Source organism: Rhamphochromis longiceps, linkage group LG22, assembly GCF_057381845.1.
Source record: "Rhamphochromis longiceps isolate RC_006_pf linkage group LG22, R_longiceps_female_GT1.1, whole genome shotgun sequence".
NCBI classification, from domain to species: Eukaryota; Metazoa; Chordata; class Actinopteri; order Cichliformes; family Cichlidae; genus Rhamphochromis; species Rhamphochromis longiceps.
In genome coordinates, this window is record NC_140577.1 from 3,317,610 (window position 1) to 3,437,853 (window position 120,244).

Below are 120,244 nucleotides of genomic sequence, written 5' to 3' on the forward strand. Positions count from 1 at the left end.
GCCAGAGAGCAGCAGGTAAGCGCATAGTCCCTCCTGATAGCCCTCAATGTCTAAGTGTATTTAAAATTGAGAGGTGGGCAACGACGTCAGGGGTGAGGCGTACACCCTGATGGTAATATGGACTCCGTGATTGTGCCCACCCCCAAGATCCTATATGTATGTGTAATGAGAGTGTGAATAATGTGAATGTCTAAGTTGTGGGATAAAATTGAGGCAGAGGCAGCCGGAAGGGGACAGAGGGGGGGTTGGTGATTTTGATAGTTCATTTGACCTCATATGCAGGGATCTAATTAACAACCAATAAATGCAATCAGATCATTTGAAATCAACTCATCTGTTTAATTTGTCTTAGAAAAATGACAGGACAGGCTTTATCTGTTGATGAAATGGCTTGAAGACAATTGCTCAGTTATTTTTGAGCCTCTGAAATTAAATAAATAAAAAAAGGAGTATCCTTGTGGCACAGACGTCCACATGTTATCTGCTCCAATACAGGACCAAATTTAGAGAACTTACTTTGAATTTCAGTAAAATGTTAATTTGATCGATCCATTACTAAACAGCATTATTTGACTGATACAAGTCTGTGCTGACTTAGAGTCACAGCAACCAAAACAAAACTAGACCAGGGGATGTTAAAATATACTTTTCTGAATAAGTATGACTCATATCATTTAGATGATTTTACAAATGACTCTCAAACCATGTTGACTGATCGGAATGACACCTGTGAATTCACAATGTGATGACTGCTCGCGATGTAATCCTGTTGAAGTCAGTCAGATCATTTCCATAGAGAGGCACTTTGCATCAGCAGCACCATGCTCCAGTGCTCTGGGAGAGTTTATAGTCCTGAGAGTTGAACACTGGATGACTGACAGCTGTCCTTCATCACAACAGAAGCCACAGAAATCCTCCTCATCAAAAACATGACTTTGATCTGCGTCCTCATCTGGACTCTCCTCTGCTGCTGCTTCACAGGTAAAGTCCAGAGAATCAAACTCCTCTCCTCTATCAACATCTGTCCCTCTGAGGATATAGAGACAAAAACATAAAGCTGCTTTATGGTTTTGTGGGCTTCATTTCAGAATCCAGAGGACATGTCCTTGTTACTCAGCCTGGAGCAGTGAGTTCTACTGTAGGAGGATCTGTCACCATCAGCTGTACGACAAGTCCAAATGTGTATTACAGCAGTCCAGATCATCGTTTAGCCTGGTACCAACAGAGATATGGAGAAATGGCCAAACGTATTATTCATTATGTAAGCAAAAGAGATCCTGGGACTGTGGGTCGTTTCACAGGCAGTGGATCAAACTCTGACTTCACTCTGACCATCAGTGGAGTCCAGGCTGAAGATGCAGCAGTTTATTACTGTCAGGGTGGTTTCAGTGTAAACAGTCAGTGGGTGTTCACACAGTGAAAAACCGTCATACAAAAACCCTGATACTGAACTGAAACTCAACTGACGCATTTCAACAAGGAAACACACACACACACACCCACACACACAAACCTGTCATGCATATCAGCACAGTCAGAATCATCCCACATTTTTACCTGAAGAATGTTCAAATGACATTAAATAAAAACATGAGATGTAGTAACATTAACATTACAAAATCATCTCCATAATCACATCACATTCTGTATTTAGAGGAAACAAGTAGAGAAAATATACAGTGGTTAAAATAAGTACTGAAAATGTCTTTTTTTTATGAGTATACATATTTCGAAAGGTGATGCTGACATGAAATTCTCACCAGATGTTGGTAACAACCCATCTAATCCACACATGCAAAGAAATCAGTGCTTTATATCCATCAGCTCTGGGGTGGCTGCGAAAGTCCATAAAAAAGGCCAGAAAGGACCACAGGGACAAAGTGGAGTCCAGCTACCACAGCTTTGACACCAGGCCACTGTGGAATGGACTACGCTGCATCACTACGAGAAGGAAAACAAAGACAGGGTTCAGCCCACCGTATCTCTCGCAGACGAGCTTAACAACATCTATGCTTGTTTTGATGCAGAGAACAGAGAGCAGATCCTGTATCCTCAGGAGCACAGGGAGGCTGTAACTCTAACTCTCAAAACAGAAGCTGTGAGATGGCCTTTCAAAAAGGTCAATCCTCACAAAGCTCCAGGAGCAGAGTGTGTGCAGACCAGCTGGCAGGGGTGTTCACCAACATCTTCAACCTCTCTTTGAGGCAGTCGGTGGTCCCCACATCCCTCAAAACATCCACCATCATTGCTGTTCCTAAGAAATCATTGGTCTCCTTCTGAATGACTACCGTCCTGTTGCACTGACATCCCTCATCATGAAGTGACTTGAGCCGCTGTTCAAAGGTCAGATCTGCTCCTCCCTCCTTGACACACTGGACCCTCTTCAGTTTGCCAATTGGAGAAACAGAGTCACAGAGGATGCCATCACCCTGACGATGCACACCGCCCTCACTCATCTGGAAAAAGGGAATACATATGCAAGAATGCTCTTCATCGACTACAGCTCAGCTTTAACACCATCATCCCCTCAAACTTGCCTTGAAGCTCGTCAACCTTGGGTGACACCGATCTGCAGATGGATTCTAAACTTCCTCACAAACAGGCCCCAGGTGGTGAGAGTTGGTAAGACACCTCCTCATCACTCATCCTAAACACAGGAACGCCACAGGGTTGTGTGCTTAGCCCCCTCCTTTATTCCCTGTTCACACACGACTGTGTTGCTAAACATAAGTCCAACACCATGATCAAGTTTGTGGATGACACAACCATCATAGGCCTCATCACAGGCAACGATGAGACGGCCTATAGAGAGGAGGTGATGGTGCTGTACGAGTGGTGCCTGGAAAATAACCTGACACTCAACATCAGCAAAACTAGAGAAATGATAGTGGACTACCAGAAACGACCAGTCAGGGAGCACCAGCCCATCCACATCAACGGTGTCAAGGTCGAAAGGGTCAGCAACTTCAAATTCCTTGGAGTCAACATCACTGAGGATCTCTCCTGGATCCATCACACAGACACTGCTATCAGGAAAGCTCGCCAGCGACTCTACTTCCTGAGGAGGCTGAGGAAGTTTGGCATGAAGATCACCTCAAATTTCTACAGGTGTGCGATGAAGAGCTTGCTGACGAGCTGCATCACAGTTTGGTACGGAAGCTGCTCTGCCAGCAGCCGTAAATCACTACAGAGGGTGGTGAAGGCAGCAGAGCACATCACTGGCTTGAGTCTTCCTGCCATTCAGGACATTTATTTTCAACGGTGCCTCCGCAAAGCACACAGCATCATCAAGGACCACAGCCACCCAGCACATCAGCTGTTCTCCTTGTTACCATCTGGAAGACATCACAGGAGTCTGTCTGCTCGGACTACAAGACTTAAAAACAGTTTTTACCATCAAGCCATACGACACCTCAACCACAATACAAACACACCACATTTCACAGGATGCACTCAGAAGCTGTCCTAGAGTTTCACGAGTACATTGTACACTATGCACGGGTCACTTCACTCTTATTAGGATTTAAAACAAATAAAAAAACTTACTCTGTGCAATACTATACTAACTGCCACTCAGAATTTTGTACTGTTCAGTTTGTACTGCTGCTCACTCCTGTCACTTTATCTCATGTGCAATATCCCAATGGCTTCATGATGCCTCCTGTTTGGAGAAATTAAGCACATGCATTGCTCAGATGTAAATTTTGGCAATTCTTTGACACAAACAGTCTTCAAATCCTGAAAGTTCTCTGGGCCCCTGCTATAAACTCTGACCTTTAGTTCTCTCCATAGATTTTCAGTTGGGTTCAGATAAGCTGTTTGGCTTGGTGACTCTGGCAGCTTCATTTTCTGTCTCAAAAGCCAGTTGAAAGTTTCCTTGGCTGTGTTTGGGATCACTGATTTGCTGAAAACCCACCCTTGTTTCATCTTCATCATCCTGGTCGATGACAGCAGATTATTATGAGGAATACCTCGGTACATTTTCCATTCATACTTCCTTTAATTAAATAAAGCGTGTATGTGCCATATGCCGAAAAGGCCAACAACATGCAGTGCTTTTTGACCTCCAAACATGGTGTGTATTATTGCATCTAAATACGTTTTTGGTCTCCATCCCCCATAGATGTAAAACCAATCATAGGGTAGATTAAGATAATGATATGTTCTGCCACCAACAGAAAAATGGTGAAACTTCTGAAATGCTCATTTTTAATGCCGACACTCAACGTCAGGGATTCCAGCTCGTTTTACAGGCAGTGGATCAGAAACTGACTTGACTTTGATCATCCACATGACTTTATTGATTCTATATTGAAAAATTCAGTAATTTTGTAATTGAAAAGAAAAATACATCATCAGCATCTAGTGAACATTTTTATGCTTGGTCTGCCCCACTGTCATTCTATAAATAAATGACTGCGATCATGTAGCTACTGAAAGAAGTTTTATAGATAGTGCTGTCAGCATGAACAGCTCTGATAACAGCCTCGTTTAAAAGATCCAATCCAATTTTATTTATAGAGCACTTTAAAATACCCGGCACAGGACCAAAGTGCTGTACTGAAAATAAGCTAAAAACAATAGAATAACAGAAAACAGCAAAAATAAATAAATAAAACACATAATACATAAAAATTAAAACAGCCCTATATTAAAAAAGAAAACAAGATGAAACAGCATAGAATCAGCTACAAACAACTAAAATAAAATAAAAAAAATAAAAACCAACATCTCACTTGGTGGCAAAGGTCAGGGTAAAGAGGTGGGTTTTTGGAGTGTCTTAAAAACAGGTAGTGAAATGGCCTGTCTAATCTTTAAAGGCAGATTGTTCCACAGTTTTGGAGCTGCTACAGCAAAAGCACGATCTCCTCTAATTTTACGCCCGGTCCTGGGTAAATTCAGGAGCAGCTGATCAGCTGACCTGAGAGAGCAGGTGGGTGCATAAGGCTGTAGCAGCTCAGAGAGATAAGATGGAGCTAGGCCATGGAGAGCTTTAACAGCAAATGAAAGAATTTTAAAATGAATCCTAAAAGAAATGGATAGCTAGTGAAGTGAAGCTAAAATAGGGGAAATGTGCTCAAACCTTCGAGTGCGAGTTAAAAGACGAGCTGCGGCATTTTGCACCCTCTGTAGATGAGTAATATATAATGGGCTGACCCCTATATAAAGTGCATTACAGTAATCCAGCCGAGTGCTAACAAAGGCGTGGATCACTGTCTCAAAGTGCTGCCGTGAAGGAATTGGCTTTATTTTTGCAGCTGCCTGAGCTGAAAGAAGCTAGATTTTACCACTGCCTTAATCTGATTATCAAACTTCAGATCACAGTCCACTTTGACCCCAGGTTTGTGACAGTTGGCTTAACATACTGGGCCAAGGAATCTAAATACACATTGGGGGTCTCAGTGGGGCTACCAAAAACCATCACCTCTGTCTTTTTATCATTGAATTTTAAAAAGTTAACAGACATCCAAGCCTTAATGTCATCGAGACACTGAAGTAATGGCTGTATGAGGTATCTGCCTTTTTTCTTTAGAAAAGTCATCAGCATAAAAGTGGAAAGCAATGTTGTGCTTTCTCAGCACAGAACCGAGGAAGCAGATATAAAGAGAAGAGGAGGGGGCCTAGAACTGAGCCCTGTGGGACACCACACAAGAGAGGGGCGGAGGACAACACATGTTCACAGAGACTGACACAGAAAGTTCACCCCGCCAAGTAGGGCCTGAACCACTCCAGTGCCGTGCCCCTAATGCCCACCCAGTGCTCCAAATGAGAGAGTAAAATGCTATGATCCACTGTATCAAACGCAGCTGTCAAATCTAAAAGCACCAGAACAACACAGTCCACAGCATCAGTAGCTAAAATATGCCATTAAAAACTTTTAAAAGGGCTGATTCAGTGCTATGAAAAGGTTTAAAACCAGATTGGAAAACCTATAAAACAAAAGATATTTAAAAGAGATCAAAAAGGAGTCATGAAACAAAACATTCAAATAAAAGAAGACAAATTGAAATAAGATGTATTCTGAAGAAAAAACGTAGATTCTTCCTAAATTTATTATGAAATGTCTTTGTTCAGTATTATGATGAATTGGCTGATTCAGTTATAAACAACACCATGAGCCTGATCTAGGTCTTTGATGGAGTCAGTCAGATCATTTCCATAGAGAGGCACTTTGCATCAGCAGCACCATGCTCCAGTGCTCTGGGAGAGTTTATAGTCCTGAGAGTTGAACACTGGATGACTGACAGCTGTCCTTCATCACAACAGAAGCCACAGAAATCCTCCTCATCAAAAACATGACTTTGATCTGCGTCCTCATCTGGACTCTGCTGCTGCTTCACAGGTAAAGTCCAGAGAATCAAACTCCTCTCCTCTATCAACATCTGTCCCTCTGAAATGAAGCCCACAAAACCATGAAGCTGCTTTGTTTTTGTCTCTGTGTCCTCAGAGTCCAGAGGACAGATCACAGTGACTCAGCCTGGAGCAGTGAGCTCTGCTGTGGGAGGAACTGTGAACATCAAGTGTACGACCAGTCAGAATGTTTATAACAACAACTACTTACACTGGTACCAACAGAAAGATGGAGGAGTTCCTAAACTGCTCATTTACTATGCTAGCACTCGAGTATCAGGGATTCCAGCTCGTTTTACAGGCAGTGGATCAAACTCTGACTTCACTCTGACCATCAGTGGAGTCCAGGCTGAAGATGCAGCAGTTTATTACTGTCAGAGTTGGCACTATCCTAACAGTCAGCGTGTGTTCACACAGTGAAAAACAGTCGTACAAAAACCTCCCTCAGTCAGACTGAACAGAAACTGAAGTGACTGCTGCAGCTGGAAGATACTGCAGAGACTGATACAGTTCACTGAGGACACACACACACACACACACACACACACACACACACACACACACACACACACACACACACACACACACACACACACACACAGTGATAGAGTGAAAATGTTATTGTTGTTATTGGAAGTCTATCTGTATCTCAGTCAATCAAATTTTGACCTTTGACCTCTGCTTCATAGCGGCTCAAATACATGTGAACCAATTCCTGAATATTGCTCATTATGAAAACATTTCTTAAAGAAAGAGAAAAACACAATAAATCACCAAAATCAGTGAGTCACAATTGTCTCCATAACTTATATAAATACTTCAAATAGAAACTTTAAGTCCAATTTTCTCAGGTTTGTAGACTTTTTTCTTTTTTGCTGTTCAATACTAGTCTGATAACTTTGTCTTTGACATTATGTTACAAATACCTATCTATATTACACCTGGCAAAATAGCACAATTAATATACAATGTGAAAACTACCACAGTACATACCAAAGTTCACTATCAGTCCATTTGCTGCACTCTTCATGTAATAATGCAAATATTTATTGTGATGCTTTCAGCAAGAAGGGAGAAACAAGTTAAACGTGACAGACAGTTTATGTTATGATTACAGTTGATTTGATTTATATTAGGATTACAGTTGATTTTACAGTTGATGATTACAGATGATTACAGATGATTACAGTTTATAATATTTACACATCACCTTGTTTTCATTTCAGTTTGACAGAAATATTAATATAAAATTTAAAATTTATGCAAACCTGGTTTAGTAAGTTTCCACTGGGAATATTCATATTACTATATGAATACAACATCTTTGTGATGTTAACATTCACCCTTATGCATATTTAATTTTTACAATCAGTGTAAACGTAATTTCAAATTCCAGTCTGTTTCCTGCACCAGTTATGTTGGTTACAGTGCTCCAGTACAAACAGTAACAAAAGCAGACAACACAAAAAGTAAGAAATAGCACAATATATAGAATCTATACATATATATAAGTCACCTACTATATATTTAAGTCATGATCACTGTTTACTCACTATTGTTTTGAACCAATAGTTCCATTATTTAACTGTAACACTGCAGCATATATTAAGAGGTACTTATTAAAGCACAAAGTAACTAAACATTATGCCGGTAACACAAGTTTGATTGCTTGCAAGCTTCTGCACAGACAGCATGCTAATGCTAAACTAATCAAGAATCCAGGGTGATGTTAAGCTAAGTGAATGGATAGTGGATTTATATTGGCGTGAGGGACTGTAGCCTATAAGTTCTTATTGTTAAATGATAGTTATGAGATGGTGTGTTTCAGGTGATTTTACAGAAAAACACCAAAATAATGTACTGCATTACTTTAAAAAAGTACTCTGCATAATAGAATACTTTAAGATACCTCAACACTGATCATTTGACTCATTCTTATATTGCGCTTTTCTACTCCACCTGAGAACTCAAATTGCTTTATATAACAAGCTACAACATGCTGAAACATTCATTAAACAGCATGCAATGACTTTGCATGAATAACGGCGGTGTCGCTCAATATTCTCAGTAATAAAATCATAATCTCTAAGTTCTTATCAATTCCCCTTCGCACTTACTCTTTAACATAAACTTTGCTTTACTTCATGTATTCAAAGTGACTTAATTCTACTGACTCATATTGACTACAGATAGCACACTGGTTTCCAATAAGAATCCTGGAAATCATTATTTAGAGTTTAATATTGACATCACCACAAAAGTAAGACAAACACTCAATTCTTATTTAATGTCGATTTTTTTTATTCTTTAAAACTTTAAACAAACTTTCAACTTTAAACAAAGCAATGAAAAATGAGAGAAGAAATTGGAAAAAAAAAGCTACAGAATGCAGTGTGAAAGTAAGACCAGCATAAAAGTCACATATAGTTCAGGACTGGGGACACTGGTCTCTCATCAGTGGCTCTGAGACTAGAGTGTGGGAGCCCTGGGTGGCCTCACAGGTCACAGAGCCCACCTTCATCCAGGTGGGCATCACCTAGGAAACACCAATCAGGTTAGAGGACAGGAACCACAATTTGATTTTCTCCGTTAAGAAGTTTCTGTCAGGTGTTTTTTCTGCTCCACCAGTCATTCACTCACACATTGTTTCACTTCCCTTTAAGAAACCTCTCATGCATATCAGCACAGAGAGAATCATCACACAGTTTGAGCTGAAATATGTTCAAACTACACTGGAAATAAAAGAAGCAGATGTGGAAACATTTACAAAACTATTTTAGCTTCAAATTCATCAGTTATCTATAACACATCACTTGTTGGAGATAAGAAACTTAATAGCACTACTTGAATGATGTGGATTAATTTTTTTTACTGCTTACATGATTTTAATGACATTTGAAATGATATCTGCTACAACAGAAACACCAGACGTGCTGCACACTGTCAAATGCCCATCTTTAACTTCTGGCAATAAAAGAAGCAGATATGGCAACAATTATACAAGATGTTCAGCTTCAAAAACCTCCGTTCTGTATAATACACAAGTTTTCTACTTACCTCATGTGAGTTTCAGTCATTTATTGTAGTGCTTTTATGATTTCTAAGCAAATTCTACATTTTTACTGACTAAGTAAAAGACCAGAAATCTTTATCTTCACTCTGTTTAACTTGAGGACAGTTACATTTAATTCATCTTAGAAACAGTGACTGTGATTTCAAACTAGAAAATAATCACAGGCTGATGACAGTTTATATTATTTACACAATGCATCGTCTTTATGTCAGAAATGTCGACATAAAATCTAATTAAAGCTGATGGAGTCAGCCTCCAGTGTATAATGGTTATAATATTACCTCTACATGAATACTTCATTGTTATAAAGCTAACATTTACACCTCGATGTAGTTTCTTTAAAAACATTATAATCTTACTTCCAACTTGCAGTCTGGTTCCTCCACCAAAAGTCCACCACAGTGATACAAACTCACTGAGCCGCTGCACAAAAACCTCTGACTGTAGAGAGACACGGCTCTCTGACTCTAACTGTCACGGACCCGGCTCTGGAGGACTCGGGGGTCCGTGACCAGTTTTGACTGTTGTTATTGTTGTTAGTATTATTATTATTTGGTGATGTGTGCTTTCTCCACAATGCTGTGTTAGTCTGTGTCCCACTCGTATGTATAGGCAGGGTGTGGGTGTATACGTGTGTATGTCTGCGGGTGTGGCTGGAGGATGGAGCCTGATGGGTGTGGCCCTGCGAAGGACTGGCCACACCTGAAGTTCCTGCCACACCTGTTGGTGATCAGGGCTCGTCGGGGGAGCTACTTAGGAGAGTGTTGGAGCTCCCACCGGCGCGGGATCATTGAGTTATCGTACCAAGTTAGTGTGTCAGCATATGTCTGTGTTGTTCGTATATGCCCGCCGAGGGTTAGTGTTGATGGCTGCCTCTATGGTTTCCCTGCAGGAGGAAGAGTGGTCCAGAAAGGCAGCACGCACGGGGTGTGCGGAAACACAACAGCGGGGAGCACGAGCACGAGCACAGACGTCGGAGGGAAGCACGCACACGGGGTTCAAGGGAGCAACGGGGAGTTATTGTGTTTACAGTTTTTCACTGTGAATAAAGAGCACTGTTTGCATCGCAGAGTCTGCGTTTTGGGTCCTCCTTTCCCCACATCCCCACGGTCTGCCAGCCAGACCGTGACACTAACAGACTAAATTAAAACCAAAAGCTCTCAAGAGTTAACCAGACATATATATATCTCAATAATCCTCAAGTCAACTCTGATGTTTTATATTATTTGTTAATATTGATTTTAACATTTATTCTGAAGCTAACTTTGTGTCTTCATGAAAATTGATCTAAAAACTATTTTAATGATTTTTGTTTTCTGGCACACTGAACAGAAAAGTCAAGATAACCACAAGAAAGAAATCTGATAAAATAAAAGAGGTTTAAGTTCGACTTACTTCCAACATCCAGTCTGGTTCCTCCACCAAAAGTCCACCACAGTGATACAAACTCATTGAGGCGCCGTACAAAAACCTCTGACTGTAGAGAGACACGGCTCTCTGACTCTGAAACAAACAAACTCAACTAAATCATTCACTGTTTGCACAGCAGCCATGACTCAGCTGATATGACTTCTTCAAATACCATCATAATAACATCGTACAACATTAGTTTAAATATAGTTTGATCCATAAGCCTTTGGACAATGACACATTTTCACAGTTTTACTGTGTACACAACACAGTGGAATCTGACTCAAAGAACTAGGATGTGACTGAAGTGCAGACCTTCAAGGCCCACAAAATGCTCTGCTCTGGTTTATATTTTGCCTTTCATTGTTAATAAACTTGCTCACAGCTACGCTGTCGTCCGTGCTTGCGTTTGGGTCCAAATCCTCCTCCAGACGATCTGCCTCCCAGATTGTGACATGCTACCTCTATCAGCAGTAACATTATCAGTAAATACTACTGCATAAAGCCCAGGGGGTGGTGCAAGCTCAGGAATCCACAGACTTTGTCCAGCAGCAGCGGACTACGGCCGCCCCGGAACAGTCATGTCAGCTTCTCCTGCTGGAGGTTTTGATCGGCCCGCTAGAGGTTTTGCCCGACCCGCCGGAGCCATCGGCAGGGAGGAAGCGACGATCGCGCTGCCGGCGCGTCACCCCACAGCCGGATATTAGGACTTCAGAATTGCAGGCTGTGGTGAGTGAGAAGGACCCTTTTTCTGTTTTGGACTGTGGGACAGTTTATTCAGGGGCTTTGTTTTGTGCAGCAGATGACAAGGAGAACTGTTTGTTGCCTGTTCATTCTCCTGCTCAGCTGTTTTTACCTCGTTTAGCTGCACAGCCACAAGCTCGTTTAGCTGCGCAGCAGCATTCAGCTCGGCCTCCGGTATCCCCGCTAGCCCAGTCATCTATGCCATCTCCGTCTTCACCGACTCCCTCTGTACGGGAGGCTGCGTCTGTGCCTCCGGTTTTGGACTCTTTTTCTAGTACGTATTTTTTGCAGAGAGACAAACACGTTAAAATTGCAACTGTTCCTCAACAGCTGGCTAGTTTAGAGACTGTTACTTGCTCCAGGGCCTCACCAGAGGTTAAATTACAGCCCTCAGCCGACTCTGGACACCTTGGAGGCTAAGAACCCAGCTGAGGACTGCACCCGGCTGTCGCTGCCTGAGCAGGGTCGGTGCTCTGCACACCTGCAGTCTGTTCTGTGCCCGCCAGAGGTCCCCGCACCTGCTGGTTCTGTCCTGCGCCCGCCAGAGGTCCGCACACCTGCTGGTTCTGTCCTGCGCCCGCCAGAGGTCCCCGCACCTGCTGGTTCTGTCCTGCGCCCGCCAGAGGTCCCCGCACCTGCTGGTTCTGTCCTGTGTGTGCCAGGGGCTCCGGTGCCCACTGGTTCTGAGACTGTTTTCGCTGGGGGGCCCGAGAAGCCCGTCCAGCCCCAAGACTCGTCAGCTGAAGGTTCAGGAGAACTCCTTTCTCACCCTCCACACGACTGCCGCCCCAGCCGTGACAACAATAGCTTTCACGGCCCTGGGTCTGTGACCAAGTGTTCTGTGTTTAATTTATATTTCTTGATTATTGTTATTCATGGTTTTAGTTCTCTTGATGATAATTTGTTTTTCTTTTCAGAAGAGTGACCTTGTGTTAAGATGGACACTACGGATAATATTCATTACAGTTGATCATTTACTATTGACATTAATAAATGAATAAGCCATTCTGTTAAACACTGAATGACTGATCATTCAGTTATGAGTCACCTAAATAATTTCCTAAATTAGCTGTTGGGCCAACAAATTTATATATAAAAAAAGCATCAAATGAAAGTTATAAAAAATATTGATGATGTCACACTTTCTATTTCAATCTGTGATCTTATCTGACAGGATTCTGGAGAGGCTGGAGCTTTACCCAGCTGTCCCAGGGTAAGGGGCAGGTTACACATTAACTGTAACTGTAATCCATAAACTGCAAATTAAATTTTGAGTAATTTTTAATATCAATTAATAGGAAACTAAGCAAAAACAGAAAAGACATCATTAATTCAGACAGAAAAAGCACGAAGGATTTCATTGTGTCAGTCAGATGATTTCCATAGAGAGTCACTTTGCATCAGCAGCACCATGCTCCAGTGCAAATATTTTGGAATAAGAATATTCTGAAGAACAAACTGATATATCTGCTCAATACTATGATGGATTGAATCATTCCTGATAAACAGCATCGTCATACTGATCCAAGTCAGTCAGTTCATTTCCATAGAGCGGCACTTTGCATCAGCAGCACCATGCTCCAGTGCTCTGGGAGAGTTTATAGTCCTGAGAGTTGAACACTGGATGACTGACAGCTGTCCTTCATCACAACAGAAGCCACAGAAATCCTCCTCATCAAAAACATGACTTTGATCTGCGTCCTCATCTGGACTCTCCTCTGCTGCTGCTTCACAGGTAAAGTCCAGAGAATCAAACTCCTCTCCTCTATCAACATCTGTCCCTCTGAAATGAAGCCCACAAAACCATGAAGCTGCTTTATGTTTTTGTCTCTGTGTCCTCAGAGTCCAGAGGACAGATCACAGTGACTCAGCCTGGAGCAGTGAGCTCTGCTGTGGGAGGAACTGTGAGCATCAACTGCAAAACGAGTCATAGAGTAGATGGTGGTGGTGACCTGTCATGGTACCAACAGAAAGATGGAGGAGTTCCTAAAATGCTCATTTACTATGCTAGCAGTCGAGTATCAGGGATTCCAGCTCGTTTTACAGGCAGTGGATCAAACTCTGACTTCACTCTGACCATCAGTGGAGTCCAGGCTGAAGATGCAGCAGTTTATTACTGTCTGGGTGAATTCATTGTTAACAGTCAGTATGTGTTCACACAGTGAAAAACAGTCGTACAAAAACCTCCCTCAGTCAGACTGAACAGAAACTGAAGTGACTGCTGCAGCTGGAAGATACTGCAGAGACTGATACAGTTCACTGAGGACACACACACACACACACACACACACACACACACACACACACACACACACACACACACACACACACACACTTACTTTATATTGCTGAAATATTTCTGCTTGAAGAATAAATTAGCATCAAAACATCCATCCATACCTTTACTATCTGCAGTGTCACATTCAGGACGTGAATAAATAACAAGTCATAAAAAATGTCACTAGAATGAGCACATTGAGGCTTTTATTCTTCATTGAGAATAATATGCTCAAATATTTAGTGTGAACTCTGTAATCAGAATCAGAATCAGAAAGGGTTTTATTGCCAAATGTTGAGCGGGTTTACAACATTAGGAAATTGCTGCGGTGCTTCAGTGCAAACATACTGTTATAAATACTGTTATCAGACCACGTGTTTTGCTCCGCACACACTCACACAACAACAACAACAACAACGACAACGACAACAACTGTCACGGTTTGGCGTGGCAAACCATGGAGGAATGTGGGAAAGGAGGACCCAGGCGCGGAGCTCAAATTACAAGCAGTGCGTTTATTTACAGTGTGGTAGAAAGCAACAATGAATCCCAGTGTTTTCCCACAAACTCCCGTGTCGTGTCCTCCTAGTGCTCTCTGCTCCCGTGTCAGCACCCCCCGGTGCTCGCTGCTCTCCAAGCCTTCCACGCTCCTCCTGCGGGAAACAATAGCGGCAGCTGTCAGGACACTCAGTAATGGCAGGCATACACTTTATGACAAAACCTAGACTGGGTAACTAACGTGGAGTCCCAAGCAATGATCCCGCGTCGGTGGGAGCTCCAAGACTGTCTTAAGTAGCTCCCCCGATGAGGCCTGATCAGCAGCAGGTGTGTGGCTTTGGGTGTGGCCAGTCCCCTAGCAGGGCCACACCCCCCAGGCCTGACGGCGCCTATAAACAAGTACTCAGACACACAGCCACCCCCACACACATATGTACAAGCACAGAGAAGGGGAAGCAACACCAAAAATACATAATAATAACAACACAGGTCCATGACTGCCCAGGGATCCTGGGTCGCCCAGTTCCAGGACCCTGACAAAAACACAAAATAAGCCGATTGTCCAGCACAGTCTGGACCCCGCGGAACTTCTCAACGTCCCACAAAGTGGCGGAGAACTCACCTCTCGCTCCACAAAGCAGCGAACTTCTCAACGCCTCACAAAGTGTGTGTGTGTGTGTGTGTGTGTGTGTGTGTGTGTGTGTGTGTGTGTGTGTGTGTGTGTGTGTGTGTGTGAGGTCAAGATGTGACCCTGTGAAGACTCCCCAAAGCTGGTGCCAGGAGTCTAGCGGGTCCATCTGAACAAAAGGCTCTTATACTTAAACAGATATACGTGTGTTTGCTATGCCATATATCAACAAGAGAAGATACGGATCTATGCCAGAACACTCTGTAGAGGAGTGAACGCACCCCCCTCTTCATGCTACACAGAGTTGTTACAGACCTCCTAGGATGAGACATTCTTTCAATCTACAAATGATTATATACTTCTAAGCATATACGAGTAAATATTTCTAAGCATAAATGACAATCAACAATACAAAACCTAACAATCGTTCTTTTGAAACAAATTACAGTGGACATTGTGAAAAACGGATTAACTGATAAACAGCATCAACTATTTGAGATAAGTAGCTGTTGTATTCAGTCAGTTCATTTCCATAGAGAGGCACTTTGCATCAGCAGCACCATGCTCCAGTGCTCTGGGAGAGTTTATAGTCCTGAGAGTTGAACACTGGATGACTGACAGCTGTCCTTCATCACAACAGAAGCCACAGAAATCCTCCTCATCAAAAACATGACTTTGATCTGCGTCCTCATCTGGACTCTCCTCTGCTGCTGCTTCACAGGTAAAGTCCAGAGAATCAAACTCCTCTCCTCTATCAACATCTGTCCCTCTGAAATGAAGCCCACAAAACCATGAAGCTGCTTTATGTTTTTGTCTCTGTGTCCTCAGAGTCCAGAGGACAGATCACAGTGACTCAGCCTGGAGCAGTGAGCTCTGCTGTGGGAGGAACTGTGAGCATCAAGTGTAGGACCAGTCAGAATGTTAATGTTTGGAACAACTACCACAATTTAGCCTGGTACCAACAGAAAGATGGAGGAGTTCCTAAACTGCTCATTTACCATATTAGCACTCGACAATCAGGGATTCCAGCTCGTTTTACAGGCAGTGGATATTACTCTGACTTCACTCTGACCATCAGTGGAGTCCAGGCTGAAGATGCAGCAGTTTATTACTGTCAGAGTCATCACTACATCAACAGTCAGCGTGTGTTCACACAGTGAAAAACAGTCGTACAAAAACCTCCCTCAGTCAGACTGAACAGAAACTGAAGTGACTGCTGCAGCTGGAAGATACTGCAGAGACTGATACAGTTCACTGAGGACACACACACACACACACACACACACACACACACACACACACACACACACACACACACACACACACACACACACAGCATTAACATTGAGTGTATTGCTGTAAATTAAAAGACCACCAAATACTTTGAACACACAGAAAACATCAGTAGATAAATTAAGTATTTATTAATTAGCTGCTGTAGAAATTTAAATAGTAAACTTTTGAATCCAGCATTCGTTTCCTCTTTCCCATCATTGCTTAGACTCCACTTTGTTAATTGCTTTATCAGAGCATAACTTTGAAATCTTTAAATGATTTTTTTAGTTTGAATCTTAAGTCTTAAATTTTAAAGCAACATGAATAAATAAGGAGCTACAGAAAAACCACATTACTGCTCACAGACGTTCCTACATGATAGAGAACAAATAAGTTTAGAGTTCAGAGTTATCTCAGCACAGATGTGTTTACACATTTTAATATTATTTTACCTCAGACTGAATAAGAGCTGAACTGACTGCTGCAGAGACTGATGGATTTCCTCCAGATTTACCTTAAACAGCATCATAACCACTCATAACAACACTATTAATAGAAGCAGTAACAAACATGCATTTCACTCTTTATACAATGTAATCAGAGTATACAATGCATGCATTGTAACTGTATTTGGTATCAATAAACACAGATTTGTGTGTGATTGTGATTCATGACTTCAACTTGGAAGCTGATCTTCTCTGAGCTGAAGACTCTGCCTCTCATTCCACTTTTCAAAGTCGTGCCAGGTGGTCCTTGGGCACTGTTCTCGGCTCGTGCTAGGACATCCGACTGATGCCTGTTGCCTCTGGTTCTCTGAGACTCTCACCCTTTGGCTCTGGGTGCCCCATCTGGGGCCTTCCTCCTTCTCCTGCTGTGGGCTCCTGGATCTCCTGGATCTCCTGGATCTATCGCTGTCTGACTGTCACGGACCCGGCTCTGGAGGTTACTCAGGGGTCCGTGAGCAGTGGTTATTATTATTGTTGTTATTATTATTATTATTACGACTATTATTTGGGGTCTGTCGTCTACTGTTCTGTCCACGTTTGTATGTATGTGTCTGCTTCTCTCTCTCTCTCCCCCCGTCCTCGGGGCTGTTGACGAAGGCGTGCGTCGTGGAAGAGGCGTGTCCGGGCGACTGTCGTCATCGGGAGTCCCTCTTTGCTGTTGCAGCTGATTACCTGACCAGCTGGTGGTGATCATCCCTCCCAGCTAGGAAGAGGTATTTAACCTGGACTCGCGGCGACAGTCGACGTGGGATTATTACTCTTGACCGGTATAGTCGGCTAGCGTGTGTGGCTTATTGTGGTTTTTCCTTCTTCCTCCAGGAAAGTCGGGCGAAGAAGCGAGTTGGGGAGCACACAAACTAAGGGAGCTACAGCACGGGACGCACTGGGAGCAAGGGATGAGCACCATTGGCAAATTACATCTCTGAGTTAATTGTTGGACTTACCTGTCTATTCACTGTAAATAAAGTGCACTGTGGCATCGCAGAGTCCTGCGTTTTGGGTCCTACTTTCCTCATCCCCACGGTCTGCCAGCCAGACCGTGACACTGCCTCTGACACCCAGGAGGGCATTATTGCACCTCCCTGCCCTCATTATTGTCTACCTTTTGTGACAATGACACACACCACAAAAAGATTGTTAATTTATGTATCTGTGCATTTTCATATCTTTGTGTTCCAGGTGCTGTATGTTTTTGTTCCCTTTGTTTTTTCTTACAGGTGCAGCAGTTGGTGACACATTGTTGGACAACACGACAACAGGCAGAGGAAACACACAAGGGAATGACACACAGGAGGAGAGCACAGATGGAAATAATCACACATAAGGAGACCAAGGGGAAGCAAAACTGAACACAGGACAAGGACTATCAGAAGAAAACAGGAAGCATGACGAATATGTAGATGCAGAAAAGACACTGTGACTGGGGGAACAAAAACAGAGACAGACACTAGACACTGAGACATGGAGACATGACTGCCTGTGCAACAGAGGGAACAATAAACATGGAGACAAGAGCTTATACACAGGCTTGAGATGGACACTGAGGGAGGGAGAACTAGGATCACTAAGAACTTAAGAAAAAAAGATAACCAAAACCATGAATAAAAGTAATCAAAGAATATAAATTAACAACACAGACAAAACACTGGGTCACAGATCCAGCACTGTGACATGTCCGCTTCTAAACAGGACTTTTTTTTACATACTTAGCATGCTAAAACAAAAGCAGAAGGACAAAGTATTGTTTAAAATACTCATTTAAAATTGATTTATTTCCAGACATCCAGTCTGGATCCTGAAAGAAAAGAGTTTGTATCATCATGATTGAGCTAAAACCTCTGAGTGTAAAGAAACACAGCTTTCTTCTTAATCGTACAGTTTGGTTGTCTGAAATCAAAAATGAAAAAACTGTAATAAATAAATGCAAAATAAGAAGGCATTTTACTATTTTGGTGTTATATCCACATTATCACATGCTGATGATCTGACAATAATGATAATAATGAAACTATACATGCATCCCATCCTATTCCAGCTGTCTTAAGGTCAGAGGCAGGGTACACCCTGGACAAGTCAAATAGTGAAACTAATAAAGACTTTAACAAAAAGAATGAATAATTCAAATAATGTCACGATCTGCAGCAGCAGATTGTGTGGAGCGGAGAGTGAGAGGACCCAAAATCAGACACGTGGAAACAGGATGGAATTTACCAGAAAGCGAGGCATTCATTGAGACTGCATGAAAAATACAAAGCAAAGGAAAAACAGGACTAAGACACAAATACCTAAACTGGGCAAAAACCAACACTGTGAATGTCGTGCATGAAGCATGAAACATGAAACCTGTAACTTCAATAACTCTGATATTCTTTATTATTAACTGGGAGAAAAAGTGCCGACTCAGTCTTTTGTTCCAGGACAGACTGTCTCTGTCAGATGTAAAACCAGCAAGCGTCCTCCTGACAGACCGTGGTCTTTTTCTTGTGTTAAGAGGTTTAGTGAAGTGAGTTTCTCTCATTTTGCTGTGAACACTAGAAGAGATTAACTTCTATATAAGTTGATTAAAGCAGACCTGTAGTCTCTCATCTGCCTGCATTCCTGTGTTTGCTCTGTTAGTCTGTTCTTAACATCATGTCCACTGTCGAGCTCAATTCTGTCGTCATTATTTGAGTCCAGTTATTGTCTCGCTGCCTTCTGTGAGTTACTCAGCCTCTGTTTTGTGTGCTTTAACTCTCAGACTCCTGATCTCCACCTCATCCTGACAATTAGAGATCCTCAGCTAAGTCTCCACCTGCTTCACCTCTGCCACCACCAGCTTCTAGACTCTTCTCTGCTTTGGTGCTTCATCAGAGTTTCACTGCCAAATAGTTCATTAATCAAACTTCAGTAAATCTTCATTTGAACTTTATTTAGATAAACTCTGTTTAAACATATAGATGACACCCTGCTCTTTAATTTCAATTATAATAATTTTTCAACATTTTCAGATTAAAATGTAGATCATAAAACAGCTTTGAGACTAGAAATTATGAAGAGCACACAGATAATCTATGGTTGACATGACCTCAACATCTTATAGAGAAATATTTAATATGTGGATTAAAAAATATATTTAACCATTTTCACTGCACATTACACTTGATGTGTTCTGTTGACGTTTTTTCTTTTGGTCTGGTTTTACAAATATTACAAAATCTTTATTTTTAATGTGCATTTATTAAACTCACAGAGTCAAAGAACATGTTTCCTCGTTACATTTTTATTCTTTTAAGAGTTTGAAATATCAGCTTTACAACAGACACCAAAGGATGAAACTAGAGGAGATTGTTGCTCTGATTGTTGTCATTATGAGATGGAAATATGACTGTTTAATGAGTTTATTTTTTAAATCTGCAAACACAAAGAAACAAAGAGACAGAAGAAAATCAACATCAAAGACTCAGTGATTGACATCAGGACTGGGAACACTGGTCTCTCCTCAGTATCTCTGAGATCGGAGTCTGGGAGCCCTGGGTGGCCTCACAGGTCACAGAGCCCACCTTCCCCCACTGGTCTGCAGTGAGCGTCAGGGTGCTGCTCCAGCTGTAGAGGCCGTCATTCTGCAGCACTCCAGGAGTCCTGCTCTCCTCCCCTCTGATGCTGCTGCTGCCACTGCTGTCGCTCGTCTTCCAGGACAGACTCCAGTCTGAGGGGAAGCCCTTGTTGGCCACACACATGAGCGTGGCCTTCCCCTGCTCCAGCTCCTTGTTGGAGGGACCCAGCACCTTCAGGGCGGGGCGGGCATCACCTAGGAAACACCAATCAGCTTAGAGGACACGAACCACAATTTGAATTTCTCCGTTAAGAAGTTTCTGTCAGGTGTTTTTTCTGCTCCACCAGTCATTCACTCACACATTGTTTCACTTCCCTTTCAGAAACCTCTCATGCATATCAGCACAGAGAGAATCATCACACAGTTTGAGCTGAAATATGTTCAAACTACACTGGAAATAAAAGAAGCAGATGTGGAAACATTTACAGCAGAAGTTTGGCTTTAAAATGATTAGAAGTCTAAATCATGGACGACTGAAGAAATGAGTGGACACAAGCACAGAGCAGCTACTCATTCATATAGATTTGAAATGTTATTGAACAGCTCACATGATTTCAAACTAAATCTGAAACATCTGACACGATAAAAACATCAGAAAGCAAACTTTAACTCATCCAAACAGCAGCTGATGTGGTGGAAATTTACAAACTAATCATAAGATGATGAAGTTTACTCTTGTCTACATTTTACTGTGACAGAAATGTAGATTAAACAAGAGAAACTCGCAGAGCTCATCTGAATTAGTCCAGTAAAAAGGACAAACATCAAAAACTCAATTATTTTAAATAAAAAAAATACTTTTGTCTCATCTAAGCAGCCTAACAAGTAGTTATTAAATAAATTGATACAATATTTAATAATAAACACAGTTTAATTAACTTACTTCCAACATCCAGTCTGGTTCCTCCACCAAAAGTCCACCACAGTGATACAAACTCATTGAGGCGCCATACAAAAACCTCTGACTGTAGAGAGACACGGCTCTCTGACTCTGTCAGACTGAACTAAACCTACAAGCCCTCAAAATACAACTTTATCATCAGAACCAGAAATAATAATTAATAATATGAAACATCCCAGATTTTCATTGGAAATTGTCCTGAGTGTCTGAATATTCAATTCCAAAGCTGACTTTGTTTCTTAGGACAAAATTTATGAAGAAAATAATTAATCAGTTACACAAAAAGTTTCCTAGCCTTTCATATTAAATGAAATTAAAGAAAAGAAAATTAAATTAAAGAGAAAAAGGACATAGAAGTAACTTTGTTTTTGACTTACTTCCAACATCCAGTCTGGTTCCTCCACCAAACGTGTACCACAGTGATACAAACTCATTGAGGCGCCGTACAAAAACCTCTGACTGTAGAGAGACACGGCTCTCTGACTCTGAGACAAACAAACTCAACAAAATCATTCACTGTTTGTATCATTTAATAATATTATAATAGTGTAATTAAAACAAATAAAGCCCATTACAACAATATTTAAAGAATCTGATTTCAAAATGTAGATTTTACAGCTTTCACATGTGAAAACATCTCTTGAAACCTGGCACTTATTTTTTCACAGCTCTAAACACTGAAACTAATTCTCAGCCTAAAACGCTTCAAAAACACTTCAGATTCATGTAGTTATGTTTTGAATTTCACAAAAATATTAAGTTCTGGAAAGTGTACCAGCATTTTTTTCTATAATTTTTTTTTAATTTCTGAAGGAACATGTCCATTGTTAAGACGCTGCCTACACATACAGGGTTTATTTAATGAGTTTTTATTTCTATTTTGGAATTCTGTCTACAAATAATGGTGTTTTAGGAAGTTTTGAAAATCCCTTCCAGGTAGAGAAGACTGTGCTCTGTGCTGTTCTCACTGTGAAGGCTTCTAACTGGTAAACATTACCATTCAATTCGGGTTTTATCACCATGTGTTGCTTTGGTTCACTTTTGACATGTTTCACACACACACACACGTTTTCAAACGACTTCACTGACATTTATTCGCGAACACTTAAATGAACTCCAGTAAATGTTTCCCCATCACTGCTTTTCTCAGTTGCTTTGGTGAAAGTCTTACATCAGGAACGTCATTCTCACCACTCTTAATGCAGCTCTCCAAATATGTAAGGCCTTTTTCACCACACAGACTCATCTATGCAAAAGACACTTCATAAAACACTTTCACCGTCGTTTTAAGACATCAAAACAGGTTTTTTTGTTTTGTTATTTTTCTCAAAACCTCACCTACTTTGGAAAGAGTACTGCAAAAAATGTAGGCCTAATGTCACAAGGGGCCAAAGGCCTGTACGCAACTGGACTCAAGTGCTGGACCACATGTGGAGACGGTTGAGTTTGCTTCACACAAATCTTTATTTGGCACAAAAACACAGAGTTATACTTGAAGTGGGATTCCTGACAAGAAAACGTAGCGTGGTGGCCTAAGGTGGCGTGGTGATCAAGAGGGAGAGAGGAAAAGGGGGTTAGTGGGTTCACAGACTTCTCCAGGTGTGCTTGAATTTTAAAGAGGAGAGCTGTAGCACATGAAGAACGAGGTAAGTACATAGACTTGGGCAAAGGAGCACGAAGCATGGTAGCCTGTTACTACTGTGGGTAAGTTGGCAAACTAGCAGTGAAGAGACGGCAACGCTGGTCTTAAATATCCTGAGTAGGTTGCTCCAGATTGGCTCCATGTGAGGAGATGACGGCTCTGCCCAGGGGCAGACACAGGAGAACATGGACTTAGTGGAAATTTACCAGCAGCTCACCCGGACTGTGACAGCTAATGAGAAGTTTAAAACTGTTTTCAGAAACAAAAATCAAGTCTGATGGTTTTTTGTATTTTTTTAACCTTACAAAACTGATGAAATGGAGAAAAGCAAAATAATACTCATTATTATTGTGTCATGTGTCAGGAAAAGAAAATGTATACAATCTGAGACCACAGCACCAACTACTGTATAGTCCAGTAAAGTCATACTGCACATGTTTATTAGGTTATTAAGTACACCTGTTAAACTGCTTGTTAATCCAAATATCAGCCAATCACATATCAGCAGCTCATAGCATTTACACATGTAGACATGTTGGACACAGCCTGCTGAGGATTAATTCAAACATCATTAAGAAAGATAATTAACAGTGTCATGGTTGTTGATGCCAGACAGGCTGATCTGCTGGGATTTCTTTACACAGCCATTTGTAGGGTTGATGGGAACGGTCTGAAAAATGTTGATGTCAAAGGCCAGAGGAGAACGGCCTGAAAGTTTTGAGTTTAAAGGACGGCAACAGTAACTCAATCAACCACTCGATACAAACAAGACGCAGAAGAGCATCTCTGCAAGCACAACATGCGACCTTGAAGCAGATGGGCTACAGCAGGAGAAGACTGCACTGCAGGGCCTGTCACCTAAGAACAGAAAACTGAGGTTATATTTCACATGGAGTGACCAAACTTGTAAGAACAAAAAAACAAAAACACGGTGCTCCAATGGCCTCCACAGTCACCAGATCTCAGTTAAAGACAGCATTTTTGGGATGTGCTTAAAAGGGGTGTCCAGCTGGCAAATCTGCAGCAACTATATGTTATACTTGTTGAATCTATGCTACAAAGCATTCAGGCAGCTCAGAAGGCAAAAGGGGGTCCAGCCCGGTACTAGCAAGGTGTACCTAATAAAGTGGTTAATGAGTGCATATAGTATATGTTTCTGTGTAATTACAGTAGCAGTGCCATGGCATGGACGTGTGACACAAGACTGAGATTATGCATTTCCAAATGTTTCAACTTAAACGTCTTCTGAGAACATGTGTCCATATGTGATTATAATTGAAGAGCAATTTCACTGCTTTGAAGTCATTTGAGTGGAAACACTAATGCAGTGTTGGACAGTATTCAGCAAAGTGACAGATCTGGAGTTCTGTCTGACAAAACTGTTTCAAAGAGTTGTGAGATTCAAGTGGATCAACAAAGTAACAAATCCCTTTATTAGTGTAGAAACAACAGCAGTGTGTATGTGTGTATAAAAACAATGAGAAAGGCTAATTTGATTGGGGAAAAGCATCACTGATTTGAAACTGCAGCAAACTGACAGAAACTGTAACATATGTTTGAGGTGGATGGTACTGGAGGAAATCATGTTGTATCATGTTGTTTGAACCATATTTAATTTTGGATCACAGCCATCTTAATGGTCTCCTATAGCAACATTTTAAAATTTACATTGTCATCAGAAACTTTAATAATCAACAACATCGCAAACAAAACCAATAAAATGTTACGCTTAATTAAAAAATGTGTTTCCAATAAGTCAAACAGCATGTCTCACTCAATAGTACTTTACATACAGTGAGTATAACTGCATTCATACAAATAATATGTGATATTACATTCTTTCCAAATACCAGCACAGTGGCACAAGTGGTTTAGAAAACACTTTCTCCACAAAGTCTATTGTATTCCCACTGTGAAGCTTTCAGTTAGGTCACATGATCTTCACCAGCAAGTAGAATTTACTCCAAAAAGTTACTTGATTCAATGTAACTGTACAAATGTAAGTGTGACCCACCACTGCACACCATCATAAAGTCACTGACTAAATGCTTTCCATGAAATATTTAATACTACAAACATGAACGAAGGAATTCAGAAAAAATATGAATTTCTTACTTCTCTACATCTTAGCAAAGAGCAACTGTTAAATGAACTTATTTCAAATATAATCAGTTAGTAGTTCTTCAGAACCCATCAGGATCTGCGTGGCGTACAGAATGTTGTAAAAACATGTAGTGAAGTCCAGACCTTTACTTTTTCACATTGTGCCTTTAAACTTGTTCAGATGATTTCCATAGAGAGGCACGTTGCATCAGCAGCACCATGCTCCAGTGCTCTGGGAGAGTTTATAGTCCTGAGAGTTGAACACTGGATGACTGACAGCTGTCCTTCATCACAACAGAAGCCACAGAAATCCTCCTCATCAAAAACATGACTTTGATCTGCGTCCTCATCTGGACTCTCCTCTGCTGCTGCTTCACAGGTAAAGTCCAGAGAATCAAACTCCTCTCCTCTATCAACATCTGTCCCTCTGAAATGAAGCCCACAAAACCATGAAGCTGCTTTATGTTTTTGTCTCTGTGTCCTCAGAGTCCAGAGGACAATATACAGTGACTCAGCCTGGAGCAGTGAGCTCTGCTGTGGGAGGAACTGTGAGCATCAAGTGTAGGACCAGTCAGAATGTTTATAGCTCCAACTGTTTAGCCTGGTACCAACAGAAAGATGGAGGAGTTCCTAAACGTCTCATTAAGTATGCTAGCAGTCGAGAATCAGGGATTCCAGCTCGTTTTACAGGCAGTGGATCAAACTCTGACTTCACTCTGACCATCAGTGGAGTCCAGGCTGAAGATGCAGCAGTTTATTACTGTCAGAGTTTTCACTATCCTAACAGTCAGCATGTGTTCACACAGTGAAAAACAGTCGTACAAAAACCTCCCTCAGTCAGACTGAACAGAAACTGAAGTGACTGCTGCAGCTGGAAGATACTGCAGAGACTGATACAGTTCACTGAGGACACACACACACACACACACACACACACACACACACACACACACACACACACGCACACACACACACGTGCACACACACACGTGCACACACACACGTGCACACATTTGATTTCAATCTAAAAATAGTTTCTTTCTCGTTTTCCTTTACATTTAACTAAAAATAAGTCAGATGTTCCAAAGTCGAACAGTTATTGAAAAAACGCTTCATCATGACCTTTGACCTCAGTTTCATACTACAGCCGCCGTAATATAATCTATGATTTGTTAAATTTGAACAATTATCAGTAAAATAAGATCTTCCTGTTAACATATACAAAATACAATCATTAAATATCATACAGCTCGACATAAAAACTACATTTTATTTTAAATAATCTAAACATAAATTTGCGGCTCAAAAACAGAAGTCATGAGTTGCTTTCATGATTAAATCACATGTGACCATAACTACATATACATAACATCCAAATCATATGCAGTGACATATTTGTCACATGTATACAACCCTTACTCTGAGATTCAAAGTTCATCCTGCACTTTAGACTTTCAGATGAAACAACCTCACCTCGAGTTACAGTCAGTACCTGTTGAGGAGCTTTCAGTGACAACACACGATCAGATAGAAGCGTCCATTTATTATTGACATGTATGTGCTAAAAATAGCTTTTGTCCAGATTCACTGAGAAGTTTGTATCCCAATCTTTAAACACATGAAGGATCAAGCGCTAACACTTCTAATTTTAGCAGCCACACCACCACATGTAAACTGCTGCGTCCATCTGGATTTTGACGTGACCGACACAATGCATTATGGGACTGTTGTTCACGCAAATCTGAGTTTATAATGGAAAAAGGAGCCAGAGGTTGGTTTGGTGTTTTAAAGTTAAAATTTGGAGATTAGCTGCTCTGCTGCAAAATGATGCAGTCGCTCATCTGACCGAACAGAAGCATTTTATGTAGGGTGACCAACCGTCCTCTTTTCCTCGGACATGTCCACTTTTCACGTTCTGTCCGGGGCGTCCGAGGGGATTTTCGAGATTGATGAATATGTCCGGGTTTTCCTGTAGTCCGACAGAGGACCCATGTGTGAGACGTCATCCCCGAACTGCTGTTTTGTGAGGGCTTGTTCTGCGCTCACAGACGGGACTGACAGCGCGCAGCAACGCGTCTAATGATGTTTAAAAGATCCCTAAGCGCATACCGAGCATTTACCCGGTTAGCCGATGGCACTTCGTTCTCACACTGCAGGCCTACTTGTTGTTCCTAGAGTATTTAAAAGTAGAATGGGAGGCAGAGCCTTCAGTTTTCAGGCCCCTCTTCTGTGGAACCAGCTTCCAGTTTGGATTCGGGAGACAGACACTATCTCTACTTTCAAGATTAGGCTTCAAACTTTCCTTTTTCCTTAAGCATATAGTTAGTGCTGGACCAGCTGACCCTTAGTTATGCTGCAATAGACGTAGGCTGCCGGGGATTCCCATGATGCATTGAGGTTTTCCTTTCCAGTCACCTTTCTCACTCAGTATGTGTTAATAGACCTCTCTGCATTGAATCATATCTGTTATTAATCTCTGTCTCTCTTCCACAGCATGTCTTTCATCCTGTTTTCCCTCTCTCACCCCAACCGGTCGCAGCAGATGGCCTGAGGGTTCAGCTTTTTTTTTTATGTGTGTATATGGATTCACTAAAATTATTTAAATGTGTTTTGAACAATCATCATCAGATCAACCAAACTCCCTGTTGGAGTCAGTCAGATCATTTCCATAGAGAGGCACTTTGCATCAGCAGCACCATGCTCCAGTGCTCTGGGAGAGTTTATAGTCCTGAGAGTTGAACACTGGATGACTGACAGCTGTCCTTCATCACAACAGAAGCCACAGAAATCCTCCTCATCAAAAACATGACTTTGATCTGCGTCCTCATCTGGACTCTCCTCTGCTGCTGCTTCACAGGTAAAGTCCAGAGAATCAAACTCCTCTCCTCTATCAACATCTGTCCCTCTGAAATGAAGCCCACAAAACCATGAAGCTGCTTTATGTTTTTGTCTCTGTGTCCTCAGAGTCCAGAGGACAGATCACAGTGACTCAGCCTGGAGCAGTGAGCTCTGCTGTGGGAGGAACTGTGAGCATCAAGTGTACGACCAGTCAGGATGTTTATGGCAACAACAATTTGGCCTGGTACCAACAGGCAGATGGAAACCCCCACAAACGTCTCATTTACTTTGCTAGCACTCGAGCATCAGGGATTCCAGCTCGTTTTACAGGCAGTGGATCAAACTCTGACTTCACTCTGACCATCAGTGGAGTCCAGCCTGAAGATGCAGCAGTTTATTACTGTCTGAGTTTTCACTATCCTAACAGTCAGTATGTGTTCACACAGTGAAAAACAGTCGTACAAAAACCTCCCTCAGTCAGACTGAACAGAAACTGAAGTGACTGCTGCAGCTGGAAGATACTGCAGAGACTGATACAGTTCACTTAGGACACACACACACACACACACACACACACACACACACACACACACACACACACACACACACACACACAAACACCTACACACACACACACACACACACACACACACACACACACACACACACACACACTTGCTTCCAATCTAAAAATCGTTTCTTTTTCTCTTTTCCCTAAAAATTAAGTAAAAATCAGTCAACATGTTCAACAAGTCGAATAGTTATAGAGAAAACTCATTGTGACCTTTGACCTCCATTCCATACTAGAACCACCATAATATCATCTATGATTTGTTAAATTTTTAACAGTTATCAGTAAAATAAGACCTTCATGTTAAAATATATGAAAATAAAATCAATAAATATCATACAGCTCAAGATAAAAAAATAAAGTTTAATTCAAATAATCTAAACATAAATTTGAGGCTCAAAAACAAACACTCTGTTTACACAGTGAAAATCTGTCGTACAAAAACCTCTCAGCTGAAGAGGAACTGATCTGAAGCAACAGCTGCAGAACAAACTAAAAGACTGGGAGGAACGATTACTTTAATATTTACTGTGGAAGTTCATTTGTGTGCACTCACAGTTTAACATTCATAAACTTATTGAATACGTTGTTAGTAACATGAAAAAGAAATGAAGTGGTGTCCCTGAATAAAAAGATAAATGTTTAATGAGTCACAGAATACGGACACAACACTGGCTCCAGATGTTTAACACATTAACATTATTTTTAGATGACTGATGTTCTCTGCAGCCCATCAGTCTGACTCATTCTTAGTTTCTACATTTATAACAATAAGTTCAGATGAAAAGACGTAGCTGGAAGGTCCACAAAGAAAAAAATGTTGTTTTTGCTCATTAAAGATTTTTATATTAATCCAAGTTGTAAAATATAACAAGCTGTCATTAGAAATACAAATACTGTTGTCAGTGTTTCTGCACTGATGAGCAGCTCTTTTCTATTTGTAAGCTGTTAAATATTAAACTGATGCTTCTGTGGAGCTCAGCTGCAGTCCTTCATCACACAAATCCAGAAAATCATTGTAGTCACATCACAACTAGTGTCTATAATATTCTGATATTCTGCTGATTAACAAATCAAGCAGGCTGTTATAACAGTGTTTGTAGGGGATGTGTTCAGTGAAGATTTAGCCTCATTTGGATATTTCCAGCACAAACGAATCACTGTTACTGTTGTAAAAACCTAAAGTTATTTAGTCAGTTTCCAAAGTATTAATGTAGACAGAACAAAGAAGTAAAAAGTTTCTCTTTAAAATAATATCTTACTAATGCTTAAAAGTGTGACATTAATATAAAGTCGTACAAAAATCTGAAACCACTGAAAATAAGATGTGATCATCCTCCTGACAGACCGTGGTCTTTTTCTTGTGTTAAGAGGTTTAGTGAAGTGAGTTTCTCTCATTTTGCTGTGAACACTAGAAGAGATTAACTTCTATATAAGTTGATTAAAGCAGACCTGTAGTCTCTCATCTGCCTGCATTCCTGTGTTTGTTCTGTTAGTCTGTTCTTAACATCATGTCCACTGTCGAGCTCAATTCTGTCGTCATTATTTGAGTCCAGTTATTGTCTCGCTGCCTTCTGTGAGTTACTCAGCCTCTGTTTTGTGTGCTTTAACTCTCAGACTCCTGATCTCCACCTCATCCTGACAATTAGAGATCCTCAGCTAAGTCTCCACCTGCTTCACCTCTGCCACCACCAGCTTCTAGACTCTTCTCTGCTTTGGTGCTTCATCAGAGTTTCACTGCCAAATAGTTCATTAATCAAACTTCAGTAAATCTTCACTTGAACTTGATTTAAATGATCTCTGTTTAATCATACAGATGACACCCTGCTCTTTAATTTACTTATTAGGTTTTAGATCAGATTAAAATGTAGATCATAAAACAGCTTTGAGACTAGAAATTATGAAGAGCACACAGATAATCTATGGTTGACATGACCTCAACATCTTATAGAGAAATATTTAATATGTGGATTAAAAATATATATTTAACCATTTTCACTGCACATTACACTTGATGTGTCTGTTTACATTTTTATTTTGGTCTGGTTTTATAAATATTACAAAATCTTAATTTTTTAATGTGCATTTATTAAACTCACAGAGTCAAAGAACATGTTTTCTTGGTACGTTTTTATTCTTTTAAGAGTTTGAAATATCAGCTTTACAACAGACACAAAAGGATGAAACTAGAGGAGATTGTTGCTCTGATTGTTGTCATTATGAGATGGAAACATGACTGTTTGATGCTTTTTTAAAAATCTGCAAAGAAGAAGACTCAAAGAGACAGAAGAAAAACAGCATGAAAGACTCAGTGATTGACATCAGGACTGGGAACACTGGTCTCTCCTCAGTATCTCTGAGACCAGAGACTGGGAGCCCTGGGTGGCCTCACAGGTCACAGAGCCCACCTTCCCCCACTGGTCTGCAGTGAGCGTCAGGGTGCTGCTCCAGCTGTAGAGGCCGTCATTCTGCAGCACTCCAGGAGTCCTGCTCTCCTCCCCTCTGATGCTGCTGCTGCCACTGCTGTCGCTCGTCTTCCAGGACAGACTCCAGTCTGAGGGGAAGCCCTTGTTGGCCACACACATGAGCGTGGCCTTCCCCTGCTCCAGCTCCTTGTTGGAGGGACCCAGCACCTTCAGGGCGGGGCGGGTATCACCTAGGAAACACCAATCAGCTTAGAGGACAGGAACCACAATTTGATTTTCTCCGTTAAGAAGTTTCTGTCAGGTGTTTTTTCTGCTCCACCAGTCATTCACTCACACATTGTTTCACTTCCCTTTAAGAAACCTCTCATGCATATCAGCACAGAGAGAATCATCACACAGTTTGAGCTGAAATATGTTCAAACTACACTGGAAATAAAAGAAGCAGATGTGGAAACATTTACAGCAGAAGTTTGGCTTTAAAATGATTAGAAGTCTAAATCATGGACGACTGAAGACATTAGTGGACACAAGCACAGAGCAGCTACTCATTCATATAGATTTGAAATGTTATTGAACAGCTCACATGATTTCAAACTAAATCTGAAACATCTGACACGATAAAAACATCAGAAAGCAAACTTTAACTCATCCAAACAGCAGCTGATGTGGTGGAAATTTACAAACTAATCATAAGATGATAAAGTTTACTCTTGTCTACATATATTTTACTGTGACAGAAATGTAGATTAAACAAGAGAAACTCGCAGAGCTCATCTGAATTAGTCCAGTAAAAAGGACAAACATCAAAAACTCAATTATTTTAATAAAAAAAATAGTTTTCTCTCATCTAAGCAGCCTAACAAGTAGTTATAACATAAAATGATACAATATTTAATAATAAACACAGTTTAATTAACTTACTTCCAACATCCAGTCTGGTTCCTCCACCAAAAGTCCACCACAGTGATACAAACTCATTGAGGCGCCGTACAAAAACCTCTGACTGTAGAGAGACACGGCTCTCTGACTCTAACAGACTAAATTAAAACTAAAAGCTCTCAAGACTTAACCAGATGTATGTATATGTAAAATATCCTCAATTCCACTCTGATGTTTTATATCATTTGTTAATATTCATTTTAACATTTATTCTGAAGCTAACTTTGTTTCTTCATGAAAATTTATGTAAAAATTATTTTACCGAGTTTTTTTCTGGCACACTGAACAGAAAAGTCAAGATAATTACAAGAAAGAAATCTGTTAAAGTAAAAGCAGTTTAAGTTTGACTTACTTCCAACATCCAGTCTGGTTCCTCCACCAAAAGTCCACCACAGTGATACAAACTCATTGAGGCGCCGTACAAAAACCTCTGACTGTAGAGAGACACGGCTCTCTGACTCTGAGACAAACAAACTCAACAAAATCATTCACTGTTTGTATCATTTAATAATATTATAATAGTGTAATTAAAGCAAATAAAGCCCATTACAACAATATTTAAAGAATCTGATTTCAAAATGTAGATTTTACAGCTTTCACATGTGAAAACATCTCTTGAAACCTGGCACTTAATTTTTTCACAGCTCTAAACACTGAAACTAATTCTCAGCCTAAAACGCTTCAAAAACACTTCAGATTCATGTAGTTATGTTTTGAATTTCACAAAAATATTAAGTTCTGGAAAGTGTACCAGCATTTTTTTCTATAATATTTTTTTTTAATTTCCAAAGGAACATGTCCATTGTTAAGACGCTGCCTACACATACAGGGTTTATTTAATGAGTTTTTATTTCTATTTTGGAATTCTGTCTACAAATAATGGTGTTTTAGGAAGCTTTGAAAATTCCTTCCAGGTAGAGAAGACTGTGCTCTGTGCTGTTCTCACTGTGAAGGCTTCTAACTGGTAAACATTACCATTCAATTCGGGTTTTATCACCATGTGTTGCTTTGGTTTACTTTTGACATGTTTCACACACACACACACGTTTTCAAACGACTTCACTGACATTTATTCGTGAACAGTTAAATGAACTCCAGTAAATGTTTCCCCATCACTGCTTTTCTCAGTTGCTTTGGTGAAAGTCTTACATCAGGAACGTCATTCTCACCACTCTTAATGCAGCTCTCAAAATATGTAAGGCCTTTTTCACCACACAGACTCATCTATGCAAAAGACACTTCATAAAACACTTTCACCATCATTTTAAGACATCAAAACAGGTTTTTTTTGTTTTGTTATTTTTCTCAAAACCTCACCTACTTTGGAAAGAGTACTGCAAAAAATGTAGGCCTAATGTCACAAGGGGCCAAAGGCCTGTACGAAACTGGACTCAAGTGCTGGACCACATGTGGAGACGGTTGAGTTTGCTTCACACAAATCTTTATTTGGCACAAAAACACAGAGTTATACTTGACGTGGGATTCCTGACAAGAAAACGTAGCATGGTGGCCTAAGGCATAGCTGGACTGGCCATCGGGCATACCGGGCATTTGCCCGGTGGGCTGCTGGTGATTTTTTGTTTTTATGGGCCGATGGATTTTTTTTTTTTTTTTTTTTTAGGAAGGGTATATATATATAATGAAAGGTGTTGGATTGGCCAGTTGGTCATGATCGACTCTGGGCTGGACCAATTACAGCCGAGGAGGCCGGATGCACCCTCCCCCTTGTTTGGCAATCATGTGATTTTCGCGCATTGCATGCCGGGAACTCGTGGCAAAACAATCCAAGTACCGCATCAAATGCAAGCATTTGCAGCACCGCAAAACGTTCATTCTCCGGTTCCAATACCTTCTTGTATTCCCAAAAAAAGGAATGTACAAAAACAAAAGGGGAACAATGCCGGTCCGTACAAAGACAGACTTGATGAAAAGCCAAAGAAAAGATACGAGGAAAAAATCAAAGGACTGAAAGGGTCAGACCCTTACGAGCACACAGAGTGGACAAAAGACTTTAGCGTGCTGCCCAACTTTCACCACGCTCAGATTTATAATTATACGGTTCTTGGAGTGAGTGCATACACTCATGAAGTTTTTAGTAACTTCAGGTCACTGCAACAAGCCCAGGTACAGTTTACCGACGGATGGGTACAGGACCTTGAAATGCACCGTGTAGAACGAAAGACCATCGTCTGAACAAAGGTAAGTTTACCAGTCTCACAAATCGTCTTCATAAATACACATTCGTTAACCGTTTATTAATATAAGCTTTGAGCTCAACGGTAATTAATTAGTAGTGGAAATAATCTCTGGTAGCATCACAGAAATGTAGCAGTGACAATAATATTGTATGCTGTAATCGCACTGGACAATTAGTGATACAAAACAACTGTTTTATCCTGTGAATAAAAGTATATGTTTTTGTCAGTGTACCATAATAACAGAAGCGAAACGCAATATTGTGTCAGGATAATTCACTATTTATGCACAATAAACAAAGGAGCATAGCGCGACAATTTCTGTTCAGCGCCAGATTTGCTTGTAACCTATATCACCAATTATGTTAAGAAAAATGACGCATTAACTACTACAAAACTCTGACCTTTGTGGGAAAGCTTGGAGCAGACTAACATGTGAGCTGGAGTGTTCTGGGACGTTATATTTGGTGTATCCAGACCATCCGTCGGCTCTTACTTCGGAAACATGGCTTAAAAAATTTCTCTTCAACGACATAATCCGATTAAAAAAACGATCTCTTTACCCGTCGGCTTCCCGTGGCTGTCATGCGACCGGCTATTGCAGTTAATAATACAACAGCTTCTTGGCATTTTTTTGGGTTTCTTTTTATCGCTGTGTAACTGAGTTCAATTGAAAGCCTGCGTGCGCTAGTACCGATTGCCACAAGTTCCCAGAATCCTTTGCGGTTTTACCCCTGAATGACGTCACATTTTAAATCTTTATCCTGGTGGGCCGGTCTCTACGGTAAACGGTAAACGGCCTGTATTTATATAGCGCTTTACTAGTCCCTAAGGACCCAAAGCGCTTTACATATCCAGTCATCCACCCATTCACACACACATTCACACACTGGTGATGGCAAGCTACATTGTAGCCACAGCCACCCTGGGGCGCACTGACAGAGGCGCCCCAGGGTGTCAAAATGCCCGGGCCGATTTTTTTGTCCCAGTCCAGCCTTGGCCTAAGGTGGCGTGGTGATCAAGAGGGAGAGAGGAAAAGGGGGTTAGTGGGTTCTCAGACTTCTCCAGGTGTGATTGAATTTTAAAGAGGAGTATGGCTTATGTTGCAGGTGGAGTTGGCGGTACTTTGAGGGGAGTAGGTGAAGGTCCATGATAGGTTTGTAGCTTGAACCCATCCGCTGGAATGTTGAAGACAATATAATTACACAGCAAAGCAAGACACAAGTAGGCAAAGTTCTTCATGTTTCTCGCGCACGGGAGAGACCGGACAAACGCCGTTCCTTCGCTTGACCCCAGTTGCTCTCTCCGTTCTCCCGTACCACTGTTCTGTTATTGAGGTTACATGAATATGCATAGGTTCATTAACATATGACGTCTACATACACACAAAGAGTACTTTGCCTGTGTATGTGTATGTGTGTGTGTATGTGTGTGTGTGTGTGTGTGTGTGTGTGTGTGTGTGTGTGTGTGAGAGAGAGAGAGATCTGTGTGTGTGAGAGATCTGTGTGAGGTCAAGATGTGACCCTGTGAAGACTCCCCAAAGCTGGTGCCAGGACGTCTAGCGGGTCCATCTAAACAAAAGGCTCTTACACTCAAACAGATATACGTGTGTTTGCTATATCATATATCAGCAAGAGAAGATACGACCTCTCCTAGGAGGTGTGTGATCTATGCCAGAACACTCTGTAGAGGAGTGAACGCACTCCCCTCTTCATGCTACACAGAGTTGTTACAGACCTCCTAGGATGAGACATTCGGTTCAAATGATTATATACTGCTAAGCATATATGAGTAAATATTTCTAAGCATAAATGACAATCAACAATACAAAACCTAACAGTCCAGGTGAGCTGAACAAAGTTAAGATGAGCTGACCTGAGCTCCAAGGGATCCTGTGAGAAGCAGTGGGAAGAGGGCAGCAGGTGTGATATTGAAATCCTGGCCAAGTGCATAGACTTGGGCAAGGAGCATGAAGCATGGTAGCCTGTTACCACCGAGGGTAAGTTGACAAACTAGCAGTGAAGAGACGGCAACGCTGGTCTTAAATATCCTGAGTAGGTTGATCCAGATTGGCTCCATGTGAGGAGATGACGGCTCTGCCCAGGGGCAGACACAGGAGAACATGGTGGAAATTTACCAGCAGCTCACCCGGACTGTGACAGCTAATGAGAAGTTTAAAACTGTTTTTCAGAAACAAAAATCTAATCTGATACATATATATATATATATATATATAAAACAAAAAAAAAACACCCAGCACGCCCCTGCGGGCGGTTTATCCTTCAAGCTCGGGTCCTCTACCAGAGGCCTGGGAGCTTGAGGGTCCTGCGCAGTATCTTAGCTGTTCCCAGGACTGCGCTCTTCTGGACAGAGATCTCCGATGTTGTTCCTGGGATCTGCTGGAGCCACTCGCCTAGCTTGGGAGTCACCGCACCTAGTGCTCCGATCACCACGGGGACCACTGTTACCTTCACCCTCCACATCCTCTCGAGCTCTTCTCTGAGCCCTTGGTATTTCTCCAGCTTCTCGTGTTCCTTCTTCCTGATATTGCTGTCATTCGGAACCGCTACATCGATCACTACGGCCGTCTTCTTCTGTTTGTCTACCACCACTATGTCCGGTTGGTTAGCCACCACCATTTTGTCCGTCTGTATCTGGAAGTCCCACAGGATCTTAGCTCGGTCATTCTCCACCACCCTTGGGGGCATCTCCCATTTTGACCTTGGGACTTCCAGGTTATACTCGGCACAGATGTTCCTGTACACTATGCCGGCCACTTGGTTATGGCGTTCCATGTATGCCTTGCCTGCTAGCATCTTGCACCCTGCTGTTATGTGCTGGATTGTCTCTGGGGCATCTTTACACAGCCTGCACCTGGGGTCTTGCCTGGTGTGATAGACCCCAGCCTCTATGGATCTTGTGCTCAGAGCTTGTTCTTGTGCTGCCATGATTAGTGCCTCTGTGCTGTCTTTCAGTCCAGCTTTGTCCAGCCACTGGTAGGATTTCTGGATATCAGCCACCTCCTCTATCTGCCGGTGGTACATACCGTGCAGGGGCCTGTCCTTCCATGATGGTTCCTCGTCTCCCTCCTCTTTCTTGGGTTTCTGCTGCCTGAGGTATTCACTGAGCACTCGGTCAGTTGGGGCCATCTTCCTAATGTATTCTTGGATGTTCGTTGTCTCATCCTGGACTGTGGTGCTGACACTCACCAGTCCCCGGCCCCCTTCCTTCCGCTTAGCGTACAGCCTCAGGGTGCTGGATTTGGGGTGAAACCCTCCATGCATGGTAAGGAGCTTTCTTGTCTTTATGTCAGTGGCTTCTATCTCCTCCTTTGGCCAGCCTATTACCCCAGCAGGGTACCTGATCACGGGCAGGGCGTACGTGTTGATGGCCCGGATCTTGTTCTTACCATTCAGCTGACTCCTCAGGACTTGCCTGACCCTCTGCAGGTACTTGGTGGTTGCAGCTTTTCTAGCGGCCTCTTCATGGTTCCCATTCGCCTGTGGGATCCCCAAGTACTTGTAACTGTCCTCTATGTCTGCAATGTTGCCTTCTGGTAGTTCAATCCCCTCAGTTCTGACTACCTTCCCTCTCTTTGTTACCATCCGACTACACTTCTCCAGTCCGAACGACATTCCAATGTCATTGCTGTATAGCCTGGTAGTGTGGATCAGTGAATCGATGTCTCGTTCACTCTTGGCATACAGCTTGATGTCATCCATGTACAGGAGGTGGCTGACAACTGCTCCGTTCTGTAGTCGGTATCCGTAGCCAGTCTTGTTAATGATCTCACTGAGGGGGTTCAGGCCTATGCAGAACAGCATATATATATATATATATATATATATATATATTAGGGGTGCAACGATACACAAAATTCACGGTTCGGTTCGGTTCGATACTTTGGTGTCACGGTTCGATATTTTTTCGATACAAAAAATGTTCATGCATTTTTAATTTGTCATTTATTAAAATTATAAATATATATTTTAACTCAAAAGTACAGTTTTTAAATGTAACCCTAACCCTTGTGCGTGTTTTTTATTTTGACAGCGAATGCGCACCTGCGGACCACTTATGTGCAGCCCTGGTTATTTAGCTCATCATATTGCAGCCACAGAAATTCTTTTGTCCATGAAACCATAAAGCTGCACTTTCTTTTTGCCTTATAGTCTGATTTGTCATAACTTCTCCGTTTTGTGGTAAGCTTTTCTTTGGCTGTCACTTCTTCACCCTGACCTGTCTTATTTGGCTCAGCAGAACTAAAATATATATCCTGCTGCTTTTACACGCGCACTCACATAAGCTCAGCGATTCTCTGCGCGATCAACCTCTCACATGTTTAAGCTTGCTGCGGGAGATTTCACTTGTCATGTTTGCATAGTAAGCTAACGATTAATAAGACGATGTCAGAGGAATTGGTGCACAAATTATCATCACTCACAGATCAGTGCTGTCGCTCTCTATACACAGTTCGCACGATTGCAAAGTGAAAGCAAAAAAACAAGCGCAAATTCAAACGCGACTTCAATATGTCACATATTGACAGTGGCTCACCGATGCCAATGACATAATTACCCAGCTACATTTCTGAAAGAATGCAAAAGCATTGACATATATTTTTCCTACAATAGCCCGACGGGCAGGGAAGAGAAAGATTTTGGTAGCCCGACTGAAAAAAATCGCTAGCTCCAGGACGTCGGGCTAGCGATATTGCGAGCCCTGTATCTGATTGAGGAATCACTCATCTTTGGAAAAGAGAGTTTATTACAGAGAAATGGCTCTTTCCAAAATAAAAGCTATACTATCCGCTTCTTCTGGGCTATATTCTCAGCAGCATAAGGAGAATCATGTGCTAACAGCTGTCTAAATGACTCGGCTAAAGTTAGTAGCATGCTTGCTTTTTTTTGTCTGCTTCCACTTGTCTTTGCACTAGGATGATGTCGGCGTAAATGTGCAGTCATATTCGTTGTGTTCCCACTAGTGCTTTCAGGTTAATCTCGTTGAAATGACCTTAACGCCACAACACGGCAAATCTCCGTTAACGAGCTACCGCCGATCGCTCCGTGCATGGGGCTAGACGGCCAACACGTTAACGAGCTAACTGCGCTAACACACTAGTTCACACCAATGTAATTGAGCATTGCATGGCACATCCAACATACTGTTTTACTTTAGTCCATGACTCGCTTACCTTCAGGGTCATACGTCACATGAAAACCAAAATAATTCCAAACGCCAGATCTGAATGAGGTTCAATTTGCCTGTTGCAAGTAGAGCTTAACTTCTGTCTCGCTAGCTTGCCCTGCGCTCTTCCTTCTGACTATGCTGTCTGTGTTGAGCGCTCAGTGGATCTGCGCTCGACAGTGCAGCCTAGGCGGAGTAGTCGAACACAGATTCACTGAGCGCTCAACACAGACAGCATCGTCAGAAGGAAAGTTGATAAAATAAATTACAAATGTTGTATTGTTCGATACATATGCGTACCGAACCGAAAGCACTGTATCGAACGGTTCAATATCGATACGAATATCGTTGCACCCCTAATATATATATATATATATATATTTTTTTTTTTTTTTTTTTTTCTTAATTTACAAAACTGATGAAATGGAGAAAAGCAAAATAATACTCATTAAACTATATGTGTGTTCTGTTCACATCATCGACACATTCTCAGCCTGGCTGGGGGGCTTCTTTGCCCAGCCTGGAGGCTCCCGGTGCAGACGGCTCCCTGTGATAGTGTTTCCTCACCTGGCTCATGTAAAGATTGATTGATTGATTGATTGATTGATAGATTGATTGGTTGATTGATTGATTGATTGATTGATTGATTGATTGATTGATTGATTGATTGATTACTACAGTGCCGTGATCTTCCTCATGCTGTGTGTGTTTTGTTAGATTCTTCCCAGTTTAGGTTTTGTGGAGTTTTCTGTTCAGCAATAAAAGCTGCCATTTTGAGTTCAGTCCTGTTTCCAGTGAGTTTGCGTTTGGGTCCAATTCCTGCCTGGACACAGCCCGATCACGACAGTTGTGAGCTGTGAGTTGTGGATCAATGAAGTAACAAATCCCTTTATTAGTGTAGAAACAACAGCAGTGTGTATGTGTGTATAAAACAATGAGAAAGGCTAATTTAATTGGGGAAAAGCATCACTGATTTGAGAACTGCAGCAAACTGACAGAAACTGTAACATTTGTTGGAGGTGGATGGTACTGGAGGAAATCATGTTGTATCATGATGTTTGAACCATATTTAATTTTGGATCACAGCCATCTGAATGGTCTCCTATAGCAACATTTTGAAATTGACATTGTCATCAGAAACTTTAATAACCAACAACATCGCAAACAAAACCAATAAAATGTTACGCTTAACTAAAAAATGTGTTTCCAATAAGTCAAACAGCATGTCTCACTCAATAGTACTTTACATACAGTGAGTATAACTGCATTCATACTAATAATATGGATGGATATTACATTTACAAGTGGTTTAGAAAACACTTTCTCCACAAAGTCTCTTGTATTCCCACTGTGAAGCTTTCAGTTAGGTCACATGATCTTCACCAGCAAGTAGAATTTACTCCAAAAAGTTATTTGAATCAATGTAACTGTACAAATGTAAGTGTGACCCACCACTGTACATAAAGTCACTGACTAAATGCTTTCCATGAAATATTTAATACTTCAAACATGAATGAAGGAATTCAGAAAAGATATGAATTTCTTACTTCTCTACATCTTAGCAAAGAGCAACTTTTAAATGAACTTATTTCAAATATAATCAGTTAGTAGTTCTTCAGAACCCATCAGGATCTGCGTGGCGTACAGAATGTTGTAAAAACATGTAGTGAAGTCCAGACCTTTACTTTTTCACATTGTGCCTCTAAACTTGGTCAGATGATTTCCATAGAGAGGCACTTTGCATCAGCAGCACCATGCTCCAGTGCTCTGGGAGAGTTTATAGTCCTGAGAGTTGAACACTGGATGACTGACAGCTGTCCTTCATCACAACAGAAGCCACAGAAATCCTCCTCATCAAAAACATGACTTTGATCTGCGTCCTCATCTGGACTCTCCTCTGCTGCTGCTTCACAGGTAAAGTCCAGAGAATCAAACTCCTCTCCTCTATCAACATCTGTCCCTCTGAAATGAAGCCCACAAAACCATGAAGCTGCTTTATGTTTTTGTCTCTGTGTCCTCAGAGTCCAGAGGACAGATCACAGTGACTCAGCCTGGAGCAGTGAGCTCTGCTGTGGGAGGATCTGTGAGCATCAAGTGTACGACCAGTCAGGATGTTTATAACAACAACTACTTACACTGGTACCAACAGAAAGATGGAGGAGTTCCTAAACTGCTCATTAAGTATGCTAGCACTCGACAATCAGGGATTCCAGCTCGTTTTACAGGCAGTGGATCAAAGTCTGACTTCACTCTGACCATCAGTGGAGTCCAGGCTGAAGATGCAGCAGTTTATTACTGTCAGAGTGTTCATGCTATCAACAGTCAGTGGGTGTTCACACAGTGAAAAACAGTCGTACAAAAACCTCCCTCAGTCAGACTGAACAGAAACTGAAGTGACTGCTGCAGCTGGAAGATACTGCAGAGACTGATACAGTTCACTGAGGACACACACACACACACACACACACACACACACACACACACACACACACACACACACACACACACACACACATTTTCTTCCAATCTAAAAATAGTTTCTTTTTCTCTTTTCCCTAAAAATTAAGTAAAAATCAGTCAACATGTTCAACAAGTCGAATAGTTATAGAGAAAACTCATTGTGACCTTTGACCTCCATTCCATACTAGAACCACCATAATATCATCTATGATAGTGGACTTCAGCACTAAGCAGGAGAGGAACTACCAGACCCCCGTCCTCAACGAGTGCCCAGTGGAGAGAGTGGACAGCTTCAAATACCTCGGAGTTCACATCACGCAGGACCTGTCATGGTCCTGTCACATCAACACTGTGGTGAAAAAGGCCCGACAGCGTCTCTACCACCTCAGACGCTTGAGAGACTTCCAACTGCCCTCCAAGGTGCTCAGGAACTTTTACTCGTGCACCATAGAGAGCATCCTGGCGGGAAACATCTTAACCTGGTTCGGGAACAGCACCATGCAGGACAGACGAGCTCTACAGAGGGTTGTGCGGTCAGCTGAGCGCACCATCCGCTCCGAGCTCCCTGACCTGCACTCAATCTACAGCAGGCGGTGCTGGACCAAGGCCAGGAAGATCGTGAAGGACCTCAGCCATCCCAACAACAGACTGTTCTCTCTGCTGAGGTCAGGAAAGCGATTCCGCTCCCTGAAGACCAACACAGAGAGACTGAGGAGGAGCTTCTTCCCGCAGGCGATACGGTCTCTCAATCACACCACCACACAGTACTGACCCACACATATGGTTCTTACACACACACTGGACTTTCTGGACATTGTTTTTGCACAACACTGGTCACTATATTCTTCATTTCCAGTTAATACTTGTACAGCTGCTGTTATTGTGTATATATTTATTTAGATTTAGATTTCTTCATACATTCTTATATAGTTCTATATTGTGTATTGTGTATTTTGTTGTACAGTTATTTTATTTTCAACTTTAATTTATATATTTTATCTTATTCTTCCCAGTTAAATTTACCCTTCATTCTAATTTGTGTTGTACAGTTATTTCATTTTTAACCTTAATTTATATTTTATTCCTTCCTAGTTAAATTTACCCTTTTTAATTTTTCATATTTATTTCCTATCTTATTCATAGCCTTTTCCTTTTTTGTTTTCTTTAGGTCACGAGCAGTTGTCCAAGCATTTCACTACATATCGTACTGCGTATGACTGTGTACGTGACAAATAAAATTTGAATTTGAATTTGAATTTGATTTGTTAAATTTTAACAGTTATCAGTAAAATACGACCTTCATGTTAAAATATATGAAAATAAAATCAATAAATATCATACAGCTCAACATAAAAAATAAAGTTTAATTTAAATAATCTAAACATAAATTTGAGGCTCAAAAACAAACACTCTGTTTACACAGTGAAAATCTGTCGTACAAAAACCTCTCAGCTGAAGAGGAACTGATCTGAAGCAACAGCTGCAGAACAAACTAAAAGACTGGGAGGAACGATTACTTTAATATTTACTGTGGAAGTTCATTTGTGTGCACTCACAGTTTAACATTCATAAATTTATTGAATACGTTGTTAGTAACATGAAAAAAGAAATGAAGTGGTGTCCCCGAATAAAAAGATAAATGTTTAATGAGTCACAGAATACAGACACAACACTGGCTCCAGATGTTCAACACATTAACATTATTTTTAGATGACTGATGTTCTCTGCAGCCCATCAGTCTGACTCATTCTTAGTTTCTACATTTATAACAATAAGTTCAGATGAAAAGACGTAGCTGGAAGGTCCACAAAGAAAAAAAAATGTTGTTTTTGCTCATTAAAGATTTTTATATTAATCCAAGTTGTAAAATATAACAAGCTGTCATTAGAAATACAAATACTGTTGTCAGTGTTTCTGCACTGATGAGCAGCTCTTTTCTATTTGTAAGCTGTTAAATATTAAACTGATGCTTCTGTGGAGCTCAGCTGCAGTCCTTGTTATCACACAAATCCAGAAAATCATTGTAGTCACATCACAACTAGTGTCTATAATATTCTGATATTCTGCTGATTAACAAATCAAGCAGGCTGTTATAACAGTGTTTGTAGGGGATGTGTTCAGTGAAGATTTAGCCTCATTTGGATATTTCCAGCACAAACGAATCACTGTTACTGTTGTAAAAACCTAAAGTTATTTAGTCAGTTTCCAAAGTAATAATGTAGACAGAACAAAGAAGTAAAAAGTTTCTCTTTAAAATAATATCTTACTAATGCTTAAAAGTGTGACATTAATATAAAGTCGTACAAAAATCTGAAACCACTGAAAATAAGATGTGATCCTCCTGACAGACCGTGGTCTTTTTCTTGTGTTAAGAGGTTTAGTGAAGTGAGTTTCTCTCATTTTGCTGTGAACACTAGAAGAGATTAACTTCTATATAAGTTGATTAAAGCAGACCTGTAGTCTCTCATCTGCCTGCATTCCTGTGTTTGTTCTGTTAGTCTGTTCTTAACATCATGTCCACTTCAAGCTCAATTCTGTCGTCATTATTTGAGTCCAGTTGTTGTCTCGCTGCCTTCTGTGAGTTACTCAGCCTCTGTTTTGTGTGCTTTAACTCTCAGACTCCTGATCTCCACCTCATCCTGACAATTAGAGATCCTCAGCTAAGTCTCCACCTGCTTCACCTCTGCCACCACCAGCTTGTAGACTCTTCTCTGCTTTGGTGCTTCATCAGAGTTTCACTGTCAAATAGTTCATTAATCAAACATCAGTAAATCTTCACTTGAACTTGATTTAAATGATCTCTGTTTAAACATACGATGACACCCTGCTCTTTAATTTTACTTATTAGGTTTTAGATCAGATTAAAATGTAGATCATAAAACAGCTTTGAGACTAGAAATTATGAAGAGCACACAGATAATCTATGGTTGACATGACCTCAACATCTTATAGAGAAATATTTAATATGTGGATTAAAAAGTATATTTAACCATTTTCACTGCACATTACACTTGATGTGTCTGTTTACATTTTTATTTTGGTCTGGTTTTACAAATATTACAAAATCTTAATTTTTTAATGTGCATTTATTAAACTCACAGAGTCAAAGAACATGTTTTCTCGGTACGTTTTTATTCTTTTAAGAGTTTGAAATATCAGCTTTACAACAGACACAAAAGGATGAAACTAGAGGAGATTGTTGCTATGATTGTTGTCATTATGAGATGGAAACATGACTGTTTGATGCTTTTTTAAAAATCTGCAAAGAAGAAGACTCAAAGAGACAGAAGAAAAACAGCATGAAAGACTCAGTGATTGACATCAGGACTGGGAACACTGGTCTCTCCTCAGTATCTCTGAGACCAGAGACTGGGAGCCCTGGGTGGCCTCACAGGTCACAGAGCCCACCTTCCCCCACTGGTCTGCAGTGAGTGTCAGGGTGCTGCTCCAGCTGTAGAGGCCGTCATTCTGCAGCACTCCAGGAGTCCTGCTCTCCTCCCCTCTGATGCTGCTGCTGCCACTGCTGTCGCTCGTCTTCCAGGACAGACTCCAGTCTGAGGGGAAGCCCTTGTTGGCCACACACATGAGCGTGGCCTTCCCCTGCTCCAGCTCCTTGTTGGAGGGACCCAGCACCTTCAGGGCGGGGCGGGTATCACCTAGGAAACACCAATCAGCTTAGAGGACAGGAACCACAATTTGAATTTCTCCATTAAGAAGTTTCTGTCAGGTGTTTTTTCTGCTCCACCAGTCATTCACTCACACATTGTTTCACTTCCCTTTCAGAAACCTCTCATGCATATCAGCACAGAGAGAATCATCACACAGTTTGAGCTGAAATATGTTCAAACTACACTGGAAATAAAAGAAGCAGATGTGGAAACATTTACAGCAGAAGTTTGGCTTTAAAATGATTAGAAGTCTAAATCATGGATGACTGAATAAATGAGTGGACACAAGCACAGAGCAGCTACTCATTCATATAGATTCAAATGTTATTGAACAGCTCACATGATTTCAAACTAAATCTGAAACATCTGACACGATAAAAACATCAGAAAGCAAACTTTGACTCATCCAAACAGCAGCTGATGTGGTGGAAATTTACAAACTAATCATAAGATGATGAAGTTTACTCTTGTCTACATTTTACTGTGACAGAAATGTAGATTAAACAAGAGAAACTCGCAGAGCTCATCTGAATTAGTCCAGTAAAAAGGACAAACATCAAAAACTCAATTATTTTAAATAAAAAAATACTTTTGTCTCATCTAAGCAGCCTAACAAGTAGTTATTAAATAAAATGATACAATATTTAATAATAAACACAGTTTAATTAACTTACTTCCAACATCCAGTCTGGTTCCTCCACCAAACGTGTACCACAGTGATACAAACTCATTGAGGCGCCGTACAAAAACCTCTGACTGTAGAGAGACACGGCTCTCTGACTCTGAGACAAACAAACTCAACAAAATCATTCACTGTTTGTATCATTTAATAATATTATAATAGTGTAATTAAAACAAATAAAGACCATTACAACAATATTTAAAGAATCTGATTTCAAAATGTAGATTTTACAGCTTTCACATGTGAAAACATCTCTTGAAACCTGGCACTTATTTTTTCACAGCTCTAAACACTGAAACTAATTCTCAGCCTAAAACGCTTCAAAAACACTTCAGATTCATGTCGTTATGTTTTGAATTTCACAAAAATATTAAGTTCTGGAAAGTGTACCAGCATTTTTTTCTATAATATATATTTTTAATTTCCGAAGGAACATGTCCATTGTTAAGACGCTGCCTACACATACAGGGTTTTTTTAATGAGTTTTTATTTCTATTTTGGAATTCTGTCTACAAATAATGGTGTTTTAGGAAGCTTTGAAAATCCCTTCCAGGTAGAGAAGACTGTGCTCTGTGCTGTTCTCACTGTGAAGGCTTCTAACTGGTAAACATTACCATTCAATTCGGGTTTTATCACCATGTGTTGCTTTGGTTTACTTTTGACATGTTTCACACACACACACACGTTTTCAAACGACTTCACTGACATTTATTCGTGAACACTTAAATGAACTCCAGTAAATGTTTCCCCATCACTGCTTTTCTCAGTTGCTTTGGTGAAAGTCTTACATCAGGAACGTCATTCTCACCACTCTTAATGCAGCTCTCCAAATATGTAAGGCCTTTTTCACCACACAGACTCATCTATGCAAAAGACACTTCATAAAACACTTTCACCGTCGTTTTAAGACATCAAAACAGGTTTTTTTGTTTTGTTATTTTTCTCAAAACCTCACCTACTTTGGAAAGAGTACTGCAAAAAATGTAGGCCTAATGTCACAAGGGGCCAAAGGCCTGTACGAAACTGGACTCAAGTGCTGGACCACATGTGGAGACGGTTGAGTTTGCTTCACACAAATCTTTATTTGGCACAAAAACACAGAGTTATACTTGACGTGGGATTCCTGACAAGAAAACGTAGCGTGGTGGCCTAAGGTGGCGTGGTGATCAAGAGGGAGAGAGGAAAAGGGGGTTAGTGGGTTCACAGACTTCTCCAGGTGTGGTTGAATTTTAAAGAGGAGTATGGCTTATGTTGCAGGTGGAGTTGGTGGTACTTTGAGGGGAGTAGGTGAAGGTCCAGCTGAGCTGAATAGATTTAAGATGAGCTGACCTGAGCTCCAAGTGATCCTGTGAGAAGCAGTGGGAAGAGGGCAGCAGGTGTGATATTGAAATCCTTCCCAGGAGACGGAGCATGAAACTGCAGTGAGTATGGCCGAGTGCATAGACTTGGGCAAGGAGCATGAAGCATGGTAGCCTGTTAGCACCGAGGGTAAGTTGGCAAACTAGCAGTGAAGAGACGGCAACGCTGGTCTTGAATATCCTGAGTAGGTTGCTCCAGATTGGCTCCATGTGAGGAGATGACGGCTCTGCCCAGGGGCAGACACAGGAGAACATGGTGGAAATTTACCAGCAGCTCACCCGGACTGTGACAGCTAATGAGAAGTTTAAAACTGTTTTCAGAAACAAAAATCACGTCTGATGTTTTTTTGTATTTTTTTAACCTTACAAAACTGATGAAATGGAGAAAAGCAAAATAATACTCATTAAACTATATGTGTGTTCTGTTCACATCATCGACACATTCTCAGCCTGGCTGGGGGGCTTCTTTGCCCAGCCTGGAGGCTCCCGGTGCAGACGGCTCCCTGTGATAGGCTGTCTCCCAATTCAGGGTCTGCAGCCTCACCGATTCTCAAGGGCCGCGTACTCAAAGACCGCTAAGGCCGGAAGCGCGAGGCTTGTGTAATGGGACGGTCTAGCCTCCGTTGCGCTGATACTGTTGTTTGTCAATAAAGTTAAAAAAAAAAGCCTCCATTGCGCTGCGCAGGTTGCCTAGCAACCATGATACTAACCACTGGAAACAAGTCATACAGCTGTGTTTGACAGAAATGAAGGAGAAAATTTTTGGTTCATTTGTTTGTTTCTACATGAGCTTTGATCATTCTCTGTGAGATGAAGCTCAGCTATTGAACGGCGTATATTTTAAAGTAAAGGCTTTAAAACCAAGTTAGTACAAACGTCACTAATGTCACATAACTTTGCCGACATGTGGCCAACAGTAATGTTTAATGTTCTTCGTTATTAAACATTTGCACATAAATAAGTGACATAATATTCAGTACTTACTTAAAGTTTACTCTTCGGCCGCCCCTCATCCGCCGTTTTTTTCCGGCAAAATTATCCACACCCACCGCCGCGCTATGCATTCTGGGATATGTTGGGCCACGAAGTCTACACCTCCACAGCCTTAAAATTCAGGGAATTGAAGGACGCATTTCAGGGACGCATTTCGAGCAGCCTTTGAATTGGGACAGCCTTCGGCGCGCCGCTGTGACGTAATCGGCCTTAAAATGAGGCCTTTAAGGCTGCAGACCCTGAATTGCGATACAGCCATAGTGTTTCCTCACCTGGCTCATGTGTGCCCAGCCCAATTTTACTCTTTAAGTGTATGTGTGTGTGTGTGTGTGTGTGGGGGGGGGGGGGGGGGGGGGTATGTATGTATCCATGATCGTTTATGTTAATGAGAGTGTGGGGAGTGAGTTGGAGGGCGGGGTGTGCTGCTTTTAACCATGTAAAGCACTTTGTGCTACATTTCTGTATAAAAAGTGTTTTATAAATAAAGATTGATTGATTACTACAGTGCCGTGATCTTCCTCATGCTGTGTGTGTTTTGTTAGATTCTTCCCAGTTTAGGTTTTGTGGAGTTTTCTGTTCAGCAATAAAAGCTGCCATTTTGAGTTCAGTCCTGTTTCCAGTGAGTTTGAGTTTGGGTCCAATTCCTGCCTGGACACAGCCCGATCACGACAGTTGTGAGCTGTGAGTTGTGGATCAATGAAGTAACAAATCCCTTTATTAGTGTAGAAACAACAGCAGTGTGTATGTGTGTATGAAACAACGAGAAAGGCTAATTTGATTGGGGAAAAGCATCACTGATTTGAGAACTGCAGCAAAGCGACTGAGAGAAACTGTAATATATGTTGGAGGTGGATGGTACTGGAGGAAATCATGTTGTATCATGATGTTTGAACCATATTTAATTTTGGATCACAGCCATCTGAATGGTGTCCTACAGCAATATTTTAAAATTGACATTGAACTTATTTTAAAAATAATCAATTAGTAGTTCTTCAAACGCATCAGGATCTGCGTGGCGTACAGAATGTTGTAAAAACATGTAGTGAAGTCCAGACCTTTACTTTTTCACATTGTGCCTCTAAACTTGGTCAGATGATTTCCATAGAGAGGCACTTTGCATCAGCAGCACCATGCTCCAGTGCTCTGGGAGAGTTTATAGTCCTGAGAGTTGAACACTGGATGACTGACAGCTGTCCTTCATCACAACAGAAGCCACAGAAATCCTCCTCATCAAAAACATGACTTTGATCTGCGTCCTCATCTGGACTCTCCTCTGCTGCTGCTTCACAGGTAAAGTCCAGAGAATCAAACTCCTCTCCTCTATCAACATCTGTCCCTCTGAAATGAAGCCCACAAAACCATGAAGCTGCTTTATGTTTTTGTCTCTGTGTCCTCAGAGTCCAGAGGACAGATCACAGTGACTCAGCCTGGAGCAGTGAGCTCTGCTGTGGGAGGAACTGTGAGCATCAAGTGTACGACCAGTCAGGATGTTCATGTTTGGAGCAACTATCACTATTTAGCCTGGTACCAACAGAAAGATGGAGGAGTTCCTAAACTGCTCATTTACTATACTAGCACTCGACAATCAGGGATTCCAGCTCGTTTTACAGGCAGTGGATCAAACTCTGACTTCACTCTGACCATCAGTGGAGTCCAGGCTGAAGATGCAGCAGTTTATTACTGTCAGAGTCTTCACTATCCTAACAGTCAGTATGTGTTCACACAGTGAAAAACAGTCGTACAAAAACCTCCCTCAGTCAGACTGAACAGAAACTGAAGTGACTGCTGCAGCTGGAAGATACTGCAGAGACTGATACAGTTCACTGAGGACACACACACACACACACACACACACACACACACACACACACACACACACACACACACACACACACACAGCATTAACATTGAGTGTATTGCTGTAAATTAAAAGACCACCAAATACTTTGAACACACAGAAAACATCAGTAGATAAATTAAGTATTTATTAATTAGCTGCTGTAGAAATTTAAATAGTAAACTTTTGAATCCAGCATTCGTTTCCTCTTTCCCATCATTGCTTAGACTCCACTTTGTTAATTGCTTTATCAGAGCATAACTTTGAAATCTTTAAATGATTTTATTAGTTTGAATCTTAAGTCTTAAATTTTAAAGCAACATGAATAAATAAGGAGCTACAGAAAAACCACATTACTGCTCACAGACGTTCCTACATGATAGAGAACAAATAAGTTTAGAGTTCAGAGTTATCTCAGCACAGATGTGTTTACACATTTTAATATTATTTTACCTCAGACTGAATAAGAGCTGAGCTGACTGCTGCAGAGACTGATGGATTTCCTCCAGATTTACCTTAAACAGCATCATAACCACTCATAACAACACTATTAATAGAAGCAGTAATAAACATGCATTTCACTCTTTATACAATGTAATCAGAGTATACAATGAATGCATTGTAACTGTATTTGGTATCAATAAACACAGATTTGTGTGTGATTGTGATTCATGACTTCAACTTGGAAGCTGATCTTCTCTGAGCTGAAGACTCTGCCTCTCATTCCACTTTTCAAAGTCGTGCCAGGTGGTCCTTGGGCACTGTTCTCGGCTCGTGCTAGGACATCCGACTGATGCCTGTTGCCTCTGGTTCTCTGAGACTCTCACCCTTTGGCTCTGGGTGCCCCATCTGGGGCCTTCCTCCTTCTCCTGCTGTGGGCTCCTGGATCTCCTGGATCTCCTGGATCTATCGCTGTCTGACTGTCACGGACCCGGCTCTGGAGGTTACTCAGGGGTCCGTGAGCAGTGTTTATTATTATTGTTGTTATTATTATTATTATTACGACTATTATTTGGGGTCTGTCGTCTACTGTTCTGTCCACGTTTGTATGTATGTGTCTGCTTCTCTCTCTCTCTCCCCCCGTCCTCGGGGCTGTTGACGGAAGCGTGCGTCGTGGAAGAGGCGTGTCCGGGCGACTGTCGTCATCGGGAGTCGCTCTTTGCTGTTGCAGCTGATTACCTGACCAGCTGGTGGTGATCATCCCTCCCAGCTAGGAAGAGGTATTTAACCTGGACTCGCGGCGACAGTCGACGTGGGATTATTACTCTTGACCGGTATAGTCGGCTAGCGTGTGTGGCTTATTGTGGTTTTTCCTTCTTCCTCCAGGAAAGTCGGGCGAAGAAGCGAGTTGGGGAGCACACAAACTAAGGGAGCTACAGCACGGGACGCACTGGGAGCAAGGGATGAGCACCATTGGCAAATTACATCTCTGAGTTAATTGTTGGACTTACCTGTCTATTCACTGTAAATAAAGTGCACTGTGGCATCGCAGAGTCCTGCGTTTTGGGTCCTACTTTCCTCATCCCCACGGTCTGCCAGCCAGACCGTGACACTGCCTCTGACACCCAGGAGGGCATTATTGCACCTCCCTGCCCTCATTATTGTCTACCTTTTGTGACAATGACACACACCACAAAAAGATTGTTAATTTATGTATCTGTGCATTTTCATATCTTTGTGTTCCAGGTGCTGTATGTTTTTGTTCCCTTTGTTTTTTCTTACAGGTGCAGCAGTTGGTGACACATTGTTGGACAACACGACAACAGGCAGAGGAAACAAGAGGAACCATAGAGAACCTTTAGAGCTGATCTTGCAACATGTTTTTGGCACCACAGTGCATTCAGATCATAATTCAAATTGCATAAACTGCCAGACATGACAGGATTAAACAACATATATTAATAACATGTTTCTGTACAGGAGTATTTGAGTAAAGTAGCTCAGAGGTAAGGCAGGACAAAACCATTTAAGAATTTAAAAAGAAACACAAAAACATCAAATTACCAGGACAATGTCTCTGTTTCCCATTTTAATATCATGATTCAAACAGGAATTAAATGCAATTTGTAAACATTTAGATATAAAATTAACTAAACTGAAGCAAAGTGGTAAAAAGTAAAATATTTATAGCTTTCAGGCTCTCGGACGCTAAAAGTTTAAATACACTGATATCCTGGAAAGATGAAATGGATATGGATATCGTGAATAATTAAATGAAGTGCTCACTCAGGTTAAAACACCATCACATGAGACACATCACACTTCTACATCTGGCTGGCTCTGTGTATACTAATGTTTGTTATTCAATGTCCTGTCATGTTTGCTGTATGGCAGGCAGCATGAAGGTTCCTGGATTCAGGATTCTTACACGGAAACAAATTTAAAGCTTTATTTGTTGGGAAATAATGCACAAAATAAACATTTACGAAAAACAAACCAAAACTTGAACATGGAAAATAAGAACTAGACTCTGGGGGACTAGAGACAGAAACACTAGGAAATAAGGAGCATGGAACTAGGAATGATGGACAGAAACATGGAGAAACTTACAGCACATGGGACAACACGACAACAGGCAGAGGAAACACACAAGGGAATGACACACAGGAGGAGAGCACAGATGGAAATAATCACACATAAGGAGACCAAGGGGAAGCAAAACTGAACACAGGACAAGGACTATCAGAAGAAAACAGGAAGCATGACGAATATGTAGATGCAGAAAAGACACTGTGACTGGGGGAACAAAAACAGAGACAGACACTAGACACTGAGACATGGAGACATGACTGCCTGTGCAACAGAGGGAACAATAAACATGGAGACAAGAGCTTATACACAGGCTTGAGATGGACACTGAGGGAGGGAGAACTAGGATCACTAAGAACTTAAGAAAAAAAGATAACCAAAACCATGAATAAAAGTAATCAAAGAATATAAATTAACAACACAGACAAAACACTGGGTCACAGATCCAGCACTGTGACATGTCCGCTTCTAAACAGGACTTTTTTTTACATACTTAGCATGCTAAAACAAAAACAGAAGGACAAAGTATTGTTTAAAATACTCATTTAAAATTGATTTATTTCCAGACATCCAGTCTGGATCCTGAAAGAAAAGAGTTTGTATCATCATGATTGAGCTAAAACCTCTGAGTGTAAAGAAACACAGCTTTCTTCTTAATCGTACAGTTTGGTTGTCTGAAATCAAAAATGAAAAAACTGTAATAAATAAATGCAAAATAAGAAGGCATTTTACTATTTTGGTGTTATATCCACATTATCACATGCTGATGATCTGACAATAATGATAATAATGAAACTATACATGCATCCCATCCTATTCCAGCTGTCTTAAGGTCAGAGGCAGGGTACACCCTGGACAAGTCAAATAGTGAAACTAATAAAGACTTTAACAAAAAGAATGAATAATTCAAATAATGTCACGATCTGCAGCAGCAGATTGTGTGGAGCGGAGAGTGAGAGGACCCAAAATCAGACACGTGGAAACAGGATGGAATTTACCAGAAAGCGAGGCGTTCATTGAGACTGCATGAAAAATACAAAGCAAAGGAAAAACAGGACTAAGACACAAATACCTAAACTGGGCAAAAACCAACACTGTGAATGTCGTGCATGAAGCATGAAACATGAAACCTGTAACTTCAATAACTCTGATATTCTTTATTATTAACTGGGAGAAAAAGTGCCGACTCAGTCTTTTGTTCCAGGACAGACTGTCTCTGTCAGATGTAAAACCAGCAAGCGTCCTCCTGACAGACCGTGGTCTTTTTCTTGTGTTAAGAGGTTTAGTGAAGTGAGTTTCTCTCATTTTGCTGTGAACACTAGAAGAGATTAACTTCTATATAAGCTGATTAAAGCAGACCTGTAGTCTCTCATCTGCCTGCATTCCTGTGTTTGTTCTGTTAGTCTGTTCTTAACATCATGTCCACTGTCGAGCTCAATTCTGTCGTCATTATGTGAGTCCAGTTGTTGTCTCGCTGCCTTCTGTGAGTTACTCAGCCTCTGTTTTGTGTGCTTTAACTCTCAGACTCCTGATCTCCACCTCATCCTGACAATTAGAGATCCTCAGCTAAGTCTCCACCTGCTTCCTCTCTGCCACCACCAGCTTCTAGACTCTTCTCTGCTTTGGTGCTTCATCACAGTTTCACTGCCAAATAGTTCATTAATCAAACTTCAGTAAATCTTCACTTGAACTTGATTTAAATGATCTCTGTTTAAACATACAGATGACACCCTGCTCTTTAATTTTACTTATTAGGTTTTAGGTCAGATTAAAATGTAGATCATAAAACAGCTTTGAGACTAGAAATTATGAAGAGCACACAGATAATCTATGGTTGACATGACCTCAACATCTTATAGAGAAATATTTAATATGTGGATTAAAAAATATATTTAACCATTTTCACTGCACATTACACTTGATGTGTCTGTTTACATTTTTCTTTTGGTCTGGTTTTACAAATATTACAAAATCTTAATTTTTTAATGTGCATTTATTAAACTCACAGAGTCAAAGAACATGTTTTCTCGGTACATTTTTATTCTTTTAAGAGTTTGAAATATCAGCTTTACAACAGACACAAAAGGATGAAACTAGAGGAGATTGTTGCTCTGATTGTTGTCATTATGAGATGGAAACATGACTGTTTGATGGGTTTATTTTTTAAATCTGCAAACACAAAGAAACAAAGAGACAGAAGAAAATCAACATCAAAGACTCAGTGATTGACATCAGGACTGGGAACACTGGTCTCTCCTCAGTATCTCTGAGATCGGAGTCTGGGAGCCCTGGGTGGCCTCACAGGTCACAGAGCCCACCTTCCCCCACTGGCCTGCAGTGAGCGTCAGGGTGCTGCTCCAGCTGTAGAGGCCGTCATTCTGCAGCACTCCAGGAGTCCTGCTCTCCTCCCCTCTGATGCTGCTGCTGCCACTGCTGTCGCTCGTCTTCCAGGACAGACTCCAGTCTGAGGGGAAGCCCTTGTTGGCCACACACATGAGCGTGGCCTTCCCCTGGTCCAGCTCTGCACTGGAGGGACCCAGCACCTTCAGGGCGGGGCGGGTATCACCTAGGAAACACCAATCAGCTTAGAGGACAGGAACCACAATTTGAATTTCTCCGTTAAGAAGTTTCTGTCAGGTGTTTTTTCTGCTCCACCAGTCATTCACTCACACATTGTTTCACTTCCCTTTAAGAAACCTCTCATGCATATCAGCACAGAGAGAATCATCACACAGTTTGAGCTGAAATATGTTCAAACTACACTGGAAATAAAAGAAGCAGATGTGGAAACATTTACAGCAGAAGTTTGGCTTTAAAATGATTAGAAGTCTAAATCATGGACGACTGAAGAAATGAGTGGACACAAGCACAGAGCAGCTACTCATTCATATAGATTTGAAATGTTATTGAACAGCTCACATGATTTCAAACTAAATCTGAAACATCTGACACGATAAAAACATCAGAAAGCAAACTTTGACTCATCCAAACAGCAGCTGATGTGGTGGAAATTTACAAACTAATCATAAGATGATGAAGTTTACTCTTGTCTACATTTTACTGTGACAGAAATGTAGATTAAACAAGAGAAACTCGCAGAGCTCATCTGAATTAGTCCAGTAAAAAGGACAAACATCAAAAACTAAATTATTTTAATAAAAAAAAATGTTTTTTCTCATCTAAGCAGCCTAACAAGTAGTTATGAAAGAAAATGATAAAACATTTAATAATAAACACAGTTTAATTAACTTACTTCCAACATCCAGTCTGGTTCCTCCACCAAAAGTCCACCACAGTGATACAAACTCATTGAGGCGCCGTACAAAAACCTCTGACTGTAGAGAGACACGGCTCTCTGACTCTGTCAGACTGAACTAAACCTACAAGCCCTCAAAATACAACTTTATCATCAGAACCACAAATAATAATTAATACTATGAAACATCCTAGGCTTTCATTAGAAAATGTTATGAGTTTTTGAATATGCGTTTTAAAAGCAAACTTTGGTCATAGGCCAGAAAATATTATGAAATTATAAAGTAATGATTCGTTAATATAAATTGTTTCCTAGTATGCTGAATATTAAAGGAAATGAAAGGAATGACAAAAAAATATATTTAATTAAGCTCTAAGTCTGACTTACTTCCAAATTCCAGTCTGGTTCCTCCACCGAACGTGTACCACAGTGATACAAACTCATTGAGGCGCCGTACAAAAACCTCTGACTGTAGAGAGACACGGCTCTCTGACTCTGAGACAAACAAACTCAACAAAATCATTCACTCCTTCCTTTTCAGTTTTACCAACTGATCTAAAAAAATTAAATTATTTCAGTGCTAAACATTTAAAGAAGATATATTTTCATTTTGAATATATGAGTTTTGAAAATGGGACTTCTTCCTCTGATGATATCAAATCAATCAGTAATGAAATCATCAATTTAAAATGGAATTTTAAACTTGATTTAATATGTGTCAGTATAAACTGAGACCTTTTTGATTCTCTCAAATATCTGTTTATTTTTTTTATTTTTCACGTGATATACAGTGTAGGTTAATTGTGATAAATCCATAAATACTGAAAAATACATAAAGACATATTTACCTCCAATAAACTGAATATATATATATATATATACAGTGGGGCAAAACAGTATTTAGTCAGCCACCGATTGTGCAAGTTCCCCCACTTAAAATGATGACAGAGGTCAGTAATTTGCACCAGAGGTACACTTCAACTGTGAGAGACAGAATGTGAAAAAAAAATCCATGAATCCACATGGTAGGATTTGTAAAGAATTTATTCGTAAATCAGGGTGGAAAATAAGTATTTGGTCACCTCGAACAAGGAAAATCTCTGGCTCTCACAGACCTGTAACGTCTTCTGTAAGAAGCTTTTCTGTCCCCCACTCGTTACCTGTATGAATGGCACCTGTTTGAACTCATCATCTGTATAAAAGACACCTGTCCACAGCCTCAAACAGTCAGACTCCAAACTCCGCCATGGCCAAGACCAAAGAGCTTTCGAAGGACACCAGGAAAAGCATTGTAGACCTGCACCAGACTGGGAAGAGTGAATCTACAATAGGCAAGCAGCTTGGTGTGAAAAAATCAACTGTGGGAGCAATCATCAGAAAATGGAAGACATACAAGACCACTGATAATCTCCCACGATCTGGGGCTCCACGCAAGATCTCATCCCGTGGGGTCAAAATGATCATGAGAACGGTGAGCAAAGATCCCAGAACCACAGGGGGGGACCTGGTGAATGACCTGCAGAGAGCTGGGACCAAAGTAACAAAGGTCACCATCAGTAACACACTACAACGGCAGGGAATCAAATCCCGCAGTGCCAGACGTGTTCCGCTGCTGAAGCCAGTGCATGTCCAGGCCCGTCTGAAGTTTGCCAGAGAGCACATGGATGATACAGCAGAGGATTGGGAGAATGTCATGTGGTCAGATGAAACCAAAGTAGAACTTTTTGGTATAAACTCAACTCGTCGTGTTTGGAGGACGAAGAATACTGAGTTGCATCCCAAGAACACCATACCTACTGTGAAGCATGGGGGTGGAAACATCATGCTATGGGGCTGTTTTTCTGCCAAGGGGACAGGACGACTGATCCGTGTTAAGGACAGAATGAATGGGGCCATGTATCGTGAGATTTTGAGCCAAAACCTCCTTCCATCAGTGAGAACTTTGAAGATGAAACGAGGCTGGGTCTTCCAACATGACAATGATCCAAAACACACCGCCCGGGCAACAAAGGAGTGGCTCCGTAAGAAGCATTTGAAAGTCCTGGAGTGGCCTAGCCAGTCTCCAGACCTCAACCCCATAGAAAATCTGTGGCGGGAGTTGAAAGTCCGTGTTGCTCGGCGACAGCCCCAAAACATCACTGCTCTCGAGAAGATCTGCATGGAGGAATGGGCCAAAATACCAGCTACTGTGTGTGCAAACCTGGTAAAGACCTATAGTAAACGTTTGACCTCTGTTATTGCCAACAAAGGTTATGTTACAAAGTATTGAGTTGTATTTTTGTTATTGACCAAATACTTATTTTCCACCCTGATTTACGAATAAATTCTTTACAAATCCTACCATGTGGATTCATGGATTTTTTTTTCACATTCTGTCTCTCACAGTTGAAGTGTACCTCTGGTGCAAATTACTGATCTCTGTCATCATTTTAAGTGGGGGAACTTGCACAATCGGTGGCTGACTAAATACTTTTTTGCCCCACTGTACATTTAAAAAACATTCTAGTGTCTAGTTGGCACTGAAAGGAACATCTTCAGTGCTCCTTGGCACTGATTCTCAAAGAATTTGAACTCTACTGGAGGGATGAGGCCCTTTCTCCCAAATCATGCAGACAGAGAGCTCTGTCTAACACATCGGCCCAAAATCTCCTTGACATTTAGATTAAGCTCTAATGATTGTAAAACACATAATTTCACATAATTTCCATCCTCATTAAAGCATTAACTGATCCCTAGTGTCAGGGGCTGAGTCTGTGACCCTGTGTTTTGAGTTTATTTAGTATTTTTGGTTTCTTAGGTTATATTAAAATATATGAAGTTCTTGTGGTGTTATGCTTAGTTAGGGTTTAATTGAAGTTTAGCCTAGTTGTGTTACCACCTAAGTCTCCTTGTTTGTGAGTCTTTTCCTGTCTTCTGTGTTAGTCTATCATATGTTATCATGTCTATGTCTCTCCAAGTTTCCTGTTTTACTTTGAAGAGTCTAGTATTTCCATGTTCATGGTGTTTTGTTTCCCTGTGGCATCATTATGTGTATTCCAGTCAGCTGTTTTCCCAAGTGTTTCCACTTTCCCTGATCACCTCCTGTGGGTATTAGGTCTGTTTTCCGTCCCCCACATCACGTCAGGTTAAAAGGACGTATTTCATCATTCTGTTCAGGCCATGTTCATGTTTTCTCGTCATCGTTTCTTGCATGCTCCTACTAATCATACTCATATCACTTTGTCATAGTTGACATAGTCTAGCTTTTCCCAGTTTAGTTTGTAGTTTTAGTTTACTCCCCCTGTATGCTTTGCCTTGTTTTTTATTCCTGTGGGGTTTTTTCCAGCCAAATAAAGGGCTCGCCTTTTGTTTAAACTTCTCTCTTCTTCTGTGGTTGCACTTGGGTCCACTCCACAAACACACCGGCTGCTCAGCCGTGACACATAGTTCCTCCTGTCATCCTGGAAAAGCTCACTCAACTCAAGATTGAAAAGTTTAATGACACTAGTGATCACTCAGAACAAATATAATAGATGTCGTTTAAGTCTTCATTTATGAAAAGGATCTACATCTTCCTCTGCATTCTTCAGTAAAATCTTGGCTTTTTTATATTCATTGATATGACACTGACAGCATGAGAAAGCTTTTTAATATTCAACAGCTGGGAAATCTTTGGCTCACAAAATCGATTAACTAAAGAAAGAGTCTTCTTTAAAAGAGCAAAACAGACAAAATAACCTTTTTCTATTTAGTTTTGTTAAACGTCAGGATAGGATCAGAGATGAGAACTTTTTAAACAGAGAGCTGATCCAGACTTGCTGTATTGGGGTGCTGGTCCTGCAGATCGACACTACGTCTTTACTAGTTATGGATTGGCAGTGGTGTGTGGGATTGTAGTATCAGGACATTTTCATGAAAGGTAACAATTAATGCATTCATGTATATGTTTCAATAATTATTTATATTCATGGCTACCAAAGCATGAGTCATCACACACTCTCTGAAAGTAAATGATGGAAGAAATTGGAAAAGAAAAATTGGTCAAGTTTAACCTTTTAAACACAAATTGATAAAACATTGTGGAGATTTGGATACTTAAGTAAATATACATGTTCCTGTGTGCTGAAATATCTTTAATTAATAAATGCAAATTGAATAAATAAAAATACAAAGTAAAACAAAAAAGCACTGCACTAACTAAAGGACGAACATGTCACATGACAGAGGATGACATGATGAGGAAAGATGACTGACTCTGTGTGTTTGCATATGTGTCCTGCCTCTCTGCTCACAGCTGTTAAGAGGCCAGTGTTGATCAGTGGCTGTCCAGGCCTTTCAGAGCCACTCACACACCAGCAGCACAATGATGATGTCACTGACTCTACTGCTGGCCACCCTGGGGCTCCTTGTTCAGGGTGAGACTCTCTGTGAAAACTTTGCTTCAGCATGCAGCCAGGTTCACCACAATGATGTTCTGCTCTGATGGAGAAACTCTGAAACCAGCAGCACTGACCTTCTTCCATCTGTTCTCCATGTTAGAGAAATGATCCTCGAATGTTTGGATGTTGATCATCTTTCTCTAAACGTCTCCTATTTTTCATGTTTTCAGGTTCATCAGCAGAAATCGTCCTGACTCAGACTCCTAAAGCTCAGTCTGTTGTTCCAGGACAGACTGTCTCTGTCAGATGTAAAGCTAGTTCAAGTGTTAGCGATGATTTGCAGTGGTATCTTCAGAAATCTGGAGAATCTCCCAAACCCCTCATTTACAATGCTAACAGTCAGTACTCTGGAGTTTCTGAGCGTTTCAGTGGGAGTCGGTCTGGAACTGACTTTACTTTGACCATCAGTGGAGTTCAGGCTGAAGATGCAGGAGTTTATTACTGTCAGCAGGATTACAGCCTCCCGTTCACACAGTGAAAAACAGTCGTACAAAAACCTCCCTCAGTCAGACTGAACAGAAACTGAAGTGACTGCTGCAGCTGGAAGATACTGCAGAGACTGATACAGTTCACTGAGGACCAGTGGCGTCGTTAGGCCTATTTTAGGGGTGCTGAAGCCTCCCTAAAATATTCTTAAGCCCCCCTAAATAATTTGGTGGGGTTTTTTATTTTATTTTATTTTTTTAACTTATTCGATTTTTTTTTACAGAACTTGCAGACAAATTCAATATAAAGATGCAGGAATATGAGTTTAAAGAAATAATAATATAAACCTGTCGCTATTCACACAAATATGATTATAACTCGGTTGGTCCCTTTCGCTTTCCATTGTTAAGGTAGCGTCAGTGCTTCGTTATCCAATCCGTTCCAGTTGTTCACAGGGGACATCCACATGACTGAAAATCCAGTCCTCGTTTTCACTGCTACTTTACACTCCGCTCGTATACACCTGCGGACACACTAGCGTACATGTGGCAAACGGCAAGAAATCATGGATATACGCAAGTTTTTCAAGAAAGTAAGTCTTCATCACTGGCTGGTAGTAACAATTAGTTAGCTCCAGCTAACAGCAGAGAGTCCCATGTAAATAATGAACCAGGTGCTCCCCATTTTGATAAATAAAAACCTGGCTAGAGCACTAAGTTAAATTGTTAGCATAATGTTAATTTCTGTCACTCGTTTTAGCTCTGAAAAATCCAGCTGAGCTCATTCAGGTATGGTTATCATCAGTGGAAATAATAATAATCACTCCATCCCCATTAACCTGTAGGAGTCAGGGCAGAGGAGCACAGAGAGGCAGAGGGGAGAGACGTCTGCTGGAGAGGTGAGTCAAAGGACAGTCTGATTAGAATTTTATGGGACTCAATATGGATATGAAATATGAAACATTTCAGTCACGGTACAACATATAAGACCTGTTTAACTTGAGCTTTTATTTAGGAGAGTCAAGGTTAGAAAGTGGAGAGAGCAAAGAGAGAGATATGTATATAAGTCAAATTAGCCTGACTCACATATTTTTGAGGGTTTTATTTTAATATTACTTCAATTCAAGTATCCATCCATCCATTCGCTTCCGCTTATCCTTTTTCAGGGTCGCGGGGGGTGCTGGAGCCTATCCCAGCTGTCATAGGGCGAGAGGCGGGGTACACCCTGGACAGGTCGCCAGTCTGTCGCAGGGCCAACACACAGGGACAGACAACCATTCATACTCAAATTCACTCGCACATTCACACCTAGTGGCAATTTGGATTATCCAATTAACCTATCCCCACAAGCTGCATGTCTTTGGACGGTGGGAGGAAGCCGGAGTACCCGGAGAGAACCCACGCAAACACGGGGAGAACATGCAAACTCCACACAGAAAGACCCCGGCCTGATGGTGGAATTGAACTCAGGACCTTCTTGCTGTGAGGCAACAGTGCCAACCACCGTGCCAACCACCGTGCCACCGTGCTGCCCCCAATTCAAGTAATTTAGTAATATTTTTCAGGGCTTTAAATTGCAACCATTTTAGTCACATGCGTGCTCAAAATATAATGTAACTTCAAAATATTTGGAAGCAACAGAAGTCATGATATTAGCAATTTACATTACAATTCAGTATGTTTTAATGTATCTTGAAGGGTGAGGCAGAAGGGGAGGCTGAGGGAGAAAAAGGTCAACAGGCAAGTTCAAGTCAGAGAGAGCAAGGAGAGACAGAGGAGCTGCAGCAAATGGATCGAGAGGCAGAGGAAGATCAAGTTATTACAGAGAGAGGAGAGCAAACAGGCCAAGAGAGGGAAAATGATGAAGCAGCTGCAGGAACTCATTCTACTACAGGGTTTGATTTAGGTGACAAAGACACAGGGCCCAGACAGGTGAAGCTGAAGAGCTATCCACATGATACTTTTGGTACACAGAAGCGAGCATTTAACCACAGCTGGTTTGAAAAGCACAACTGGTTAGAATATTCAGTCAACCAGAATGCAGCTTTCTGCTTCCCATGTAGAATGTTTGGCAAAAACATCAAACATGATAGTTTGGTCAGTAGCGGTTGCAAGAACTGGAAGAAAGCTTTAGTCATCTTTGGCAAGCATGAGATGGCACAAACACATAAGGACAGTGTTGTTACATGGAAAAGCTACCAGGGAACTAGCAAACAGGGAAACGTTGCACAGGTGATAGCAACTGCAAATGTGAGTGAGATAGTCGAAAGAAGAGAGTATCTCATAAAGAATGCGTAGGGAGGGGAGGGCAATGAGAATCAGAATAATAGCTGGGAGCAGGGTTCAAATGATTTCGATTTCTTGGGAGTCTAGGATAAATTTATTAGTTAGCTTGGTTGTTACTAATTGTTGCAGTCACCTAGAGCAGGGCGATATGGCCAAAAATATTTATCACGATATATATTTGAAAATTTGCGATAACGATATAACTGACGATATAATTGATGCGAGACAAAATACAACTCCACAACATTACTAGCGCAAAAAGACAACCTATCATTTATTTTCACTTAAACAAGAAGCTGGTTTTTATGTACATTAAAGCTTTATAAAAATGTAACAGTGCAAATGCAAATTCCTTGCTGAAAGTTTAACCAAAAGGCATTTCCAGTAGAAATGGGCTGACATAAGAGGTGCTTTGCAACATTAAACTGCAGTGTGCAGTACGCATTTTTCGGACCATAAAGTGCACGGGATTATAAGGCACATTAAGCGAAACAAAGCAGTCAAAACTTTATTAAACTCATTCTTCTTGCTTCCTCCACTTCTGTACCATTGATTCATTAATGTTGAATTCTCTGCAGCTGCTCTATTCCCATGTTGTTGCAGTATATTAATGACTAACCTTGTATTGTGGATGGATTATCTCAGTTGTTCTCCTGACTGAAGATTGGTCCATTTACAGCATCCTGCCATGCGATTGCATTTGTCTCTAACCATGAGGAACCTTAACGTTAACTTTTATAAGTGGAAAAGTGTTAGTGTTCGTCCTCCAGCTTCACATTGAAAAGAGAGTTACTTTTCCCTTGTGTGGATCGGATGGTTGGCGAGCTTGATCAAAGATTTTGCAGTGTAGATGCAGGGCTGCTAAAAGGCGTCCAGGCATGCAGTCCTGAATCTGAGAACTTCTTGAGTGAACCACACTTGAATGAACTTGCAAAGCACTACAGACTTGACCTGAAAAAAGAGGAGGTTCTGGTGGCCAGAAACTTTCTTACCTGGAAAACAGTGGCTGGATGTCCACCCAAAAATATGTTGTCTGTGTACAACCTCCTTGATTCAGACATGTTTCCCTCTCTGAAGGCAACCATCCAAGTTGCCCTAACAGTGCCTGTCAGCAGCTGCTCGTACGAACGGTCCTTTAGTGCACTGCGTCGGCTGCACTCCTGGCTGCGTCAAACAATGGGTCAGAAAAGACTTCACAGTCTTGCAGTCATGTCTATTGAAAAAGACACGCTTCAGCATCTGAGTCACAACAGAGTGATTGACCGATTTGCCACTCTTAAAAACAGACGTCATTCTTTGATGCTTCCACCCACCAAGTAACTGGTGATTGCAGCCAGAAAAATTTACTTTTTTATTTTCAGTTTTTTTTCTTGTTATTGATGCGGCAAACAAATTTCCTCTGTTTTTTTTCTTGTACTGTATTATAAAGCAGACTGAAATAAAACAATAGATCTATTGGTGGCCTAGGATGTTTAATCTGTCCAAAAAAGTAGGAAAACAATTTCTCAGTCTTTGTTTTCTGTTTGTGAAATTTTGTGCTCATTCACTACGTTCGTTCATGTCGTGTGCATCTCTTGGGGCTAAGCCCCCCCTGTCCTTAAAACCTAGTGACGCCCCTGCTGAGGACACATAAACACATTTTATTAGAGTTTTCCTTTCTAACTCAGTTTGAAGAACAATACAAAAATGATTCAAGAGCATAAACAAGACCTTATTGATTTTTAGTATCAGGCACAGTCCACTATGGACATTTGGACGTCCACCCCTGACCCAACCTGGACGTCAGTGTGACGTTTAACATTTAAACTTTGGACTGGGTCATTGTTGGACGTCATGTGCTCGTCTATGACAGGTGCAGGAAAATTACATGATTAATAAATATAGTATTTTTATTTACAAATATCATGATTGTTGTTATCAACATGATACATATGAATATAAATTGTTTACAAACAAACATGGTTTACTGTGTTTTAGCCTGTTGACTTTTCCAGTATTTATATATTTTTCTTTCTTCTTTAAGTGGTTTTATTTATTTCAATGAATCAGTGTGTTTGTAACCACATTAAAACTGTTATTTAATAAAGTATGTTGAAAATGTTGAAATCCATGTTAATATATTTATAAACATATATAACAAACAGCAGAAATAACAGGACATGTTCAGGTGAAAAATCTTTATTGCTGTAAAATCTTGACAAGTTCATAAAACAGGCAACAAACAGATTAAGAATAAAGAGACTGAGACTGAAAAAGACTGCAGACTGAGAGCTGTAGCAAAGTGTAAAAAACAACAACAACAACAATAACAAAAAACAGCATCATGCCCCCAGTGAATCAGCTCAGGACTGGGAACACTGGTCTCTCCTCAGAGTCTCTGAGAGTGGAGTATCGGAGCCCCTCGTGGCCTCACAGGTCACAGAGCCCACCTTCTCCCACTGGTCTGCAGGCAGCATCAGGGTGCTGCTCCAGCTGTAGAGCCTGTCTGTCTGCAGCGCCCCGGGGCTCCTGCTCACTTCCCAACCAATGCCGCTGCATCTGCGGCCGTCAACGATCCAGGACAGACTCCAGTCTGAGGGAAAGCCCTTGTTGGCCAGACATGTGAGCGTGGCATTCCCCTGCTCCAGCTCCTTACTGGAAGGGGCGAGCACTGTCAGGGTGGGACGGACATCACCTAGGAGACACCAATCAGCTTAGAGAACAGGTAACAGGTAGTTTCTGTCAGATGTTTTTCTGCTCCAACAGTCACTCACACGTTGTTTCACTTCCCTTTAAGAAACCTCTCAGCACAGAAATAACAGCAGTGAAATATGTCCAAACCACATACAGAAGGAAATAAGTGCAACATTTGACAAAAGAGTGTTAAACTCACAAAAATCTGACTCACTCATGATTTTAAGGATTACTGGGAAATACGTTTAAAAACACAACTCACTAAAACAATTTTCTTCATGAACAGATTTTTTCTATACAGTTAACCTTAATCTGAAATGGGGGAACATGATGCAGAAGAATTTTTATTCAAGTAAAATTAATCTTTCCACAACTTACTGTAAAGGAACAGTTTTATCAACAGCAAGTAGGTAAAGATTTCAAACACAAATTTACACATAAAATTCTGTCAGCCTCCTTGTGATATCAGGAAAAACATCAAAATAAATGTTAATTTTTTTCTCCCACATTACTCCCGTCCTAGCTGATTTGCACTGGTTGCCTGTGAAATATCGTATCCAATTTAAAATTCTACTGTTTACTTTTAAAATCACTAATAACACAGCACCGAGCTATCTTAAGGAACTCTTAAACTTATATGTTCCTGCTAGGGCTTTAAGATCATCCTCACAGTCTCTGTTGGTGCGGCCTAGATCTCGGCTGAAGTCTAGAGGTGATCGAGCGTTTGCCCTGGCCGCACCAGAGTTGTGGAACAACCTTCCGATTGGCATTCGGGCGTCTGATTCTATTCAATCTTTTAAATCACGGCTTAAAACGTATTTGTTTAATCTTGCGTTTTCTACCGGTTAAATGCTGGCCTTGTCTGCAGTGATTTATTTTACTAATTTTCTTATCATGCTTTTTATTTGCGCTGTGTATGTCTTATCCCATTGTGTGTTGATGACATAGTTATATTGTACTATAGCTATGTGCTATAGTTATATTTTTTCTATTGGTGGCTTTTTCCTGTGAACATAATTCTACACTTTTATTTTTATGACTCTGATTATGCTTGTGTTAATTTGTTCTATGTTAAGCACTTTGGCATGCCGTTGGTTTTTAAATGTGCTCTATAAATAAAGATTGTTGTTGTTGTGAAGCAGTGGGCAGCTGCCAATCCAGCACCCGGGGAGTAGTGAGTAGAGATGGTACTTTGCTCAGGGGTAACTCAGGGTAGCCATTCGGTGGATTTGAATCCCCGAACTTATGATTAGGGGGCGAGCACTGTCGATTTACTCCCTGTGTAATTCTGACAGCTGATATGAAGCATTCTTTAGTAAAATTACACAACCTTTATTTTATCTTTCCATACTGTTTACTGATTTCAATCCTCCATCCATCCATCCATCCATTCACTTCCGCTTATCCTTTTCAGGGTCGCGGGGGGTGCTGGAGCCTATCCCAGCTGTCATAGGGCGAGAGGCGGGGTACACCCTGGACAGGTCGCCAGTCTGTCGCAGGGCTAACACACAGGGACAGACAACCATTCGCACTCACATTCACACCTAGTGACAATTTGGATTATCCAATTAACCTATCCCCACAAGTTGCATGTCAAACTCCACACAGAAAGACCCCGGCCTGATGGTGGAATTGAACTCAGGACCTTCTTGCTGTGCAGCAACAGTGCTACCCACCGTGCCACAGTGCTGCCCGATTTCAATCCTATCTGTATAAAATGTTAACATGTGCAGTATTGTGACAAGCAGGCTGATCCATCACTCAACAATATGACAAAAGTAAGTAAGTGAAATTTTATTTATGTAACACATTTCAAGCATCACAAAGTGCTTCATATGAAAATCACAGAGCATTAAAGAAAAGAGTTTACTAAAGTCAAGTCTAATAACATGACATTTGGTTGTTTCTTAAGAGACCACCGCGTCCACAGATCTCAGACTCAGAGGGAGAGAGTTCCAGAGGCTGGGATCACTGTGGAAAAAGCTCTGTCTCATTTAGTTTTCAGCCTGGTATGATGTAGAGTAAACAGACCCTGATCACAAGAAATCAGGGACCTGCTGTGGCTGTATGGCTGAAAAAGTTCAATGACGTAAGCTGGTGCTTTCCCATGATGCTTACAAAAGTGTACAATGAATTACAATGAAGAAAAAAAATGAATAAAAATGAATAAGAAGACAGAGAAATAGAGGTTTGACATGAGAATCCTAAATGTATGCAGAGTCGAGAGTTACCCCAAGAGTCCAGACAGAGGATTTAATTGTAAAAACCATTCTTTAACATGCTGATTGAAGCAAGTCCCTGTTAGAGTCAGATCATTTCCATAGAGAGGCACTTTGCATCAGCAGCACCATGCTCCAGTGCTCTGGGAGAGTTTATAGTCCTGAGAGTTGAACACTGGATGACTGACAGCTGTCCTTCATCACAACAGAAGCCACAGAAATCCTCCTCATCAAAAACATGACTTTGATCTGCGTCCTCATCTGGACTCTCCTCTGCTGCTGCTTCACAGGTAAAGTCCAGAGAATCAAACTCCTCTCCTCTATCAACATCTGTCCCTCTGAAATGAAGCCCACAAAACCATGAAGCTGCTTTATGTTTTTGTCTCTGTGTCCTCAGAGTCCAGAGGACAGATCACAGTGACTCAGCCTGGAGCAGTGAGCTCTGCTGTGGGAGGAACTGTGAGCATCAAGTGTACGACCAGTCAGAATGTTTATTATAGCAGCCCATATCACTTTTTATCCTGGTACCAACAGAAAGATGGAGGAGTTCCTAAACGTCTCTTTTACTGGTCTAGCACTCGACAATCAGGGATTCCAGCTCGTTTTACAGGCAGTGGATCAAACTCTGACTTCACTCTGACCATCAGTGGAGTCCAGGCTGAAGATGCAGCAGTTTATTACTGTCAGAGTTATCACTACATCAACAGTCAGAATGTGTTCACACAGTGAAAAACAGTCGTACAAAAACCTCCCTCAGTCAGACTGAACAGAAACTGAAGTGACTGCTGCAGCTGGAAGATACTGCAGAGACTGATACAGTTCACTGAGGACACACACACACACACACACACACACACACACACACACACACACACACACACACACACACACACACACACACACACAGTAATGTTTATGTGGGTTTGACTCAAAACATCAGACTTGTGTCCATCCTGACGAGCTTGCACAGAAGAACATGTGAAACACAAAACAGTTGATACTGTGAGTCAGATCTGTGATGAAGAAACTCTCCTGTAAATATTAAAACTGGGAAGTAGTTATTAAATGAGAATATTTTAGTAAACTGCAGTACTGATATATGTATGTATGTAGATTGCTCAGCTACATTCTTGGTCACAGAAATATTTCACATGATTTGATCTGAAGATTTAAAGTTTAGTTCATCAAGTCTTTAACTTCATCTTTGTGACATAAATTATTCTGACATTTACACTTTTTAACCTGCACTGATGTTCTGAAAGAGACATTTTTAGTGTCTCCTATGTTGATAAAGAAAGTTTAGATTTTCTTTGGGTTATTTTATCAATTCTGACTTTGAAGAAAACCAGGACGGGTCTCATCATGGGTCACATGCAGGTTACAATAATCTGTCACCATGTTTTCTACTTCTTCTACACCCAACAGCAAAGATCATCACAAAGTCCAACATGATGGAAAATAATGCAGCTGCAAAAGACTTTAAAACTATTTATAACAGGGAGCAGCTGTTGGCTGTGATTCTATTTTTAACTTATTGCTTTTTCTTTTTTTTAGTTGTTTTCATTTTTTTACATTTACACTCTGATGTGATACAGCACATGTGATTCTCTCAGTCAAAGTTACTGAAGCAGAGATTTTCAGTGTATGGAAGCATCACTGCTGAAGCTGAAGGATGATTATCAGACAGAAGAGCAGCTGAATGGAAACACATGAAAACCACTATTTGAAGACCTCAGTTTTTATTTGAAGTATTAAAACCATCAACAGTGCCACAAGCATGAAAACATGAAAACTATCAAAGCAATACAGACACAGAGGGAGCAGACTGAGAGAAGCTGCAGACTAAAGCCAGTATCAGAGTCCCAGTGAGTCAGCTCAGGACTGGGAACACTGGTCTGTCATCAGAGTCTCTGAGAGTGGAGTGTGGGAGCCCTGGGTGGCCTCACAGGTCACAGAGCCCACCTTCTCCAACACTGGTCTGCAGGGAGCCTCAGGGTGCTGCTCCAGCTGTAGTGGCCGTCATTCTGCAGCGCCCCGGGGCTCCTGCTCTCCTCTCCACTGCTGCTTCTTCCATCCACCTTCCAGGACAGCCTCCAGTCTGAGGGGAAGCCCTTGTTGGCCACACACATGACTGTAGCCTTCCCCTGCTGCAGCTCCTCACTAGAGGGCGCCAGCACGGTCAGGGAGGGGGGGACTCGACCCACTGCAGAGAGAGAGAGAGAGATGTTAGAGAAACTGGGAGTTGAAACTGCTCTTCAGCTGTTTCACTTCTCTATCTGAGATTGGTAACCATAGAAACAGACAGGCTTCACTGCTGAACCATGGCAACAGACGAGTTTCAGTACCAAAGATAAAAATATTAAAGCGTTTCTTTGACTTCTGATGTACTCATGTGCGTTATGTTTGTATTATTTATTAGTTTTATAATTAGAAAACAAACAGAAATTAACATGTCAGATTTTTCTCATAAACTTGTCATAAACAATTGTATGTAAAACAGAAAAAAGCATAGACCTTTTTTTGCTCTATTAGGGAACAATAAAGATAACTGTACTTACTCACACATTAAAATCCATAAAATCAGCAACCCTCAGACATCAAACTGTTAATGTGTCGTTAATAATGTTAAATCTTTAAGAACTATTAATTTTAGATGGATGTCACATTATTTGCAGCAAAAGGTTGAAGACAAAACTTTTATGAGAATGTAAAATATATAAACGTTTTCTACTTTTCTTCAAGAAAAAAAACTTTTGAAAGTTTAATTTCCAGTGAAAATAAATGCACAAGACGATTTTAGTCTGAATTCAAAATTTACACTGATATTAGATTTTATATTTATGAGAAACATGAAGTATTTATGTAGAAGGAAATGAAATGAACCTTAATGATACAAGTTTTAGCTTCATAAATGAGTGAAATGTACTTACAGTTAACATCCAGTCTGGTTCCTCCACCGAACGTGTACCACAGTGATACAAACTCATTGAGGCGCCGTACAAAAACCTCTGACTGTAGAGAGACACGGCTCTCTGACTCTGAGACAAACAAACTCAACAAAATCATTCACTGTTTGCATAATGTTATAAAAATAAAAAAGAAACAGTGCAACATGCTTTTATAAGTTGCATTTTTAAAATTAGATTCACAGTTCAGATAATTTTATTAATTCCAAAGTTTGCAGCTTTCCCACACTACCTGCTCACATGGTCAAACTCACACAGCCTACAGTCTTTAAACAATAATCACGAGCACTGTTGCACGTCAAGGCAGAGATAAACAAGCAATGAGGTCAAGGAAAAAGTAAATAAATGCATCAAAATGAACAAAAATGTTCGAAATAAATAAACAGAATATGAAGGGTAAATGTCTGAAAATGAAGAATCACAGAAACATTCATCTAAACGACTCCTGTCAGCGTTCAGGAATCTAACAGCTGAGGGAATGAAGGATTTGAAGTTTCTGTTTGTTCTACACTGAGGTTCAAGGTAACGGTGACCTGAGAACAACTTCCTGAACTCAGATGACAAAACAAGTTCAGGATGGATAATAATGTTTTTGTCCTTCATTTTCAGAGTGTCTCTCTGCCTGACCTCCGTGGTTTTGGAGCAGGTATTTATAAATAAAACACTGATCCAGCAGTTCAAGAAATGACTTTCTATAAATGGGCATTAAAAGTGTCATGGTCAGGGGGAGTTGGCTGTGTTTTTCCATGATGTCTCTGTGCTTCCACCTCTGGGCGGAGCCCTCATCAGCACACCTGCCATGCTCACCTGATTGTGATCCAGGACAAGCGGCAGTGTTTAAGACCAGCATCAGCATCTCTTCTTTGCTGGTCCGTCTGCTCAAAACATGTTAGTAACAGGCTGCCTTTACGTCTCGTGCTGTGTTTACCTTTCCTTGTTCTCCTTGTGCTCTCAGGAGCTTCTCAGATCCACCAGTCACATTATCAGCAGTTTGCATACCGACCTGTACGCAGGTCATGCTCACGCTGCTTCATGTTCACAGACTCACATTTCATCACCTGTCTGCTCTCCTGCCTTCAACTGTTCTTCATCACTGGATTAATCATGTTGAGCTCAGTACACTCATCCATCCAGCTCACTCAGCCAACATCCCTCCCACTGGAGCGACCCCCACTCCACCTGCCAAAACCTTCACTTTTGTGATCCCCACACTAAGAAATCGTCTCCAGTGCCATTGTTCATTATTGTGTTGCATAATAAAGCTTCTGAGTGAACTTTATCCTGACTTCCTGTGATTGAATCTGCATTTCTCTCCACATCCATGTGCCGGCCTTTATTAACTTTTTTTATTGACATCAAAAAAGTTCAACCTTCTTCTTCTTTTTCTCTAAATAAATAAATAGGTTTGTTTTAAATGCCAGAGGCCCACCGGAATGTTTGCCTGTCGGCTCTCCACTGCTGTATTCAGAATCAGAATCAGAATACTTTATTAATGCCAAAGGAAATTATTGCCAGATGGAAGAAATTCCACATGGCAACTCTGCTTATTTGTTTTTTCTATTCAATCATTTATATCAATGTATTGACACCAATAAACTATACCAACAACTACACCTACATGACCTTCTGTGAAAGGACTGCTGCTACCTACCTGAATGAGTTTGTTTTAGAATTTAGATTTTATGTTATTTATCCCTATCTATATTGTTGCAGTTTATTACTGCCTTTTTTATTATTTATTGCTGCTCTTTTTTAAACGTATTCTTTTTAAACTGTATTGTTTATTGCACTGTAGAGGCTGGTGAGAAACAGTATTTTGTTTCAGCCCGGGTAACACCATACGAAATGACAATAAACTTCTTGAGTCTTGAGTCGTAGAGCTAAACCTTGCCAAGCTAAGTATTTGATGGAGCCTACAGTCTTCAATAATCCATAACTTGCTTCCTCCTTTTATCTGGCAACAGCTGAAGAAAGCTGTGAAGCTACAGTTGTCATATGCCGTGGGAGTGTCTGGTCGGGTGTGGTCCAGGTTCCTGTTGCCCGTCCCCTGGGGTGGAGTTGGCCAGCTCATCACCTGCTTCCAATTTCTGGGCCTCCATCTGGAGGGTTTTCAAGCCAGCGCTGCCTGCCACTCCTCGCCAGTTCGTCCTGCTACCACTAGTGGTAAACTAGCCTCCACTGTGTTTGGACTCTGTTTGTCTGGACCGTGGGTAAATGTGTTCTCCTGTGTTCACCAGATACATCACCCGTCGTGCTCTGTTTCCACTCTGTTCTCCAGTCTGCCTAGAACCCTAGGACTACACACTCACCTTCTCCTCAGCCTGCCCTCCAGCCCGTACTTCAACGGTGGATCCCTCTCCCCTGGACACCCTGGAACCTGGACCAGCTTCCCCACATTCTCAGCCATCCCTGGGATGCTCCCACGGCAACCCCTCCTCTGCCTAATAGTCGGTGTTTTCAAGTAAGCACAAGACTCTCCACTAGTACCACTCACCTCAGCCCTTTAATTGTTTACCAGATCAGTAAAACCTCTTTCCTGTGTTTGCAGAAGTTCCCGCCCGTGTTCTCTTTGTGTTCCACGTCTGTTTTCCCGTCCTCTGGTCTCCTTCAGTTCCTGCGAATAGTTTCTGTTAGACCCAGCCTTGTTTAAGTACCTTTTTCCTTCAAATAAATTGTACATAGTTCGAGCAATTGAGTCTGCTCTCGAGTCCACTGCATCCTTGTTTGTGACAACAGTATTCTCTTTTTGAGCAAAGATGTTAATGGCATGGATATGTAACTGACTTTTTGCATGTCCTGAGAACCTGAAGATAGCCTTTTCCCTAAATTTCTAAAGCCTACACGGACAAAGGCTGGGTCACACTTGTTGACTGATTTGAATAAACTTTGGCACAGTGGAAAATAAGCCCCCCTTGTACACTGTTATGCAACCAAGGAAAAGTTGTGAATCGTTATTGTTGAAACGACAACACACATTCGCTTCTGCACTACTATAAACTTCGGCTTTGAGAGTTTTGAGAACGCTCTCGAAAACGCATACATTTCAAAACGGAGCTGTCCCGTCGCAGTGTGGACACTCTAAAACGTCGACTTTCTAAAACGATGACGCATTTTAGTCATGCGATGCAGTCATGTGACCGATTAAACAAAGATAGCAGAGGGCATTATACAGCAGTTGTTTTGATTGCTCTCAATTTTGACAGCACTAAAAAAAGATTAATATCAGTTTGTACATGCTCCAGATAGCTTTTCTTCAAATTCTTTAATTCTCACTCGCTTTTGCGCAGGACTGGAACGTTTTCAATGTGGACGCACAACTCTGTGAAAACGACTGAAAACGCTAGTGTGGACGCGGAGCATTTTCAGAAGAAAAGGCCGTTTTCAAATCTATCCGGGCTAGTGTGGACGTAGCCTTAGGATCAGGTTGTGCAGGCTTTGTGCAGGTGATCATGTCTGAAACATCAAATTCTTCTCTGTCCCTGTCATCTGCGTGTGACTGGTTCCTGACATGGAGCTCATGTCCCTGATGTAAAAATGACGAGAAAACTTGTCACTCTATGAAATGCCTCTGACTGTGAAAAGGTGCGGCTGTAAGGAAAACTGGAGAGGACCCCGCCTGGGAGCAGTGTCATGACCAAACATGGCGAGACTCTCCCAGGCCCCTGACAATCTGCTCCTATATAAAGGAATAATACAATGTTTGTGTAAAAATCCATCATTCTACCCTTATCTGACTTCTACAGCACTCCAAACTTCTTAAAATGTATTTATTTTAAAAACCAAGAAAACAAAATATAGAAAGAAAAAAATACAAAACTATTTCCTTCAAAGTAAATACTGCCAGTAGAATGAGCTGCCTTGGTGGAGATTTATGTTCTTGGAGGGCCTCTCGTCAATGACAGAAATTAAATTTTAAAAAAAAGAAAACTCATTAAATTAGTTAAACTCGGACAACATGCTGATTAAGTGCTTTTATTTCTGCTATGCAAAAGTAAACCTTTGACAAAGGGAGCACAAAATGTAAAATATATTATCTCTGAAATTGAAAAACTTCAAACAATATTTGCTTTAGAGACAAAAGTTCTACTGAAACATTTTCAGGGAGACAAAAGAAGAAGTGAAGAAGATATTACTCTGTCTGAAGACAAAATGTAACAAATCCAAGAGTCAGAATATATAATTAGTAAAGTTCAATAAAATGTAGCAGCAGCATCAGGGTTTTAAAATGAATCAATAAAAGTACAGAATTTAGTTCTTTGAGTGACTCAAATCTACTAACAGTTCACTTCCAGCCTGTTGCTCCACCAAAAGTCCACCACAGTGATACAAACTCACTGATCAGCTCTCTGACTCTGAAATCGATAAAATGTCAAACTTGTGTTCAATCAAATCTAAGGAAGACAGTGAGTCATGAATTTAAAAATAATCGCGTGACCCTCAATGATCTAATGATCATAAATTAAATGATCTCATTTAATAATAGTGACAGTACTGATTTTATCCATTTTCCTGAAAATAGTTTTCTTCAGTTTTCTCTGTCATTTTGTAAAACTATAAAGTGGAAAATGTTTAACTTCTTTAAGGCGCTTTAAAGTGGTATGAAAACCATAATGTTGTAGAAAAATGAAGTGGGTTTAAATAACAGACATTCAGAAAGGAACAATTTCAACACAAATGCGTCTAATTGGAGACTGTTGGTCAATATTATCATGAAGTGATTGATCCACTGATAGAAATCAGACTGATCCAAGTCTCTGCTGGAGTCAGTCAGATGATTTCCATAGAGGCACTTTGCATCAGCAGCACCATGCTCCAGTGCTCTGGGAGAGTTTATAGTCCTGAGAGTTGAACACTGGATGACTGACAGCTGTCCTTCATCACAACAGAAGCCACAGAAATCCTCCTCATCAAAAACATGACTTTGATCTGCGTCCTCATCTGGACTCTCCTCTGCTGCTGCTTCACAGGTAAAGTCCAGAGAATCAAACTCCTCTCCTCTATCAACATCTGTCCCTCTGAAATGAAGCCCACAAAACCATGAAGCTGCTTTATGTTTTTGTCTCTGTGTCCTCAGAGTCCAGAGGACAGATCACAGTGACTCAGCCTGGAGCAGTGAGCTCTGCTGTGGGAGGATCTGTGAGCATCAAGTGTAGGACCAGTCAGGATGTTTATGTTTATAGCAACAATCAGCGTTTAGCCTGGTACCAACAGAAAGATGGAGACGTTCCTAAACTGCTCATTACCTATGCTAGCACTCGACAATCAGGGATTCCAGATCGTTTTACAGGCAGTGGATCAAACTCTGACTTCACTCTGACCATCAGTGGAGTCCAGGCTGAAGATGCAGCAGTTTATTACTGTCAGAGTTTTCACTATCCTAACAGTCAGCATGTGTTCACACAGTGAAAAACAGTCGTACAAAAACCTCCCTCAGTCAGACTGAACAGAAACTGAAGTGACTGCTGCAGCTGGAAGATACTGCAGAGACTGATACAGTTCACTGAGGACACACACACACACACACACACACACACACACACACACACACACACACACACACACACACACACACACAGCTTTTCAGGCAACTTTCACAAAATGCAATGATATTCAAATCTCATAATCACATCAATTTAAACCAGGACTTTTTGTTTTCTATTAAATAAATATTAGTGTTTTTATTTTTTTATTTTTGATAAAGTCAAAAATATTTAAAGTCTTGCAAAAACAATGAGTCTCCAAACACTTTTCAGATGGCTGATCCCCAATCAAATAGCAATAATGCTAATACTGATATCAAAAATATTCATTAAAGTCAGAAAATAGTTTGTATTCAGTCTGAAAATGTACAAATTGCAACATTACTTCATTGTTTACTTTGATGCTGTTTATTAGTTGTATCTCAATACTGGTACGACCTTTTTGACAACACAAAATATTTGCTTCATTCATTAAAATGTTGAAATAATCAGTTTTAATAAGCTGTGAAAAATGAAGGGAGAAAATTAATGATTAATAAATATAATATTTTTCTTTACAAACATTATCATTGTTATCAAGATAATACATAGGAATACAAGTTATTTACAAACAAACACGATTTACTGTGTTAACACAGTAAATCTAATTAGCCTGTTGATTTATCCATTATATGTCTTTTTTTCTTTTTTTTAACTAGTTTATTTATTTCAATGAATCAGTATGTTTGTAACCAGATCAAAACTGTTATTTAATAAAATGTGTTAAATGTTTTTTTTATTTTGAAATCCATGTTAATGTATTTATAAACATATATAACAAACAGTAGAAATAACAGGACATGTTCTGTTGAAAAATCTTTATTGTTGTAAAATCTTGAGACAAGTTCATAAAACAGGCAACAAACAGATGAAGAATAAAGAGACTGAGATTGAAAAAGTCTGCAGACTGAGAGCTGTAGCAAAGTTTAAACAACAACAACAACAACAACACAACGTCATGTCCCCAGTGAATCAGCTCATGACTGTCTGCTGCACCCCGGGGCTCCTGCTCACTTCACAATCAATGCTGCTGCATCTGCGGCCGTCAACCATCCAGGACAGACTCCAGTCTGAGGGGAAGCCCTTGTTGGCCAAAACCCGTTTACAAACACAACTCACTAAAACAATTTTCTGCATAAACATAGATATTTACTATACAATTAACCTTAATCTGAAACCAAGGAAGATGATGCAGAAGAATTTTTATTCATGTAAAATTTAGTTTTTCCACAACTTACTGTGAAGATCATGTAAAGAAAAATCATTGAAGGAACTGGTTTATCAACATCAAGTAGGTAAAAAGTTCAAAAACAAATTTAGACATAAATTTCTGTCAGCCTCCCTGTGATATCAGGAAAAACAACAAAATAAAGTTTTGATGCTTTTTTATCTCACCCAACAGCCAACAACTGAAGCAAATATAACATATTATTTTTATCATTTTAAAGGGTAAAAACTTACTTTCAACATTCAATGTGTTCCCTGTGTAATTCTGGCAGCTGATATGAAGCATTCTTTAGTAAGATTACACAACCTTTATTGTAATTTTTCTATATTGCTTACTCATTTCAAAGCTATCTATATAACATGTTACACGTGGAGTATTGTGACAAACTAGCTGATCCATCATTCAACAACATGACAAAAGTAAGTGAAATTTTATTTATGTAGCACCTTTCAAGACAAGCTGGTGCTTGCTCATAATGCTTACAAAAGTGTGCAATGAATTACAATGAAGAAATAAATGAATAGAAATGAATAACAAGACAGAAAACTGGAGGTTTGCATTAGAATCCTAAATGTATGCAGAGTCGAGAGTTACCCCAAGAGTCCAGACAGAGGATTTAATTGTGAAAACCATTCTTTAAGATAAATATATTAAAAAACATGCGAGCTGATTGAAGCAAGTCCCTGTTAAAGTCAGTTCATTTCCATAGAGAGGCACTTTGCATCAGCAGCACCATGCTCCAGTGCTCTGGGAGAGTTTATAGTCCTGAGAGTTGAACACTGGATGACTGACAGCTGTCCTTCATCACAACAGAAGCCACAGAAATCCTCCTCATCAAAAACATGACTTTGATCTGCGTCCTCATCTGGACTCTCCTCTGCTGCTGCTTCACAGGTAAAGTCCAGAGAATCAAACTCCTCTCCTCTATCAACATCTGTCCCTCTGAAATGAAGCCCACAAAACCATGAAGCTGCTTTATGTTTTTGTCTCTGTGTCCTCAGAGTCCAGAGGACAGATCACAGTGACTCAGCCTGGAGCAGTGAGCTCTGCTGTGGGAGGAACTGTGAGCATCAACTGCAAAACGAGTCAAAGGGTAGATGATGGAGAAGATCAATTCTGGTACCAACACAGAGATGGAGAACGTCCTAAACTGCTAACTAGCTATGGAAATCGCAAAGTCTCAGGGATTCCAGACCGTTTCACAAGCAGTGGATCAAACACTGACTTCACTCTGACCATCAGTGGAGTCCAGGCTGAAGATGCAGCAGTTTATTACTGTCTGGGTGAATTCAATGTTAACAGTCAGTATTCGTTCACACAGTGAAAAACAGTCGTACAAAAACCTCCCTCAGTCAGACTGAACAGAAACTGAAGTGACTGCTGCAGCTGGAAGATACTGTTCACTGAGGACACACACACACACACACACACACACACACACACACACACACACACACACACACCTCGTGAAAGTAGACTCAGCTATACAGACAGAAAAACACTCTCTTAATCAAAATCCAAGGAACAGGCCGATGTGTTGAGTTGGATGATTTAATAAGGAAAAAGTGTGAAACTGTTGACAAAACCAGAAATAAACCAATAAAGATGTTGCATCAATATACAATATAACAAACACACCAGTAAGTCACATATTCAAAAATATGAGCACAATATTTATCTGCTTAGTGAGTGCCCGAATAAAACATCAAATGAAATCACGCTCATGATCAAAATGTAAAAGAAACCACATGGCATATGAGCTAGCTTAACCTTACTAGCTTAGGTTATACATGCATTCAAATTAAATTCAAACTACAAACTATATCTCACCTTCACAACAAATAATAATGCACACAAGTCATCTCAGTGATAACAAACAATATTACTTACAGATGATGCCGTTTATCAACTTGTGATGGCATGGATGTCAACAGATTAACAGAGGAGAAACTGCCTCTGGCTAATTAAATCTTACAGAGTAAAAATACACAAAAACAACCACTAGAGGCAAACTGCAGGACAGAAAATACCTACCGCCTGCATGAATCATTTACATTCTTCATTAATAAACTATGATAGAGCACACATACAACTTAGACTCACTTGAAGAACACACAAATAAAAAGACATCACTTTAAATATCTGACTAAAAGTCACCGTCATCCTTTGAGGTCTCAATGTAAAATCAACGAGCTTTGGTCTTAGCAAAAAAATGTAAACGGACTCATAAAAGGTAAAAATGTAGCACAATAGTCACTGCTCTTGCTTGTCATCGTTTCACAACAGTTCCTACTGTACCAGCTTAAGTGCTACTGTACTATCCTATAACAATCACACAATACTTTATAATAACTACACAGTTTTAATCATCATCCCTTTTTAAAATCAGACTTGTTTCTCTCCACTCGATATCATAAATTATTTAATTATTCACTGCTCACTAAGAGTAAATCAGCCTTTTATGTTGAGGACAGCTGCAGCTGACTGACTCTGTGTGTTTGCATATGTGTCCTGCCTCTCTGCTCACAGCTGTTAAGAGGCCAGTGTTGATCAGTGGCTGTCCAGGCCTTTCAGAGCCACTCACACACCAGCAGCACAATGATGATGTCACTGACTCTACTGCTGGCCACCCTGGGGCTCCTTGTTCAGGGTGAGACTCTCTGTGAAAACTTTGCTTCAGCATGCAGCCAGGTTCACCACAATGATGTTCTGCTATGATGGAGAAACTCTGAAACCAGCAGCACTGACCTTCTTCCATCTGTTCTCCATGTTAGAGAAATGATCCTCAAATGTTTGGATGTTCATCATCTCAATAACTTTTCTCCACTTTTTCATGTTTTCAGGTTCATCAGGAGAACAAGTCCTGACTCAGACTCCTACAGCTCAGTCTGTTGTTCCAGGACAGACTGTCTCTGTCAGATGTAAAGCCAGTTCAAGTGTTGGCTCATGCCTCCACTGGTACCTTCAAAAGGATGGAGAATCTCCCAAACTCTTAATTTATTCTGCTACAAACCGTCAGTCTGGAGTTTCTGATCGTTTCAGTGGAAGTGGATCTGGGACTGACTTCACTCTGACTATCAGCAGAGTTCAGGCTGAAGATGCAGGAGTTTATTACTGTCAGCAGTGTAGCAGCTTCCCGTTCACACAGTGATACAACGCTGTACAAAAACCTCACACAGCTGGAGAGGAACTGAGAAAAAAGATCATCTGAACTGACAGCTGCTCAGAAACACACATTATTTTATCTGTATAAAATAGTTTATATTTTTTTTATAAATACATGTTATAAATGTTAATATCATCATTTTGTGAATGTTTTTATTATTTTTTATTTTTAAGCAAGAAGTTATTTATCCTATAAATAGAATTTTATTGCTACAATTAATTATCTGTAAAACAGAGAATATCGATACGAGCAACGATTGAAAGCAATCAATTAAATATTTTATCTTTGGATTATGAAAGCTCGAATCAACTTTCTCAAACCCAAAAGACCAATGACTAATTCATCCTGCTGTAAGTTCTACAGAAACACAAATATTTATGATTACCATGTAATCGTCTTTTTTATAAATATTTCTTCACGTCATTATGCGGGCCACAAGTAGAGGTGAAATGGTCTGTGAGATTGAGACACAGAAATTACAGCCTCTTGATGTGTGTTTTGTTTGTGTTTCCACCCGCCTGGAATTACCAAAAATAGAGAGGGCACAGCCTAACATATGAAACAGGAAAAGACTGACGTGTAAACCCTTTATTCCAACAAAGTAACTGTATTCTGAATGCCACCTTTTAAACTGTAACTGTAACGGAATACAGTTACTCATATTTTGTATTTTAGATACGTAACGGCGGTACATGTATTCTGTTACTCCCCAACACTGGTCTGCAGGGAGCCTCAGGGTGCTGCTCCAGCTGTAGTGGCCGTCATTCTGCAGCGCCCCGGGGCTCCTGCTCTCCTCCCAGCTGATGCTGCTTCTTCCATCCACCTTCCAGGACAGCCTCCAGTCTGAGGGGAAGCCCTTGTTGGCCACACACATGACTGTAGCCTTCCCCTGCTGCAGCTCCTCACTAATGGTGTCTCTGTTATGGGTCAAAAATTTCACATTTCTATCAAGTAAATTATTCCATGCCGTGTTTCAAATTAAACTGAAGAGTTGTAAGTCCATTAGCCCTTGGTGAATAAATAATGACAGAGTCTAATATGACAGTGTCGTTGTTTCTCTCAAGCTATATTTACCAAATTTTGACTCTTTCAACTCTAACACATCGATCCAAATTCACGAACAGATGTTCAACTGTCTTAAAGTCTGAAGGACTTGAAGGACACTTTATATGATTTATGTCAAAGAACAAGTGGTGTCATGAAACTGCTGAGCAGGCAGGAAAGGACTCAAATGCAGCTACTGCAGAGACTGATACAGTTCACTGAGGACACACACACAAGCATATACATTGAGTATATTGCTACAAATTAAGAGACGACCAAATACAATACATAGCACTTAGAAAACATCACTAGATTAATTGATAATCCTGAACACGTACTTTGTTCACACCTGTTTCTGGACAGGAGTGCTTTAACTCTCAGACTCCTGATCTCCACCTCATCCTGGACAATTATCCTCAACTAAGTCTCCACCTGCTTCATCTCTGCCACCACCAGCTTCTAGACTCTTCTCTGCTCTGTTGCTTCATCAGAGTTTCACTGACATATAGTTCATTAATCAAACTTCAGTAAATCTTCATTTAAATAGACTCTGTTTAAACATACAGATGACAGCCTGCTCTTTAATTTCAATTATTAGGATATTTTTTATCTATATTGTCCGAATAAAATGCAGGTCAAGAAACAGCTTTGAGACTAGAAAATATGAAGAGCACACAGACAATCTATGGTTGGACCTCAACATCTTATAGAAAACACTAAATGTGTGTATAAGAATATATTTAACCATGTTGACTGCACATTACACTTGGTGTGTCTGTAGACATTTTTATTTTGGTCTGGTTTAATAAATGTTACAAAATCTCTCTTTTTTAAATGTGCATCGATCAAACTCACAGAGTCAAAGAACATGTTTCCTCGTTGCATTTTTATTGTTTTAAGAGTTTGAAATATCAGCTTTACAACAGACACAAAAGGATGAAACTAGAGGAGATTGTTGCTCTGATTGTTGTCATTATGAGATGAAAACATGACTGTTTGATGCTTTTTTAAAAATCTGCAAACACAAAGAAACAAAGAGACAGAAGAAAAACAGCATGAAAGACTCAGTGATTGACATCAGGACTGGGAACACTGGTCTCTCCTCAGTATCTCTGAGACCAGAGACTGGGAGCCCTGGGTGGCCTCACAGGTCACAGAGCCCACCTTCCCCCACTGGTCTGCAGTGAGCGTCAGGGTGCTGCTCCAGCTGTAGAGGCCGTCATTCTGCAGCACTCCAGGAGTCCTGCTCTCCTCCCCTCTGATGCTGCTGCTGCCACTGCTGTCGCTCGTCTTCCAGGACAGACTCCAGTCTGAGGGGAAGCCCTTGTTGGCCACACACATGAGCGTGGCCTTCCCCTGCTCCAGCTCTGCACTGGAGGGACCCAGCACCTTCAGGGCGGGGCGGGTATCACCTAGGAAACACCAATCAGCTTAGAGGACAGGAACCACAATTTGAATTTCTCCGTTAAGAAGTTTCTGTCAGGTGTTTTTTCTGCTCCACCAGTCATTCACTCACACATTGTTTCACTTCCCTTTAAGAAACCTCTCATGCATATCAGCACAGAGAGAATCATCACACAGTTTGAGCTGAAATATGTTCAAACTACACTGGAAATAAAAGAAGCAGATGTGGAAACATTTACAGCAGAAGTTTGGCTTTAAAATGATTAGAAGTCTAAATCATGGACGACTGAAGACATTAGTGGACACAAGCACAGAGCAGCTACTCATTCATATAGATTTGAAATGTTATTGAACAGCTCACATGATTTCAAACTAAATCTGAAACATCTGACACGATAAAAACATCAGAAAGCAAACTTTAACTCATCCAAACAGCAGCTGATGTGGATGAAATTTACAAACTAATCATAAGATGATGAAGTTTACTCTTGTCTACATTTTACTGTGACAGAAATGTAGATTAAACAAGAGAAACTCGCAGAGCTCATCTGAATTAGTCCAGTAAAAAGGACAAACATCAAAAACTCAATTATTTTAAATAAAAAAAATACTTTTGTCTCATCTAAGCAGCCTAACAAGTAGTTATAACATAAAATGATACAATATTTAATAATAAACACAGTTTAATTAACTTACTTCCAACATCCAGTCTGGTTCCTCCACCAAAAGTCCACCACAGTGATACAAACTCATTGAGGCGCCGTACAAAAACCTCTGACTGTAGAGAGACACGGCTCTCTGACGCTAACAGACTGAATTAAAACTAAAAGCTCTCTAGACTTAACCAGATGTATGTATATGTAAAATATCCTCAAGTCCACTCTGATGTTTTATATCATTTGTTAATATTCATTTTAACATTTATTCTGAAGCTAACTTTGTTTCTTCATGAAAATTGATGGAAAAAATATTTTACTGAGTTTTTTTCTGGCACACTGAACAGAAAAGTCAAGATAATTACAAGAAAGAAATCTGTTAAAGTAAAAGCGGTTTAAGTTTGACTTACTTCCAACATCCAGTCTGGTTCCTCCACCGAACGTGTACCACAGTGATACAAACTCATTGAGGCGCCGTACAAAAACCTCTGACTGTAGAGAGACACGGCTCTGTGACTCTGAAACAAACAAACTCACCAATATGAATTCTTTAAATCATAATTTCATGACATATTATTATTATAATTATGAAATAAAAATGAATGAAACACAATAAAACAATTTTCCAAAAATGTAATTTGCATTTATTTTAGAGTTTTTATCCAGTTTTGGTCCTCAGTAACCAAAAGGTTATGGCTGTGATATATTGTGTATTTTAGAGTTTGAAAAAATCTAAAATAGTGCTGTCAGCGTTAATCTTGTTAAAATGACGTTAACGCCATAACCACATTAAGATCAAACCTGCACCATTCTTTTGGTCCACTGCAGTGTAGTAGTCAAAAGAAAAGTGAAGTGGCCACAAATGGCCAGGATAGAGCCCAGAGGGTTAATGCATAAAATGTATAAAAATATTATTGATTACAGGGTAATACATTAATGTTAATAGCAACTGTAAGCTTTTTATTTTGAAGTAAGAAGTATAAACAATGCTGTTACTGTCACTGGACCGAGTGGTCTGTACTGAACTGAACTCAGGCGCAGAAACCCAGAGCAGAGACAGCAGATGGTTTAACAATATTTTATTAGGCCTAAGCGCTCCAAATGTAGCAAGGACAAAAAACCCCTAACCCTGCAATTCTGGCTTGGAGGCAGAATAAACAGAGAGAAAAACAGATAAACACCATATACACATTTAAGTTCAGGTTTTAGCAGAAATAACACGTTACAGTTAGCATGTAAGAGATTTGGGAGAAAATTCTTTACAAAAACATAATTTACCAGACACTTTTATTAGTGACATACGTATCTATTGACATATAACAGACAATTTAGCAAAGGCTAACTAACATCTGGGCAATAAAAAACAGAGCAGAATGTAAGTTTGTCTTTGTGACAAACGCTACAATGTTGATGCAGGTGGAATGAGAGACATAAATAAAGTGCAATATGCAGTAAAGGGAACAATGTGCACTGATGTCAGAGAGAGAAAAGTAGTGAAGTGAATTTGTTCAATAACAAGCAAAAATCTAATTGGTTTGAAACTGACCACTAAAAGCTAACCAGAGGTGTCAAAAGTACACACATTGCAAGTTTAGATACCTCGGGGGTCTGACCGTTGTTGTAACGCTAACAAAGTGCCAACATAATCAGTGTAAGCAAACTAGATGATTCCTAGAATTATATAATTATTAACGGCAAATTTATACATGACAGACTCTGTCCCAACCTTTACAATCCACTTGCAAGGTTTCCACAGACGATGATCCATGCAGGAACGCATTTCGGCCTACTGTAGAGATCACGTGTTTCCGGTTAGCATGGAGGTCACATGCTTCCTGTTACTGTGGAGGTCGCAATATGGCGCTCCCCAGTGGCTGCAGCCCTTCTCTGTGCATGGGGCTGCACGCCACTAACATGTTAACGATCTAACTGCGCTAATGCGTTGACGCCGTGCAGCCAACGCACGGGGCGATCTGCGTTAACTCGCTAAGAGAGATTTGTAGTGTTAATGTAGTTGTGGCTTCAACGTCATTTAAACAAAAATAACGCTAACAGCACTACTCTAAACATTAAAATGTACTTTTAACCTACATTCACTAAACTTCAAACTGCATCAAAAATCTATTTTGTGTGTACTCCCAAACACAGGTTAAAAACAATAAGGAGCAGTTATTACACACTACATCACAAAACCTGTTCAGGGCATGAAACTCAAGTCTGTCCAGTGTCACAGGTTGTCCTGTTATTCTACAAAACATATACAAATGTGAAGTTAAAACAGAGATGAATGATTCTGAGCTGTGGTCAGCATTGTACATCATTGTGAATCACTGAAAGTGTGTTTAACTGAGTGAGTTTTCTAAAAATCTAAAGTAAGTTTTACAAATTGAACCTTTCCTCTGAATATTTTTTAAATGTCCTTCACTTTTGAGGCCCTGTTTACATGTGCAGGCGTCTTTTGGAAAACAGACTTTACTATTTATTCTGTGCTGCTTACATGTTAACAGCACTTTAGTCCAAGACAATCCAATACAAAAAGCACATGGCCCAAAAATCAAAAGAATGATAATCAATGAAGTTTCAATGAAACTCCAGAGGACGACCCGGAGGTCGGCAGCACAATAGCCCATGATCAAATAGTTGTGGGGGTCGACAGCTTAACAGTTGATACCGATGTAACTCTGGGGGCAACCAGGAGGCCTGTGGTGGCGAACTGCATACAAAGCGGTGTCGTCGGTGAGGCCATGGCAGAAAAGCCCCCAGTGGCTTGGCTACACACACTCTGCGTAGCTGCATAGCATTGGCTTGGCAGGCGTCAGGCACGCTGAATGTCACGAATAGTGGAGCTGCTGGCGACGGATTCGTAACTGAGACGAAGCCGAACCAGCAAGCGCGGGGACTGCTGGCGGAGACGAAGCAGAAACGGCAGGCGTGCAGTCCACTGGCAGCTGCAGCCGCAGTGGGCAGAGTAATCCAGCAACTCCCGGGCTTGGATCGTCTCCTTGGCTCGGACCAGATAGCAGATCAGCACCGAAGCCGACGGGATCTCCAGCAGTTCGGGATTGCCGTGAAGAATCACCTCCATGGTGTTTACTCCCACAAGCTTTGTCCACACATCCGAGGTGCCAGAGATGTATGCTCACAGGTTCCAGAGACGGGGACACCCTCCTCACGAACAGCATCCACTGGGTCCATCTTGCGTCAGATCGTTCTGTCACGGCAGGGTGTGCCTGTGCTTTTTTGATACAGGACCCAAAAGCAGATGATGACAGAGGAGTTGCAGGTTTCAGCAAAAAACGAGCCTTTATTTGGGTTGAGGGCTGAACCAAAAATGAAAACTATGAAAAACTATGAGAACTGTGACAATGGTGACAATTGTGGTGGGTATAACAGACGACCTGACAATGACATTGTCAGGGCTCGTGGGATGAGCCGTGTGGAATTTAATGAGGACCCAAGATGCAGGCAGCTGAGATGCAGGGGAGTTTTTATAGAGAAGGTGGAGGTACAAACAGAAACGGCAGAGGAGTGGAGGAAACTAAACAAAACCTAAACTGGAAAAAACTAAGAAAACAAACCTGAAGCGCTAACGAACACGGAGAAGTGGGAGCAGGCAGGCACAGAACAAAACCCTAACAAATGGTAAACCTTAACAAAAGATATAACAGAATAAACAAAGAACATAGAATAATATAAATACACACAAAACACAGAGTCGTCAGACTCAGGACCATGACAGACATACAGAAAACACACCGACTTAAATACATACGGCGGACGAAAGCGAAAGCATTTGCCAAGAATGTTTTCATTAATCAAGTGTATGAAAAAAATACACACAGGTCCTTTTCTGTCACCATGGGTACCTACGCCTCCTCTATTGCCCCTGTTACCTCTGGTGTCCCCCAGGGGTCTGTGCTGGGTCCCATGCTGTTCTCTTTATCTTGTTACCCTTGGGCCGAATCTTTGATAAATACAATATTTCCACTTTTATGCGGATGACATTCAAATCTAGTTTGAACTAGCTGAGGATGTCATGTTGTCGTTGCAACATTTCTCCGATTGTATGAATGAAGTTAAAAACTGGCAACTGAGCAATTCCCTCATTCTAAATGATAAGAAGACTGAAATTGTAATCTTTGATACTCCCTTCTCTCGGGCTGAACTAATTGGTATTTTTGGGCCCTTTGCTGACTCCCTTTATGACACTGTGAGGAACCTGGGTGTTGTCTTGGACAGTTCCTTCAAGTCTGACAAACATGTGTTCTCTGTAGTTAAATCGAGTTTCAGTCAACTACGTCTAATCTCTAAGGCCAAGCCCTACTTACCACGTAAGGACCTGGAGAAACTTATCCATGCCTTTGTTACATCAAGATTAGATTACTGTAATTCCCTTTACACTGGTCTCCATTCTGCCCTTGTTCACAAACTACAGCTCGTTCAAAATGCGGCTGCGCATCTTTTAACTGGAACTGGCAGGTTTGAGTCTATTACTCCAGTTCTTTCCGACCTGCACTGGCTCCCTATTAAATTTTGTATTGATTTTAAAATCTTATTGCTCACTTTTAAAATCATAAGTAACACCGCGCCCAGCTATCTTACGGATCTCCTCAGCTTTTATACCCCTGGGAGAGCGCTTAGATCAGCAGGCCAAATGCTCCTGGTGTGACCTAGATCTCGGCTCAAGACCAGAGGTGACCGCGCATTCGCTGCTGTCGCACCCTACCTCTGGAATAACCTCCCTCTAGCTATTCGGGCGTCTGATTCAATTCAATCTTTTAAATCTCGATTAAAAACTTATTTGTTTAGCTTTGCTTTCCCCGCCTCCTACAGCCCGCATTTTTGGTGTACTGTAAGTTATCTTTTTCGCTTTATTAATATTTATAATGTTTTAACCTTCAACCTTTTGGGTTGTGCCTACTACGCCTGGTGTATTATTGGTTAGTTATGTCACCCGCCTGTTAGTATATTTTATTTGTATTTTGTATTTTGTGTTTTGTATTTGTATTTATTATTGCTCTAACTCATTCTGTGAAGCACTTTGGCATACCTGTGTTTTTTTAAATGTGCTATATAAATAAAATTGTATTGTATTGTATTGTATACAGGAGGTGATATGGGGAAGTGGGAACAAATGGGGAAACAGCTGACTGACATTAACATAATGACGGGACAGGAGAAGTGAACCTAATCCAACGAACAAAGAACACAAGACTCAAAATTAAAATAAAACAAAAATAAAACAGAGAAAACGGCCAAAAAATACAATAAACAACGAAATAGCACTAAAATACACAAAACACTGGGTCTCAGACCCAGTACCATGACAGCGATACCCTAATCCCATGGGGCATGTGGTCGTCTGCGCACCCACTGAGCTTGAACTGGCACCCTGCACAGTCCAGACTGGTCAACACTTAGTATTATATTACAATGTAGGGCTCAGGTTTGCTCTTGAAATATTTTCTTGTCTTCTCCTTCAGCTGAGATGTTTTTTAAGAGGATTGCAGAAAATGTCCTATTTAAAAACATACCTATGTATGATTGTAACCTAAGACACGAGGTTACAATCATACATTCACTCAAAAATATAATTATACAAAATCTGAAATATCTTTCTAACTAATAATAAAATCAGTTGATTCACCACCAGATCAAGATAAAAAGAATTGAATTTTTCATAGAAGGAGGAAGAAATGTTCTTTTTGAAATAATTTACAGAGAACATCATCAACAGCATCATCAGATCGATCCCACTCCCTGTTGCAGTCATTTCCATAGAGAGGCACTTTGCATCAGCAGCACCATGCTCCAGTGCTCTGGGAGAGTTTATAGTCCTGAGAGTTGAACACTGGATGACTGACAGCTGTCCTTCATCACAACAGAAGCCACAGAAATCCTCCTCATCAAAAACATGACTTTGATCTGCGTCCTCATCTGGACTCTCCTCTGCTGCTGCTTCACAGGTAAAGTCCAGAGAATCAAACTCCTCTCCTCTATCAACATCTGTCCCTCTGAAATGAAGCCCACAAAACCATGAAGCTGCTTTATGTTTTTGTCTCTGTGTCCTCAGAGTCCAGAGGACAGATCACAGTGACTCAGCCTGGAGCAGTGAGCTCTGCTGTGGGAGCATCTGTGAGCATCAAGTGTACGACCAGTCAGGATGTTTTTGTTTGGAGCAACAACCATCTTTTAGCCTGGTACCAACAGAAAGATGGAGGAGTTCCCAAACTGCTCATTTATACTGCTACCACTCGACAATCAGGGATTCCAGCTCGTTTTACAGGCAGTGGATCAAACAAAGATTTCACTCTGACCATCAGTGGGGTCCAGGCTGAAGATGCAGCAGTTTATTACTGTATGGGTGCATTTGATAGCAGCTACTGGGAACCGCGCACACAGTGAAAAACAGTCGTACAAAAACCTCCCTCAGTCAGACTGAACAGAAACTGCAGTAACTTCCAGCTGCAGCAGAGACTGACACAGTTCAATGAGCACAACCACAATTTCATGAAGGGACTGAATTTTTCATCATATCACTCAGAAATCTAAAGTTCACTATTAAATGATCATTATGGTGGAAACTTCTTTCTACCCACTAAAAAACTCAGGAAATCTCGAACTGTCACGGTTGTTGCTGTGAATCTTTGAGTAGTTAGAAGATGCTTGATCATGAACTTTGACCTCAGCTTCATAATGGATCACAGACACACTGTCTTTAAACAAAAGAAACAAATCTCAACACTCAGTTACCCTGAAGCTCAGCGATTTCTGAAGATTATATCGAATCAGTTTAAAGTCAAATATATCCAGTTTTACATTCAGCTCTTATGAGACCAGAGTTTTTCCGTTTTTTCTCGTCTTCATGTTCAGACAACAAACATTTGAAAGTGAGGCCTTTAGCCTGCATGTTAGCAGCTTTCAGCCAATCAGAGCAGAGTTCAGGATGAATAAAGTCACTTAGTGCATTAGTGTGAACTCATCTGCCTTCTGCAAAGAGGACACCTTCTGTTCATTTAGATCAGCCACAGAAGAGCTCAGGCACACATTTCATAAACAGCTTCACTATCATTAGCTCACACACTGATGCTAAATCAGTAGCATTTCAAGCCAAGCAGCCATCAACAAGGATTCCTGTCACTCTGTTGACGTCAGAATGAGTCTCATGTCATGTTTTCTTTAGGCTTCGAAATTTCTATTGATGAGCTTATAAATTCACACAATTCCACCTTTGAGTTTAAACTGTCTTCAGCAGGCTTGACTCTAGAAAAATAATCCTTATCTTTTCACATTGATTGCGGCCGGAAAAAAAGAAGCGCTGTGAAGTGTGTGGACCCAATATAAATGCACCAGATACATGCAAGAAGTACATTTGCAATATACACACACAGTGAAACTCTGCCCCTCATGGTTGGTGTAGTCTGGCATGAAAATAGCCATGTTCAATCGGACTAATGTGTTGTTCAGACAGATGTTGTGTAAACTAACCAGAGTAGGTTACATTTCTAATGAAGGTCGAACAAATAAATCACTACAGTTTTGGAAAAACTTGCTTTATTTGTACATTTGTTCATTATTTTTCAGTCTCACTGAGGGAAGCTTCATAAGCTCAGGACAGCTGCAGCTGACTGACTCTGTGTGTTTGCATATGTGTCCTGCCTCTCTGCTCACAGCTGTTAAGAGGCCAGTGTTGATCAGTGGCTGTCCAGGCCTTTCAGAGCCACTCACACACCAGCAGCACAATGATGATGTCACTGACTCTACTGCTGGCCACCCTGGGGCTCCTTGTTCAGGGTGAGACTCTCTGTGAAAACTTTGCTTCAGCATGCAGCCAGGTTCACCACAATGATGTTCTGCTCTGATGGAGAAACTCTGAAACCAGCAGCACTGACCTTCTTCCATCTGTTCTCCGTGTTAGAGAAATGATCCTCGAATGTTTGGATGTTCATCATCTCGATAACTTTTCTCCACTTTTTCATGTTTTCAGGTTCATCAGGAGAACAAGTCCTGACTCAGACTCCTACAGCTCAGTCTGTTGTTCCAGGACAGACTGTCTCTGTCAGATGTAAAGCCAGTTCAAGTGTTGGCTCATGCCTCCACTGGTACCTTCAAAAGGACGGAGAATCTCCCAAACTCTTAATTTATTATGCTACCAGCCGTCAGTCTGGAGTTTCTGATCGTTTCAGTGGAAGTGGATCTGGGACTGACTTCACTCTGACTATCAGCAGAGTTCAGGCTGAAGATGCAGGAGTTTACTACTGTCAGCAGTGTAGCAGCTTCCCGTTCACACAGTGATACAACGCCGTACAAAAACCTCACACAGCTGGAGAGGAACTGAGAAAAAAGATCATCTGAACTGACAGCTGCTCAGAAACACACATTATTTATTTTTATAAAATATTTTGATAATTTTAAAAATAGGTTTATATGTTGTTCTAATACCATTTTATAACTGTTAACATCATCAGTTCTTTATGGCCAAATACATATTTATTGCTAAAATTATCTTCAAATCAGAGAATATCGATACAAGCAATGACTAAAAGCAATCATTTAAATATTTTATCTTTGTATTATGAAAGCTAGAAACAATGTTCTCAAACTGAAAAGACTAATGACTAATTCAGCCTGCTTCTTTTTCTGCTTCTTCTTCTTTTTTTTAAGAAAATCGCTTAAAAACCTTGAGCCCTTTTCAAACAGATCAAACATTAAATTATTTTCAGGGTTTTAACTCTTGAATCACAAATGAAATATAATGCATCTACAACAATCTTTGAAAGTAGTTCCAGTAGGGAGCAGCTGATGGATGTGATTTTATTTATTCATTTATTGCCTTTTTCTCCAAAAGTTGATTCTGTTCATCTGGACGCAGCGTTTTCAGTGGGAGAAACGTTTCGTCACTCATCCAAGTGACTTCTTCAGTCTCAGCTGACTGCAGGTTTCCCCAATATTATAAACAGTACATTTGCATAATGAATGAAACCAGCCAATGAAGGAACAATGGGCTGGGAGGTCACCTTCATCATAATTATGCAAATTTGCATGACCATTGATCAACAACCACTAATCAAGGCCCACTGATTAATGGCCATGAGTACCATTCACAGTTTCACAATTTCTGCAATCACAGCATTGTTAGATTTATTGCTTTTTCTTTTGTTTTGTGTTTCCCTTTGTTTTAGGTTTGCACTCTGATGTGTAGTGATAGTGTAAAAATTAGCGCTGGTCTGTCATCAGAGTCTCTGAGAGTGGAGTGTGGGAGCCCTGGGTGGCCTCACAGGTCACTTTGATAATGTGTCATGTGCAAAAGCATCAGCTCTAGGAGCCGTGATTAGAGAGTGCTTAGCAGTGAATCAGAAGAGTCGACTCCCATTGAGCGAGAGCCGGCTCCTCGCTTAATTTCCTTTCGCTGCTCAGCTCTCACACAGTGGCTCAGCTATGCTCCAGTCCCTCCATGTTGTGGCCAATCACATGCCAGGATATAGGATAAAATCATTATGTGAAAAATAGAGAGATGAGACATTCAAGTGGAGCATGCGTCTGTCCTGTCAGTAAGTGAGTGAGACAGTAGACAGCGATGAGGAGACCTGTGCAAGTGCATTGCAAAAACACATAAATATGTCTGACACCCGTAAACGAAGCAGCATCTGGCTGCAGTTTAAAGACTTTTTTGTCTCGGTCTTGGTCTTGACTCGGTCTGTCTTGGTGTCGGTCTTGTTTGGTCTCGATACACTTTGGTCTTGGTTTAGGCGGTCTTGAATGCAAGTCTAATGTTTATTCATTTCTAATGAAATTATTGTGAGATCTAAACGAGCATTTCTCCTCTAAAATCAGGTCAGATTTAAACCTTCTTAATTATGATCCAAGAAAAAGTGTTTTGATGTATTTCTCATTATTATCATGAAATTATTAATTCATTGCTCAACAGCATCATCAGATTGATCCAAGTCCCTGGTGGAGTGAGATCATTTCCATAGAGCGGCACTTTGCATCAGCAGCACCATGCTCCAGTGCTCTGGGAGAGTTTATAGTCCTGAGAGTTGAACACTGGATGACTGACAGCTGTCCTTCATCACAACAGAAGCCACAGAAATCCTCCTCATCAAAAACATGACTTTGATCTGCGTCCTCATCTGGACTCTCCTCTGCTGCTGCTTCACAGGTAAAGTCCAGAGAATCAAACTCCTCTCCTCTATCAACATCTGTCCCTCTGAAATGAAGCCCACAAAACCATAAAGCTGCTTTATGTTTTTGTCTCTGTGTCCTCAGAGTCCAGAGGACAGATCACAGTGACTCAGCCTGGAGCAGTGAGCTCTGCTGTGGGAGGATCTGTGAGCATCAAGTGTACGACCAGTCAGAATGTTTATAACAACAACTACTTACACTGGTACCAACAGAAAGATGGAGGAGTTCCTTAACTGCTCATTAAGTATGCTAGCACTCGAGTATCAGGGATTCCAGCTCGTTTTACAGGCAGTGGATCAAACTCTGACTTCACTCTGACCATCAGTGGAGTCCAGGCTGAAGATGCAGCAGTTTATTACTGTCAGAGTTATCACTGGCTGAACAGTCAGCGTGTGTTCACACAGTGAAAAACAGTCGTACAAAAACCTCCCTCAGTCAGACTGAACAGAAACTGAAGTGACTGCTGCAGCTGGAAGATACTGCAGAGACTGATACAGTTCACTGAGGACACACACACACACACACACACACACACACACACACACAGTCTAACACTAATGTTAATGTGGGTTTGACTCAAAACATCAGACTTGTGTCCATCCTGACGAGCTCGCACAGAAGAACATGTGAAACACAAAACAGTTGATACTGTGAGTCAGATCTGTGATGAAGAAACTCTCCTGTAAATATTCAAACTGGGAAGTAGTTATTAAATGAGAATATTTTAGTAAACTGCAGTACTGATATATGTATGTATGTAGATTGCTCAGCTACATTCTTGGTCACAGAAATATTTCACATGATTTGATCTGAAGATTTAAAGTTTAGTTCATCAAGTCTTTAACTTCATCTTTGTGACATAAATTATTCTGACATTTACACTTTTTAAACTGCACTGATGTTCTGAAAGAGACATTTTTAGTGTCTCCTATGTTGATAAAGAAAGTTTAGTTTTTCTTTGGGTTATTTTATCAATTCTGACTTTGAAGAAAACCAGGACAGGTCTCATCATGGGTCACATGCAGGTTACAATAATATGTCACCATGTTTTCTACTTCTTCTACACCCAACAGCAAATATCATCACAAAATCCAACATGATGGAAAATAATGCAGCTTCAAAAGACTTTAAAACTATTTATAACAGGGAGCAGCTGTTGGCTGTGATTCTATTTTTAACTTATTGCTTTTTCTTTTCTTTTTTTTAGTTGTTTTCATTTTTTTACATTTACACTCTGATGTGATACAGCACATGTGATTCTCTCAGTCAAAGTTACTGAAGCAGAGATTTTCAGTGTATGGAAGCATCACTGCTGAACCTGAAGGATGATTATCAGACAGAAGAGCAGCTGAATGGAAACACATGAAAACCACTATTTGAAGACCTCAGTTTTTATTTGAAGTATTAAAACCATCAACAGTGCCACAAGCATGAAAACATGAAAACTATCAAAGCAATACAGACACAGAGGGAGCAGACTGAGAGAAGCTGCAGACTAAAGCCAGTATCAGAGTCCCAGTGAGTCAGCTCAGGACTGGGAACACTGGTCTGTCATCAGAGTCTCTGAGAGTGGAGTGTGGGAGCCCTGGGTGGCCTCACAGGTCACAGAGCCCACCTTCTCCCACTGGTCTGCAGGGAGCCTCAGGGTGCTGCTCCAGCTGTAGTGGCCGTCATTCTGCAGCGCCCCGGGGCTCCTGCTCTCCTCCCAGCTGATGCTGCCACTGCCATCCACCTTCCAGGACAGCCTCCAGTCTGATGGGAAGCCCTTGTTGGCCACACACATGACTGTAGCCTTCCCCTGCTGCAGCTCCTCACTAGAGGGCGCCAGCACGGTCAGGGAGGGGGGGACTCGACCCACTGCAGAGAGAGAGAGAGATGTTAGAGAAACTGGGAGTTGAAACTGCTCTTCAGCTGTTTCACTTCTCTATCTGAGATTGGTAACCATAGTAACAGACAGGCTTCACTGCTGAACCATGGCAACAGACGAGTTTCAGTACCAAAGATAAAAATATTAAAGCGTTTCTTTGACTTCTGATGTTCTCGTGTGTGTTATGTTTGAATAATTTATTAGTTTTATAATTAGAAAACAAATAAAATATTATTTTCAAATGTATGCGTTTACGAGAGCACAGCATTTTCCTTGAGCGAAAACGCTGTCTCAGTGTAGACGGGACGCCAAAACAGAGAGAAAATGTGTTTTCCAATGAAAACGCATTAGTGAGGACGTAGCCTTAGAGACTGCGTTTCAGTGCCCCACTGAATGTCCTCTCTCTCACCTGCTTGGGAATTAAAAGGTGTGGGCTACATCTCATCGTGTCTGTGGACTGTTAATGAAATTTCCATGACATCATTCTGCAGTGACAAAGTGAGGTAAGTAACTTACAACAAAGGAGCAAAAACTGAACAAGTGTTTGTTTACATTGTTGAGTCAACATTGATTATAAAACCTTCGGTGCTCTTTGGCACTGATTCTCCTGTTTGTTCTAAAGTCTTATAATTATGATTATGTCGCCTCATTCAGTGTCAATGATGGTGATGATACAGGAGGATAAAGGTGAGCTCTAACACATCTGTTCAAATTCATACAGCGTTCACATCCCCTCACTGTAGGGGTCGAGTTATATTTTTCCCTAACACCAGAAAAAGTCGCCAGATTTGTCGCTAGTCGCTGTTTAGAAAAAAAAGTCGCTAAGGGAGTCTGAAAACTTGCTAAAAATAGCTACAAAGTCGCTAAGTTGGCAACACTGGACTGACGTTTAGTCCGTTTACAGCATCCTGCCATGCGATTGCATTTGCCCCTAACCATTGGGAACCCTCACATCAACTTTTATCGAGTGGAAAAAAGTCCTCCGTTAGCGTTCGTCCTCCAGCTTTACTGTTTATGTTATGCTAACATAGCTTTGTCGTGCTAGCGATCACGTAGCACATCATTATATACCAGGTAGTCCAACTTCAGTAAACCTACAAACGTCACTGCTGTTTACTTTCCTGTCTTCGTTTATGTTGGAACTGATAGCAGAGCTTTACGTTTTAATTTGTTTCATAAATCTCTCAGTCAGAACATGGTGTAATATATTTAGATGGAAGTCTAAATATAAATTCTGTTTTCATGGATGCCCGGATGTTAAACTTAATTGTTATACCTGGTAGAGCAGCCACACTGATCATTTTATTAAAGATGAAAGAATTTATAAAGTTTTTTAACTCTCAGTAATACTGCAGTGATCGTTTGACTTAAGGACCTGCAGCGGAGTTTGGGCCCAGACATGGCTAACGACATCAGACTTAAAGACCGGATACACAACATGAGGCGAGAGAAGGAGAAAAAAGCTCCACCCAGACTGAGCTCCTGATGGGTGAACAGTTTGAGGACAGAAAAAAACCACCTCAGCACAAAAGCACATGAATCTTAATACACCATAGAAGCACGTGACAAGAAACAGGCATGAGTAAGGGGTGAGGGTAAGTCGGTGTAGACAGCACATCCAGTCCTCCAGCATGGGCTGGGACTAGACCCGCCGTTCGACCTCAGCCTTGGAGATAAGCGTTCAAAGGTGTTTGGAATCCAGGATGGGCGACACAGGATGGGAACGAAGAGTCTACTGAGTCTGTCATCAGAAACAGAGATTTTTGTTGGTCAGCTCCAACCTTGAGACCACAGCTGGCGCCGATATGGTAGCCACATGAAATGATGGTGGTTTCCTTTAGTGCGAACAAGTGCATGTCAATTTTACAGTCGATCTAAATGTCCATCAATCTCCCGTTGGAGATTTTGCGCTCAAAGACCATTTGTTCACTGTCTATAAATTCTACAGGGTTCATGTGTGTCACATGCTAAATATGCTGTGAAAAACTTTTTTTAAGCAAGTCCTGCTGGAGTCAGTTCATTTCCATAGAGAGGCACTTTGCATCAGCAGCACCATGCTCCAGTGCTCTGGGAGAGTTTATAGTCCTGAGAGTTGAACACTGGATGACTGACAGCTGTCCTTCATCACAACAGAAGCCACAGAAATCCTCCTCATCAAAAACATGACTTTGATCTGCGTCCTCATCTGGACTCTCCTCTGCTGCTGCTTCACAGGTAAAGTCCAGAGAATCAAACTCCTCTCCTCTATCAACATCTGTCCCTCTGAAATGAAGCCCACAAAACCATGAAGCTGCTTTATGTTTTTGTCTCTGTGTCCTCAAGAGTCCAGAGGACAATATACAGTGACTCAGCCTGGAGCAGTGAGCTCTGCGGTGGGAGGAACTGTGAGCATCAAGTGTACGACCAGTCAGGATGTTACTTTTTGGAAGAACAACCATCTTTTAGCCTGGTACCAACAGAAAGATGGAGTAGTTCCCAAACTGCTCATTTATGGTGCTGACACTGTAGAATCAGGGATTCCAGCTCGTTTTACAGGCAGTGGATCAAACTCTGACTTCACTCTGACCATCAGTGGAGTCCAGGCTGAAGATGCAGCAGTTTATTACTGTCAGGGTGATCACTGGCTGAACAGTCAGTATGTGTTCACACAGTGAAAAACAGTCGTACAAAAACCTCCCTCAGTCAGACTGAACAGAAACTGAAGTGACTGCTGCAGCTGGAAGATACTGCAGAGACTGATACAGTTCACTGAGGACACACACACACACACACACACACACGCACGCACACGCACACACACACACACACGCACACACACACACACACACACACACACACACGTGCACACATTTGATTTCAATCTAAAAATAGTTTCTTTCTCGTTTTCCTTTACAGTTATTGAAAAAACGCTTCATCATGACCTTTGACCTCAGTTTCATACTACAGCCGCCGTAATATCATCTATGATTTGTTAAATTTGAACAATTATCAGTAAAATAAGATCTTCCTGTTAACATATACAAAATACAATCATTAAATATCATACAGCTCGACATAAAAATAAATTTTACTTTAAATAATCTAAACATAATTTGCGGCTCAAAAACAGAAGTCATGAGTTGCTTTCATGATTAAATCACATGTGACCATAACTACATATACATAACATCCAAATCATATGCAGTGACATGTTTGTCACATGTATACAACCCTTACTCTGAGATTCAAAGTTCATCCTGCACTTTAGACTTTCAGATGAAACAATCTCACCTCGAGTTACAGTCAGTACCTGTTGAGGAGCTTTCAGTGACAACACACGATCAGATAGAAGCGTCCATTTATTATTGACATGTATGTGCTAAAAATAGCTTTTGTCCAGATTCACTGAGAAGTTTGTATCCCAATCTTTAAACACATGAAGGATCAAGCGCTAACACTTCTAATTTTAGCAGCCACACCACCACATGTAAACTGCTGCGTCCATCTGGATTTTGACGTGACCGACACAATGCATTATGGGACCGTTGTTCACGCAAATCTGAGTTTATAATGGAAAAAGGAGCCAGAGGTTGGTTTGGTGTTTTAAAGTTAAAATTTGGAGATTAGCTGCTCTGCTGCAAAATGATGCAGTCGCTCATCTGACCGAACAGAAGCATTTTATGTAGGGTGACCAACCGTCCTCTTTTCCTCGGACATGTCCACTTTTCACGTTCTGTCCGGGGCGTCCGAGGGGATTTTCGAGATTGATGAATATGTCCGGGTTTTCCTGTAGTCCGACAGAGGACCCATGTGTGAGACGTCATCCCCGAACTGCTGTTTTGTGAGGGCTTGTTCTGCGCTCACAGACGGGACTGACAGCGCGCAGCAACGCGTCTAATGATGTTTAAAAGATCCCAAAGCGCATACCGAGCATTTACCCGGTTAGCCGATGGCACTTCGTTCTCACACTGCAGGCCTACTTGTTGTTCCTAGAGTATTTAAAAGTAGAATGGGAGGCAGAGCCTTCAGTTTTCAGGCCCCTCTTCTGTGGAACCAGCTTCCAGTTTGGATTCGGGAGACAGACACTATCTCTACTTTCAAGATTAGGCTTCAAACTTTCCTTTATCCTTAAGCATATAGTTAGTGCTGGACCAGCTGACCCTTAGTTATGCTGCAATAGACGTAGGCTGCCGGGGATTCCCATGATGCATTGAGGTTTTCCTTTCCAGTCACCTTTCTCACTCAGTATGTGTTAATAGACCTCTCTGCATTGAATCATATCTGTTATTAATCTCTGTCTCTCTTCCACAGCATGTCTTTCATCCTGTTTTCCCTCTCTCACCCCAACCGGTCGCAGCAGATGGCCTGAGGGTTCAGCTTTTTTTTTTATGTGTGTATATGGATTCACTAAAATTATTTAAATGTGTTTTGAACAATCATCATCAGATCAACCAAACTCCCTGTTGGAGTCAGTCAGATCATTTCCATAGAGAGGCACTTTGCATCAGCAGCACCATGCTCCAGTGCTCTGGGAGAGTTTATAGTCCTGAGAGTTGAACACTGGATGACTGACAGCTGTCCTTCATCACAACAGAAGCCACAGAAATCCTCCTCATCAAAAACATGACTGATCTGCGTCCTCATCTGGACTCTCCTCTGCTGCTGCTTCACAGGTAAAGTCCAGAGAATCAAACTCCTCTCCTCTATCAACATCTGTCCCTCTGAAATGAAGCCCACAAAACCATGAAGCTGCTTTATGTTTTTGTCTCTGTGTCCTCAGAGTCCAGAGGACAGATCACAGTGACTCAGCCTGGAGCAGTGAGCTCTGCTGTGGGAGGAACTGTGAGCATCAAGTGTACGACCAGTCAGGATGTTTATGGCAACAACAATTTGGCCTGGTACCAACAGGCAGATGGAAACCCCCACAAACGTCTCATTTACTTTGCTAGCACTCGAGATTCAGGGATTCCAGCTCGTTTTACAGGCAGTGGATCAAACTCTGACTTCACTCTGACCATCAGTGGAGTCCAGGCTGAAGATGCAGCAGTTTATTACTGTCAGAGTCTTCACTATCCTAACAGTCAGTGGGTGTTCACACAGTGAAAAACAGTCGTACAAAAACCTCCCTCAGTCAGACTGAACAGAAACTGAAGTGACTGCTGCAGCTGGAAGATACTGCAGAGACTGATACAGTTCACTGAGGACACACACACACACACACACACACACACACACACACACACACAAACACCTACACACACACACACACCTACACACACACACACACACACACACACACACACACACACACACACACACTTCACAGTCCTTCCAAAATAATTGCAAAATCATTTCTTAGGCCTTGATAAAACTTAAACTTTCATAACTAATGTTAATGTGGGTTTGACTCAAAACTTCAGACTTGTGTCCATCCTGACGAGCTCGCACAGAAGAACATGTGAAACACAAAACAGTTGATACTGTGAGTCAGATCTGTGATGAAGAAACTCTCCTGTAAATATTCAAACTGGGAAGTAGTTATTAAATGAGAATATTTTAGTAAACTGCAGTACTGATATATGTATGTATGTAGATTGCTCAGCTACATTCTTGGTCACAGAAATATTTCACATGATTTGATCTGAAGATTTAAAGTTTAGTTCATCAAGTCTTTAACTTCATCTTTGTGACATAAATTATTCTGACATTTACACTTTTTAACCTGCACTGATGTTCTGAAAGAGACATTTTTTTAGTGTCTCCTATGTTGATAAAGAAAGTTTAGTTTTTCTTTGGGTTATTTTATCAATTCTGACTTTGAAGAAAACCAGGACGGGTCTCATCACGGGTCACATGCAGGTTACAATAATCTGTCACCATGTTTTCTACTTCTTCTACACCCAACAGCAAATATCATCTATGCTGCCCTCACGACACGTGACCCTGTGAGGTTAGACAGCTAGCGAACAAATAGAAGAGGTCTTCCACACAAGGCTTGACTTTCTTGTTTTTATGTAACTAGAACATGAGAAAAAATGAAAATGAATCGCTGGTTAACACACATCTTAATAACAACTTGCCGATTAGCCTAGCTTAACATGTACATTACATCAGCATACAGTTCGCTCCATGTAAACACACATAACGACTGTCTCTACACATGTCAATACTCACAAAGACGACCGTTTTCCGAGGTGCGAACGTGTAGAGCACTCTTAGCGTGAACATGAACTAGTCCCTATTTAATAACTGCCGGAGCACTTTTCACGACATCATAAACGAAAGGGTACATCAAAGATAGGTTAGTGAACAGAGCGCTCCCTCGCTCCATTTCCGCACATAGGATACAAAGATCTCTTGTGGCAATGATGTCTCACTCTGAGCTTATTTATCACTCTGCTTATGTGGCTCAATCAGCACACACACCAACCGCTGACTTTTGACTCAAGGGCATAACATCATCACAAAATCCAACATGATGGAAAATAATGCAGCTACAAAAGACTTTAAAGCTTTTTATAACAGGGAGCAGCTGTTGGCTGTGATTCTATTTTTAACTTATTGCTTTTTCTTTCTTTTTTTTTACATTTACAGTCTGATGTGATACAGCACATGTGATTCTCTCAGTCAAAGTTACTGAAGCAGAGATTTTCAGTGTATGGAAGCATCACTGCTGAAGCTGAAGGATGATTATCAGACAGAAGAGCAGCTGAATGGAAACACATGAAAACCACTATTTGAAGACCTCAGTTTTTATTTGAAGTATTAAAACCATCAACAGTGCCACAAGCATGAAAACATGAAAACTATCAAAGCAATACAGACACAGAGGGAGCAGACTGAGAGAAGCTGCAGACTAAAGCCAGTATCAGAGTCCCAGTGAGTCAGCTCAGGACTGGGAACACTGGTCTGTCATCAGAGTCTCTGAGAGTGGAGTGTGGGAGCCCTGGGTGGCCTCACAGGTCACAGAGCCCACCTTCTCCCACTGGTCTGCAGGGAGCCTCAGGGTGCTGCTCCAGCTGTAGTGGCCGTCATTCTGCAGCGCCCCGGGGCTCCTGCTCTCCTCCCAGCTGATGCTGCCACTGCCATCCACCTTCCAGGACAGCCTCCAGTCTGAGGGGAAGCCCTTGTTGGCCACACACATGACTGTAGCCTTCCCCTGCTGCAGCTCCTCACTAGAGGGCGCCAACACGGTCAGGGAGGGGGGGACTCGACCCACTGCAGAGAGAGAGAGAGAGATGTTAGAGAAACTGGGAGTTTGGGTGAAACTGATCTCCAGTTGTTTCACTTCCCTCTCTGAGCTTGGTAACCATGGTAACTGAAAGGCTTCACTGCTGAACCATGGCAACAGACGAGTTTCAGTACCAAAGATAAAAATATTAAAGTGTTTCTTTGACTTCTTTGTGAACTATTTCTTAGTTCTACAATTACAATTAAAGTAATCAGAAAAATACATTTTCAGAATTTTATCATAACTCAAAAATTAAACAATTTTGTATATAAAAATGGAAAAAAACAAACAAACTTATTTTTGGTATATTTGGGAAAAATAAAAATAACTTAATTACAAATTAAATCTCATAAACTGAGCCCAAAGTGGTCAGCATGCTTTTAGAGCAGGGGTGGGCAACTCCAGGCCTCGAGGGCCGGTGTCCCTGCAGGTTTTAGATGTGTCCTTGAACCAACACAGCTGATTTAAATGGCTAAATTAGCTCCTCAACAGCTATGTCCCAATTCAGGGTCTGCACGCTTGAAGTACGCATTTCAAGTGCGGTTACGTCACCGCCACGCGGCTGTCCCAATTCGAAGTGTACTTCAAATGCATACGAGGGAGAGAAAGATGGCGGAATAAGCGGTTGTACAATCTGCGGGTCTGATTAAGAAACGTGATTTTGATGTCCTGTAAAATACTTTACTGACAAACTGTTACTCCAAAGGAAGTAGAACGCAAGCGAAACCCCCTGGAAGTTACTTTGACAGACCTTCAGGCAGACACAAAGATAAACTTAGAGTGATAAAAATGGCTAACCCCAAGCTAACAGGTAGCCTCTCCGACCATGATTACAACCTTGCTGCTATGCGGGAAGCATGTGAGGATGAAGATATAGAAGAGATGGAACTTCAGAAAGAGATCGGAAGACCCATAGGTGACCACACTCCGTTACCAAGTCCCAATCCCAAAAAAATGAAAAGCAAAATAACTGAGAAGCAGGTGAGCATCGAGAATGTATATGAAGTTTTACTTGGCTTCACAAAGAGATGCGAGGAAAGGTTTGATTCTCTTGAAAAGAAGTTGGAAGCCTTCGAACAACGCATTGAAGTAAATACACAGGCGACCCAAAAAAACAGAGAGGAAATTGACAAGCTGACGACGAAGGTGGAGTCGCTGATGAAGGAAAACAAAGAATTAAAGGAGAGCTGTCGGGAGAGTGCACGTTACCGCAGAAGATGGGACCTCAGAATTTTGGGTCTGACAGAGAAGGACAACGAGAATACACGTGAAACAGTGATCGGCATTCTAACAAGAGTGGTTCCTGTATCAGTGGAAAAACTGCAGCTCATGGTTGATACAGTACACCGACTGGGGAAGAAAGACAATGCAGTGAGCAACAAGGTGCCAAGACCAATCATCATACAGTTCAGCATGAGGACGGCAAGGGATGAAGTATGGAGGAAATCCAAAGAGGCCAGGGTCTGCAAAGAACTGAACATAAAATTTAAAGAAGACTTCTCCAAAGAAGACCGTGAAGCTCGGATCAAGCTGTGGCCCAAGGTGCAGGAAGCTCGAAACAACGGCAAAAGAGCATTCCTAAAGGAGGGTTATGCAATAATAGACGGTAAAAGGATCGATCTGTGAGATGCACTTGAAGAAGTCACTACAAGTTAACCATAAAATGTGGGTATGTATGTGTGTATATATATGTTTATATATACATATCTGTTAAAAATACACAAATAAAAAATAGGAGAGGGTCAAAAAGCAAAGCCGTAGTTAAACGTGGGCTATCCAGAGCTAAAATTGCCGCATATATAAAGGGGTAGTACTGTGATAGGGTCGGAGTACTGTTATGATTACATAGGTAGGACACTAGGCTTATTCCTGCTTCAAGCACTTTTTTTTTCTTCTAGTAAGTGCCAAGGAAGCCGTTACTGTTCTTGTTTTGTATTTTGTTCTTGCGTTTTTTGTTTTTGTTTTTTCTTTATCTTATAGATGGCTGTTCTATTAAGTTCCTTAAATGTTCGAGGCTTAAAAAACAATGTCAAACGTAAGGCCATGTTCTTATTCTGCAAGGAAATTAAGGCAAACATTTTGTTTTTACAAGAAACACATTCTGGTAAGGAAGAGGAAACATTTTGGAAACATCAATGGGGAGATAGTATTCTTTATTCACATGGTACTACTCACTCAGCAGGAGTTATGATCTTATTCAACAAATTTGCAGGGAGAGTTATTGATCATAAAAGCGACGGAATGGGGCATTGGATCATGGTGTTGGTAGAAGTCTGTGAACAGAAAATTATTCTTATTAACGTGTATGGATACAATAACAGGTCGCTAAATAGAAATATGATGTCTAACTTAAGTAAAGTAATTGCAAAGTGGAGTACTACATATGGTTCTACCCAGGTGATAACTGGAGGCGATTTTAACCTGGCTCCTAACTCATGGCTTGACAGACAACCACAAAGAGGAAATCAACCAGAACACGATAGCATTATTTGTGACTTTTGTACGACAACCAATATGATCGATTATTGGAGGATGACAAACCCAAATACGAAGAAATATACTTGGTTTAGTCCATCAAATAAAAACGTATGTTCAAGATTAGATTATTGGCTTGTCTCCCAAACAGTATCATCATATGTTACGAAATGTGAGACCCAGTCAACCCCACTTACTGATCATTGTCTGATAAGTCTCTTATTATCTCTACGTAAACAACAAAGATCTGACAACATATGGAAATTTAACAATAGTTTATTACAAAACGAAGACTTCTGTAAACAAGTTAAAGAACTTAAATCAGAAATTAACAATATGAGCATGACTAATGTCAGTAAATGGGAATGGTTTAAATATAATGTGAAACAATTAGCTATAGAAACGGGAAAGAAAGTGTCTGCCCTACGCGTATGTGAACAGAAAAATCTAATTGAACAAATTCATTTATTATGTGGTAAACCCTGTATGACTGCGGAAGAGTCAGAACGCTTACAATCTTTACAAAATAAGCTAGATGAGGTGTACTTGATTAAAGCTAAAGGAGCATATGTAAGGTCTAGAGCCAAGTGGATTGAACATGGAGAAAAAAATTCATCTTATTTCTATAGTCTAGAGAAGCGTAGACAAACAAAGAAAAAAATAACTAAATTGAGTAAGGATGGTACTATAATTGAGGAACCAAACAAAATAAGTGAGGAAATTAACATGTTCTATAGTAATCTGTATAAATCAAGAACTGAAAAAGAAAATGCAGATATCTTTTTTGATATGATTAAAGATCAGGTTAAAAAATTGGAAGAGGATGATAAAACATGGTTAGAAGAAGATTTGAAAATATCCGAATTAGATACAGCTCTAAAACAAATGAAAAATGGAAAATCGCCTGGAATTGATGGTTTAACGATTGAATTTTATAAAACCTTTTGGCAAGACATTAAAGATTTGTTATTTAATGGCTTTTTGGATTGTTTAAAAAATGAAGAACTATCCCCAACAATGAAAACAGGATTAATAACCTTATTACCCAAACCAAACAAAGATTTACAAATGCTAGACAATTGGAGACCCATAACACTTTTATGTAACGACTACAAATTATTAGCCTTAGTATATGCAAATAGGCTTAAAAGCGTCTTAACCAAATTGATTGATGAGTGCCAATCAGCGTTTATTAAAGGAAGGCAGATTCATAATAACATAAGATTAATATTAGATATGATTGACTATCGATCCTTTATTAATTCAGAAAGTTTAATACTATTTATTGACTTTTTTAAAGCATTTGATTCAATAGACCATAATTTTTTATTTAGATCTTTAGAACTTTTTGGATTTGGAAACAAATTTTGCAAAGTGATCAAACTGTTCTACAAGCAAATTTATAGTTATGTTTCACTCAATCCAGGCATAACATCTAGGATAGACATATTCTGTGGAATTCGACAGGGTTGCCCAATTTCTCCAAAATTATTTATTCTTTGCACTCAATTAATGGCTTACCTCATTGTGAACCATTCAGACATCGAAGGAATAAACATTTTTGATATTGAACTGAAAATAAGTCAGTTTGCAGATGACACAGTAATATTTTTAAAGGATAAATCAATACTCGAGAAAGCATTGAATGTCATTTCAATTTTTTCTAAAGCTTCAGGCTTGTGTCTGAACCTAAAGAAGTGTGAACTTTTGCCACTTTATGATTGTTTGGAAAATAGCATGAGGACGATTCCAGTGAAAAATGAAGTTAAGTATCTAGGCATCTATTTAGACAAAGACATCAACACAAGAGAATCAAAAAACCTAAAAGACAAAATTGATGGCATGTCCAAAACACTAAATCATTGGTTGACGAGAGATATTACAATTTTTGGACGCAATCTATTATCCAAATCAGAGGGCGTCTCAAAGATGGTTTATCCAGCATACTCACTATACATTACCCCGAAAAGCATTAAAAAGATTAACTCTATAATCTATCAATTCATTTGGCGCAATAAAACACATTACATTAAAAAATCACTACTTGTCAAAGATTACGCTAAAGGTGGTATAAAGTCAATTGATTTTCAATCAATGGTTGGAGTATTTAAAATAAACTGGATAAAAGCCTTCCTCTTAAAACCTGACTCCATATGGTTCCATATCCCAAAAAATATTTTCAAAAAGGTGGGAGGGTTGGATTTTCTCCTGAAATGTGATTTTGATATATTGAAGTTGCCTGTGAAACTGTCAGAATATCATAAGCAGGTCTTGTCTTATTGGAAGATGGTGTTTGCCCATAACTTTTCACCACATTGCTCCACCTTGTGGAATAACAGAACAATTACAATTAATAAGAAGTCATTGTTTATTAAAGAGTGGTTTGAAAAAAACATAATCTTTATAACAGACTTACTTGATGAAAGGGGTCAGTTTCTCTCAGTGGGTGTTTTTAATACGAAGTTTAACATTCAGTGTTCCCTTAGAGAATATGACAAGGTTTGTAAGGCAATCCCCTTACCTCTGTTGAGTTTGATTCAAGGTTATTTGTATTACTCTAAGGCACAAATTAGTCTACCTTCTTTACATCTAAACCAGATTCCTTTGACGGATAAAAACTGTAATAATAAAACCATGAACAAGATATTTAAAAACAAATTATTTCACGACTTTAACAGTAACACAAAACTAAAAGGGAGTAATATTAAAATAACGAACAAATATACGCACTTTTTAAAATGGCCTATCCCCCCCAAAGTCAAAGAAATGCAATTTAAAATAATTAATGGATATTACCCAGCAGCTGAAATGCTTAAAAAAAGGTTTGGGTTTGAGGTAGAGCCATGTGGATTTTGTTCACAAAATGCGGAAAGTATTGATCATTTGTTTTTTTCCTGCTCAGTAACAACTGACTTTTGGCAAGATCTAGTAGACTGGTTGAGTATAAGAATAGATGGGATGACCCCACTGACTCTAACACAAGTTTTATATAATAATGGTGATCCATCTAAGGAACTGTCCATGCTACACAAGGTGGTGATAATTATGGGCAAATACCACATACACAAATGCAAATGGAAAAGTAAAAGACCTTCCCTAACTGTATTGAAAATTGAATTAAAATCTTTTTTGTCATCTTTAGAATTACTGAGGGATTCATGTAAAGAGGCTGCTTTGATATGCGACAATGGGACTCAATCTCTATCCTTTTAATGATTGTGTTTTTGGTGTACTAAGTAAGCCACATGTATGTTAAAGTGTTCGCAGAAAGGAAACTGTTATATGTCATAAAAATGGCCTTCATATATTTATGTATATGTATATATGTGGTTTTTTTTTGTTTTGTTTTGTTTTGTTTTTTTTGTTTGTTTTGTTTTTTTTTCGTTTGATTTCTTATTCAACCTTTTCAAGACGTTGTTGCACAAATGTTGTCTCCCAACGAGAGATTGTAATATGTGCATAAATTTAATTAAAGTATTTAAAAAAAAAAAAAAAAAAAAAAAAAAAATGCATACTCCAAATGCGCCGTCGATTTCCCCAAATATCAAGCGTGGTCCGGTGTGTCACTACCCGATCCGTACCGGAAACCCGATCGGTACCCCGCATGCGCAAATCTTACGTCACTTCCTCTCTTTGTCAACATTGCGACATTCAATATATTTGAATGACACCGTTAGCGCCCAGTTAGCTCCTAGCATTTCTCAACAGCTCTACCTCCTTTTCGACTACCGGGACATTTAAACAATGGATAATTCGTATCCGCAACAAATTTTTGCTTTTCTCCTCAACAGAGAGCGTCCCCCGATTGAACAACAGCGCCGTAAAATAAGAAGAATGGTGCCTAATGACAGAGTTAATAATAAAGACTTTAAAATATGTCACGCAAAGATTCAGCAGCCAGTTGAAGTGTTTACTGGCAATTGACAGTGATAGCGGACATTATCATCACTTTTCAAACAATCCTCTCCACACAGACAAGCATAAACACACTCGATTATCACTAAATCAAATTTAACACACATTTGTAATGACGCTAATTCAGTTTACAATAGGGTTCATTCGCTCAGTCAGCAGGTGGCGGTATCCTCGTACACTGGGGAGTACACTGCCATTAAACGAACAGAAGAAGAAGAAAACCCTTGCACATGCGCGGTACGGATCGGGTAGACCCGATTTGTACGGTCCGACTTTGCACATGCGCAGTAAGGATCAGGAGTCCCGATCTGTCACTATCTTTTTATTTTTTTTGTTTTTGTCTACATTATATTAAATGTTTCATTATCGGAAACATTTTAAGAGATACTTGTTATTCTTAACATCTTAACAGATACTCTGACCTGTAACTATCGTAAAATGCTTCGACCGGAAGTAGACACCTTTCGCGCATGCGGGGTACCGATCAGGTTTCCGGTACGGATCGGATAGTGACACGGTGCACGCTTCATGGTCCCATATATCCCACAATTCATAGCGCGGCGGTGGGTGTGGAGAATTTTGCAGCAAAATACGGCAGAAGGGAGCGGCCGAAGACGTTTTTTCTTTTTTTCCCCCAAACTTTATTGAACTTATAAAGCGAACAGTCAGTCATTCCAGTTCGGTTTGTACAGTAGACATACAAGGCAAATAAGAGTAATAATATATAGTACAATGAAATAAGAAGGATAAATAAATAAAGGAGAAAAAAGAAAAAAAGGGGGGGGATTGTGACAGACTTCATAACAACTTTGTACTTGAAAGTTGTGACAGCTCATTCGTTAAACATTTCTGAATGAACTTCAATCAATGATAAACCTTTTTTATTGGAAGTTAATTTAAGAGAGTTTAAGTAATATTCAATTTCAATCAAAAACAAATTAAATGATGGGGTTGAGTTTTGAAATTTACATTTATGTATGTGGAATTTCCCTAATAAGATGGAGCGGCCAAAGAGTGAACTGTCAAAAGTACTGAATATGACGTCAATTATTTATGTGCAAATGTTTAATAATTAAAGCCAGTCATATATCCACAAACACAACAAGCTGAAAGTCAGTGATATATGTATATACACTATATACACCCACTATATATATATATAAAAAAAAAACAAAAAAAAAAAACACCCAGCACGCCCCTGCGAGGGGTTTATCCTTCAAGCTCGGGTCCTCTACCAGAGGCCTGGGGGCTTGAGGGTCCTGCGCAGTATCTTAGCTGTTCCCAGGACTGCGCTCTTCCGGACAGAGATCTCCGATGTTATTCCCGGGATCTGCTGGAGCCACTCGCCTAGCTTGGGAGTCACCGCACCTAGTGCTCCGATTACCACGGGGACCACCGTTACCTTCACCCTCCACATCCTCTCGAGCTCTTCTCTGAGCCCTTGGTATTTCTCCAGCTTCTCGTGTTCCTTCTTCCTGATATTGCTGTCATTCGGAACCGCTACATCGATCACTACGGCCGTCTTCTTCTGTTTGTCTACCACCACTATGTCCGGTTGGTTAGCCACCACCATTTTGTCCGTCTGTATCTGGAAGTCCCACAGGATCTTAGCTCGGTCATTCTCCACCACCCTTGGGGGCATCTCCCATTTTGACCTCGAGACTTCCAGGTTATACTCGGCACAGATGTTCCTGTACACTATGCCGGCCACTTGGTTATGGCGTTCCATGTATGCCTTGCCTGCTAGCATCTTGCACCCTGCTGTTATGTGCTGGATTGTCTCTGGGGCATCTTTACACAGCCTGCACCTGGGGTCTTGCCTGGTGTGATAGACCCCAGCCTCTATGGATCTTGTACTCAGAGCTTGTTCTTGTGCTGCCATGATTAGTGCCTCTGTGCTGTCTTTCAGTCCAGCTTTGTTCAGCCACTGGTAGGATTTCTGGATATCAGCCACCTCCTCTCTCTGCCGGTGGTACATACCGTGCAGGGGCCTGTCCTTCCATGATGGTTCCTCGTCTCCCTCCTCTTTCTTGGGTTTCTGCTGCCTGAGGTATTCACTGAGCACTCGGTCAGTTGGGGCCATCTTCCCAATGTATTCTTGGATGTTCATTGTCTCATCCTGGACTGTGGTGCTGACACTCACCAGTCCCCGGCCCCCTTCCTTCCGCTTAGCGTACAGCCTCAGGGTGCTGGATTTGGGGTGAAACCCTCCATGCATGGTAAGGAGCTTTCTTGTCTTTATGTCAGTGGCTTCTATCTCCTCCTTTGGCCAGCCTATTACCCCAGCAGGGTACCTGATCACGGGCAGGGCGTACGTGTTGATGGCCCGGATCTTGTTCTTACCATTCAGCTGACTCCTCAGGACTTGCCTGACCCTCTGCAGGTACTTGGTGGTTGCAGCCTTTCTAGCGGCCTCTTCATGGTTCCCATTTGCCTGCGGGATCCCCAGGTACTTGTAACTGTCCCCTATGTCTGCAATGTTGCCTTCTGGTAGTTCAATCCCCTCAGTTCTGACTACCTTCCCTCTCTTTGTTACCATCCGACTACACTTCTCCAGTCCGAACGACATTCCAATGTCATTGCTGTATAGCCTGGTAGTGTGGATCAGTGAATCGATGTCTCGTTCACTCTTGGCATACAGCTTGATGTCATGCATGTACAGGAGGTGGCTGACAACTGCTCCGTTCCGTAGTCGGTATCCGTAGCCAGTCTTGGTAATGAGCTCACTGAGAGGGTTCAGGCCTATGCAGAACAGAAGTGGGGACAGAGCATCTCCTTGGTAGATCCCGCACTTGATGGTGACTTGTGCTATGGGCTTGGAGTTGGCCTCTACTGTTGTACGCCACATCCCCATTGAGTTCCTGATGAAGGCTCTTAGGGTCCCATTGATCTTGTACAATTCTAGGCATTCCAGTATCCAGCTGTGGGGCATTGAGTCATAGGCCTTCTTGTAATCAATCCAGGCAGTGCACAGGTTGGTCAGTCTGGTCTTGCAGTCTCGGCTGACTGTTCTGTCTACCAATAGCTGGTGTTTTGCGCCTCTGGTATTCTTGCCAATTCCTTTCTGTGTCCCGCTCATGTATTGACCCATGTACCTGTTCATCTTAGCCGATATGACAAACAGAAGAAGACGGCCGTAGTGATCGATGTAGCGGTTCCGAATGACAGCAATATCAGGAAGAAGGAACACGAGAAGCTGGAGAAATACCAAGGGCTCAGAGAAGAGATCGAGAGGATGTGGAGGGTGAAGGTAACGGTGGTCCCCGTGGTAATCGGAGCACTAGGTGCGGTGACTCCCAAGCTAGGCGAGTGGCTCCAGCAGATCCCGGGAATAACATTGGAGATCTCTGTCCAGAAGAGCGCAGTCCTGGGAACAGCTAAGATACTGCGCAGGACCCTCAAGCCCCCAGGCCTCTGGTAGAGGACCCGAGCTTGAAGGATAAACTGCCCGCAGGGGCGTGCTGGGTGTTTTATATATCATAATAATCTGGCAATACTATAATATTGGCCATATTATATTTACATTACCACAGTGAGATGACTTTAGTCTCATGAACAACATTAACTAATTGTTATTTACTAACTAATCTTACATGACTGTTCAGCACAGAAATGAAGCCCAACAATCATGTTTTACAGTCCTGTGGTCTCAGCCTCAGATACTCAACTAATCAAAGTGATGTCATGACAAAAATGAATGACTAACAAAACATTTTTCTCCTTCATTTCTGTCAAACAATGCTGTATGTAACGTGTCTCGCGGTTAGTATCATGGTTGCTAGGCAACCTGAACAGCGTGATGAAGCGTATACCGTCCCATTTCACAAGCCTCTCACTTCCGCACTTCTCGTACTTATAGTACGCACCGTACGTAGTACGCGCAGTGCGCGTACTTCAAGCGTGCAGACCCTGAATTGGGACACAGCCATGCTGTGCAGGGGCCTGTCCTTCCATGATGGTGCCTCCTCTTCCTCTTCTTTCTTGGGTTTCTGCTGCCTGAGGGGGGGAAACTAAAAGTGCAATCAATTACATGACAAACACAGTTATCCAGAGCAGAAGACTCATCACTCTAGAGAACAGGTCTACACTGCTCTAGAGTCTGAGCTGCAGAGACTGATACAGTTCACTGAGGACACACACACACACACACACACACACACACACACACACACACACACACACACACACACACACACACACACACACACACTTATCTCAGACAAAGTGAGTCAATGTGTGATATGTAACATGTAATCCTAATGACTTTCTACCTCACCTACACCGCTTCTCTGAGATTTTAAGCACTTTCGGTCCCTAGTTAGAACATATAGTTATTAAAGTTACATAATTTTCTCAAAGATCAGTAAACTTTTTGGCTGACGAAAACAAAAAATGTGCATGCTTGCACTCTCTGTAATGTACAGATTTCTGTACACAGTTTGGGAACTGGGGTCAGTCAACCCAACCACTCAGCAGGCACCTGTGAGGGACGAGAGAGAAACACCCACACATACATCCTCTGATGGGAAGAGTCTGTCACGGCGGGGTGCGCCGGTGTGAAGAATGAGGTAGACCCAGATGCAGACACGGTGGAGACAAAATGTAGTTTCAAAAATAAAGCGAGCCTTTATTGCAGAAGAAAAAACATCAAACTAGGGAAACTAAGGAGACGATGAACACTGTGTTAACAGAAGGCCGTGACACTCAGTGAAAGAACTACAACAAAACTATGAACACTGAGTAAACTCGGACACACAGCGAAACAATGAGGTAAACCCATGAATACTGTGGTGAGGTTAACAGACCATCTGACACCGACTGAGCAGAAACACACGGATTAAGTACACATAAGGAATGATCAGGGGAAGCGGAATCACATGGGAAAACAGCTGACAGCAATTAACATAATGACAGGACAGGGGACGTGAAGCTAAATACAATAAACAAAAAACACAAGGATCCTTCAAAATAAAACGGGAAACATAACGAGACCCAGACATGACTGGAAGTAGACAAACAAAGAAAACTTGGACATGAAACATGACAGATAAACACACGAAGACTTAACACAGAAAACTTCACACAGGGATGAGACAAATGGGGAGCTTGAAAAATCATGAATTAAAACTGTAACCCAGGCATGACAGAATGTAACTCGATAAACTGAAATGAAACTAGACTGAAAGGAATAAAAAAACATCAAGAAACTCAGAATACTGGGTCACATGACCCAGGACCATGACAGAGTCACCCAAATAAACACACACACATATGACCCACATGATTTTCGATCATAAGAGGGGTAGAAACGTGAAGGCCACAAGTTCAGTCTGTGGATTTTACCTTCAAATCCAACAGCACCTTTAAACTAGGTACATGTTCTTTTATGTCCATGATGATAACATCATGAGATTTTATTCAGTTGAATAAAGCTGGAATTCAGTTAGTAATTTTATGATTGAAAAAATACATCATCAGCAAATAGTGAACATTTATACTTGATCTGCCCCACTGTCATTTCATAAATACATGACTGTGATCACATAGCTACTGAAACACCTCTGATAACAGCTTCATTTAAAGATACTGATTGTGTCTGTTCGTGTTTCACAAGAACTCATTTGACGCAAAGGAGCAATAGGGTTTAAAAAATCTCCTTTAGCATTAGACATAAACTAATATTTATTATCAAACATTTAAATGTAATAAAAGGCAAGGCAAGTTTATTTGTATAGCACAATTCAACAACAAGGTGATTCAAAGTGCTTTACAGAGACATTAGAAACAAAAACAAATAAAAAGCATGATTTAAAATTGATTAAAACAAGCAAACAAACAAACTAATTAATAAACAAACAAAACAGTATATAAAATCAAAACAGATAAAATCAGAACAATAGATAAAATCAGTAGTTAAATGTAAGTTTTGAAATTTAAGCTTAAGTGTGGATTTGGTGCTTTATTCAAATGCAGCTGAGAATAGGTGAGTCTTCAACCTGGATTTAAATAAACTGAGTGTTTCAGCTGATCTGAGGCTTTCTGGGAGTTTGTTCCAGATATAAGGAGCATAAAAGCTGAATGCAGCTTCTCCGTGTCTGGTTCTGACTCTGGGAACTGATAAAAGACCAGATCCAGATGACCTGAGGGATCTGGAAGGTTCATACTGGGTCAGGAGGTCACTGATGTATTTTGGTCCTAAACCATTCAGAGCTTTATAGACCAGCATCAGAACTTTAAAGTCTATCCTCTGACGGACAGGCAGCCAGTGTAAAGACCTCAGAGCTGGACTGATGTGGTCCACTTTTTTGGTCTTAGTGAGGACTCGAGCAGCAGAGTTCTGAATATGACAAAATCACGGAGCTATTTAAGGTCTTCTCTGTTTCCTCCTTTGTCTTCAAATCTTTCTTGGCTGTAGTTGTGTTTGTGTTAAGGTTTGACACTGGGCAGAAAAGCAGGACTCAATCACAGGACTTCCTCTAGCAGAGACAGTGACTTCAATGACAAGTGAAAAAAGGGTCATAAACGGTTTCAACATACAAAGTCCACAGCAGTGTTAATCCCAGCTCTCAGTACAGTCAGGCTGACACAGCTGATGACTTGGACTGGGGGCTTCCCAGAATCCCGGGATGGAATGAAACTAACAGCTGGTCCGTTGTCCGAATCGAGTGGGTACATGCAACATACAGTGCCACAGCTCGGGCAGGCCACAGAGCCAGCAGCCTCTTAGTCCAAACCTTCAGTGGGAGCTGAGTGCAGCTCAACTGAATGAGAGAGGTGGAAGTCCGAGAGGGCTTTCTTCAAGAAGGCAGGGTTGGGCCGGAGGACCACCCCCTTCCCATCTGGCAGCCACCTACAACAGTCACTGTGGACCGACAGCGCCTCCAGCTCACTAATTCATCTGGTGGAAGTTAGGGCCAGAAAGAAGGCAGTCTTAAGCGATAGCCACTTCAACTCAGCACTTTCCAGGGGCTCAAATGGAGGGCGCCAAGGACAAGGTCCAGGTCCCAAGGGGAAACTGAGGACCCTGGCCTTTAAGCTGTTAGGTGCAAAGCAGTGTCAGCGTCACTGAGTGCTGAGCGACCAAGGCGAACTGCATCCAAGTTTTCCAAGGGAATGTTTTTTTTTCTTAACTAAGCATTCTGTTATTATCAGTTTTAGTTTTCTTCTGTGGTTTTTCAGGCCTTTTTAGTATCGTGCTGTCCAATGCATTTATTCCTTTTACGAATGAACCAGGTGGTTGATTCGGACAGTCCTAAAGTTTCTGCTCTTATGTTTATTTTGTTATTTCCTGTGGTGATGATCTCTTTGGACCTCATATGGATAGTAATTAATTAACAATACATGCAATTATTTTACTTAAAATCAATCAATGATCTGTTTAATTAACAGGTCTTATCTGTCCATGAACTGGCTTTAAAAAACAAAGACGTATCCTTGTGGCAGTCTGTTCAAATACATTCCAGATTTTAGAAAACTGACTTTGAGACCTTTATTCAGTGGTATGTTAATTTGATCGATCCATTATTAAACAGCATTATGAGCCTGGTCCAAGTCTGTGTTGGAGTCAGTCTAGGAAAAAAGTCACACCAAAAGGTTCATTGCCTCAATGGTGTCATTGATCACTTTTATAGCAGTAGCTGAATGAATGTTTAATTCTGCTTTTAATCCACATTACCAGATTGTGTATCAGGAGAAGGCAGAGCTCATTCAGAACTCTGCTGCTCGAGTCCTCACTAAGACCAAAAAAGTGGACCACATCAGTCCAGCTCTGAGGTCTTTACACTGGCTGCCTGTCCGTCAGAGGATAGACTTTAAAGTTCTGATGCTGGTCTATAAAGCTCTGAATGGTTTAGGACCAAAATACATCAGTGACCTCCTGACCCAGTATGAACCTTCCAGATCCCTCAGGTCATCTGGATCCGGTCTTTTATCAGTTCCCAGAGTCAGAACCAGACACGGAGAAGCTGCATTCAGTTTTTATGCTCCTTATATCTGGAACAAACTCCCAGAAAGCCTCAGATCAGCTGAAACACTCAGTTTATTTAAATCCAGGTTGAAGACTCACCTGTTCTCAGCTGCATTTGAATAAAGCACCAAATCCACACTTTTAAGCTTAAATTTCAAAACTTACATTTAACTACTGATTTTATCTGTTTTGATTTTATCTGTTTTGATTTTATATACTGTTTTGTTTGTTTGTTTGTTAATTAGTTAGTTAGTTTATTTGCTTGTTTTAATCAATTTTAAATCATGCTTTTTATTTGTTTTTGTTTCTAATGTCTCTGTAAAGCACTTTGAATCACCTTGTTGTTGAATTGTGCTGTACAAATAAACTTGCCTTGCCTTGCCTTAAAGGTCCTGGATAAAGTAATAAATAGAATAATATACCAACCCAATTACATCTCAAAACATGTTGAAAACCTGTGAATTCACATTGCAAAGACTAATTATGTAGTCCTGCTGGAGTCAGTTCATTTGCATAGAGCGGCACTTTGCATCAGCAGCACCATGCTCCAGTGCTCTGGGAGAGTTTATAGTCCTGAGAGTTGAACACTGGATGACTGACAGCTGTCCTTCATCACAACAGAAGCCACAGAAATCCTCCTCATCAAAAACATGACTTTGATCTGCGTCCTCATCTGGACTCTCCTCTGCTGCTGCTTCACAGGTAAAGTCCAGAGAATCAAACTCCTCTCCTCTATCAACATCTGTCCCTCTGAAATGAAGCCCACAAAACCATGAAGCTGCTTTATGTTTTTGTCTCTGTGTCCTCAGAGTCCAGAGGACAATATACAGTGACTCAGGCTGGAGCAGTGAGCTCTGCTGTGGGAGGATCTGTGAGCATCAAGTGTACGACCAGTCAGAATGTTTGGAGCTCCAACTGTTTAGCCTGGTACCAACAGAAAGATGGAGGAGTTCCTAAACTGCTCATTACCTATGCTAGCACTCGAGCATCAGGGATTCCAGCTCGTTTTACAGGCAGTGGATCAAACTCTGACTTCACTCTGACCATCAGTGGAGTCCAGGCTGAAGATGCAGCAGTTTATTACTGTCAGAGTTTTCACTATCCTGGCAGTCAGCGTGTGTTCACACAGTGAAAAACAGTCGTACAAAAACCTCCCTCAGTCAGACTGAACAGAAACAGAAGTGACTGCTGCAGCTGGAAGATACTGCAGAGACTGATACAGTTCACTGAGGACACACACACACACACACACACACACACACACACGCACACACACACACACACACACACACACACACACACACACACACACACACACACACACACACACACACACACACAGCTTTTCATGCAACTTTCACAAAATGCAATGATATCCAAATCTCATAATCTTATCAATTTAAACCAGGACCTTTTTGTTTTCTATTAAATAAATATTAGTGTTTTTATTTTTTTATTTTTGATAAAGTCAAAAATATTTAAAGTCTTGTAAAAACAATGCGTCTCCAAACACTTTTCAGATGGCTGATCCCCAATCAAATAGCAATAATGCTAATACTGATATCAAAAATATTCATTAAAGGCAGAAAATAGTTTGTATTCAGTCTGAAAATGTACAAATTGCAACATTACTTCATTGTTTACTTTGATGCTGTTTATTAGTTGTATCTCAATACTGGTACGACCTTTTTGACAACACAAAATATTTGCTTCATTCATTAAAATGTTGAAATAATCAGTTTTAATAAGCTGTGAAAAATGAAGGGAGAAAATTAATGATTAATAAATATAATATTTTTATTTACAAACATTATCATTGTTATCAAGATAATACATAGGAATACAAGTTATTTACAAAGAAACACGATTTACTGTGTGTTAACACAGTAAATCTAATTAGCCTGTTGATTTATCCATTATATGTCTTTTTTTCTTTTTTTTTAACTAGTTTATTTATTTCAATTAATCAGTATGTTTGTAACCAGATCAAAACTGTTGTTTAATAAAATGTGTTAAATGTTTTTTTTATTTTGAAATCCATGTTAATGTATTTATAAACATATACAACAAACAGCAGAAATAACAGGACATGTTCTGTTGAAAAATCTTTATTGTTGTAAAATCTTGAGACAAGTTCATAAAACAGGCAACAAACAGATGAAGAATAAAGAGACTGAGATTGAAAAAGTCTGCAGACTGAGAGCTGTAGCAAAGTTTAAACAACAACAACAACAACAACAACAACACAACGTCATGTCCCCAGTGAATCAGCTCATGACTGTCTGCTGCACCCCGGGGCTCCTGCTCACTTCACAATCAATGCTGCTGCATCTGCGGCCGTCAACGATCCAGGACAGACTCCAGTCTGAGGGGAAGCCCTTGTTGGCCAAAACCCGTTTACAAACACAACTCACTAAAACAATTTTCTGCATAAACAGAGATATTTACTATACAATTAACCTTAATCTGAAACCAAGGAAGATGATGCAGAAGAATTTTTATTCATGTAAAATTTAGTTTATCCACCACTGTTAATAGGAAAATTGTACTTAGTAGTCAGTATAATCTTTTAATGATATAAGTTTGCATATGGTAGAATGCTGCATGTAATCATTTGTGTGTAGAAGTATATAGTTGGTGGCATACTGAAAGAATGTCTCATCCTAGGGGGCCTGTAACACT

At 40.8% G+C, this 120,244-nt stretch overlaps 11 pseudogenes and 1 gene segment (V, D, J or C); 4 read left to right on the forward strand and 8 right to left on the reverse strand.

Annotated features, from left to right (window-relative positions):
- Nucleotides 1-20,215: 20,215 nt before the first annotated feature.
- On the reverse strand, nucleotides 20,216-22,502 carry LOC146643116 (Ig kappa-b4 chain C region pseudogene; annotated as a pseudogene).
- An 8,229-nt stretch (nucleotides 22,503-30,731) lies between these two features.
- LOC146643117 (Ig kappa-b4 chain C region pseudogene) lies at nucleotides 30,732-32,999 on the reverse strand (annotated as a pseudogene).
- An 11,939-nt stretch (nucleotides 33,000-44,938) lies between these two features.
- On the reverse strand, nucleotides 44,939-46,830 carry LOC146643118 (Ig kappa-b4 chain C region pseudogene; annotated as a pseudogene).
- Nucleotides 46,831-54,720: 7,890 nt separating this feature from the next.
- On the reverse strand, nucleotides 54,721-56,463 carry LOC146643119 (Ig kappa-b4 chain C region pseudogene; annotated as a pseudogene).
- Nucleotides 56,464-60,288: 3,825 nt separating this feature from the next.
- LOC146643120 (immunoglobulin kappa variable 2-29 pseudogene) lies at nucleotides 60,289-60,836 on the forward strand (annotated as a pseudogene).
- Nucleotides 60,837-65,411: 4,575 nt separating this feature from the next.
- Nucleotides 65,412-66,512, reverse strand: LOC146643121 (Ig kappa-b4 chain C region pseudogene; annotated as a pseudogene).
- A 3,151-nt stretch (nucleotides 66,513-69,663) lies between these two features.
- Nucleotides 69,664-73,334, reverse strand: LOC146643122 (Ig kappa-b4 chain C region-like; annotated as a pseudogene). The gene is made up of 4 exons (XR_014909419.1): nucleotides 73,237-73,334; nucleotides 71,735-71,802; nucleotides 70,892-70,999; nucleotides 69,664-70,164 (listed from the first exon to the last, which is right to left on the reverse strand). The product of XR_014909419.1 is annotated as an Ig kappa-b4 chain C region-like (transcript).
- A 6,944-nt stretch (nucleotides 73,335-80,278) lies between these two features.
- LOC146643123 (immunoglobulin kappa variable 6D-21 pseudogene) lies at nucleotides 80,279-80,825 on the forward strand (annotated as a pseudogene).
- A 10,801-nt stretch (nucleotides 80,826-91,626) lies between these two features.
- Nucleotides 91,627-92,255, forward strand: LOC146643124 (immunoglobulin kappa variable 6D-21-like). The segment is given in 2 exon segments: nucleotides 91,627-91,738; nucleotides 91,932-92,255. Coding segments are annotated over 2 exon segments (360 nt in total).
- Nucleotides 92,256-95,657: 3,402 nt separating this feature from the next.
- On the reverse strand, nucleotides 95,658-96,935 carry LOC146643125 (Ig kappa-b4 chain C region pseudogene; annotated as a pseudogene).
- A 1,223-nt stretch (nucleotides 96,936-98,158) lies between these two features.
- LOC146643126 (Ig kappa chain V region 3547 pseudogene) lies at nucleotides 98,159-101,185 on the forward strand (annotated as a pseudogene).
- A 1,679-nt stretch (nucleotides 101,186-102,864) lies between these two features.
- Nucleotides 102,865-103,288, reverse strand: LOC146643127 (Ig kappa-b4 chain C region pseudogene; annotated as a pseudogene).
- Between the last annotated feature and the right edge of the window lie 16,956 nt (nucleotides 103,289-120,244).